This window comes from Misgurnus anguillicaudatus, chromosome 17 (assembly GCF_027580225.2).
Source record: "Misgurnus anguillicaudatus chromosome 17, ASM2758022v2, whole genome shotgun sequence".
Lineage (NCBI taxonomy): Eukaryota > Metazoa > Chordata > Actinopteri > Cypriniformes > Cobitidae > Misgurnus > Misgurnus anguillicaudatus.
In genome coordinates this window covers 17,114,066-17,241,129 of record NC_073353.2, presented here as the reverse complement: position 1 = coordinate 17,241,129, position 127,064 = coordinate 17,114,066, and the positions used below count along the sequence as shown (strand labels likewise).

The following is a 127,064-nucleotide window of genomic DNA, read 5'->3' as shown; positions in this document are numbered from 1 at the left end:
CTTTGTATTCACTGAAGCACACAAGATGCATTTTTGAGCATTGTCAAGTCATGCTGGGATATCTTCATCGTGGATCATGGGTTGGCTTGTGCATAGCTGTCGAGTCAACGCCCGCTTGAATGTATGGAGTAGCCAATAAAACCGTAAGGGGGGGCATACCAAATACAAAGTCATTCTGCCTCTATCTAATCTTGTTTTGTAAACAGTGCCCATTGATAGCAGCAGTCAAACGTCTGCTGACAGTCTGCTTTTCTTACATGCACGAGTCAAACACGCAGTTATTAGGGCAGCGCGCACTTACATTATCGCGCTCACTAGATGAGATTTTACAACCCAAGGCGTCAAAAACTGAAGGACGAGGACGCAGAAACGAAACGCCGGAGCGCCGCTGACGACACCCCCACCCCGCCCAGTTCGTTTGAATCAAATGGGCGTGTCGTGCGTCTTGGCTGCACTATTTAAAATGTGGCCGCTATTTGAATTCAGTTTGATGCTGGTGTTTGAGTTTTGTTAACAGTGTGCGGAGACTTTGCGCGATTTGCGCTCATCTGATTGAAGACATGGACTTTTTTGATGTAAGTTAATTTAACCCAAATATAAAAGATTTAGTAGCAATACGAAGCGTGGTTTTTTTGTAGTTAAAGTGATTACCATTTGTATTACTATAGTTTTACAAACGTTACACGTATCTTGGTTACAGACGTTAAAAATACCGTAGTACACTTTAGCATATTAAACTGCAGTAAAATTCGTAGTTACTATAGTGTTTTTGAACTTTACTGTAGTAAATAATAATAAAGTGTGCTACAGTTACAGTTTATCAATTTACTATAACGTTAGTTGTTACTAAAGTACAGAGTACTGACAAATATATTAACAGTGTAGTATATTCTATAATTGACTACAATTTATTCTATGGTAAATATTAAAGTATACTACAGTGCTTTTTCATGTGTGTAAACTATGGTTACCATAGTGAGACTTTGTGGGTAACCATGATAGGTAATAGTTAATTTTTTAAGTGATGCATTGCTTATGTTTCATTATTAAGCTTTTATCTGTTATTGTATCATGTTATATAACCTGTGCATTGGGCATCAGGTGTTTTGATTTTTAAATGCAATTTTAGTTTTAAAGTATTTAATTGAGGGAAAAAAGGGGTTTCTTATTTTCAAACATGCTGTTAATGTGCAATCGATTAACTTTGTTATTTTTGTTTTTGCAGCACATCATTTTGGATGATAACAGCTCAGAATCGGGCTCTGGAGACTTTGACATGTTTGATGGCTTTTGTGACATCGCAGTCAGCAATTACTTTGCGAAGATATTTCTCCCTACTGTATATGGGATTATTTTTGTCCTTGGAATTGTTGGCAATGGACTTGTGGTGCTCGTGATGGGCTACCAAAAGAAGTCTAAGAACATGACAGATAAATACAGACTGCACCTCTCCATCGCTGACCTTTTGTTTGTGGTAACTCTGCCCTTCTGGGCTGTGGACGCCGTCAGCGGATGGCATTTCGGGGGCTTTCTCTGCGTCACGGTCAACATGATCTACACCCTGAATCTGTACAGCAGCGTGCTCATCCTGGCCTTCATCAGTCTGGACAGATATCTGGCCGTTGTCCGTGCCACGAAAAGCCATATGTTCAGGAAACTTCTGGCAGAGAAAGTGATCTACCTCGGAGTTTGGCTGCCCGCGGCCCTGCTCACCGTGCCTGATCTTGTGTTCGCTAAAGTCCACAGCACTGGCGAGAACACGATCTGCACGCACACCTATCCCCAGGAGAACATTGTTGCGTGGAAGGCTGCTTTCCGTTTCCAGCACATCATTGTTGGCTTTTTGCTCCCAGGTCTGATCATACTGACCTGCTACTGTATCATCATCTCCAAACTGTCCAAGAACTCCAAGGGTCAGGCCGTGAGGAAGAAAGCATTGAAAACAACCGTCATCCTCATTCTCTGCTTCTTCATCTGTTGGTTGCCCTACTGTGCCGGCATCCTGGTGGACACTCTGGTGATGCTGAACGTCATATCTCACAGCTGTTTCCTTGAACAGAGTCTGGAGAAATGGATCTTCATTACTGAGGCGCTCGCTTACTTCCACTCCTGTCTGAATCCCATCCTATACGCTTTCCTTGGAGTCAAGTTCAGTAAATCTGCCCGTAGCGCTCTGAGCATCAGCAGTAAAACGAGTCACAGGATGCTGACCAAGAAAAGAGGCCAAATTTCATCTATATCTACTGAATCAGAGTCATCCAGTGTCCTATCTAGTTAATAGACACTGTGTATATAAAACTTTTTTCTACGTGGTTGACTAAGCTTTAATTTCAGAAAGACTTTACTACACTTTTTACATTCGTGAACACTTTGTTATGTTGATATTTGTTGTTTTCAAGACATTTCTGAGCATTTTGTTCAGTTAACTAAATTAATCTTTATACATTTGAATATTTTAGTACTTTAAAAAAAAAAATTACAGGATGTAAAGGCAGAGCCTTGAAAAATTCTGTATATTTGCTATTTCAGGAAATATTAGCAAATTGTTGCATAGTTTTTTGTCTTGTTTAAATTTTTTTGTGTAAATTATTTGTACATAGTTCATTGTTTGCTGTGTGTGTGTGCGTGCACTTAGCTTTTGCAATTCTCTGAGAAACTTTTGGATATTTATTAAAAATGGTAGCTCACACTGTAATTTTTAAAAAAAGATTGTTTGTAATTTAAGCATGTAAAGAATTGTTGCATTTTATTTGCATTTCATAATTAAACCTTAAAAATCACCACTTTTAATGATGTCTGTCTATAGTGTCATCTTACATCTCTCCAGAGATCACACTCACACCCCTACACACCTCTCCACCCCCACTCCCAGTTTGGGGGAAGGGCAGGGCTGAAGTGGAGTGAAGGTCTGTCAAGTTACCAAAACAAAAGCTCCACCTGATCTCCCACTGAACAGTATAGATGAGGAAAGGGTCTGTAATTTTAAGAACATCTGTGTTCTTTAGCATCTTAAACAACATCTGATACAAGACACCAATCAGCATACAAAGGGCCAGAATTGGCCACCCCATGGGATTTCAGTAGGCGTATCAGATAACTAGCAGAAGGAGTTAACAAAAGTAGCTTTACGATGTAAATATTCAAAGCATAAGATGCATTACACAGATATAAAAGAAATTAGCATTTATGAGCTGGATCGCAAAAAAGCATGTTAAAAAAAAGTCCTACACTGAAAAAAATTATTCATTCAATTTACTCAATTTTTTTAAGGTAAGTGGTCACAATTAATTTATACATTTAAACAAAAAAAATAGAAATACTAAACAAAACAAAAAACTTTTGTTTAAATGTAGCCTAAATAAATTAATTCCAACTGCTTGCCTTAAAAAATTTGAGTAAATTGAATGAATATTTTTTCAGTGTATTTATTCTTTAAAATCAAATAAACTATGCGTTAGGACAATTAAGGATGTCAAATATTTATAGTAATGTAATATTATTAACATCAGGACAATTAATATGCTACATTTTACTGCAAATTCTTATTGCTGTAATATGTCAACATTTAACTTTGCTATGCTCATTATTTTAATGATTCTCATTGTATACAGTTACATAATGTTTTAATATCATTTTTTCCACATTACAGAGAATATGAGAATGTAAATCATGTTTTACACTGCAGTAATAAAAATATGGGGAATAAGTTTAGCTATCATAAAAATAATGTAAGTGCAAATGTTAATGGCTTTAAAAATAAACTTTATTTTCAAATATGCACTTTTAACCCTTAACATAAATATCAAATAGCACTCTGTGGTCGATGATTAGCATTTACCTAACAGAAACAAGTTACTAAGCATAAAGGGCGGGACACAGATATTCCCAAGGTTTTATATGCAATGATCTATCTCATGTTTAACGCAATGGGTTAGAATTACCAGTTCTAAGGAGTCCAATGATGTGTGAAGTACCCCTCCATCAGACTTGAAGTTTTATGGTTATTTTTCACTGTCTGCTCTCACAGTAAGAGGCCAGTAAAAATAAAGCATTCGGTGCTGCATTTTGTTCATTTGGAAATGTTTTGGAATGGTTCTGTCATTAGCATGGGAGCCCTTCTTAAAAGCCATGTAGCACCATTAACACTCCATTGAGCTCAGCTGGACTATTTCTTCTGTCTCCAAACTGCCATTTGAAAAGAGAACAACCAAAAGGAGTGTCTAGAGATTTGCCATGGAACAGTTACCCTGTTTTCTAAGCCCATATATCAACTCACAACAGGCCACAAACAGATGCTAAATTCATCCAAACACTATAAGCCCCTTCATAAATTTGGAAAAAAATAATATGTGAGGAGGAATACTCCCCTTAAAGTTCCAATAACGTGGGAGGAACATTGCATACTTTGACAGTAAACTTCATGATATACAACAACTCAAAACAAAAAGGTAAACATGTTACATATCTTTGGAAAGCTGATATTCTTGTGATCTGAATGATGTAAACATTTTTCAATCAACACAGCAGTTACAATTTGTGTCCTTTTTAGGCGTTTTTTAAGGAATGATGTAGCTTTATATTATATTCCTGATGTGGTTTTGTTACAATGCTAACAACACAGATACTGTACAATAATAACATTATCAAATAAACTATTTAACAGTTCAGGAAAACATGTTTAATTGAAACTTTAACTTAAGGATGGCTATTTACAACCACAGCTCTCAAAATAGATTAATAAATCTGATTGACTTTTGCAGTTCAGAGAGACCATTACTGCACAATAGAGAGATTAAAAAGGCTCTGATTTCTTCCTTCACTGCTTTAACCCAATATAACTGTTAACATTGTTTTGACTGGGAAATTAGGATCAGGAAGACATGTAGCTTCCTGCATCAGGACCTCCTGTGATCAATGGCCCATGAAAAACTTTATAGCCCCATAACACAAACAAACATGACCCTCTGTAACTCAAAAGAAAGGGTGGTTTATGTTTATTGATTGTTTAAATTAATTGTTTAATTATCTTAAGTGTTGTAAAGCAATCCTTTCACTGAAAGAAAATAACATGTTTGATGCTTGTTATTAAATAAAACACATATTAAGTGAATAGACATGGTCTAAGTATACTAAAAGTGTAAAAATCACTAATGTTTATGGTTTTTAATTTCTGAGAATTTTTCAGGATATGTAAAGCAAGCGACTGGCCCTAAAGGCTAAAACTGAACAAAGAATATCAAACATTTTCTGAAACACAATCAAATGCATATTTTTAGACATTGTCGTACACATTTATTCATTTTTAAAATGTGTTTATTTATTCTGGTTGAAGTAATATGCGCAAAACAGCGCGCCCGGATAAAAAAGCACCTAGGAACCATTTATGCGGAGATGTGTTTCTACACGGATTAGCGAGGAAGTTGTGAAGGATGCAACCCCAAAATACCTCCTCCTCTTTTCCACATGTCCTGCGTTCCCACTGGCTGTCACTGCACACTAGCACAGCAGAAATCCTAAACATCGAGTGCTTTTATTTTACTGCATCCACTCAAAGCTGAACAATGACTAAAGAAAATGTTCAAGGGTGAGAATTTAAACCGATTGCTTTCGCGGTTGTTAAATATTTGAGACATTTACATTGATTCCCATTGAGTTTCATCTGATTGCATCAGCAGTTTAAACATCTTTTAACTACATGGCAGCTGCACAGTCTCTCTATATACTACCGGTTTAATTATTAATACCTGCTGATATTAGTAAAGTACGGCGTGGTAAATATTCTTTCTTACTTAGGCTAAATCAAATAAATTTTCGATCATTTCCTCATCTGTCATAAATGTATGGGCATGACAATGGATTATAATCTACTCTAGACTCTATGTGAATGTCAGTTAAACAGAAGATCGAGTCACTTAATGTGTTCATTTAAGTTGTTTACTGTAAAATACATAATTTGGTGTTTATTTATGCTACCAAGTAAGCGAATAAACTTGCACTGGGATAACATATGTTTTCCTTGAAGTTTCTAAATTGGGAATAACTAAAATGCAATATAGGTGATTATAAAGTAATTATTGAATAATGTATAGTACAGATTATTTTGTAATAGTGCACACTAGACTACTAAATACAGGTCGTTTCCTGTAAAGGTATGCAGGTATGTAGTTCAGTCCTGTATAGTTCTTAATTAAAGGTATTTTTAGTATGTTGTATTATACAAACAGAACATAATTGATGGTGCACTAAAAGCATTTTTGTGATATAACACTTAAATATTTATTGAAAATAGTTATTCCAGCTGCTGACTTCATGGTTATTATTCACTAAAACTTTTGGTTTTGTTTGTTTCACAAAGTGAAAGTAAATGATTTGTTGGTCACAGAAATGCAGCCCATGATTTAAACTACAAATATGTTGGGCTTTTTAACTGTATAATTGCTGGAGACTTATTACTGTTATTACTATAGTTTCTTTTCACTTTTCTGTCCCTGAAGCTATGCTGTGTGAACAAAAAAGTCTGCTATATAAGCTGTAATTCGATGAGTCATTTGACCACACTAAAGTTTCAGCAGCTGCTGTCTGGGGTGGCGTGGAGGGCATCTGAACACTTCACATTTATTGTATTTCCCTGCTTTGCCCCGGGCCCCATGTTCTGTGTAAATACATAACCAGAATCTGGCACAGGCCTTTCATTATCACCAGTATTCTTATACTCTTCTGTCTGCCCTAGTGCTTCCAATTTCCTGCAAACAAAAATCGCATTGATGGTTTGGGGAGGTGCTGTCATCCGTGAATTCTGTGAGTCGCTCCATACGGCCTGAGCTTTCACCGCGGCTCTTTATTTCCTCAGCCGTTGTTACGTGCTAATGCATAATGCGGTGGGAGAGAGTAGAGTTCTTTATTGCCCACTTTGGCACGGTTTGGTCTCAGCGGTGCCCGCGGCTGGACCGTTGTCACCTTGGCAGCGCTTGAGCCAGGGAAGATATTTGCAGATTTATTGTGTTTAAATTCTCATCCAGGCACTTGATCCTGTGTTGCCTCAGGACTGCCATATGGTTGCCTGCCCAGCTTCTGGTGTTTTGGGAGGATCAGTGTTGGATAAAGAGTAAGACTATGCAAAAGACTCATAGTTTGTCTGTTTAGTTCTGCTGTTTGGAGCAATTAGTTAATAAAGTCTAATTATAACCCTTTGTTAATTGTCTGGGGGTAGAGCGTGAAATTGGGCTTTGCCTGTTCATGTTGTTTACCACCTGTTGCTCTTGAGGTTTCAAATTAAATGTAGTCCATTCATTGCTGGATTTTGTCATGTTCAATATCCTATAGTATTTTTAGTTAACTAGATGAGCTTACAGTTGATTGATTGATCATCAGAAATGGCCATATTCAAAGAGCGATTGTTCAGCCCCGTTACCCTAAAAAAATCTTTTGTTCAGGGAGTTTGAAATGGTAATGGAGAGATCAAAGGATCAATTCTTTTCTTTCACCCTGTAATGGTTTTGCTTGGTAATCATTCTTTGTCATGTTAACTAATGATCAATGGATGATGGTATTGTTAAATGTGGGATTCACTAAGCCAACTGTCTGAACTACGCTATTGATTCGGTGACATTAACTGTATTCTACAAATTTGTTACCTGTCATGGTATCACTAAGTGTATGGTACATGATATAAGTATATACTTGTCATTTAGTTTTATGGTATATATTGGAGTCCATTAGTACCCATGGTATTACCATTTGATACCATCACTGTATGATGTTTTTTTAATAGGAGCTTAATGGATCACTGCAAAAACTAATCTTGGTTATACTGTATTAAAATTAATTGCATGTAGATTACAACAGACTATTTTTCCTGCAGTTTTGGTATATCTTGAGTCTATTGTTCCCTGCAGACTGCATATATTTAGTCTATGAAACAGCCTTGACAAGACAATGTATTGGCCTGTTGTTTGGCAAAGGGTCCTACAGTAAGAGTCTTTTACATGTGTGCTTTTCTCTAGACATCATTCTTCCTGTACTGCTGTATCTAAATCTCACGAAGAGAGCGTAAACAACCCAAAATTACTGATGAAAGTCTAATTTTGCATGTCTTTTTTTATGCGGTCATGTTGACACAATAGATTAAAAAAATCGCCAATTTAAAAGCCAGCGGGATGCCATGCTCGTGCGTGAACCAAGGCTGTAATGCATTTTCCCATCAATAAAAAGAACTTCCCGGGAGGAAGCTGGGAAAAAATAAGATGAAAGTTTGACCGGGCTGTTTGTGTGGTTTCTTCCTGTTTCAAGGAGCCGGCGAGGAGGAGCCACAGGGTCAGTCGAAGAAAGCTCTGAAGAAACAGCAGAAAGATGCAGAGAAAGCTGCAAAGAAGGCTGAAAAGCAGGCCAAGCTGGTTAGTGCACAGTAGGAGATACAGTACAACTTGCTTAGGAATTTCTGTGTTTATCTGCATTATCTACCCAAACAAAGCATTGTACAGTTTTAAAAATAAAGTTTCTAAACTGGTTTTTGATTGGCTGTATGGTTCCACATCGAACCTTCAATATACACAAAACCATTCAGTTGCAAAAAAGGTTTACTTGTAGTGGGAAATTTTTTACAGACTATATAAAGGCAAGACAGAAATGGTAATGCATTTTTTTAACCTGTAGCAGTAATGCCCAGGGCCTAAACTAACATTTTGCAACACCTGCCAATGGCCGATTACTGCAAAATATTTACAGGCCATAAATATGTTTTACTAGCCGTGATATGACTGCATCTACACCAATTAAAGGAACAGTATGTAGGATTGTGGTCAAAACTGGTACTGCAATCACAAAACTTGTGGCTAAAACTGGTATTGCAATCACACAACAGGTGGCCAATACACAACATGACAACATAAGCATCAGTTGAGGGCTGCAACTCCACTTTTTAAATGACAATATCCTGTCCGGACCACTGTTGTCAGTGATATAAGTATTAGAAGTGAAAATTATTTCTTAATGTCTACTGACATATCAGGACCATTTTATGATTAATTGATATACATTTCTTACATACTGTTCCTTCAAGTAAGAATAATTGATGACGGGCCATTGAATTATAAGAAAATGCATTGTTTTCGAATAATTCAAAGGACCGGAGTCAATCAGGAACACAGCGCTTTTCAAATCGATGAGTTTTGTACAAAATCCACACGTTTCAGGAAGAGAGTAAAATCTGGAGCTACAAAAATGTACATTATGTGGAATTTTTTTGTGTTTGACCAATAACCACGCATTGTATTATACCAAATACACAAAATAGTGTTGTTTTAGCATGGAAATAGGTGCCCTTTTAATCCCAAATAAACTCAGAGTGATCAGGTCCCTGAAGTTATGCGGCAGGTTTTAGCTCTTTTCTAAAACAAAGTTACTTGACACACGGGTAATAATTGGATACCAAATATTGATTTGAAATTCAACAAAATATTTTTAGCTTATTTGTAAATTCATGTTTGCATGAGAAAAGAAACAGAGGAGTAATCCATTAAACTACTGGTCAAGATGAAACGCAGTACCAAAACAAGCTTTGTGTTATCAGTTATAGGGGCAGTTTCCCGGACAGGGATTAGCTTAATCCAGGACTAGGCCTTATCTTAATTATGAAATATAACTAGTTTTAACAAACATGCCTTACTAAAAACATTACCTGTGTGCATTTTGAGGCAAAACAAACGGCACTGATGTATTTTAAGATATGTAAGTGCAAGTTGTTTTTAGTTTGGACAGCTCTTAAAAATGTTTTAGTCTAGGAGTAGCCTAATCCCTGTCCGGGAACCCGCCCCTTAGTGGTTGTTATTGGGGATTACAGACCTTGAATGTTTTGACTGACCAATCCGAATCAAGTTTTTTTAAGAGAGCTGTGTAATAATTGTATTTACCACTTGACTGTACTTACAACTATAGTGTTGTGCTTTCAGAAAATCTCTGAATATATTTTTGTTAGGATTATAAACAAACTTGCAGTGTGTTTTTTCCTTGAATAATCAGCATGTGTTATTGCTCATCATTACGTCATTGTGAAAGTCATTCTCTAAACACTTGACATTTAATTAAAATCAGTTCCTCTCTTTTTGATTCAGGCTGCAGATCAGCAGGAAGCTGTTGAGGATGTGAGTTGTCTTCTTTTACATTTTCTTGATATCACATTTCCTGTCAGTTTATCAACCGTATTATTTATATAAAAAAAAAAAATGTATTGTTACGATTCATCACAACCCTCTCTCTGTCTCCTCTCCTCTCAGGACTTTGCCAAGGATCGTTATGGGGTCTCTCCGATGGTTCAGTCCCAAGAGAAACTGGGTCAGTGTCCTTATTAGTATTTGATTCACTGTTCCACTAAATTGGAGGTTTGACTGAAAGAAAAAAACCCTGCTTTCATCCACCCGTATTTCCACTTACTACATATTCTCCCACAAATTAGCATGTCTCATTACGATCTTTGTTTAGAAAAAATAATTTCAAAATTCCCAGTAATATGGTTCAACATCTTAATACCACAAGTTAGGGCTGTACGATACTGAAGAAAATGCTATATGATAACTTACATTTTTTTATTAAACAAAACATATTACATTATGTAATATATAATGTATTGCTGTTGGTTAGTAGCCTTAATTTTCTGAGGTTTAATTATACATAATTACACCATCTCGCAGCTTCCAGTTTTAAACTACTGCTTTAAAGGGCACATATTATGCAAAATCCACTTTTACAAGGTGTTTGGACATAAATATGTGTTGGCAGTGTGTGAACACAACAACCCTACGATGAAAAAAATCAACCTTCTCTTCTTCTTTTTGTAATCCATTCTGTTTTGATTCTCTTGTTAATGTGATGTCACAAAAACAAAGCCCACGAGCACTGACCGACTGGTTCTTTTCATCCAAAAGCTTTATTAAACGTGTTTGTTAGCACATTGTAGTGCTAATGCGACTAAAGATACCATTGTCTCCGACTGTATTCACAGGAATTGGATCTATTTTAACCAAAAGCGCTCACTGTCTGTTGGTAAGGGAGTGAGGAGCAGCAGCTTATTTTCATCTAAAAGTACAGACATGAAAACAGCGCTCTTTGCCTACACCCAAATAGGTGCATTTTGGACATGCTATAATAAATGTGGGGTATTTTGAGCTGAAATTTACAGACACATTTTACGGCACACCAGACACTTATATTACATCTATGCAAATTGGGCATAATATGTGACCTTTAAGTTTGTAAAATCTATTGAAAATTACATTAAATGTTAAAAGTTGAAAGCTAACCAACATAGATTTTTCACATTCTTTCTAAAGAAACAAAGCATCATTCTTTCTGTTTAGTCAGTGCCAAATAGGGGTGGGCAATACAGCTTAAAATGATATCATGATATTTTAAGAATTTTGCAGTAATGATATTTATGACGGTATGAAAATAATGGAAAAGGAAGGGCAATTTCCATCCAATGAGCTGTCATTGATGACAGACTACCTAATTCAAAGTGTAAATCCATTGTCATAAGGTGGCAGAAGCAGCATTAAAGGGCAAAAGTAAACAAAGTACGAACTATGAAAATTTTACATCACTGACACTACCACAGATTTTAAGTCATTTTCACAGATCCCAGTAACTTAAGTCATTAGCTAACAATTTAAAATTTAGATTTTAAAATGATTTTACATGTAAGTGCACTTTTGTTTGCATAAACATCAAACAATTAACATTTATCTCATGAACCCAAATGTGCCATGATTAATGTTAATCCAGTTCAGATAAAACACAAGTGAATAAATCAGATTTTCATATAAACAAAGAAGAAATCGGCAAGGCGTCTGTTGTGCGAAATTTGGTGTACTTTAGGACCGAGGATTGGACAACGCGCACGCGCCTTGCAACAGTCGCTGAAGAAACAAACAGGGTAAAACGGAGCTTTAAACTTATCAGATCGCATAATTTAATGGAAAATGAATAGAAAAGATGGATCTGTCTAATTAAATATTAAGTAAACTTGCGTTAGTACAACTAGAATGTGACATTTTTTTTGGATTTAAATTCAGTCAGTAAAGTAAGTTCCTGTCATCACAGTGGTACGAGTTGGTAGTGTTTTCCCTATATTATGCAACTCCTTAACACTTTAGTTTAACGGTGACTAAAGTAATTTGCACAGCGATGCTCGGTTGCACATCACCCGCTGCTGCTAGTATGGAGATACTTGGTTGTAGTCGCATTGCTGACATGCTGCTTTTTCTCTCAGCTATTGTTGCTGTGCGCGTTAGGGAATGTAAATGCACCATATGTCATCACGTCGCTGTATCATTGATATTACATTTTTTATCATGTAAAAAATATACCGGTATTATCGTGAACAGTATAATATAGTATGAACAGCACACCCCTAGTGCCAAATATCGACATCAACCTAAAACCTTGAATCTACATAAACTTTTAAGTGCAGTTTCCCAGATGTGCATGTTTGAGTTGTCTTAACTGAAAATAGCTTACAATGAAATAAAATATATCCGTGTCCGTTGCTTGTCACAAGATGCACACCACTAATGTTCTTTTTAAAAACAACTTAAATGTCCTAGTATAGTCTAAACTAGGAAACAAATTAAATAATTTAACAACATATTGCATATGGTATATTGCAATATGCACACGTGCAATATTTTGATAAAATTGCATTATCTTGCAGCCCTACTATAAGATGCGTAAAAGTCAGAAATTGCACCATAAAGTTTATAGTAACCAATTTTTATAATATTTGTAAATAAAAGTATTTTATTGTATTTTATATAGTTGGCTTTGAGTCGAGATCTTCCTCAGCCTTGCTGTTTTAAGTGTTCCCAATGTAGACTGCTTTGTTGATTATGATGGGTTTGATTTGTGTGCAAACTAGTTTTGTTTTGTGTCCGTATTGTTAGACTTTTGTTTTGAAAACGTTACATGTGTGGACATTGTCCTGCCCCCAAGCCTCTGGTGTTATTGGTTCATGGTTGGAGGCCATCAGGATCAGGTATGAATCTGAACCCCGGATCGCCATCTGGTTGGTAACAAAGAGATCCGTGTAGACTTGTTAAAATAATGTTAAAATAGACCAGTTTCCTTGCCAAAATAGTATTTAGTGAGGAGGTCGGTAGGGCTGTGTATTGGCAAGAATCTTACGATGCGATATGCACCACGATACATGGGTTGCGGTGCAATGTGTTGCGATACATTGTGGGTAAGGATGTTGATATATTGGAATATTTCTTCTTTCAGGAATATAATAGGATATAATTTTAGGATAATCTGTTATTGAGAACACACGTTTATATTGCAAACCCCAATGTTAGTACTTCCTGTCAATGTTTAAGAAGAATGTTATCTAGTGGTCCAATGTTAACGAAAAACTGCCATAAATCTTTGTATAATAAAAAATCTATTGCTTTTTTATGAATTGATAGAGTATTGTCAAACAAATTATTACTATAGCCACATGAATCGACATTTTCTTACACCCCCTAAAGGGCTATGATCTTACAATATAATCTTAACCATTTTGGGATCTCCCTTATGTCCCCTTTAGCTTTCTTTGACATTCCTCACGTCTCTGTCACACGTAATGGTGTTGAATAACAGTATGTGATAAATCTCAGATGAGAAATTAGGGCGACATCTTACCCAATTGTACGGCTGCGAGTTTTTAAGCTTGACTGGCACAGAACAAAGTCGTCTCCAAGCAGCATTCCTCTTTAGCAGAGATAGACGAAGCTTTCATGTGGGAGGAATCAGGTTCAAGCGAACGCCCTGAGCGCTTTTACAGGGTCGGGGAGAAGGCCCTATAATAATATCTTCTACATAATAAAGTCTGTGGAGGCAGGGTGACATAGCGTTTGTCAAAACGGCAAAGACTTCACGTGATGGTCACCTTTCAGACAAGCCTTGTTATGTTTCATATTTATTAGCTCTCCTTTCGGTGGCTTTGTAATCTGAGTAAATGTCATTGTGAAGATCTGTGTACAAGGGGAGCGTTGATGTCTTTGATGTCTCTTCTTTGAGGGCCTCACACTCTCTCTTTTTCTCCTGGATGGCAGACAGGGCGTTGGTGCGTGTCCAGGAGCTGACACCCGAGAAGGCCGAGCAACAGATCTGGGTGCGCGCCAGAATTCACACCAGCAGAGCTAAAGGTAAACTCCTCCTTACAATTACACAAGCTTCCCTGTTGTTATAAAGCTTTGCTCAATTCATTTCAACACGTGTAAGTTATTGTTACCAAAGCTCAAGGGTTTCATTTATGTCATTATTACCTTTATTATTGCATGAATGCATCAAATGATTGTTTAGGTCACGTTGACATGACAAAGTCTTCAATTAAAAGCGGTAAACATTTTCGCTGTTTGTTTACATAACAGTGGTGTTTTGGGGTCTTAAAAAAACAAAGACAGGTTTCAGAGTGCATGTTTTTTGAAAACAACAGCATTATCTTTCCATGGAAACTACATGTTCTGTCTACAGGGATGTGCAAGTATTTGACAACTTTAACAATAACAGGACTGTGTTTGTACTACTCAAAATACTTGACGCTTCTTCAAAAATTTTGAAGTCCTGTAGAAAAAATGCGTATGCAGGCCTGGCATACATTATACAGCTTTTAAAATTGTTTTTATAAATCTACGTTGTGGTTTGTGCTTAAAATGTTTAAATAACGCAAAGGAAATTTATTTCCATTTTTAGTACAAATGTTGTTGTAAAAATTTTCTAATGAAGGATAAAATATGGTAATTTTTTAAGCATATGCAAGGGTTTGCGTACAGTGCGCATAATGCAATGTTTGTCATCAGAAGACTGTAGGCACCCCACCAGACTTTTTAAACACCGTGTCGGCCGCATATGCCCCTAAAGGTGAATGTTGTACGTAGCCCAGGAGATGCATTGCATTTTGTTGCAGTGCCCATGCGTCCAACATCTGTGTACACGTATGAGTCAAGTAAACTATACTTTGCAAGTTCACGTACACTTAACAAATAGACTATATTCTGTGCTTTACAAGCTTCGTACCATGCTGCTTGTGTTTTTGTAGTTTGTAATAGTTTGTATAGCAAATGTTTGTTATGAATGGAATACCCAAATATGCTGTATACTGTACAACTGGGCTACTGGGTAATTCTCACAAAATCCAGATTTATAAGGTGTCCAGCATCAGAATTTTTAAAAAACTCTTGAAGACATTTTTTTGCACATATAAGATTAAGGTCTGAAATTACTATAACCATTATTTTTAGAGGATTTAAATATAGAATTATAGAATTATTTACATTTTTTAGATTATCATTATCAAAAATTATCCTTACCGCAACATGATATTACATTAAATATATGCATTTACAAACTCATGTTTCGGTAATGAGAACTAAAAAGTTGTCTAGGTATTAAGACAAACAAAATTTTAACTTTTATCTGGAGAGATAAAATAAGAACTGCTTACCTGGTAGCCATCTTGAGTGTCACAGTCAATTATGTCCCTTCCAACAATTTTTTTTAAATGTTAGTTTCTTGAGGGCTTAAACAATGATTGAAAATTGTTGCGGAGGATGAAAAAATATTTCTTGGACACATTTATATTCCTTATTATTGTCTCTACATTTACCAATGATCACCAAATACCACATGTTTCTTTACTGTAAATGTTTATAGTATAACTGAAGCTTTTTTTATTATAAACATTTCCACGTCAAAGAACCAAAATCCAGTCATGGACACGTTGCGGTAATAAAAAATTTCCCCTTAAATGTGGAAAAAACAACAAAATTGGTTTGTATGATGTCATTTGAAATCATGTGCAAAATAGTACATGAAGAGATGTTTGTAACTATATGCTTCTTATTTTGATACTCTTACTTTGTATTTACTTTTTTATCAAAATGTTTCATGACACCTCATAAGTCTACTTTCGTGAGAATCACCCTACTGTGTCCCACAATGCAGTGTGCCCAACTTTCCAAAACAAATAAATTCTAATCTGAATCTTCTTTTAATGTCGTATAATATTTATAAAATCATTGTAACATTTGTAACATAGAATTTTGTTAGTCAGTAAAGGAACATAGAATAATGTTTTGCAGTTATGATTAATGCGGGAAGTACATGAGGGATATGGGTGCCCTGAAGATCTTTGTATCTGCGGTAAATTTTATTCGGATGAAATGATAGTCCCCTGATCTCTTATCAAAATGGTGTTCATTTTCACCAGACAGACGAACGAACAAACAAACATCCCCGTAAATCAGAGCAATAGGCAATTAGTTGAGTTCTGTCAGCAGCTTAAATGAAACCACTTGGCCTCCTCCGTCAGTCGGACGTGATCCAAGTCTTAAGGGTCTGCACGTACACATCTGGGTTAAGATGGCAGTCATGAATGAACCATGCATTATGATTGTACCACTAAAGACAATTTCCATGTCAAGGCTTTTTCACCCCAGCTTCCTTCACTCTGTCAGTGTGCTCTTGGCTAAAGGATGTCCTTCAGCACAACAACATCCTGATTTGCTAGGATGAAGGGTCTGTTTTTAACTACAGCTGTCTGTCTGTCAGACACCGAATGCTAGGAGGAACTTCAAAGAGGTTGGGTGGTCTCTGATCTTTAGCTAATTCGTGTCAGGTTTAAACAAAATCTAAATTTGTTCGCTCTCAAGGTGTCTGATTAGCAGGTTGTTGACAGGCAAGAGTATGTGCACTGTGCCTTTTAAAGAGACGTCCGGTCTGTTAATAGCTGATTGGTGTAAATTTGCTGTTGTTTTTTGAAGTGCCCACTTAATAGAGATAGATCATTATGCTGTACTCACAAACCTAAAGTCTAGTTTCTTTGACACACTAATTTTGAGAATTAGTTTGAGTTGGTTAGAAAGTTAGAATTTGTCTGATTGACTGTCTATCTATTTATATGTCTGTCTGTCTATGTCTATATCTTTATATATACATCTGTGACCCTACCTGTGAAACCCATCTAAAGTTGTATGTGATTCACTTTTTTCTACATAAAATCATCTTACATAATGTTAAGAACATTCTGTAAAAAAAAAATAACATTGATATCTATAATATTAACTGAGTAAGGTCATGTCAAAAATTGAAATCATGGTTAAAATAATAGGATGCTCATTATCTCACAATTATTATTTTTTTTGACTTGAGCCTGGTTTTCACATGCTGGCTCACATTCCCACGGGTCCTTGAAATTCTTGAAAGTTTGTGAATCTGGGGGAAAAAATTCAAGGCCCTGGAAGTTTTTGAAAATATACATACACAGATACAGATCATTGAAAGTGCTTGAATCTATTTTATGCAAGAAGTTTTCTGGAAAACATCCATATTATTGCCTGTGTAGTGAAGGATAATATCATAAAAATTCTAGACTTTTTAAGCACACATGCTAAACTGTTCGCTTTAAATGCTTATATCTTCTGTATGTGAATGTTGATTCATACCAAAATGCTTTTTGCATAGTTGTGTTTGACATGAAAACGTCTCGGGTTACGTATGTAACTGTTGTTCCCTGAGGAGGGAATGAGGCGCTGCATCTCCCTTGCCATACTTCCTGCGTCCCTGTAATGCTGTCTTTGGCAATATTTCAGATAGGGATATACTTCCAGGCTCCCGCTTCACCCTCGCCTTGTCGTTAAGCCTCACCATTGGTTGAATTTGATATACACATTCAGACGCACTTACCCTTAGAGGCATCCCCAAAGTGTCACTGCAGTGATACAGCGCGAGTTCCCTCAAAAGGGAACTGTAACAATTTATCTTTAAAGGTAACAAAATGTAACCTTGCTCTCACTTAAAATGTGTCCCCACATTTAGTTCTTGAATTTGATGGTATTGGGCCTGGAAAGTCTTTGAATTTGAAGTTAACTAAGTTGTGGGAACCCTGTATATAATATAATGCAATTGTTATAATGCAATTAATATATATATATATTTTTTAAAGGGAAACATCACGTAAAAACGTAAAAACAAAGATCTGTTTGTCCTCCCATGTAAAACAACATTTCTTAAATTTTTTTGTAGAGATAAGATCATAGTTTTTGTTTTGATGGAATACAATAAAAAAAACCATATTGCATAACCAGACTTGGGTGGTTTCCCAGACAGGGATTAGTCTAGTTCTAGACTAAAATAAATGTAAGAGCTGTCCAAACTGACGACAACTTGCACTGACACATCTTAAAAATACATCAGTGCTCTTTGTTTTGCCTCAAAATGCACACAAGTAAGGTTTTTAGTAAGGCACGTTTGTTAAAACTAGTTATATTTCCTAATTAAATTAAGGCCTAGTCCTGGTTAAAGCTAATCCCTGTCCAGGAATTACCCCCCAAATGTATATATAGTAGTATATACAGTTATATACTTGCTTTATATTTGTTTTGGGTAAATATGTTTTTGTGTTGTTTTTAGGAGGATGCCATTTACGTTAACCATTGTTAGCTGTTTTTACTAAAGCAGTTACAGTCTATAAAAATTAAACTTTATGCAGTGGTTTCCCGGACAGGTTTTATCCTAGTCCCAGACTAAAATGCATGTTTGAGGTGCCTTAATTTGAAAACGTCTTGCACTGACGTGCCTAAAAGGAGTAGTCCACTTTAAAGATGGGGTCCATTGACTTTTCATAGTAGGAAAAAAACACTATGGTAAGTCAATGGGTCAATTAAGACCGTGAAGTCAGTGTTGCCAAGTTTAGATTTGGTGACTTTTCAGACCCCTTTACTGACTTTTTTTCAAAAGTTGTAGCTTTAGATTAGAATGCTTTTTGTGTGGCCTCTGCCCCACAAGCTTGAGGTCTTGCTTTTTTGGCACATATGCACATCTCTTTTTGTGTCTGCTCTTTGTACAGTGAGCTGACAGCAACAATTTCAGATCAGACTGTACGGGGCTGACACGTTAATAAACTGTGATAATTTATTGGTGTATTGTTTGCTCTTCGTTTGTTTTGGAATTGGACGGTTTAGACAAATAAACACAAACATAGCTCAGTTATACTGTTCAGACAGACTTTAACTGTTTAGTGGAAGTAAGATGTTCATTTTAACAAGTAGTTTTAATAGGTCACTCTCAGTCACTATTTTAAACTTGTTCCGTTGTCTGACAACAGAAGCAGATAATATTCAAATGGGAACTTTTTTTAGGTATTCGGCTTTATTAAAGGAATAGTCTACTCATTTTCAATATTAAAATCTTATTACCTTAACTAAGAATTGTTGATACATCCCTCTATCATCTGTGTGCGTGCACGTAAGCGCTGGAGCGCGCTGCGACGCTTCGATAGCATTTAGCTTTTCTAAGCGGATTTAAAAGAGGAACTATATTTTATGGCGTAATAGCACTTTTGGGAGTACTTCGACTCGCCTGAAAAGTCCGCTCCCCTTCTCACTCTCATAATGGGAGAGGGAGGGTGTTACTGCGCCGAGTCGAAGTACTCCCAAAAGTGCTATTACGCCATAAAATATAGTTCCTCTTTTAAATCCGCTTAGAAAAGCGCTACGTTTTATTTTGTACCACCAAACTTGCTCGTATAACTACTCGTCTTAAATAGGAAAAACGTTGATGTGTTTGGTCACTTCTAACTTTATCTCTAAATGGTACCATTGAATGAATGGGGCTAAGCTAAATGCTATTGAAGCGTCTCAGCGCGCTCCAGCGCTTACGTGCACGCACACAGATGATAGAGGGATGTATCAACAATTCTTAGTTAAGGTAATAACATATTTTAATATTGAAAATGAGTAGACTATTCCTTTAAAATGCAGTTTGTGACAGTTTAGAGAGTTAAGAGAAATGTGAATGTAGTCAGAATGCAAATACGATGTGATGGACTGGTATGGTATGCTAATAATGTAATGATCTACTGAAAAGCTTATTTGTCTCTCAATATATTGGGAAATTAAAAAAAAATCTTTTTGTATTTGGTGCATAAGTAACACACCCATTTGGATTTTTTTTTTGTTGTATATTTTTTATAATGCAACAATGGTTCAAGGATCTTTTGGCAGTATGTGCAGCTTACACTCCCTACACGTATTGTAATGAAGAACAGGCCATGTCAGTTTAAAATAACACCTACATAACATATACAGAAAGGGAAATAGAAGAAGCAAGAAAAAAAATTACAGTTTTATATGAAAGACAAAGTGTACCAGAAAGAAAAGTACCAAGTGTACAAAAAGATTTGTAATGTATGTTTTTGACACATCGATTTACAGTGAATTAAATATATACATGTTGTATCAGTATTTGTGTTCCCTGGGATTCGAACCCACAACCTTTTGCACCATTCATGCAAAGCTCATGGACAGCTCATGAGCAACAATTGAAGCTCAGTAGCACCCACATATTAATAGATATAGATCACACCTGTGAACTTAAACGATTAGTCCATTTTCTTAAAAAAAATCCAGATAATTTACTCGCCACCATGTCATCCTAAATGTTGATGTCTTTCTTTGTTCAGGCGAGAAGAAATTATGTTTTTTGAGGAAAACATTCTAGGATTTTTCTCATTTTAATGGACTTCAATGGACCCCAATACTTAACAGTTTTAATGCAGTTTAAAATTGCAGTGTCGGGGGACTCTGAATTATCTAGAGCGGGGCATAGGGATCTTATCTAGCAAACGATTGTCATTTTGGCAAGAAAAAAAAGCACTTTTGAACCACAACTTCTTGTCTTCCTCCAGTCCTGTGACGCGCCAGCGCAACCTTACGTAATACATCATCACGTCAAGAGGTCATGGATTACGTATAGAAACTACGCCCCAGTGTTTACAAGTGTGGAGAAAGAGGACCGTTCCGACGTTGTTGTATGTCGAATGATACTAATTAATGTCTTTGTGTCAGTTTATTGTTTAGATGGTCTGCAAATGTGCGTTTCATGTATGTAATGCATGACCTTTTCGACGTCATTATGCAATTATCTGAGGTTGCGCTGGCTCGTCACACAGCCAGAGGAAGAAGAGAAGTTGTGGGTTAAAAGTTTATATTTTTTATTTTTCTTGCCAAAAATTACAATCGTTTTGCTAGATAAGACCGTTATGCCTCGTTTGGAATCGTTTAGAGTTCTTTGAAACTACAATTTTAAACTGCATTAAAACCGTTAAGTGTTGGGGTCCATTCAAGTCCATTTAAATTAGAAAAATCCTGGAATGTTTTCCTCACAAAACATAATTTCTCCTCGACTGAACAAAGAAAGACATCAACATTTTGAATGACATGGTGGTGAGTAAATTATCTGAATTTTTTTTTTAAGAAAATTGACTAATCCTTTAACCCAAAGAGCAGTATACTTTTTAAAGCACATTTTGTGTTCCTGTAACTCAACAGGTAGAGCACTGCATCAGCAAAACAAAAGTTTTAGATTTGATTCCCAAATAACACAAATAAAATGTATACCTTCAATGCATTGTTAGTTGCTTTGGATAAGTGAAACATTGTAAAGGTGTGTTTAGATTATGTGAAAGTGTTTGTTTTCTTTCATTTAGGGAAGCAGTGCTTTTTGGTCCTGCGTCACCAGCAGTTTACTGTACAGGCCCTGGTCGCTGTGGGAGATCGTGCCAGCAAGCAGATGGTCAAGTTTGCAGCTAAGTGAGTATAGGCCACGTTTCCTGTCAAACAATGGTGGGAAAAGTGAAGTCTTGGCGACTCATTCCATTTTAACACATTAAGTGGCGATCCATAATGTTTCACTTCAGAACAAAAGCTCAATTTCTGCAGTCGGATATAGCTTTCTCTCAACACCGTAATGGGTCATTCCCCTTAAAACAACAAACATCAGAGAGAAACATTTACTTTAAAGTCTGTCTTGATTGAAGGAGTCTATGGTCGAAGAGAGACCTGAGGGGTTTGTCCGGGCCAAATTCACCGTCACAAAATATAGCTTAATGTAAACTTTTATTTTATATCATAGCAGCATTTAATAGGCTTTTCTTTTCCAGTGAAGGGTTTAATGGCTCATTTATGAATGTTTGAACATTTGAATGAATCGTTCTGTTGCGTTCTTGTATGAAACGTTTTAAAAGATAATAAAAGTTTGGGCTTGTGCCGTTACACGATTGATAAAACTCCTTCACTTTGTTTTGAAGTGCACATCCAGTTTATTGAAAGGGTCTTAGGTTTATTCGTTGACGGTTAACATCTTCTATGTGGTCACGCCGCATTGACTGGAAACTGAACTCTATTCACAGTGTCCGTTGTGGATTAGAAAGAGTGCTGTGGTTTGGGGAGTTCCTCTCTAATTCTTAGCAGTGTCGATCTTTTTTCCCTTTTTGCTTTAAAGGGTGTTTATTGTTTGCTTGTTTTTTTTAATCAAACTGAAATGACCAGGCACACCTTTGCAGAAACTTAAAACCCAGCATTTAGTCACACTACAGATTGTTGAAGCCAATTTGGTGTTTTACAGAGAAAAGTTCCTCTTTCTGGATTGTGTAAACCTTTGTGGTGTAACATCAGCTAAGTTGAAGTGTTTCGGTTTGGGGGTGTTAAAGTAATAATACGGTTGCCACACAAACAACCCGCCAATTTTCTGTGGCTAGTATCGAATGTAATGTTGCTATGTGTTTAACAAACTCAACTTGTTGTTCACCTAGTTTGAACTTAACATTCAACATGAAAAAAATGCCCATAGACTTGAATTATAGCAAGAACTGTGTTTAAAGGACAAGTTCGGTATTTTACACTTAAAGCTCTGTTTTCAGATTGTTTATGATGAAATAGAACGGGGTTGACTGAAATTTCGACATATGCGGCTGCCTCGAGAATTTTTGGGTATTTGTTGTTTCACCTCCAACCTCTACAATGGGTGTATAGGTGCACTGGAACAATCCTTCTAAAATGCATTAAACTTTTGTTTACAAAGACGTGAAACTCACCGAGTGGTCAGGGGTGTTCACTGATGTGCTCGCACGGAAATCGCTGCAAAAGATGCTTTCCAACAGGTGTTTTAGCATTCGTTGTAAACTTCTGGACCTATTTTTCCAAACTCCTCACACCCGTATATTCTTCCGTTAAGAGTTGAATAATAAACACTCCAGACCAGTTGGTGGCGATAATCCGCCTTTGCCAATTGCAAGAATAGAAACAAAGTTCCCGGCGCGGAGTAATACCGTACCTCATAGCACATCTAATACAAGTCAATGGAGTTGGACAAACTATGATAAAACACCTGTTGGAAAGCATCTTTTGCAGCGATTTTTGTGTGAGCATATCAGTGAACACCCCTGACCACTCGGTGAGTTTCACGTCTTTGTAAACGAAAGTTTAATGCATTTTACGAAGGATTGTTCCAGTGCACCTATTAGGGGTGGCACGGTTCATGAAAAAAATCCGAACCGTTCGGTTCGCTTGTCTCGGTTCGGAGCGCGTGTGTGCCGTACGGTTCAACGGTTCATGGCATGCGCAATGTAGCCTCATGCCCTGTCTGTGACCCCAGATAGCGTGTTTCCCTTTCGCGAATAGCGCGAAAGAAGAGGTGACTGGTGTGGAGAGTGAGTGCTGCCGGTCATGTTACGTGTAGAAATGGCAAGAGGGAGAGAAAAGGAAGTCTGCTCGGAGTTGGAGGATGCCCCAGCGTCGTATAAGTTTGGTGTGTGGAAACATTTTTTATTTCATGTTACCTATGATGACAGCGGAAATAAAACAATAGATAGAACTGCAGGCTATGGGTTGAATGTGTTCGAGCAGCCACAGGAGACAGCATTCTCTCCGACCATTTAATCTGAGGTACTGAACACAATGTTTTACGTCTTTTCGTATTCAGCGCTATTTTTAGCCTTTCATTGATAAAACGAAAGTGGCTGATTCCCGCTTAGTTTCATTTTGCTACCGTGTGAAAGTTGCGCGATCTTATTTCATAAACTGCCCCTTAAAGTAATCAGGACAGAAGTAGTCAAAAGTGGACAAAAGAGACGGATTTAAATATAACAGGTATAAACGTTTTGTTTCTCTCTCGTCCACATATTCTCTCTGCAGTAAAAAAGCAGCCTCTTAGAGCTACACTGAAGTTGGCATTTTGATAAATGCAAGTTATCTTTGTGTGCTAAAAAGGCACATAAGTTCATGTAGATGGCAATACACATTCTCTTTTTTGCCAAATAAATGAAAAGCATGTTGAAATCATCAATGTCTTCCCTCTTGCTGTATCAAAATCTCACCTGGCTTTCCTCAGGGATGGTCCCAATAATGTGCTTAAAGTCAAATTCAGTTTGTGCATGATTACATGATATAACTTTTTTTAATACTGTATCCTAAATTATGGATAATTAATACATTAATATAAGAATACATTTCTGGAGTGTTAAAAATTAAAAGAAAAAATAACAACAAGAACCGTACTAAACCGAGAACTGTGACCATAGAACCGTGATACGAACCGAACCGATGGTTTTGTGAACCGTGCCACCCCTAGCACCTATACACCCATTGTAGAGGTTGGAGGTGAAACAACAAATACCCAAAAATTCTCGAGGCAGCCGCATATGTCGAAATTTCAGTCAAAATCTTATTTTGTGCAATAATCCAAAAGTCTACGAAAAAAAAAACGAATGGACTTTTTGCGAGGGAACCAGTATCTCGCTAACTTCCGGGTTAGCCTAAAAAATACTGTACGTCATCTCTGCAGCACTATGGGACTGCTGGGACAGAATTGCAAAGCACTGATGTATACTGTAATAACTGTAATAACAATGTTGTTACAAACCTGTATACATTTCTTTCTTCTGATGAACACGAAGGAAGACTTTTTGAGGAATGTAGCCAAACTGATCAGAAGCCCCTATGACTTTCATAGTAGGAAAATAATACTACAAACATTCCTCAAAATATTTTCCTTTGTGTTCATCAAAACAAAGACATGTAAACAGGTTTGTAACAACATGAAAGTGAGTAAATGATGACAGATTTTTTGGTGTGAACTATCCGTTTAAGCCCTATTTGGATAAGACTATTTTTCCAAACAATGCTTGCATTGCAGTTCTTATAGCCTGACATCTGTGATTTTATGTATACCGATTCGTATTGTACTAAAAACACCATGAATATTTCAAAGGTGGGAGTGTCTATTTTGTATATCCTGGCGTTTCAGAAAATTACATCCATTAAAATAAACTTGAAACTTTGAATTTTAAAAGTATTTACTTAAGAAAAACTTTAAAATTCATTTACACATACATTTGATTTATTCATTATTATTAAAATCTTAAAGAAATGCAACACGTTTTCTAGAACGGTCCACTTCAAACAACTATTTTGATTTGATTATTTGAATCGTTGGATTTGAGTCGACAAATTAAGATATTTTAACCTGACATTGATATTACAGAGACAGATTTAGCAGATTCAGATGGGGTTAAAACCATAAACTGTGTCCGTAAAACACCAATTTCCTCAAACCTCCTTCAGGAAATTATTTCCGTCCAAACAGATCTTTAGAAGAATAGGCTATTTCACCCAAATATAAAAACTATGCCAAAATTGACTCACCTTCATGCCATCCCAGATGTGACTTCATGCAGTTAAACACATCACATATTAAACTGCCATCTTTTTGTCACATTATCTTTCTATATGAGAGCCAAAAATATAATAAAGCTCCAAAAACACATAGAGTACATCAACATTAAAGTAACCCAAATGACTCTAGTAGGTTAATTTATAACTTCTAAAGCAAAAAAAAAACTTTTGTGAGAGAACTATTTATTCCTTAAAGCACTGTAGATGAAGCATTGAACAACTATGAGCTTAACGTTGATTATATGTATTCAGTACTGTTATTTTAATATGTTGATACATACAAATGTATTTATTTCTTTATTATTTATTTAGTTCTTTATTTGGCAAGGACAATAACCAAGTACTGCCCCAGAATTAGATACAGAGCTAATTTTCATCAGAGGTACACCAAATTATCAATAAAAAAGTGATAGTAAGAAAAGTAAGTAAAGATCAAAAAGTGCAAGAAAATGTTTGCAGCTTCTATTGAAAGTTGACTCATTGTAAATGTAAAATTTCTAAGTTTGGGTGTAACCGTACAGATATTTTTTTAACATGCTTTTCAAATGCTAGATGGGTGTCTAATATAACTCCAAGATATTTAAGGTCCGACACAATTTGAAATTTGTCACCATTTACTAATATCTCTGGTAAAACCTTGTCTAGCTTTCTAATCTGAAAATACATACAAGCAGTTTTCTGAACATTTAGAGATAATGAACACTTATTTAACCAGATAATTTTTGTGATACCCGTTCATTTGTTTTATGTGTCTGCGTACATTTGAAAAAATGCTTCAGGACAAACATCTGAAACATCATTCAAGTACAAACTAAAAAGTAGGGGTCCTAATATGGACCCCTAAGGTACCCCTGTTGGACAGTATCTTCTTGAGGATATATGTGTATTAATCTGGGTGCATTGTTTCCTTGATATAGGATAAGGCTCAATCAATTTCATAGTTTGCATAGAGAAATTAAAGATATGGTTGCTGTTGAGTTTAAGCGATTGAAGTTTACATTTACATATATGCATTTGGCAGATGCTTTTATCCAAGCGACTTACATACTTTAAAAATTTATACTGTGTCAGTATGAACTTTGCACTTTTAATGGTAAAGTCAGATTACTCTAAACTTTTGGCAAAGTTTTCATGCACTTCACTGACCGATGGATCCAAAGAGGATCTCTTATCAGGATTACAGGTAGTCTTCATGGGGAAATAGGTATTTACAATATATTTTAAACAAATAAGGAGGAAATCATACAGACTAATTGTACAACTGTTATGAAAAAAACACTGTAAGAGCCACCAAACACTTCCTCACAAGGGCATCGAAACGTGGTAACTCAGACACCTTAGCAGCCACATAACAACAACCAAAACATCGAAGCATTGTGGCGGCATTTTTTGCATGAGCAACCACACTCACAAGTGCTCTTGAAACTCTCGCTGTCTGTCTAATCCCCTCTATATTCATCTCTCCCTTCAGACCATCGTTCATTCAGTACACAAGCATCAATGCAGAACCCATCACGACCGGCTTAGTGTTGGGCTACTAGACTCAATCAGGACCTGATTAAGAGCTGTGTGTCTATACAGAGATTGTTAGAAGAGCAGTGTGGACAGAAGTGATCCCATAGTGATGGGACTGCTCTCATAACAGCAGCTGGTCCAAATCGAGTCGTCTTGCTCTCTCATTTTCTCTCTTCGGTCTCTCATTACTCCCTTTTAATGATGAGCGCTGAAGGTTTCACACTCTATTCGTGCCGTCTGTTTTTTTTGAGCAGACAGTTGGTAAATGTCTTAACACTTGACCTCGAAGGGCAGACAGGGATTAGGCTTGCCAATCAAATTTCCTTTCATTTAAAGAAATAGTTAACCCAAAAACACATGTTGAGTCCTTACTGACTCGCCATCATGTGGTTTTAAATATGCTTTTTCTTTCAAAAAACATTTTTAAAGAGTTTATACAAAGCTTTTTCCAGTTCATATAGACCCTGTTCAAATTAAACAACACAAAGTTTATATAATTCATACAGTATTTTGAAATAGAAGTCTTTAGTAGCTAACAGACAAAAATTTAATTTATTTACTATTAAATGCTATTTATTCTTTATTCACCGTTTCCTCTGCTCCGCAGCAAAAACTGCACAGAAATAACCAACAAATAGGTTTAGAAGTTGATATGAGATGTAGAAATATAGATAGGAGATGAGAACGACTACATATGTTTTTCAGTAAACTTTCATGTTGTAGGATTGGTGTTCCACTCAAGTGAAATTGGTGTAAGTATGCGGTTTGTCTTTGTAACGGCGATCTGTTTGTGTCAACTGTGAAATGCAGAACTTTATATGTCAAGCTGTAGAAATCATTTGAAATGATTGAATTGCAAAGCTGCTGTTGCGTAATAGAATGAGCTCATGAGTTTCCATAAACTTGTTTTTATTTCGTGCCTGTGTGCACCTCTTGCACGATATTCTTCTCAATATTTATGAACAGGAAGCCTTTTATGAAGTGAAACACTTGTGTTGCAGAGTATTTTCAAGGTCTTGACAGAGTCACGAAAGTTTTCTTTTTGAATTTTTTTCTTCCCCCAAGTCAAGGTCAAAATATACAGGTACAGTAAATCTCAGCATCTCTTGAGACCTGGAATTTTAATATACAGTCAAAATGTGGGGATAAAGTTTTTTCCTTCAATATTTTGGAAAAAGTATGAAAGTGTAAGGGAGTGTGTATATCCTATAACTGGCCATAATTTCTAAATAAATATTTACTGCAAAAAATAAAACACTGCAAAAATGAATGTCTTAGTATTTTTGGTTGCGCCTAAAATCGTGTACTCTCTTAAGTAGGTACTTAAGTAAATACTTGACAAACTCAAAATAAGTATGTTCATATGTAGTATGAATGTGTTTAGTATAAATTAAATCTTTTTCCATGCTACATTCGCCATGTGACCTACCAGTATCAGTTGTTGTGTCATCTCCATTCACAAATCCTCTCCCATGGCCTTATGGGATAGTAAAGTGTCCATCGAATGCACACTTCAAAATCCATTCAGAAGAAGTAGGTCATCCGGTTATCTTTGAGTACTGTGAATTCAGACATACTTCTCACATACTTCATACTGTTGTTTCTCGCCTTCTATATGGTAGGAAAGGATGTGGTTTCGGATCCAGCCTTGGTCTTGTTTTTTTTTCAGTATAAAATTCTTTAGGCATGATACTTTGTATATACTTGAAGCATAATGATATTGCCTACATTTAATATTCCATGTCTCTAAATATGAAAACACACAATTATATCAGAATGAGACGCATATGATGTAATGTTAACTCCTTAAAGGGATAGTTCACTTAAGAATTTTTTTTATCATAAATTGCTCTTTCAGCCCAGAAAATATATCATAAATCAGCCCAAAAAATAATTCTTTTCTAGGCTTGAATAGTTTCTGTTGAATAGCAGACTATGGGACAGTCACAAGGCTCCCGGTTTTCATCAAAACTATCTAAAAATGTATTCCTAAGACAATTTAAAGAGTTCACTTTAAAATGAAAATTCTGTCATTTACTCATCCTCATGTTGCTCCCGTTCTGTCTGTGATTTTGAAGCTTTGACTGTGTTTATAGTGGGCAATATAACATGTGTTCATGTTTCACGTGTAAAAAAACACGTTATTTTTCACACAATTTACTTATCTGTATAGCGCTGTTTTCACTGTCTTCAAAACAGGCTGATGTCTTTCTTCCTTGTTATGTGAAGTCCCTCCTTCAGAAATACGTAACGAGTTCTGATTGTGTAGTTTGTTTAGTGTGCTGTTATTCGATAGCAGCTTAGCTTAGCAGAGCCGTTTGAGCCAAAGCTGGTGACTGACGTATTCCTGTGGGCGGAGTTTAGTCAACAAACTGTTTTACTGACGTCATTAAAGCAGGAAATAGAGGGCTGTAGTCCAAACCGGCCGTTCATTGTAGGCTTTGAAAGAGGAATTCTATTGAAGAAAATATATCGCCTGGCAGTGAACTTTGAGCTTTATCATTTTACAGGTATTATTTATGCTATTATAGCAACATTACACACTAACTAGGGTTTAAAAAATGGTATTAGGAAGAACGTGACCTTTAAACTCAGTGGGCCTCATCCTCATTTTTTTCATTCAAAATCTTTTGTTTTTCACAGCCTCACGAAGGAAAGCATCATTGATGTCGAGGCCGTGGTGAAGAAGGTGGACCAGAAAATCGAAAGTTGCTCTCAGCAGGATGTGGAGCTTCATGTGGAGAGGGTAAACATCCGACAAATCTTCTTTTGAACTGATCGTAACACCCTCAATGTTGAAAAGGACACATTTCTTATGAAACAATGTAGGATCTTTATGACCACACAGAAAGAGCTTTGCAGATATTAAAGGTTGTGGCAATTTTCATTCGTATGCTGTAAACATGAAATCGGCCTATTATAACACAACTTTTCTTTCTCTATGTTTGTGTGTCAGATCTTTGTGATCAGCCAGTCTGAAGCCAGACTTCCCCTGCAGCTTGAGGACGCTGTGAGGCCAGAAGGAGAAGGAGATGAGGTGAGAAATGAGTGTGTCATACACATAGACTGTAAAAAATATGGACGTATTGTCCGTGACATCATCCATATGTTTGTGAAGAGATTTTTTTAAAGCCAATAGTAGGTGATGCCTGCGAATCACTCGTGGATGACCGAAAATGGTTAAAGACCTGGGAAATGGGTGCAGCTGAGGTGGCTGGTTGCTGAAACCACGCCCACCTAGCTCGATTCTAGTGACAGCAGTGGCAGTTCACCTGTCACTAAAGTGGCCACTCCCTTAATTATGCAGAAGTTTAAGGCTTAATATAATTTAAAACGCAGTTACAAAAGTAAAAAAAATCTCACCCCCCCATAGTTGTCATGAAGCTGTATAGACCAAAAACACTTTTTGTACCAGGCTGTAAATATATATTATGCCTCTAGCAGCCAGTCAATGAATTGCAGTTTAAGTCACTTCCGTATTGGCTTCATCAGAGAGCCCTGATGATGTCATAATTATGGGTTAAGGGTCATGTATTAGGCAATTCTGGGAAATGAATTTAATTATGGTAAAATGTGTTAATTGGATCTGATTGTCCTGTGCTGTAACTGGCAGCTGAAAGCTTTAAAAAATCAATTTGATAATTAATTCCTCTTCTGTTATTGAACTCTTTTTAAAAATGTTGCAATTTTATTTAATATTTTGAATTGTTAAAATACATTTCATTTCACTGCACTGTAAAAAAAATCTTTGCTACTTTTAATTTTTTTAGTTGAATCAACTCTAGATTTTATGAGTTATAACAACTCACCTTTAGTCAAGATAAATAATAGTAAGTTTATAGTAAAAACAAGTCAATGCAAGTTTTGCAAGTCAGTTCAACCTACTATTTAAAGTTTTGACCTGTGATATGTTTACATAACAAATTAAGTTAGACAATTTCAACTTGTTTTTATAAATTAAGTTAAAGTAACAAAAATATATGTTGGTTTGACAAAAATGGTGTATTTTTTACAGATCCGTTTCAAAACAGTCTGCGCACAGTATACATGCTTCAGAAAAGCAGCATGGCAGTATTTCATTCAGATCACAGCCTCCTACTGTGCTGATGTTGGTTTAGTATATTCAAGGTAAAACAAACCAACTGCAGTTGTTGTCCAGGAGTTTAGGGATTTCTGAGCATTAGTCAGATTATGCTTGATTCTTATCAGCTCGGCCTGATAGAATTTTATTGAGGCGGGACGAATATCCTTTTTATCAACTCATTTCAGCTCTTCAGCTTCTGTGGGCTTCATGAAGAAAGATAAATCTAAACATTTAGAGTAGTGATGCACCGATGTATCGGCCACTGATATTTATCGGACGATTTTTGATGAATTTGAAACCACCGGCATATCGGTAATAGCACGAGACAGGCCGATACCGATTGTTTATTAATTAACTGCATAAAGAAATCCATTATATGTAAAAAATGAGTTAATGTTGTTAATAAAATAAATGCTGAATAGCAAAAACCATTGTTGAAGGTTGTCATGCTGTCTTATTATATTTGTTTTAATTTGTGCCTCTCTTATTATGTTGGTCAGTTGGATGTTAATTAGATCCAATCCATGTTCAGTAAAAATAATTTGATGCAGAAATAAACTAGCTAATAGACCAACTGTATAGTATTGTATACAAGTGTTTGATATCGGCATCGGTATCGGCCAGAAGTTGTCTGTTTAAATCGGAATCGGTATCGACCCCAAAAAATCTTATCGGTGCATCCCTAATTTAGAGGCTTTGGAGCAGATCTGTAAGAGGGAAAGTGTTTGTATGTTGACTTTAGTTTGAAATGTATTGTATTCTTACCTGATGTAACACAACAGGCTTCTCACATCAAGTTATTTTTACTTTTGTGTTGAAGCTGAACATAAAAGAACTACCACATAAAAGAACAGCCAAGCACAACCGATCATTGTGGTCCGGCCGACACCTTGTATCTCTTTTTTATCATTTTTTAAAAATGTATTAATATTGGTCACCCTTTATGTCTCTCTGTTTTTCAAATATTTCACCAATAAAGGCCTGGTTTCACGGACAAGGCTTAGCTAAAGCCAGGCCTAGGCCTTAGCTAAATTAAAGTGATAGTTTACCCAAAATGAAAATTTTGTCATAATTTACCCAACTTTCATGTTGTTACAAACCTGTATAAATTTCTTTGTTCTGATAAACCCTAATGAAGATATTTTGAGAAATGTTTGTAACCAAACTGTTATTGAGCCCCATTCCAAACTGTTATTGAGCCCCCTTCCATAGCAGGATAAAAGAATAGAGTGTGAGTGGGGAAAATTACAGAATTTTTATTTTTGGGTAAACTATCCCTTTAAACCCTGGAATACACTGCACTATTATTGGCTGTCCCAGACGAAAGACTGCCATCGTGAAACAATCGTTGCGATTTCTGTGATCGTGGCTCTTCATCGGTGGTCCTATGTCGTACAATGAGAGAGGTTCAAAGACGGCCATTTTCCCGGTCTTGGGTCCAAAGATAGCCTACGATAGTTTTCTGACAGTGTCAGAAATTTGTCATGATCACCGCACTGTGTGTTGGCTGCTACGACCTGCGTGCTGGTATTTGTTTACCACGAGCACATGCTGGTGACGTTGCGCTAATCATTGTACAGTCTACATGCTACAGTCTACAATCTACATGCTTGTCTTTCCCGAGTTTAAACGGGAAAGATATTATAGGAGGGCAAAAATCCTGCAGTGTATTCCGGGTTTAAGATGTTTAAGCATCTTGTATAAACATGCCTTAGAGAAAGACGTTACTGGTGTGTATCTTGAGACAAATTAATGGCACTGGCACATTTAAAGATCTGTCAGTGCAAGTTATTTTCAGTAGAGACAGCTGAAACATGTGTTTTAGTCTAGGACTAACCTTAAGCCTTGTTTTTGAAACCAGAACCAATCAATCAACAATTATTTAGCACCAAAGATATTTAATATTAACAAGATGCGTCACTGCTATTGATACGAATGGGAGAGATTGCAATGGTCAATATTCCCGCTCTTGTCCCACCTTCCAGTAAAAGAGCCAATCGTCAACTGAACTAATCTATTGCTTGAGCAAGACCTGGAGACATTGCAAACATGGCTTCGCCATGATGTGACTTCCTTAAAAAGACTGGCTGCATCCGAAAGCTTTAAAATGCTGCCTTCAAGGTAGCATTCCATGACAGGAAATTCAATGTTTGGTTTACTTCCTGTCTCCTGAGATACCTTCATCGTCTCCTTCATACCCACAATTCTATGCGTGTGTGTGTGCGCGCGCGGAATTTGATCGAGCCTGGCCGAGTTAGAAAAAATAAAATGGCAGCCAAGAAAGTGGCTGGAGCACAAAATTAGTGTAAATAAAGTTTATTTTCACTTTTTACACTTTTTAACTGCATTTCTAGCAAGAAATTAGTATTGCAGTTTTCAAATATGCAATTAGTTATGAAAAAGGCGCTCTCTGTTTAGATGTCAAACTGAATTGTGTTACGCTGCCTATGAATGCTGTCCGAATGGGTTTCCCAGAGCTTCCTTCATGCTGCCCAAGTCATGCTACAAGTTAGCTGCCTAAGCTTTCAGACACAGCCTTAGTTATTGCTGTGTTTAACTGTACAACCTTTGCACATGGTATACGATTAGGTAAATGTATTATTTTTCTATGTAATCAAGACCTTTTCTGCTTCTCTTTCAGGAAGGCAGAGCCACAGTCAACCAGGACACTAGACTGGACAACCGAGTTATTGATCTGAGAGTAAGCTTGAATCTATCTCTCTTCATTCAGAATAAAAACTTTTGGCTTTCCAGGCTTCACTTCTGCAGTATTGCTTTGTTCAGATTCATAAGGTTCTGAAACGAAACGAACCTTCACATTTCTAAAGGCTGTTTTTGTGACACTTGTGTCTGTGTGAACCTCTCAAAACTTGTCTGCCATCACACCTTTTAACAAACAGTGAAGCAATAAACGGTTTCCAGCAGTGGCAGTCTTAGTTCTGCGTACCCACAAACACACCGTTCTGTGGCACCTTGTTTCCCACACACCAAATAAGATTGAAATCTGGCAGCACTATAGGAGTTTCACACTGCACCTCGCTCTACGCGGATGGCTCGGTGTTAAGAAGTTCCAGAAAGTGAATGTAGAAATCTGTGAGTGTGAGGCGGGGGAGTCAAACCACAGGACAACAGCTTCATGTGTACTCTCGGTTTTTCAAGTCTCACGAACATGGGGTGATGCATGCGGCTCTTTTCTCCACGCCCCCAATGAGAGGTGTGAGATCGCCTACAGCAACCGGCCTGTTTACGCACACTCCACTGATAACATCTTTGCATATTAACTGTACAATCACTCGAGCGCACAAGCAAGTCACACACTGTTCTTAATGCGCATCCCTGATAGTAGTGATGTCATACCTAGCTTATTTCATATTGTTAGCAGTACAAAAGTTGTGGGTTTGATTCCAGGGCATGATAAAATGTTAATCTTAATTGCACTTTGGAGAAAAGCATCTGCCAAATACATAATGCAGTTTTTATTTCTAAAGCAGCAGTGTTTATGAGCTAAACAATGTTTTCTGGTTCCAGTTTAGTAGATGTTTTTATATGGGTTCCTGTCTAACAGGTTTTGAATAAAAACAACAAAAAAGAATGTAGCAAAATGAAAGCGACAGAGGAAAAAGTACCAAGCACTATTAATGGTGATGTCTGTATCACTTGCGTATAATTTTCCATGATAATTTGTATCTAGGCAGTTTACTAGAATTCGCAACAGATCAAATGCATGTACTTTCATTTTTAGGCCTAAAAGCCCCGTTTAGGGGGTTTTAATGTGGTTAGGTGGTTGAAATGAATAACAGAAGCAGAGCTTCTTTAGTAAAGATCTCCATTGCAATCATAACTTTGTTTTTCACAAGTATTTCAAGCGACCTTTAACCTCGAAAGCGAATCTGAAGCTAATTGAATAAATAAGAGCTCCAGAATATTGATGTCGAGCCTGATTTTTTCTCAAGGGTTTACGCAAGCTTACTCGTGAATCATGGAGAAAGAGGAAACTCGGGTCATCTGGGAGTCATCTGATTTATGGGAAACTCAGCCAGAGAAAACTCAGCATTTTCAATAGTTGTTGTGGTTGTGAGCGCAGAGCATTTGGATGCTTTGATTGTTACGGAAGATTGATTTTTCGAGTACTGTGCCCTTTGGTACTCTAAAGAGATTTTTCTTTCTCTCAAATATTACCAAAACGTGTTCAGCTGCAGGGGCCATTTGTATTATAACACTTGATTTTTATGTTTTGTGAAGGAGCTAAGTGGTGTTTGGCGATGTACAAGTTGGCTACAGTGATGCCAAAGTGATGTTTTGTGGTTGCATCCCAAGGCCATTACCAAATCTCAGAAATTTTGTTATTTGATTAACAAATTTATCCTCCCAGTTTATAGGCAAGGCTTAAAGGACAAGTTCGGTATTTTACACTTAAAGCCCTGTTTTCAGATTGTTTATGATGAAATAGAACGGTTTTACTGAAATTTGGACATATGATGCTGGCCCGAGAATTTTCGGGTGTTTCTTGTATCACCTCCCACCTCTATAATGGCTCTATAGGTGCACAGGAACAATCCTTCCTAAAATGCATTCATTCATTTACAAAGACGTGAAACTCACCGGGTGGTCAGGGGTGTTCACTGATATGCTCACACAAAAATCGCTGCAAAAGATGCTTTCCAACAGATTTTATCGTAGTTTTGTCCAACTCCATTGACTTGTATTAGATGTGCTGTGAGGTACGGTATTACTCCGTGCCGGGAACTTTGTTTGTATTCTTGCAATTGGCAAAGGCGGATTAGCGCCACCAACTGGGCTGGAGTGTCTATTATTCAAGCTCTCAACGGAAGAATATACAGGTGTGAGGCGTTTGGAAAAATAGGTCCACAAGTTTACAACAAATGGTAAAACAGCTGTTGGAAAGCATCTTTTGCAGCGATTTTTGTGTGAGCATATCAGTGAACACCCCTGACCACTCGGTGAGTTTCACGTCTTTGTAAATGAAAGTTTAATGCATTTTAGAAAGTATTGTTCCAGTGCACCTATACAGCCATTATAGAGGTGGAAGGTGAAACAACAGACACCCCAAAATTCTCGGGGCAGCCGCATATGTCGAGGTTTCGGTAGAGACCGTTCTATTTCGTCGTGAGCAGTCTGAGAACGGGGCTTTGAGTGTGAAATACCGAACTTGTCCTTTAAGGCTAGTTCTAGATTAAAACAAGAAATACACCAGTAGCGTATTTTTCTAAGTTATGTCATAATCCTTTTTTTAATCCATGCCCGGATTTTCTAAGGTGTCGGCAATTATTACGAAAACAGCCAAATAATAAATGAAAAGGATTCCAAGCAACATATCATCATATTTTACCAGACGTCACAAAACAATTCCAAGAAATAATATTATTGAAAATGAGAAGGCAGAAACTAGTGTCATTAATCAAGGGGAACTCGCAGGAAGACACAGGAAAGCAAAAAATAGGTCAAAAGTTGTCATCAGACAGACTATTTTCTCAGTCTGACATCTTGTCTAAGTGTTTGTTATTGTTTTGAGAGTAAGTTGTGCATTAAATTTCTTTCTGTTAAATATTATAATTATAATGTTTTTTGCATGTCTGGCACAAAGCATAAAGAAGAAATGCATTCTGGTATATAAAGATCAGGTTTTGTAATTGTTTTATTAAGAATCTATAAGATTAGAGATATCACTTACGCATATAGCACCCGTATCGCTATATGAGTGATTCTTTGGGTTACTGGGTTTGTGATTATGAGCAATAATAATAGTGACTGTTGTCTTAGCAACCACCACTAGTAACAAAAAGAAGTCTTTGAAGATCTCGAGGTATGTTTTCTCCAAAACCACTGAAAACTGAGCACTGAGAGGTGTGATGTTGTCATGAGACTCATTGACTTCATCATCCGACACACGTGAACAAGTTGTATAACATGTTTACTACCCTTTATTTTCTCTCTTATAGACCACCACCAGCCAAGCCATTTTCCGGCTGCAGTCGGGTGTATGTCAGCTCTTTAGAGACACACTCATCAACAAGGGCTTTGTGGAGATCCAGACTCCCAAAATCATCTCTGGTACGACAATCACACTGTTCACGCTTTCTCTTACTGTTGACTCTTCATATCTTCAAATAAAGCTCGGAGCAGAAAGCTGCTTTTTAAACACGGGATGAAATCAAAATTGAAATTGACTTGAATAAATATAAATATCCCCGTTCTTATTGTGTGCATGATATTGGTAAAAAAACACCAAAACAGTCCATTATTGAAAATGTAATTTTCTCTGCCTTAGAAATTATTTTCCTGCTTATGAAAAAAAAAACGATCAGGCGGAGAAAAATAAAATTAGCCAATAATATCACCACTACTGTACACTGACAGAAAAAAATTGTCAAAAATGCATCAGCAAAGTCCTTGATTATTATGCAAGAATGAGAGTATAGTTTTAAATAAGAAAAATATTGAAATTCTTTGGTTATTTTTTAGCGCGATGCTAATGGTCTAATCAGATTCAATTAATTATGCTAAGCTATGCTAAAAACGGTACCGCCAGACAGATCTGCTGAATGGATTCCAAAACGTAAAAATCAAATGTTTAACTCTAGGGGAGCTGGAAAATGGCCTAAAAGTGGAGTGGCTTTTTAAAAATGTTAATGTTTTCCATTCCTTGCACTTTTTGCTTTGAAATGACATGGGGTTAAGTAAATAATGAATCAATTTTCATTTTTTTTTGTGTGTGTGTGGACTATTCCCGAACCTCACGGAGTAAGCGAGGTGTCATAAAGCAAATGATCTTGTCTTCACGTTCATTCCCAGTATCTGTATTCACGGCGGCTGGGACAGAATAGCACAGGTCTTATCTGTGTCTTCACACGACGGGCCTTCTGAATGAATTCCTGCTCGCGCTGTCCAACTTAGTTTATTGTTCCTTCTCCGCACCTTCAGTGTCGAAAAATTTCAATTTCAAGGATTGATACTTTTTCATTTCGGTGGTAAAAAAGAGAGCGACACTGTCAAAACGTTTGCTGAAGAAAAAGTGGTGTTTATGAAGGAGATACGTACCCAATCACTGATAAGAGTCCATGTTAAAACTCTTGAGATGATGGTGCTATCGGATCTTCTGGGATTCAGGATTAGAGCGGTATTTGTAAAGAGTTTTGGACTCGAGCACTGTGTAAATTGATAAAGTTTCTTTGTCCTTAAAGAGACAGCTAATCCAAAAATTAAATTTGGGTAATGATTTACTTGAGCGTATGCTATTCCAAACCTCTGTAATATTTTGCCAATGCTAATCCAAACTGTTAGATGGCTTCAAAAGACTTATATAGAAAGCATATATAGTGTAGGATTCATTCAGGATTTGGAAATTTATCATCATGAACAAACATCTTGTAATAACATATGTAATGTAAATATATTTATTTAGATATATTTATTATTGAATATGCCGTTGCACCAGCTGGTGCTCTGTTTGGCGATAATGACATTGCTCAAACGCTTCATCTGTCCCTTAAATATGCTCCATTTTTAGTCCACCAATGATTTTAAAGAGAAGAAATGACGTCAATGTTCTCTGCTGCTGCTACAACACCATCTATAAACAAGTCTCACTATTGTGTTTACGTGGTTTCGCTGTAAAGGAAAACCGTTACTCTCACTTCCTCCACACCTCGATCGGCCAATCAGGACCGAGCACCATGACGTGCGTTACAATTTAAAGTTTGCCGCCTTTATTGCGATCCCCTGCCCTCAACAGATCACGATTTGTTATGTTCTTTCACTAAAACCACACTGCATCCGGTGCACACACCCAGATGTATGTGCCCCATCAGAACAAAATGTTCATTTTGACCATACTTCTGCAAAAAATAATAATCACATCACATGTCCTTTGTATTTGTGCTGTTACCTAAGACCAAAATACATATATGTTGTTGTTGTTTTTAATAGCTGCCAGTGAAGGAGGAGCCAACGTCTTTACGGTGTCCTACTTCAAAACAAGTGCATACCTGGCCCAGTCACCTCAGCTCTACAAGCAGATGTGCATTTGTGCTGACTTTGAAAAAGTCTTCTGTGTCGGCCCAGGTAAAGATAAAAAACAGCTGCAGGTCATGTCTGCAGGAACTGATACCTACTAATAACAAAAGCCAGAGATATCTAGATATACAGTACAGGTGGCCCAAATTTGGGATGTGTATTTGTTACACAGTCAGTCTATAATGTAAAATATAACCTTGATATCTTCAATATTGACTTTTGAGTAAAGGCATGTCAAAAATTGAAATCAATGAATGAATGAATTCAAACTTTAATGCTTCTAATGCTCATAGTTCGATTATGGGACTTTTTGGTGCCCACATGCACACTAGGGTGTCCATATGCACGTTTGTCTTTAGAAGTCACCTTCTTAAGTATCTTCACCCTGCCAGTATCATAACAATCTGTATGATTAATAAACACATTGTACTCATGGTGTTTTGGCAGACATAGAAATCCCTCCTCTGCAATGAATAGAGCAAGAATATCAAACATTTTCAGCACAACCATGGGACGTAAACCTCGGCAGAACATAGCTCAGCAGGGACCTCTGCTGATGGAAAGTCACATTGTAGAAACATCATTCGTCTTTTTACCTGGGAATGTGCAAAACCAAAGCTTGGTCTGCCTTAGGGCGAGAATTTTTTATGGTCTCGTTGTTTGCAATATGTTGCTACTTTCAATGACAAATGTAACTACTAGTAATAATACAAACAAAAGCCTATTTGTATTTTGAAATTGGTGCTGTACTGCATTTACATTTATGTATGTGTTCATATATGTCTATAGTGACTTATACTTTCATCAGTATGTGTACTGCTTATTGCTCTACCAGTTGAGTTACAACACTACATTTGTATGATGAAAAATATATGCCAAATGTAAACATAAAACGTGTTTAAAAGTGTCCAAAACTAAAACGCATGTTTGAGCTGTCTCATCTGAAACAACTCACTGACAGATTTTAAAATATGCCAGTGCCATTCATTATTATAGTTATTATTACAGATGCTTAAACATCTAAGGCCTAGTCCTTGCTTTAACTAAGTATTGTCTGTGAAACCAGGCCTGGGACTTTTAAATGCTATTCTTTAACTAAATATGTCATTGTTTGGTTGATTTTTTTTTTTTTAGTTTTCCGTGCTGAGGATTCCAACACTCATCGCCACTTGACAGAGTTTGTAGGTCTGGATATTGAGATGGCCTTCAGTTATCATTATCATGAGGTCATTGACTCCATCACTGATACCATGGTTCAGATTTTTAAGGGACTCCGTGACCGGTAAGGAACAGCTTGAACGTCCCTCAGTTCTTATTGCTAAATTAAATCACATAAGTTAGAGTTGGTAACATGAATTTCACCAGAAAATATTGATGTTATTTATTCAAGTGGAAGAAAGGGCAGTGAGTTATTGTGTGTTATCAAAGTGAGGATATTTACTGCCATCTGGTGGTGTGAATAGTACCAGGAATTGTGGATTACTTTGTAGTTAAAAACACCTTTCTCTGACATATCTTAACATATATCAGTGCCATTGTTTTGTCTCAAGATGCACACCATTATTGTTTTTTGTAAAGTATATTTGTAAAAACAATTTAAATGTCCTAAAATAACCAAGGCCTATTCCTGGATTAATCTAAATCCTGTCCGGGAAACTGCCCCATAAAAACTAAGATTCAAATAATTTGTTCTAAACTCGTATGCTAATATTATTTTCTGTTCAACACATTTGCATTTATGCTTTGACAGACACTTTTGCCCAATCAACTTACAGTGCATTGCAAGGTTTACATTTGATCCTTATGTGTGTTCCCTTGGAACTGAACCCGTGACCATTGCGGTGCTAACACATTGCTCTTCCAATTGAGCTATATGAACACAAAAAGGGGAATATTGAAGAATCTTTTTTATAATGACAGTTTTTAGTAAGCCACATCTGTCAAGTTACAAAATTACTATAAATTAAGTATATAAAATATATTAAGAGTTTGGTTCCAAAATGAGATAACCTCCGTTTTTAAAATCTTTCAAAAATATTGTTTTTGATTGTGCATTCCAAATTAATATCAGTCAAACTGCAGTTGGTTTGTTTTGATTTAAGCCTACTAATAAAATACAGCTAAGTAGCACAATAAAAACATGATAATAAACATGTTTTACCAAAAATTTAAAAAACTGAGTTATCTCTTTTTGGAACCAAACTCTGCATATATTTATATGCAAGTATAATAAAATATAACGTATAGAATATTATAAATGGGTCAGTGACAAAAACGGTTTGGCAAGATGAGAAATTCAAAAAATCTTTAAAAAAAACTTGTTTTAAAAGCATGCATCAGGTTTATTTCAATAAACATAGTGAATTTATGTTGATTTCATGCAATAAAAAAAATTACATTTGCACCATTTTTATGAAATTTGAGACTGAATGGACCTGAAAATATCAAATGGTGTAACTGCCAATTGCGCCAAAGAATGAGAAATATTAAATGTTTTATCCAATCCACCTTGATGGCATGTAAGTGTAATCATCAAAAAAAAAAAAAAATAAATAAATAAAATATCACACTAATAAGTTATTACTAAAAGTAAATTTGTATGCGTTTTTGTAATATTTGTCTGGACATATGCTGAAAACAGCTCTGCTTTCTAAATAATCTTTGACAAATGATGTAAACATGTATGTAAAAAAATCATATTACACTAAACTAGATGATTATATTTTATTCCACATTTGTTTATGAATATATTTATATTTTCATTTAAAATTACTGGTTACACCACATTGACATTTTTGCAATTATCCCCCAAATATTCTTACAAAAAATGAAATAAAACTAGAAATTTTAGACTTGGTCCTCAAAAAGAGAATGTATGCAAGTAATCTGCAAATTTATTTTGAAATTTTTACCCTTTTCCATTTAATTGAACCATATGGACACAAAATAATTAACATCGTGTCAAAGTCAACTTTATTGTCAATTTTACTGAATGTGCCAGACATAGAGTATCGAAATATCGTTCCCTCAACCCCGTGCAGTGCAAACCCGGAACAACAGTTTCAAGAATTAGAAGTAGAAAATAAATAGTATACAATATTTAAAGTAAAATATAAGACATTTTTGGCACATAAGAATAGTGTCTATACTCCGTATATTTACATAGTGTAAACAGTGGTGAAAAAGTATATTTAGTGCAACCAATGATGATGTAGGTTTGATAGACACAAATACATAAATGTTAAAATTCTGGTTTGTTCCTTTCATATGACTTTATAACAACAATTGCAATTTAGAGCTTTTGAGACTTGTGTGGTATTTGTTTTGAGTATGGTGCTAGCGTTATGGTGCTTTTCTGTACTTTTTGGAGCTTGACCGTGTAAGAAATGCACCCTGTTTTATGCTAATGGTCAGTCATTTATTCAAACATACATTTATTTTTATTCTAGCCATCTATTCTGTCTTATCCTAACTCTGTGATGTTGATGCACACCCCAGGTTCCAGACAGAGATCCAGACCGTGAATAAGCAATACCCCAGTGAACCCTTCAAGTTTCTGGAGCCCACGCTGAGGCTGGAGTTTCAGGAGGCTGTGGCCATGCTCAAAGCTGCTGGGGTGGAAATGGGAGATGAAGATGATTTAAGGTAAGTTGTGGCACTTTTTGACAAAACCCCCAGCTTTTTGGGTTGACAGTGCATTTGTTACGGACTGTGTTACATGCCTTAAATATTTATTTTGGTCTTCCTCAGCACACCTAATGAAAAACTGCTCGGCCGTCTTGTAAAGGAGAAGGTAAAATAAATCATTCAAAAAGAATTGCTTGTGTATCATTTGAGGCATCGAATGCACAGATGAGGTCAAAATTTAATGAATAATTTTTTTTTTAACTAGACATACTCAGATTTTTCTAATATCAAGCTCTCTCCTTGTCCACTCTGATCATCTAAAAGAGGATTTGTTTATACAACAGTTTTTGGTGCAATAACTGTTAATACAATAGTGGCGAAAAATGTGTACAATATTTGCTATTAATGTCCCATCAATTTAGATTAAACCATAAAAATGGGGTACAGGTAATAAATGGATAAATCACTAAATTTGAAGGTATTTATTGGACAAAATAATTTGGAGCCAATCAGATCAGGGCTCAATATTATTATTCATGAGCCTTCCCAAATAGGGCAAAATAGACCATTTCATTCAAAGGACAAATCCTAGGGTTGTAAATGGATATTTAAAATGCTTCTTGATCATTTAAGTGGATGCACTTAATAAAGTTACATACATTTTATGTAAATATCAAAGAACAGTTTATCAGATTATTTCAATGCATTCTTTTGCACCTTTAAAATCAAACCACACTATTTTGAATATACAAAAAAATGCATACAAAAACAAAAAGCTAATAAATAATAAATCATGCATTTACTACAGTTCTATCTGTTATTAATATTTGTTGTTCCTCTTATGTGGATATATTTTGTAGTCATTGTCATGGGCTATGCCTTTATAAATTTTGCACATTTGTAATTTCTTGCCAAGCCTCCTTAAACTCTTCTCAAAGCTGAGCTTCAGTCTATACTCCAAACACACCAATGCAACATGCATTAAAATATTTGAAAAAAGAGCGAACATATACATTTTTTGCCACTGCTGTGTATGTAATGTACATTCTATCGACACACAGCCCCCTTTAATTTAAAGACACCTTGCTTGTGTGTGTTTTTTTAGTATGATACTGACTTCTATGTGCTGGATAAATACCCCCTGGCAGTGAGGCCGTTCTACACTATGCCTGACCCCAACAATCCTGTAAGTGTTTTAAGAACCTAAAAGACCTAAATGTCTTCAGATTCTACATATGCTTCATAACAAACCTCTTCCTCCCCTCTGCAGAAGTACTCAAACTCGTATGACATGTTTATGAGAGGAGAAGAGATCCTGTCTGGAGCCCAGAGAGTCCACGATGCCCAGCTGCTGACTGAAAGGGCAATGCACCATGGCATCGGTAACAATAGCAACAGTACACAATAGCTGTGTTGCAAAACCTAGGTTGTGTCCGAAACCGCCTACTTCCATACTATTTAGTAGGCGAGGCGAGTAGTTTGTCCGATTTCATATCATTTGAAAAACAGTAGGTGGTGAGGTACCTGGATGACATTCAACGTTTATTCAATGGACACTTTACTATCCTGTGAGCCGCCGGGAGAAGAGATAACCAACAAAGGAGGAGGAGAGACGTTGTTTTATTCAAAAATGTCTGAAAGAAGTAACGCGGCTCTATTCAAATGCAAATACATAACTTGTTATGACCGTGTGTCGCGTGATGTATCAACATGTTGTATGTAGTACATCCAAATTAATTTATACTACCTATATTTATACTATAGTACCTACTGTTTTAGCGGTAAATGAGTAGGTATTTAATCTAATTCTCTACCTACTTACAGTATGTGATTTCAGATGCATGGCTAGTGAGCCACCTAGCTATCTTTTAAGCCAGAATACTAACCCAAATATTAAAAGTGACTGATTTTAGTGTAATGCATTCTGGGATATTCTTTATGTCCCAAGAGGGAAGATCAATGTGATCCTGCCTTAAAATTTTGTCAAAATGAGGCATCTTAGAAGACAGCATGATATTAGTGAATACCTTATTAAATACTTATGGGGTGTACACACCAAATGTGAATTCAACAATTTGCATGGGTACAAAGTCAATGCAAAGACACGATTGCCACAAAAACACACTATTCGCCTCAAAAGCATCTTTGTGAAAGTTGAAAATATTCAACTCAAGCAAGAAATTTGCTTGAAACAAAGTTGAATCCCGCAAGCAATCTAGAGCGAGGAACGCAATGCTTCGCATTTGGTGTAGGGATGTGCATGTAATTTTTTCATTTCGATTAATCCATACATCTGAAGAATGAGTACTCGATTAACTGGGGGGTAAGGAAATCAAAGGGACGGCGCGTACGTGTCATGGTGAAAATAAAATATTTTTATAAAAAAAAACTCAAAACTTAAAGGCACACCGTGGAACTTTATGTCCACTAGGGGGTGCTAGACATGTATTTTTCATGTCTAGGGCCCCTAGAGGCCACAAGCGCCGCAGCACTGTCGCAAAGGAAAAGAAGACAACTCTTTAGGTCAGTGGTTTTCAAACTGGGGGCCGCGAGATGGTGCCAGGGGGGCCCCAGTTTTATGACATTTTATGAAATACATTAATTTATCATGAATTCTGTGTAATTAAACCCTTAAAAAAATAAGACTACTAACCAAAAGCACTACTTTTTGTATAATTTAATGTTTTTTTATTAGAATGTTGAGTTTTGGAACAGTTTTTTGTCACAAATTTTCTTTGGGGGGCCAAAAGATTGCATAGCTAACGTTTACAAGCCAGTTGTAATGGTGGTCGCTTGGTTAATATTTATATTTTTAAAAAATGCCTTAAAGGGGAATCGAACCCAGATTGCCTGTGTCATAGGTCCGTGACACTACCACAGCGCCACAGTCTCACATAATATAAATCTCTTTCTATGCTCTCCAAGTAGCAAAGTAGCAATTAAAAAAAAAAAAAAAAAAATTGTGTTCGGGCGCCAGACAGAACTTATATATGCGCGCAATATAAAATTACTTACTAGTCCAAAACCATGACGGCCAAATCAGCATCGGTCAGAAACCCCTCCTCCTTCTTTAGTTCACGCCAGCGAGCGAACGCTGGCCCAATATTGATCCTCGTCCTTCTTTTTATTCTGTCACTTCTGTTTTCTCTTTCTGGTCTCCTCTGACAAAACCTTGTGTTTCTTTTTCTCAGTTGCTGCTTCAGCCATGACAAAAACATCAGGAAAATAAATAGTTGCACTCTCACGTCCGAATTTGAGGAAGTGGAGGAAGTGACGTATGCTTTAAAGCAGATTTTTGTAGTTCTTTTTGTGCTCTGGTTACTACCCAATACCCCAAGTTTAAAAGTACGAGTAAAAGTGATACAGACCTCGTCAGGCTATGGTAGACATGTTATTTAACCTATTTTAAGTCGAAGTACCATCACAAGGGTCTTGAAAATAAATCATGAAGGTTGAAAAACTACAAAGTGTCACTTTAATTTTGAAGAAACTATGAAAAATGAACATGTACTAGATTATTGATGAATTAAATGTTTTTAACAGAAACCTCTAACAGGAATAGCTGCGTGATGAAGTGAAAGTAAAGGGTTAATAAACACAGACTGAAGCGATTTCTATATGACACACTATACATAATATTAAGCCTTATATAACATAAATGTATTATACAATGTGCATCTATCTGCATAAAATGCAAGATTCATTCACGGTCATCGTATTTGTGAACGATCGTTGGTGCCATGTTCGAGTACTCGGTCAATCGATTACTCATGCCCATCTCTAATTTGTTGTTTAGGCAGCATAACAGTGCCTGTGATTTCTTAAAATACAACAGAACAGAGCTAAACACCCAATGCTCTGTACTTCATCTCTATATAGGAATGAGTTGAAATCCAATAGATGATTCACATTTTGGTTTTTGTTCCAGACCTGGAGAAGATCAAGGCCTACATTGATTCGTTCCGGTACGGTGCCCCTCCTCATGCTGGTGGTGGAATAGGTAACACACATTTTATGTTTCTGAATCTTTGAATTCAACCGTCTTATTAGTTTTCAAAAGAATCCATTTCAAGGTTTTGAAAACTAATTTTAAAATATCATGCATTATGTTGAAACTTGTTCTACCATCTCACAGGTCTGGAGAGGGTGACCATGCTGTATCTTGGCCTACATAACGTACGCCAGACCTCCATGTTCCCCCGTGACCCCAAACGCCTGACCCCTTAAAGATTGAAGTGCCTGGACAGCCTCTCTTCTCTCATCCAGACTGACACAATACAACATAGACACCCAGCCGTAGTCATTTAGACGTGCCAGAATGTGGACGTGCCACTGGGATTAACCAAACAACGTTTATTTACTTTTGTAATACTTCTCACCGATCTATAATACAGCGGGGTTTTAGAGGAATATAATCAAGAGAAAAGGGATTCTGTGTTTTATAATGCAGATGTACTTACATGCAGATCAATGCTAATTTATTAAAATCATACTTGTATGTCTAGCTTTTTTTCTACTGATCTGTTCCTTGAAAACACATGTTTTGAGTAACTGTAAAATTTTAACAGCACATCCACAATAAAATCAAATAATATAACTAAAACATGGGTTTTTTCTTTAAAAGTTTGATTGTACAATTATATGAAAAGACAGGTAAACCATTTTGTCCTCAATTATGGCAAATAAGACATTTTTTTTTCTTTAATAATCTTTCCAGGTTAAACACTGATTCTTCATAAGCACCATGCTGTGTATAAAATGAAATATATTGATATTAGTCAATTAAGCAAGAAAGATTTTTCAAATGTCTTAAAAAAGCGCATTTATCTCAATACCGTACATTAAAACTGTAGCTGTACTTAAAAAAACAACATCATTTTAGGAGTAATTATAGGTTAACCCCTTAAAAGTTTGTAGTTGTAAAAAGTTTGTAGTTGTTAATCTTAAATAAAAATGATTATAGCAGTTTAAGTTTGTTTTATGTTAATCTTTAAAAATGGTTATAGCAGGTTACGTTTATTTTAATAAATACAAATAATGCAATAACGTATATTTTTATATTTGAAAATAAAAAAAAAATTATGCCCAAAATACCAAAAAATAAAGCCATAGCCTCAACCAGTTTTAATCCAAAATTTAACTAAAAATCTAAAAAAGTGGTCACACTTTAAGTGGTTTTACCAACAAAGCCCACTAGGTGGTATTGTTTTGCTGCAAACTCTTGTCACAAATGAATAAATTACTGTCACTGCATTATTATTACTGCAAAAAAGGTTTTGAAATATGAAAACTACACTCTTGTAGTTAAAATTATTTTTAGAATAAGCTATTATTGGTTTAATAGTTATGTAACCAACAATTAAAGGTTTTTAAGCAAATCATTTAGATATAGTATATCACATTCACATTAAAGTGACTTGATCATACACATCATACACATCTTTGAACTAATCACTCTTTCACACAAAGTTCTGACTTCCCAGTGACGTCACTTCCGGTGATGTATCAGCACCTTAGTTTTAGTAATAAGTACGTGGTCCACAGTGACTGTAAATGAGGCCAATGCAGCAGCCTGAAGCAGCTACGTTTCTGAGTAAATGTTAATGTGTTCCTCAACGTGCTTAGATTTTTCCTGCGATCGCGAATCCCTCCATGTGTCAGTATTACCCAGACTCCAATGGAAAAAACACATAAACGAACACAATGTGACTGAGAGCAGCATTTCTATTCATACTCGATTAAATTGCTAAAACATGCAAATGCATCCCATCGTGAATGCATCATTTTTTATCTGAAACTCGGGAGGTGAGCTGCAGGGCTGAATAACAGAAGAACACTGAGAATAATACATGCAAACAATGACATTACTTTCCATTTCTGTCTATACTTATATTAATGTTATTTTTCAGACATGCAATATTTATTTGGTTCGGGTTTAGCTGAGTTCAGACTTGGTGGGAATCTAAAGTTAATGCAGGCTCAGTCAGAATTGAATGTAATTATTTATTTGTTAGATTAATTATATAATTGAGTTAAGTCAATAGTGACAATATAGCGTTTTACGTTTTGTATAAAACAAGAAATAAGTTTTAAAATATGTCTAATTTTAGTTGGACGTACAGGTACAGCCCCAAACGTTTGGTCAATGTGTCTATTCCTTTACAGTGTTTGCATATTAATGGCCTGTATAGTAGTCTCCATATTTAGCTGATGTAGGATTACGTATTTTAACATTTTTCTCTGATGGGTAACTTATTTTAAATCTGACATGCAGCTTGCTGATATTGTCCCCATTTTATTTTGCTTCAGGTAAATAAAAATATCTGCAAGATCTACACTTTAGAAAAATCACATCTTAGTATACACCCACTTTTACATTAGTTCCTTTAAAGCAAACAGATGGAACATAAAAAAATAAAGTGCACATAAAGGCAAGTAAAGTTTAACAATCAATGTTGAAATGTTTGAGCAACATAACAAACATACATTGTAATAACACATTATAATCAATAAGGTGATATTGGAGATGCACACCACTGATAAAGATAGCTTTTATCATTCATGCACTATGAGGTAATAGGTCAAAAAGCTTAAAGATCAATATCGCTAAAAACAAAAACCAAAGGTTTACTCGGAAGAACTTCCTGTGATGTGAAGAAGGAAGATAAAGATTTGGACAACGTCAACGTAGAGAGAAAGAGCACCGAACACATATTCCTCAGGACAGATGGTGTTTGCTCGATTTCCAATGAGCAGCTGGGTATGGTAAGCCAAAAACTATAAAACAAAGATAACCAATATGTGTAAAGTTTAAATAATTAAACAACATTAAACGTGTTTTGTGAACTTACCAATGTAAAGACTATTGCTCCAAAAGCACCATACAGCATGTGCAGCCAAGGTACCTGATACATGGATATATTAATTAATGTAGAACAATACTTTGTCCTGATATCTTCAAAATGTCTATTTCTTGAATTGGAAAACTTACAAAGTCAAAAATGAATGTACTTACATACTGAAAGGAGAGTACAATGGATGTTATAATGCCAGTCACCAGGAGAACCACGCACAGAACGCATAGGAGACCATTACAAGAGGTGAAATCAACCTGTTCACATTAAACATGAGGAAAAATAGGTTATGTTTACTTTGTTCATTGAAAGTCATCAGTTGCATAATGTACAAAATAATTAAAATCATTCACATTTCATAAATATATTACATATCCAGATCTGTTTATAATTTCTCACAAAATTCCATCTTAGGGCACAAAAAACAAAAGGTATTGTTTCAGCGACACGCAAGACATTTACCAGCAAGGCATGAATGTTTAAAACGAGACAGACGATCATTGTAATCAAATACAATGGGTTTATTTTACACGAGCAACAAAGTCACATTGATAGTTAGTCGGTCCATCAGAGCCTGTGGGTTCTGGTCTTACCTTGGTCTGAAAACAGAAGACTGTAACAATTACACACACTATTGCTGTAATCCCAAGAGCCAGGAACACGGCTTTAGTGTCAAAATAACTGTAAATAATGTCAGACAGAGAAACTACATGATGAGCAGATCTGGTGTTATCAATATTGATGTTTATAAATTAACCTCACCTTGAAATGGTTCCTGTCATGAAAGACAAGGCAAGGGTCTGATGGGAAGAATTAAAATGTATGGTTTGTAAAACAGATTGATGGTTTTGTAATTAACAGGATTGTTTGTCGTATTGAATTGAGAATTCGAAAGGGCACCTTTTATGCAAAATCCACTTTTACAAGGTGTTTGGACATAAATGTGTGAATACAAACAACCATACAATGAGAAAATCCACCCACACATTCTTTTTAGTCCCCATTAAACCAAAGCACTCTCATTAGACATGCCCTTTTCTTTCTTTTGTTAATGTGATCTCACATTGATGAAGCCCCACCCACAGCCACTGACTTACAGTCCATTACCAAGTTGTACACTGTTTGCCATATCTCAATAGTAAGATACTATTGTCTCAGACTGTATTCACAGGAATCAGAACTCTTTAACTGAAAGCACTCACTAGCCGTTTCTCAATACCAAGTACGCCAAACTCGGACTTGTGTCCTTCGTAGTTCGAACTTGCAAGTTCAGACTCGGAAGAACGAACTTCTGACGCGAAATGCATTCTGGGAAACTTTGCTGTCATAAGTCCACACAACTCTCCTCTGATGCATCCTCGATAAAATGGGCGGATCAAGAACACATCCGGGAATTTTATTTGAACTTGGCCTTAAGGCGAACTTTGAATTGGAACAGTACTTGGGCCGCGACTGATGACGTTTCACAAGTCCACAAGAACACAAGTACAGACAAGAACGCATATTGAGAAACGACTATTGTCTCTTTTCATAAGGGAGTGAGGAAATGTAGCTCATTTGCATTTAAAGGTACAGACATGAAAGCATAGGGGCATTTTGGACACGCTGCAGTAAATGTATTAGGGGTATTTTGAGCTGAAACTTTAAAGACACATTCTGGGGTGCGTTTCCCGAAAGCATCGTTAGCCAACTACGGTTGCATCGCAAACTTGTGTGGTTTAAACGACAGTTCTTCACCTGTCGTTAGAAGCATCGTTCCTTGTTATTATCATGTTAAGACTTACGGTGATCATGCTTTTGAATAAAATAAGCAAAAAAATGTAGTACAATGCATATCAATCATTCTAAATATATACAAATTTTATTTTACGGCTTTAAGTTTGTAAACACAACTAGAAAATGCATTTCCGGAGGAACTGCAAAAGTGTGCTTGCTCTGTTGCCGCAGATTTAGTTTGTGCATCCTCATATTGGAGTCCCAAGTTCATGTACGAAGTTTGGTTTCAATACGTGAAAGCGTTCTTGAGATATAAACTATTTCCTGTTTGGCGGCGTAAAATTTTAGAAAAAATGTTTTTTCTTTTGATGTTGTTCATCCACACATTGGAGACACAAATTAATCTACAAAGTTTGGTTTCAATACTTGAAAGCATTCCTGAGATATAAACTACTTCCTGTTTGGCGGCGTAAAATTTTAGAAAAAAAAATTTCTTTTGATGTTGTGCATCCTCACATTGGAGACCCAAATTCATTTACAAAGTTTGGTTTTAATATATGAAAGCGTTCCTGAGATATAAACTACTTCCTGTTTGGCGGCGTAAAATTTTTAGAAAACAAAATGTTCTTTTGATGTTGTGCATCCTCACATTGGAGACCCAAATTCATGCACAAAGTTTGGTTTCAATACGTGAAAGCGTTCCTGAGATATAAACTACTTCCTGTTTGGCGGCGTAAAATTTTAGAAAAAAATTGTTCTTTTGATGTTGTGCATCCTCTCATTGGAGACCCAAATTCATGTACAAAGTTTGGTTTCAATACATGAAAGCGTTCCTGAGATATAAAGTACTTCCTGTTTGGCGGCGTAAAATTTTAGAAAAAAAAATGTTATTTTCATGTTGTGCATCTTCACATTGGAGTCTCAAGTTCATGTACAAAGTTTGGTTTCAATACGTGAAAGCGTTCCTGATATAAACTACTTCCTGTTTGGCGGCGTAAAATTTTAGAATTTTTTTTTTTCTTTTGATGTTGTGCATCCTCACATTTGAGACCCAAATTCATGTACAAAGTTTAGTTTCAATACGTGAAAGCGTTCCTAAGATATAAACTACTTCCTGTTTTGGCGGCGTCGACGCACATTTAGTTTGAGCTGTGACGGGCAAACGCTTCCGAAAATCAAAAATCCTTCTAGTAACTTTTGTGAGGCTTGGTCCAAGGATCGTGTACGTGGATTTTCGTGAAGTTTGGACAAAATTTTTGACCTGTGAAACTTTTTTAAGGTTTTGTGTTCTATCCAATATGGCGGAAGAACGACATCGATCTGTGACCTTATCTTCTCAAGCAACTTACACCGGTACTGCCCGAACATTTTAAAGTTTGAACGGTGTCTCTGTGTCAAACGGTCTAATCGCTAGAGCTGGCCAAAAAAATCTACCCGGGAAAAATAATAATAAAACTTAAGAAGAACAATAAGTGTGCTTTTGCAAGCACACTTAATTAAAGCGCTGCATTTGAAAATTGCGCATGTGCGCAGCCTACAAGCTTTAAGACCCTGGGGAATCCCTGGGAGGAGTGACGTAAGAGGAAACTTGCGCATGACTTAAATATCTTAAAAATTAACAACAGATAACTAAATCACGATAACAAAATCTTCCGATGCAATATATGTTATTTACAGCAATAATCTGACATAAAATCGATTTGCACAGATTAATTAGTACTTCACCTCCCGCGTGACATCATCAACTATGTTGTTAAAGCAACATGGTTCAAACAACAAATGTGCGATAAAGTTACTATGCTTTCGGGAAACAGTCGTGACAAGGTAGTTCATTTCTCCAACTATGCATCGTACTATAGTCGTTCAGCAGCGAGTTGTGTCGTTGTTCGGGAAACGCACCCCTGGGCACACTTTTAAAGACTTATATTAAATCTTGTACAAATAGGCATAATAGGCACCCTTTAAATTTCTGCATTTGAACAGATTTGAATGAGGGTAACGTACAAGATACAGAATTGGAAAAAAATTATATATTCTCTCTAAAAATGGCTGGGTTATATTTTTAACCCAAAACTGGCAAACATTGGACAGAACACCCCTGGGCCAAAACCGACACAATGCAGGGCTGTCCCAACTCAACTGCTGGGTTATTATGCCCCATGGTTGCATAACAACAACCCAACATTGGGTCATTTTCAACGCAGCATGGATCAAATTTCAACCCAGAATGTGTTCTGTCCAATATTTACCAATCACGGGTCAAAAACAACCCAGCCATTTTAAGTGTGTTCCTGCAATATTGCTCCACAAGCGCCATACGTGCAAGCTTTGAAATGGCACATATAGCAAATGGCACATACACTCACCTAAAGGATTATTAGGAACACCATACTAATACTGTGTTTGACCCCTTTCGCCTTCAGAACTGCCTTAATTCTATGTGGCATTGATTCAACAAGGTGCTGAAAGCTTTCTTGAGAAATGTTGGCCCATATTGATAGGATAGCATCTTGCAGTTGATGGAGATTTGTGGGATGCACATCCAGGGCACGAAGCTCCTGTTCCACCACATCCCAAAGATGCCTATTGGGTTGAGATCTGGTGACTTTGGGGGCCATTTTAGTACAGTGAACTCATTGTCATGTTCAAGAAACCAATTTGGAAAATGATTCGAGCTTTGTGACATGGTGCATTATCCTGCTGGAAGTAGCCATCAGAGGATGGGTACATGGTGGTCATAAAGGGATGGACATGGTCAGAAACAATGCTCAGGTAGGCCGTGGCATTTAAACGATGCCCAATTGGCACTAAGGGGCCTAAAGTGTGTCAAGAAAACATCCCCCACACCATTACACCATCACCAGCAGCCTGCACAGTGGTAACAAGGCATGATGGATCCATGTTCTCATTCTGTTTATGCCAAATTCTGACTCTACCATCTGAATGTCTCAACAGAAATCGAGACTCAGTCTTCAACTGTCCAATTTTGGTGAGCTTGTGCAAATTGTAGCCTCTTTTTCCTATTTGTTGTGGAGATGAGTGGTACCGGGTGGGGTCTTCTGCTGTTGTAGCCCATCCGCCACAAGGTTGTGCATGTTGTGGCTTCACAAATGCTTTGCTGCATACCTCGGTTGTAACGAGTGGTTATTTCAGTCAAAGTTGCTCTTCTATCAGCTTGAATCAGTCGGCCCATTCTCCTCTGACCTCTAGCATCAACAAGGCATTTTCACCCACAGGACTGCCGCATACTGGATGTTTTACCCTTTTCACACCATTCTTTGTAAACCCTAGAAATGATTGTGCGTGAAAATTCCAAGTGAAATACTAAGATCAGCCCGTCTGGCACCAACAACCATGCCACGCTCAAACTTGCTTAAATCACATTTCTTTCCCATTCTGACATTCAGTTTGGAGTTCAGAAGCAACTGCAATGTGATTGGTGGATTAGATAATTGCATTAATGAGAAATTGAACAAGTGTTCCTAATAATTCTTTAGGTGAGTGTATAGTGTGTAATGGATTTCAATATGCAGTAAATAAGTAGTGATTCAACTATGTCTTTGGAACAAGCAGCAGATGATACAGATCCAACATTGACCTTCAGTTTTACACATACAAATGTTGAATTTAAGAAACTTAGATCATTCAACATTTAAAATCTACTGCAAATACCTTTTGGAAACATTTACTGCAATTATTACTTACAAAAATAAAGAGGAGTATTAAATTCCATGGGTGCCGCCTCCTAAAAACAGAGAAAGATTATTCGTAATTTTGTAGATGTCAAACTGATTGTAATACAATGTTATGACTGAACTCACCTTGGTCCTTCACAGCAAACCAGCATAAGATAAGTAACAAGATACACCGGGCTGTAAAAAAACACTGCATTGTTACTTAATTATGAATCTTGAACAAACTGTAACACTGTACATCAAACTATAGTATAGTGTAGTGTACTAAAGCATAGTACTGTATTATAGTGTAGTATAGTATAGCTCACAATGATGTCCAATAAATTGCAGGATTTTGGATCACAAAAAGACGCACAGGCTCACTGTCAATGAAGGGTACACAGACATTTCATAAAATCAATATTTAAAATGTAGAAGTTATATTCAATATCCATAAGTAAAAACAATTTGTTTGTTTTTATTGATCATACTCACACAAATACAAACACTGCAATGATTGAGGCAGTGATAAATAGTTGGGCAGCTAAAATAAGGTAGACCTGTTAAAAAACACAAAGTTATTTGTGTCATGACTGTTAAGATATCTTTATAAATTCATAGTATTATTTGTAGTTAAGGTAGTTGATATAATGGTTATTAATATATGACATTTACTGTATTAAACCCTAAGACACAGAGGTAGCCTATACTCTGACCTTTCTTATGAAGGCATGTCGAACACTCATGCTGTCCCACACGCCAGATGATGACATGCCCATTGTATCACCTACAACCAAATGATAAATAGGCAAAAACAAACATAGACATTAATATGTTATCGCTGCCACACATAGAAACGTATCAGTGTAATTTTAATAGATTATGCCTAAGAATCCTTAAAAGTAATAAAAATCCACACATACAAAATACAGTAATTTATAAAAATAAAGAAATCACACAAGCATTAAGACTTACTAGGGTTGGGTGAACACATTCCTTGTGTTATGAAAGATGGCATTGCTGGTGAGGAGTATCCAGGACCCTGCCAAAGCCCAGACTGGGGGTGTATGCCAGGCTGCCCTGAACCCGTGTACACCCCTGTCTGAGCTGGATATACATATGGAGGGTATGGGTAGTTTCTGTGCTGCTGTTGACCATATGACTGCTGCCTCGACTCTTCATAAGTTGGAGGGAGATCTGACTTAAACATTGTGATGGTCCTGGAAACCCAAGATTTATACATTTGATTTACTTTTATGCATTTGGCAGACGCTTTAATCCAAAGCAACTTGCAGTGCATTACAATCCACTTTTTTTCAGAATTCAGTGTGTTCCCTTTTATAATTGTAACAATATGACTGCATTCTCAAATATATTAAATTTAGATGTAGTCTCATACCTATAATGTGATTACACTACCTTTCAAAGGTTGAACGTAACTTTGGCTTAAATGTTTGTCATAATCTTAAAAACACATTCAAACACATGCATAATAAAAAATTGAACTCCTTTAAAATTGTTTTAAAAGCATCTCAGGGTGAGAACTCAAGAAGCTGCATGATAAAACACAGACTACACTGAAGATGATCAAATATATTTTTTATTTACTGTAGAGTTTAGTCACAATATAATTCACAAAGTTGCTCAATTTACTAGAGTTATAAATAATAATAATACTAACAATATTTTGCTTTTAATTATAATGAATAATAATACATTTACTATTGAATGAATGAATGAATGAATGAATCATGAATCATACTATTACTATAAATTGTGGAAAATATTAATATTTAATACAACTATTAACATACAATAAATAAATAACGCTTAGCTTTTGTACGGTAGTGAACACTAACAAATAATACAGTCCAGCCATCATAACCTTACTGAAAATATACTCAGTATCCAAATAATTGCAACACCTGTTTAGCCTAATATATGAATTATATAATAGCATAGGGGAAGTTAGTGAAGTGCCACATTCATATAAATATAGGCTAATAATTAAACAATCCATATATAAATAAAATTAAAACAAAAGCATCTATAAATAAAAAATACTGCAACATTCATATAAAAATGCAACAATATAATTAAACAGTACAGTTTATTTTAAGTAGTATTCTTGAATATTTTGATACTTACATCAGCCAGCATGATAATTATTATTGGAAATAAACTAAATAAACAAGCTCTTTCTCTTACCAAGTTTGCAGTCACAACAACAACGGGACTAAGAAATTAAACTACGCAATTTAACTACGACATTACAGTGCAGAGTTGTCGTCGTCCTCTACAACACAACGCAGCTGTTGAATGCAGTGAGATGCTTTGTGATTGGCTGTAACTAAGCAACGCACGTTGTAACTGAAGTAAACTACAGTAGGAGGAGCCACGTCTCTAGTTTCTAAGGTGTCTGCTTTACTCTCAAATCACTATTGCTTCAATTCGTTTTAATCTTATTTGACCAAATTACATAACAATACAAATTTACCCTCATGTGCTGATCTGGTCAGACATTTGTTTGTTTTGTCCTTGTCATCTTTATCATTATCTTGTAGTAAGATTGTATACCAACAGACGGCGCTAACACGTAAAATGACCCAGGCTCTCCGAAAATTATAAAGAAATGAATAATTGCTGTAAAGTGATGCAGATATCACTAGGCCCTACCTTACATTTTTAAGTATAATCAATATGGATTTACAAATCATTTCAAATTACTATTTTAAGTATTGAATAGTGAAGAATTATAAAAAGTTCATAAAGTAACTTAAAAAAGTGAAAATTAATTGAATTTTTTCTATTGATATTTTAATAATTGATTGAATAAGTAATGACTTATCAATGACAATATCTGTACTTTTGTTGTCTAATGTTTATTGTTCCAAACATGAATTGAACCAAGTTCATATACATAAAGAGTGGAAAGAAATTACAAGGACAATATTATCCATGTCATAGGTTGTAGAGGTGAAAACTTATGAGTCTAGCATCCCTGTTTCTTATAATTGTGCAGAAGCATGAAGACATTAAGTCTGTAATGCCATGCAGAGGATCTGTTATCAGAGACCTTCTCAAATGCTTTGAATGCTCTTATGATGTTCAAGTGAAGTCCACCCTTATGCCTCCTCACATCCACATGGTGACAGCATCAGTCCTGGACATTTAGAAATCAATCAGAATAATGGCTCTAATACCTAATAACAGTGTAATTTGCACATGGTGAAATGTAATGTTTGGTTTTGATGTATGTATGTTTTTATTTCTGTGAATGGACATCATGTAGATGTATACAATTCCTGTGAAGCACATACATGCATACATTGATCATCATCAGGCAGGGAAATTGAACCAGCTTTTGTCATGCATTCTCAAAATCTCAGCTTGTGAAACATTAAGTTAAGTAATTTAATAGGTGTCCCACATTAGGCACAGGCACACACTATAGGGAAATTCGTGTTTAGGTAAAATTCAGGTGTACAGGTGTTTTGATTTGAGTTTACCTAGTAAAAAATTGTGATTGATTTCTAGTCACTGGTAGCATATGCAGAGCAATTAAAAACTGGCATTCACAATCTTAATGACCCAGTTAATGTTGTGTTTATGTACAAGTACAGAGAACAAAACTATAAATATGGAACAGAAACAAATGTGCAGTTGACAATACTGTAAAAGGATTTTTAAATTTATTATGCAATATACTTGGATCTTGAAAAAGGCTACACATTAATGGATTATTAATAATAATCAGTTTAGTTCGTAAATATCGTTTTAAAGTTGTTTTTAAAAGTTATTTCTATAAGAAATTAGATTTGCTTTGACTGATTTATTTTTCTTAAAGTTCGACTTTTATTTTGAAAAATTTATCCAGCCTGGCACTTCCGCACTAGCACTGTCTGTCGCTGATTTCATGCTTCTGTTAACGTGAAGCTCATTATTTTGTACATATAAAAATAAAAGTTTATACGTATTTTTTGTGTTTTGTATGTTTTCGTACGCTAAAGCAGCAATGTAAGAACATTTATGCATTAAAGCGAATCACCAAAGCGTCTTGTGTACTTACCAGCTGCTCATCTGCCTTGTTTACTGCATACCCATCAATTTTGACATCTATACACTTACAACCTCGTTTAAAAAACAGAAATGCTGAAGGCTGTCATTCTCATTGGAGGTCCTCAAAAGGGTGAGTAAATGCATATGAATGCAAATGAAATAGAGGAACATATGGATACACTTGGGGGCGGTTTCCCGATATCTGTCAAGTTTGAAGGATTCTCCTAAAGATCTTGTATTATATAGAACGTGTTTTCAAACTTCATGATGCTAAGGACCCCCAAATATAATGAATCTTTTATGAGGCACCTCTTACCTAAAATATATATCAAATTATATATTTTATGTATAACCAAACATAATTAGCTAGACTTAAAATAATACTTTAGAAAGAAAAACATTTTCAATTCAAATTGATTTTTACTGCAGCAACTTTGACAATAGATCTTGTTTTATAGCTTGTCAAAGAATACTGCCTAACAAGCCCCTGTGCGTGACATAAAGCAACCTGTAATAATAACAACTAGAAAGATAAAAAGCAACAAAAAAAACAAACAAACAATGGAATGTATGTAATGAAATGAGAGATAAAACCTAGGGACCCCCTAGAACAACATGGAGGACCCATGGGGTCCCTGTCCCCAGAATGAAAACCCCTGATTTAAAGGATCTGTGTAATATTAGATCTTGTGTGACTTGTGGATGTTTTATAGCAGTCTATAGTACAATATAGAGAGTCAATGTAACACTACATCTTATGCAACTTCTTCATGTGGATGCTTTATTGCCATCTATAGTATAATATAGATGTTCTTTTGGAGGACCTTGCATGAGTTTTGTGCTTTCTTATAAGGGGACCAGGTTTCGCCCGCTGTCTTTTGAGGTACCCAAACCTCTGTTTCCAGTGGCTGGAGTGCCAATGCTTCAGCATCACATTGAGGCCTGCTCTAAGGTGAATCTGCTTAGATCCCATGGATATAATAACATGTATTAGTGGGAAGTTTTGCACTAGGTTAATGATTAATGTTTAAATGTTTTTCTATAGCTTCCAAATTTAAAGGAGATCCTAGTGATTGGTTTTTATCAGCCCAATGAAGAGCTTAACAGATTTCTGTCATGTGCCCAACAAGATTTCAAAATATCAATACGGTAAGTACTTTAAATATCATACTAAGGGATATTAAATATGGCTTGAGATACACTTGCTAATATGGTCATCTCTTATTTAGGTTCTTTGTGCATTGTTTGATAATTAAATGTGTCTTCTAATTAAGATTTTTTTATGACCCTCCAAGATATCTGCAGGAGTACGCTGCCTTGGGAACAGGAGGAGGAATCTACCATTTCAGAGATCAGATCCTGTCAGGGGCCCCAGAGGCGTTTTTTGTCATGAATGCAGACGTCTGCTCAGAGTTTCCTCTGCCAGAGATGCTGAACTTCCAGAAAGAACATGGAGACACCTACAGTTTTGTCATCCTCGGCACCACTGTTAGGACACTTGTTTTTTATACTTTTATCAGCCATACGCTATTCATACACTCACCTAAAGGATTATTAGGAACACCTGTTCAATTTCTCATTAATGCATTTATCTAATCAACCAATCACATGGCAGTTGCTTCAATGTATTTAGGGGTGTGGTCCTGAACTCCAAACTGAATGTCAGAATGGGAAAGAAAGGTGATTTAAGGAATTTTGAGCGTGGCATGGTTGTTGGTGCCAGACGGGCCGATCTGAGTGTTTCACAATCTGCTCAGTTACTGTGATTTTCACACAAACCATTTCTAAGGTTTACAAAGAATGGTGTGAAAAGGGAAAAACATCCAGTACGCAGCAGTCCTGTGGGGGAAAATTCCTTGTTGATGCTAGAGGTCAGAGGAGAATGGGCCGACTAATTCAAGCTGATAAAAGAGCAACTTTGACTAAAATAACCACTTGTTACAACTGAGGTATGCAGGAAAAAAAGGCTACAATTTGAACGAGCTCACCAAAATTGGACAATTGAAGAGTGTAAAAATGTTGCCTGGTCTGATGAGTCTCGATTTCTGTTGAGACATTCAGATGGTAGAGTCAGAATTTGGGGTAAACAGAATGAGAACATGGATACATCATGCCTTGTTATGGTGGTGGTGGTGTAATTGTGTGGGGGATTGTGCCAATTGGGCATCATTTAAATGCCACGGCCTACCCGAGCATTGTTTCTGACCATGTCCATCCCTTTATGACCACCATGTACCCATCCTCTGATGGCTACTTCCAGCAGGATAATGCACCATGTCACAAAGCTCGAATCATTTCAAATTGGTTTCTTAAACATGACAATGAGTTCACTGTACTAAAATGGCCCCCACAGTCACCAGATCTCAACCCAATAGAGCATCTTTTGGATTTGGTGGAAGGGAGCTTTATGCCCTGGATGTGCATCCCACAAATCTCCATCAACTGCAAGATGCTATCCTACCAATACGGGCCAACATTTCTAAAGAATGCTTTCAGCACCTTGTTGAATCAATGCTACGTAGAATTAAGGTAGTTTTGAAGCTGAAAGGGGGTCAAACACAGTATTAGTATGGTGTTCCTAATAATCCTTTAGGTGAGTGTAATGCATATTGAGCCTCGACCCCTTGTAAAAATTGATCAATTAAGTATGAGCTTGTTTATATCTTAAAATTCAATTCATGAAGGTTTGTTTTGGTACTTAAGAAACTATTAACCTATTTCTGAATGTTTAAGGCCAACAGGAAACAGTCCTTGAACTACGGCTGTATTGTTGAAAATGAGCAAACTGATGAGGTAAGCTTCCAGTCTACAATTTAATAGCTTAGATGCAAAACCCTCTAAGTGCGTCTGACATGTTTTTTGTAAATAAGCATTTTTTTCAGACATTTAATAGATTCTCCCAAAACACCCTGCATTTCCGAATAGTCTGAGGCTGGTATGGCGGATTTGAAGCGAAAATATTTGATGATCGTGTTCGTGTATAATACGTGCTGAGAGCATTTGGTTGATATCATTATCTCATTTTTGAGCGAGGTGGCGTTTAGCGAGCTCCTCAATTATTTTAGCTGAATCAGTTTAAAATGTTAGGATTATAAGCAATTTACTACACTGTGGTGTTTCAAGTCTCTACGTGTTAAGCAAGTATAACATTTGTCTTATATGTATTTTCTCATCATAAATAAAAACAAAATCAAGTGGGATTAATTGGGCTACACAGAGCTCTGTAGAAAGCTTTGCAGCATTGGAACCCCCATCATTTACAGGGCTACACATCGATCACCTCTTGTGTGTTTATTAAATGGCTTAGGCTTATTAATTATGCATTCAGCCACCAATATGTGTCTTGTACACTAAGTTCAGTTTAACAACACACATTACCATATTTACATTCACTCCACAGATTTCCTCTAAAATCGGTGCAGAAAATACAGGAAAAGTCGACAGATTCCATTTGGGCCTGATTATCGATGCCTGATCCGTACAGTAATTATCCACGTTGTGTTTCCCAGGTCATGCATTATGTAGAGAAGCCCAGCACATTCGTGAGTGACATAATCAACTGTGGAATATACCTGTTCACACCAGAGATATTTCAGCACATCGGAGCGGTTTTCCAGAAGAACCAGCAGGATATGTTGTTGTAAGTGGGAAAATGCTTTAAGTGCATGCATACTGTACTTCATCAGTAATCTTTCCTTGGTTCTATTCATTTGTTTTCCCCCTCCCATCTCCTTCCTGTCTGCCTTCATTTCCTGTTTCATCATCAGATATTCATATGATGGGTAAGTTTGAATGTTGGGTGAATCTCTAGTTTGGATGTAGAATGTGAGAAAGCAAGTGTGATGGATGCTTTTAGTAAGTGGAGCTGTTTGTTTTATGTGGATTTGAGCTTTATAGACTGTTAGCATGTTGTGGTGTGATGACAGACATGCAGCTCCTGTATCTCAACTGGTGGAGCATTGCATTAGCAGCGCAAAGGTCATGGGTTTGATCCTCTGGGAACACATATTGATAAAAAATGTATAGATTGAATTCGCTGTAAATAGCCAAACGAATAATTGCAATGTAAATGCAGAATATCGAGCAGGTTTAGACGCCACTATTAAAATCTAAACAATTTGTAAAATCCCAAATCCTGTTTTTATTTTTTTTATTTGTTTGATTGATGTTTGAAATTCATGATCAAACCAGTGGCCTCATTTATAAAGCGTGCGCAAAAATCCACGGCAAAGTCCATATTTATAAAAACTGTCTTTGATGTGGAAAAGTGCTTAGCGCCATGTCAGGGTCTGAGCAGACCTATGCACTTTTTTGGCAATATAAGCCATTCTTGCTGCTCGAAATTGGGTTTAAACATTGACAAGTGCTCTTTATATGTATATGACATTATCGTTTAAATGCGGAGGTCTGAAACTGCTCAGCTGCGCACAAGTTCAAGATCATTTGCGATTTATAAATGTCACATCTGAAAGAAAGGGGTACGCGCATTTTCTGTGCGTAAGTTCGGTTTATGATTCACATGTACACATTTTTGATAAATGATCGTAAGATCAAATGTAGTATGGTTTCTATGCAGCATTTTATAAAGGAGGCCCCAGGCCTGTCACAAAATTTTAGTGATGAAACCTATATTCGATTATTATAACTAACAATATCTACCGATACCGATAGTTTTGCTTTTTACTCCTAGAAATCCTAGAAGTGCAGAACATACAAACTGCAATTTTGTTGTCATTGTTAACCACCCAGTTCACAGTATTTACCCCGCATGAGTTTGGATGTTTTTTTTGCCTTTTGATTCCGAGTATATAATCTCCCTTGATTATTGCCTCTTTTAAAACAATCGGCTGATGGCCAATACCGATTATAGGCAGATACATCGGTGCATCCCTATTTAAAATAGCAATAATATCTTCAATAACATCTTATATTTATCATTAAAGACAACATGAAATTATATCATGTTTACTTTTGTAATGATCCTAGTTTTAAAGTGCATGTTCATCAATACCATTGTTAAAAATAACTTTTTTACTTAAATGACTTTTTTGATTTTCAAATGACTGATGTTACTAAAACGAACTAAACAATTTAATTAGAGATGCACCGATTTTCTATAAAATTTTTTTTCATTGTTACGGATAGCCGATTATTCAGACTAATATTTTCTAGATACCGATAGTTTGGTGGTTATATTAACTTGCATTAACTGAATTCTGAAGATACAATTTTCTGAATGTTATTAATTAATATTGTTATTAATTAATATACTGACAATTATAGTATTGAACATTACACTAGTAATGTTTTTTTACATTTTCTATACACATTGCATTTTCCTGTTCTCTTTTGATTGACAGAAAATGTGGCCCATGACCATCAGCTGTTTTTAAACTATCGGCCGAGTGTAAAAAAAGATGCTTTAAGCGACCGATACCGATTATTTGCCGATATATCGGTTCTTCTATAAATTGTATAGTGTCAAATCTCTACATTATTTGCTGTGTAGTCAGATTCACCAATAAAAATGACTAATTATAAAAGTCACATTCAATTTTATGTTGTTACAGTATTTGCTTTCAATAGTACCTTTCAAATGTTCCTACCCAAGTATGTTTATGTCTATCAGTGTCATTTTTATAGCATTTCCTGGCAGCACTACTGTGTGAAATAAATTGATTTATAATGTCTGGATTATTTTTATGACTCGTCTTGTTGTCAGAGAGGAGCAGTCCAATGGTTGGCATCGGGCAGAGGTGATTCGCTTGGAACAGGACATCTTCACTGCACTGGCAGCCCAGGGCAAGTTATACGTGTACAAAACGGACCGTTTCTGGAGTCAAATTAAATCTGCAGGGTTAGTTTTTGCCAAAATCTTTATTATGCTCATTTGCTGATTTTATTGCAGCTTGTCTTCTAATAATAGTGAGCATATATTGTTTCAGTTCAATTATCAATATCAAAAAGTCGAGGAATTACTGTGGGGAAACTCAAGCAGAAATAAGCAAAAACGTAATGCTTACCTTTCTTACAGATCTGCAATCTATGCAAGCCGCTTGTATCTTAACCAATACCATAAAACTCATCCAGAGAGGTTGGCTACAAATAAAGATGGAGGAGCAAAGATCATGGGTAAATACTTGGTAGAAATATAAAAATGTATGTTTGGAAAAACTATATGTAGAGTCTATCTATATATAAAAGTGTTTTTTTATTGTAGGAAATGTTTATATACATCCAACTGCCAGCATCGATCCAACTGCTGTGGTATACTTATACTTTTATATCCTTTATTATTTTTCAAGACATATAATTATTCCTCACCCATGCATTCCAGATATACAGTGAGGAAAATAAGTATTTGAACACCCTGCTATTTTGAAATTGTCATCATAGGTGCATGTCCACTGTGAGAGACATAATCTAAAAAAAAAATCCAGAAATCACAATGTATGATTTTTTAAAACTATTTATTTGTATGATACATCTGCAAATAAGTATTTGAACACCTGAGAAAATCATTGTTAATATTTGGTACAGTAGCCTTTATTTGCAATTACAGAGGTCAAACGTTTCCTTAACGTTGACCTTGACCATGACGTCTTAGTGTATTACCAACAGTAACCTTGGAAACAGTGGTCCCAGTTCTTTTCAGGTCATTGACCAGCTCGTCCCGTGTAGTTCTGGGCTGATTTCTCACCTTTCTTAGGATCATTGAGACCCCACGAGGTGAGATCTTGCATGGACCCCCAGTCCGAGGGAGATTGGCAGTCATGTTTAGTTTCTTCCATATTGTAATGATTTCTCCAACAGTGGACCTTTTTTCACCAAGCTGCTCGGAAATTTCCCGTTGCCCTTTCCAGCCTTGTGGAGGTGTACAATTTTGTCTCTAGTGTCTTTGGACAGCTCTTTGGTCTTGGCCCTAGTAGTAGTTGGATTCTTACTGATTGTATGGGGTGGAAAGGTGTCATTATGCAGCTAACAACCTCAAACAGGTGCATCTAATTTAAGATAATAAATGGAGTGGAGGTGGACATTTTGAAGGCAGAGTTTGAGGGTCAGAATTCTAGCTGATAGACAGGTGTTCAAATACTTATTTGCAGCTGTATCATACAAATAAATAGTAAAAAAAATCATACATTGTGATTTCTGAATTTTTCTAGATTATGTCTCTCACAGTGGACATGCACCTGCGATGGCGATTTCGGACCCCTCCATGGTTTCTGGGTGCGAGAACTTGCGAAATGGCAGGGTGTTCAAATACTTATTTTTCTCAATGTACGCGACCCTGTCTTTGAAATCCAGGCTGAAGTTTCATAATCTAATTATGAGATTTGGAGCATCAAATTTTGATTTCACCCTCACTTTGGCATGGCCTTAGTCAATATTAAAGATATCAAGGTTATATTTCACAGAATGTTTAATGGTAAATCACCTAAAATGACCCTGGTTTTCACAGACTGGGTCACATTTGGACTAAAAAACAAACTAGTATGTTTTGTTTTATTATTTGGATTATAATTTCAGATCAATTTGTGCTATATTGTTTCTCTCAGTTAGGTCCAAACGTGTCCATAGGTACTGGGGTAACGATAGGTGCAGGAGTTCGTGTTAGAGAATCCATCATCCTTCATGGTGCAACTTTACAGGTGAGTTCATGTGTGCCAGCGAGATAAGAGTCACTTTGGGGCAGTTTCCTGGACAGAGTTTAGATTAATCCAGGACTAAGCCTTAGTTATATTATTACATTAAATTAGTTTTTACAAAAATACCTTACAAAAAACATGATCTGAATCTTGAGACAAAACAATGGAACTGATATAATTTAAAATATGTGAGTGCAAGCTGTTTTAAGTTAAGACATCTCAAAAAAGCATTCTAGTCTGGAACTAGCTTAAAGGGGACATTTCACAAAACTTTTTTAAAATGTCAAATAAAGTACGTATGTGAAGTGTTAGCTCAAAATATTATATATTTAATTTATTATGGCATGTTAAAATTGTAAGTGTGAGCAAAAATGTGCCATTTTTGGGTGTGTCATTTTAAATTCAAATGAGCTGATCTCTGCACCAAATGGCAGTGCCATGGTTGGATAGTGCAGATTGAGGGGCGGTATTATCCCCTTCTGACATCACAAGGGGAGCCAAATTTTAATTACCTATTTTATTACATTCTTGCAGAGTATGGTTTACCAAAACTAAGTTACTGGGTTGATCTTTTTCGCATTTTGTAGGTTGATAGAAGCACAGGGGACCCAATTATAGCACTTAAACATGAAAAAAGTCAGATTTTATGATTTGTACTCTTTAAAGGGATAGTTCACCCAAAAATGTTTGTGGACCCCATTTACTTCCATAGTATTCATTTTTCGTACTATGGAAGTAAATGGGGTCCATGAATGGTTTGGTTACAAACATTTCTCAAAATATCTTCCTGTGTGTTCACCAGAACAAAGCAATTTATAGGTTTGTAATATAATGAGAGTTAGTGAACAATGACAGAATTCTTTTTTGGGTGAACTATCCCTTTAAATCCTGTCCAGGAAACCACCCCTTTATCTTTATTTGTTATTATTTGTATGTGCTGTATGTCCTGAATTGCATTTGTGTCTCCTGTAGGATCATAGCTGTGTGTTGAACAGTATTGTGGGATGGGACAGCACTATCGGCAAATGGGCCAGAGTTGAAGGGACCCCTAGTGACCCAAATCCTAATGACCCATATGCTAGAATTGATAGCGAGACGCTCTTCAGAGATGGAAAATTAACACCCTCCATTACAATTCTAGGTAATTTTAAAGCATGTTATCATGTGCTACTAGAGATTTAGTGTACATTTTAAACAGGTGCCATCTCACTTTCTCCTCAGGCTGTAATGTAAATATACCATCTGAGGTCATCATACTCAACTCTATCGTCCTGCCACACAAAGACCTCAGCAGAAGCTTCAAAAACCAGATCATATTGTAGATTTATCTTCCGGTGTTCACTTTTCCTTTGTACGCGTTCATAGAATTTAGTAAAAACTAATACTTTAAATGAAACATTATTATTAATGGCCAAGTCATCTTTGGTGGTATTTATTATGTTTAATTTTTCACAAAAGATGAGACTGTATGCTGTAGGGTGGTGCTTGGTACAGATACATGGTTTATCTTGAAGTTGAATTATAAAAACAAATGCCAAAAAACTCTGTTACAGAACACATTTTTTCATTACACTGCTGATAAAATATAATGTATTTTCTTGCTAGATGGTAAAATATAAAAAGAGTGGTGTAATTATGTTGAAGTATTTTGTTTGTCTTGTCTTAGACATCTGCAATAAATTCTATTTTTATTGTAACAAAAGATAATGCAATTTGCTGCCATCCTTGAGGTTCTTGATGTCTGTATTTATAAATGAAACCAGACCATTGATTTCTATAGAGACCCACATCATTAATATAATCACATAACTGACATTTTCATTATAAAAACATGCAGATTAATTGATGGGTAAAGAAAAATACAAACCACTTTATCAAGAGCCAGTTTACTATAAATCAAATTTGTGCCTGGTTTTTATTACTAAACACTCAAGACAAAACATATATTTACATGATCATTTATTCATAAATTAATATTGCAGTTCACCCGTGTTTAGCCATACCAACAAGACACATCTTTATACTTCACATAATTATATTTGTTTTGAAATGTAGTTTCATCTCTTCATGATTCCTCTAGACAGACTAATATTTATAGTAACATTTTCAATTATTTTATAAGTAGGGTTTTAAAGTGCTACAGTGCTTTTTACCTGTGGTAGAAAAGACTTTCAAGCCATCAAAGCAAAGTGTCCCCTGTGAAACTACCAGACACAAAAAAAATACATAAACAAGTACACACAATAAATCATTTCGGTGATGTGAAGAATTTCTTCTTTCCTGAATCATGTTTTGGTTTGCTTCTAGAAAGAAGAAGGGGTTTATACATTTCAAAACAGTATTACATAATGTACTTGAGATCAATGGAATAAAAGCTTTGGGAAAATATAAGCTTACGGATTATTAAAAGCTCCAAAATGCTTGATTCGACCCTTGATGGAGCCACTAGAGGACGATTTCATGTATTTACTCAACTCAGGAGAGGTCACAGGCTTGAAGATCTTGTCATCTAAGAGATAGCAGAAAATTATTATTTATCACATGGCGCTCCTGAACACTTGATTCTTATAGGTCAGTGGCAACATCCAAAGGTCTTTTATTCCTAGTTATCCAGGTACATTCACCAGTGGCGGACGGTGACTTCTTTTTTCGAAGCCCGTTATGTGTGTGGTTTCTTTTTTCAAAATTTGTGTTTTGCAATTTGAGAGATCTTGTGTGTCTCACGTGTCTTGTCAAAATAAGTGCCTGCTGCAGATGCGTCTAAAGGGTTTATGATAAAAGAGACGCTCACGTTTGCCAGATACTCGCATAATCTCATGCGTAATCAAGAGTTTAGTGTTAAGTAAAAATCTTTGTTTGTATCTTGAAAAGTTGCATTTATGTTTATTGGAAAAAAAAATCTGTAGATTACTATGAAATCACTCTGTTGAATTTTTTATTTGATAACAACTGGCTGGCTGTATATTAACCCTCACATATTAGATAGGAAGTGCATAATACATGTCACTTCATGGCCATTATAATATGAAGTAAGCAGAATATGAATAATATATATTGGAATGTAAACTCCATAACATGAGACCTAATGCATGTACCTTTGCTGGTGCTGGGACCAGCACGGCTGACGTGCGAATCCACCACAGCAGGAATGACGCGATCTTTATCCTCAGCTAGGAGACCTTCCCAGAAATCTACAGGGAAGGACAGTAACCGAGCTACTACCTGTTTCAATGGAGTCAAAGGACAGTCTGTTCATTTCATACATGAACATATACATGCAGGATCACATATTGATTTACTTTCTAAGCTTACTTTGGGCTGAGTGTTTGTGTCTCTCATAATGGTCATGGGAGAAGGCTCAAGCATCGCATGTCCGATGACGGTGGGGCCGAAAACTCTAGCCAAGTTATTCCGATCCATCTGACACGACGGACTCAGCTCAACTCTGAGAAACATTGTGTAAAAAAATTTAATAAACTAACAAAAACAAAGAACTTCAGAAATACATTAAAGCCTTAAATTTTACCTCTGCAAATGCAACACGAGGAAGGCCAGCGTGTCCTTGTTGGCCTGCGGGAGCTCTTTGATGGTCTGTAAAAACATTTCTATGCTTTTGTCCTCATCTGCCATCTCTGTGAGAGAGAAGGACTCAAATTCGCACTCTCGTAAGAGCAAAATAGCAGATATTATAGGTGCGTTAAACCACTTTATAAGCTTTTCTTTAAGATACGGTACATATTCAAAGGTGTGCAATCATCAGAAGCAGGTACTTTATAAGAACCTTCTCCGATTTGCATGCCACAGCCATTCATGGCCAAGAAAATTAAACAATATGGCTCTCCTTATGACATTCAATCCAATTTATAATTTAAAAGGGAGGTAATTTACCCTGAAGTCATGCAGAATCTATGAGGGATGGAAAACAACTTCAAGAATAATAGGAGGAACACCCTGACTCCTCCTAAAACTACCACTTACCCTTCATTCAGTTGCGATAGGCTGAAATTAAAATGCAGAACGAGACAACCGCTGGTTCGGGAGATAACGTTTGAAAATGATTATTGTTTCCAAGTCATCAGAGACTTGTCAACTATATTAGAAGTACTGGGAAATAACCATCCGCCCAAAATGAATGAGGCTAGCATACATCCTGATGCCCCTGGGATACACAAGCGTTAGAAACTTGCTATGGTTTCCACCCTCTGCAAAATTGCAAGCATTTTGTATAATCAATCTTTATAAAAAGACAGCCCTCATTGATGGACACCCTAAAGCAAACAAAGTTTTGAAAGTCAAGCATGGGACCATCAATGACAACGTGGAAGATTTGTGTCTCATGATGTTAAAAAGAAAGGTAAGGGAACCAGTAAGGCCAGGCTTCATTGGGTCACCTTGTGTCTTATAAGCGATAAGCAAACCGGTCTGAAGAGTGAATAATGACTTAAATTCAACATGAGCTATTATAGTACATGACCTGCAATACAGCGCACACGTGTAAAATAGCAGGTCTGCTTAACTACAAGTTTAGGTTCATTTCTGGGTGAACAATCACTTTGTCAATGTCAGATTTTTCATCACCCTGAGAAGGAAAATTATTTTGATCACAAATGCAAGAACATTTCTACAGTATACATTTTGGCGTGAGCTAGTTTTTGGAAATAAAAATTATAATTTCCATACTATTTTGATGCAAACATACCAGCAGCTTCCATAAACCTCTTGTGAAGTTTAAATGTTACGAGGGGCTCCTTTAGTTTCCTCAGGAAGTCTTTGAGGAGTCCACAGACAGCATGGATCTCATCTACTTTGTGGAGCATCATTGGACTTTTCCCACACAGGTATTTCTCCCGCAGTTCCTTCACCGTCCGTTCACCTCCTGGCACTCTGTAAATACCTTTCTATATACACACACCAGTAAGACACAACATATTTTCATCCATCAAACTTATGAATTGCACTGTTGTAATGTATTGCAATAAGCAAGTCAGCCAATCAGATGAATTTACTAGTCTAAATTTGTTTCCTGTTTTGTGAGCAATATGCATCAGACATTTACTGAACAGATTGTGGGCAGCATACACTCAGAAAAAAGGTACAAAAGTTGTCACTGGGAGAACACCCTTTAAAAAGGTCCAAATATGTACTATTTGGTAGAAATATATACCTTTCAGAAGTACCACTGAAGTACCAATATGCACCTTTTAGGTACAAAAGTATACTTTTTGAAATGGTACTACCCCAGTGACAACTTTTTTACCTTCTTGTACCTTTATTTCTGAGAGTGTATAGACTGTTCGGTTTAAAGGATTAGTCCATTTTCTAAAAAAAAATCCAGATAATTTACTCACCACCATGTCATCCAAAATGTTGATGTCTTTCTTTGTTCAGTCCAGAAGAAATTATGTTTTTTGAGGAAAACATTGCAGGATTTTTCTCATTTTAAATGGACTTTAATAGAGCCCAACATTTAATAATTAACTCAACACTTAACAGTTTTTTCAACAGAGTTTCAAAGGATTATAAACAATCCCAAATGAGGCATAAGGGTCTTATCTAGCGAAACAATTGTCATTTTTGACAAGAAAAATAAAAAATATGCACTTTTAAACCACAATTTCTCGTCTAGGTCTGGTCCTGTGATGCACCAGCGCAACCTCATACAATACGTCATCACATCAAGAGGTCACGGATGACGTATGTGAAACTACGCCCCTGTGTTTACAAGTGGGGAAAAAAGAGGACCGTTCCGACGTTGTTGTATGTCGAAATGATACTAATTAATGTCTTTGTGTCAGTTTATTGTTTACAATGGTCCGCAAATGTGCGTTTCATATATGTAACACGTGACCTTTCTACGTCACTACGCAATTACGTGAGGTCACTTGGGCGCAACACAGGACCAGAGATAGACGAGAAGTTGTGGTTTAAAAGTGCATATTTTTTTAATTTTCTTGTCAAAAATGACAATCGTTTCGCTAGATAAGACCCTTATGCCTTGTTTGGGATCGTTTAGAGTCCTTTGAAACTCTATTGAAAAAGTGTAGAGTCACACTGAAAAAAAATTATTCATTGAATTTAATAAATTTTTTTAAGGTAAGTGGTTGCAATCAATTTATTTAAGCTACATTTAAACAAAAAAGATAAGTAAAATAAAAAATATACATTTTTTGCTTAAATGTAGCTTAAATAAATTTCACTTTGCAACCACTTACCTTAAAATAATTGATTAAATTCAATGAATCATTTAGTTCAGTGTAAGTGTTAAGTGTTGGTGTCCATTAAAGTTCATTAAAATGAGAAAAATCCTGGAGTGTTTTCCTCAAAAAACATAATTTCTTCTCGACTGAACAAAGAAAGACATCAACATTTTGGATGACATAGTGGTGAGTAAATTATCTTGATTTTTTTAAAGAAAATGGACTAATCCTTTAAGCAACTATCCTACTGTTGGAGCAATATGAGAAAACTTTTACTTATCAAACAAACAAAACACCTCTTCAAGTCCTCTTCTCTCGATTTCATGAGCACACTGAACTATCAGAGAGGGTATCCGTGGACGTGTAGAGGGGGCGAAGCTCTCTAATGTGTCCTGAATCGAAAAAGGAAACCAATTTTAAACAAATCAGCCCAATATGGGGACATGTATGTATGAGTATAAAAGGGAAATACCTCATTGGATTGGGCTGAACCATGTGCATTAGGGCTACACTTCTCAACACAGAGTTGTTTACACTCAGGGTGGCTCACCACTCGACAGTCTCTGCATTTTACTGCAATCTTCCCAAAGCGAATCCTTTTCCCACATGGTGTGCATGTCTCAGGGCGAATCACCTTCAAAATACATTTATCTTGCAATAGTCAGTGCCATTTAAATGGAATCCTATTTACACTTTCTTTTGAAGTGGTATTTTTTATTTCTCTCTGACTTATTTTTTTAAAAATTTATAACAAAACTATTTTATATATGTAAATCAGGATAAGTCAACTGGTGACCCGCGGGCTAAATGGGGCCCCTTCAATCATCTTTATCCGGCCCGCCGGTCAACTTTGTCTGATTTAAAATCAGCAGTGTTACTTTTACCTTTACACTGTACATGACAAATGATGGCTGAAAAAACGGAAAGAGATTCAGAAATGGGCTGCATGGGATGCCAACCATCTGCGGGTGCGTAATTATCAGATCCAATTTGAGCTTTGGATGCATAAAAAAATCAACTTGTCACGTGGTTTAGTCACACACGCTGACCGAAAGTGATGTATTCCAGTGCGTTTCAATCAAAACACAAGGTGCAAGGTAAAAATTATTAATGTTTAACTTTATCAGTAACACTTGAATCCTTTAAAAACGATTGATTACTGATAAGTAAATTATTAAGTGTAAATACATACACTGAACAAAAAACTCCTGGACATGATTAAATTAGGTTTTCTTACTTTGGGTTCACACCAGCTGCGTTTAAGGCGTCAAATTCGCGCGTGAAATTCTAGTCATCAAGACATTCACGCGGAAATTCGCATCATGGGCGGGGCTTCTGCAACTCCGCTTGCTTCCTGTAATCACATCACTACTAGAGCAAGCTCCTGATTGGTTAATGCAACACGTTTTCCGTCAAAGTTAAAAATTTTCAACTCGCACATTTCCCGTGGCAACGGTAAATTTGGCCGAATGAGGCGGAATCGCGTCTAAAGCGCAGCACTAAATGCCTCATTCGCGCCGCCAGACCTCCAGACGCACGTCAACGCATCTCCACATTGACTTAAAAGGTATTGCGGAGGATTTTCTTTTTCCGGGTGGATCATCAAGACTATTGGTCCTCCTAGTTGTCAATCAGGAGTGTTGCGCAATTGCATTTCTTTAAAAAGTGGAGAAGGCGGTTCTTTTCTAAAATTCAAGAAAATCCACCTTTAAAATTGAAATCACTAGTGCTTGACGCCTCTATCGCGGCTAGTGTGAACGCAGTATTAAAAAAATTTACATCAATTAAAATTAATTTAATTTTAAGAAAACTTAATTCAATCATGTTGAACTGGTGTACATAATTAAAATTACATAGATCCACTAATTTTTTTTAAAGAAAAATCATTTTAAGAAAACTTAATTCAATCATGTGCAACCGGAGATTTTTTGAAAGTAGATTAAAAGGCTCTTGCCTTGACATGGATTTACGATTAAACTGAAATTTCATTACAACTGCCACTAGGGAGCAAACTCCTATATATAATAGGTCAAAGTAAAAAATAAAAAATAAATAAAAGGTAAAAATAGGGGTGAAAGTTTAGCCCACATCATATTTACAATTTTAAAATTTGGTCCTCGAAGGACAGTAGTTGAAGACCCCTGATGTAAATAAACCAAATAGTTTAGTTATACATAACCATTTTCAACCCTTAGGGGCCGTGTACTGTACATCAAGGCGTTTACGCCAGCAGCCAGAGTACGTTTTCAATTGTTTCCAATGGAAGCGCAGCACTTTTCAAAAACATTGCTGTTCACGCCAGCAAACGTTCAACTTTGGGTAAAACGCTCAGTATGGCAAGAATCAGCAGTGAAGCAACACAGACAGAGAAAGTTATTTTAAAAAGTTGACTATCAACTTTTTCAACACAGCTACATATCCGTGTACTATAGTGGAGTGGATAGAAGACGTTACCAGATGGCCAAAAATAAAGTTGCCAGATACACATATACGTATATTAGTATATTATATAAGTGCAACCAAACGCAACAACCAGACATTTTGATACTGGGAAACCGTTTATATAAACTTTATGAGTTGCTAATACGTTAGAACCAATGGGGAATAACACCACTTCTGTTGCTGAAATGCACGCGCAGGCTATTTAATCACGTGAGCTATAAAAGGGTCTATTATAACATGTTAAAATTGCCACTTTGTAGGTGTGAGCAAAAAATGTGAAGTTTTTGGGTGTGTCCTTTAAATGTAAATGAGCTGATCTCTGCACTAAATGGCAGTGCCGTCGTTGGATAGTGCAGATTAAGGGGCTGTATTATCCCCTTCTGACATCACAAGGGGAGCCAGATTTCAATGACTTAGTTTTTGTAAACCATTCTTTGCAAACATGTAAAAAATAAGTTACTGGGTTGATCTTTATCACATTTTCTAGGCTGATAGAAGCACTGGGGACCCATTTATAGCACTTAAACATGACTTTCATGATATGTCCCCTTTAAGACAATGCAAATGTTTAAGACAATTGTAAAGTTTAATGCATGGTTTCCTACTGTTTTTTGTTGGAATACATGCTGCAAAGTCTTATCGACAGCGGGTGGGGATAAGTCCTGAGGGAGTATGGGCTCTGGGGTGGTCACCTCCATTTCAACAATCGTCTCAGCTTCTGTGGCCTCGCTTGTTGCCCACACAGACGTTTGTTCTGAATGGAAGATTCTGGTTAGTTTGGGAAAAGAAGAACTCATTTAAAAATGTGGCTTCTGTGTTTTTTTACCAGCAACAGATGGAAAATGTTCATTTCTGAGAGCCCTGGATGGATGTTCCGGAGTCTCCTGAGTTATGTCTATTACCATGTGAATCTGACCTCCACTCTCTGGAGTGGTGACGGATGCCTTCACAACAGTCGTCTCAATTTCCTAACCGCATACGTGGAGACACACAGATAAACACACATAAAATCCATTTGAATCCAATCATCTTGCATGACCCACAGTAGCATCTAGTTTGTGTCCATGTTTCTGGCAATAAAGACAAATGTAGTTTTTCAAAGTGCCAAACAGCTTTGTTTCACTCTTAGAAAACAATGCCAGCTGAGTGGGAGTGATACAAGTCTTCGAGATGGAGACAGTCAAGACATGGTCTACTGCTGTTCTCATCTGAGCAGCATGGTGGGCGGTGCAATACGGTGATGCGCAGCCGGCCAAGGACTGATGAACGAATGAATTGATGAGAAATGACATTAGACAAACTTATAGACTATAATCCCCCTAACAAAAGAAAGACAAAAATTGTGTTTAACAATTCACAACACACCTCTCAAGCTTTGCTTACTGTTGGTTATAGTCCCATTAGAAGTCTGCAAATCCATTATTTCAGAGTTATAAACCAGGAGATGTTTCATTAAGTGGTAAATAACAAGAGCTGCTTTATTTAGGGGATTATTTTAAAGTGACAACATGTAATTTTTCAACCTTCATAATAAATTTTCAAGACCCTTGTGATAGTACATCGACTTTAAATAGGTTGAATGACATGTCTACTATAGCCTGACGGGGTCTGTATCACTTTTACTCGTATTTTAAAACTTAGGGTTTCTGGTAGTAACCAGAGCACCAAAAAAACTACAAAATTCGACTGCTTTACGGCATACGTCACTTCCTCCACACAATTTGTTTTTAACATGAATTTTGCTGGAGGCTACTTAACGAGTGTAGAGAGCAACTTCTATTATGTGACTCTGTGGCACAGTCTTTAGTGTCACGGACCTTTGACACGGGCGACCCGGGTTCGATTCCCCTTTAAGGCAATTTTTTATATAAACTGTTGATTCATACATAAATGCAATGTTCTTTATAAATTGCGGCGATTATATTGCATATAGTTCCCTGTATTCAGATGCTGTGTTCACGTATTTACCTTTCTTTTACTGTGTCTATGATATTTAAATTACAATCCAGGATGCTATAGCACTCAAACTTGCTCACAGTGTAAAACCAAACCCTATTCATTCACCAATCAGATCCGAGCGTTTCTCTCTTCTCTCTTCCTCATTTGCTGCGTTCCGCTGTCACTCGCGTGACGTACTACAAAGCGGCAGACCTAAACGCATCGGTTTACTTGGATTTGGATCGATTTTCACACAAAAAAGAGGAATAACGAGCGCCATTGCGGAAAATCCTGGTGGCGAGGGAGAGAGAGACGATGCAACAATATTTGTTTGGAAAAAGGCAAGGAAATACGTCTGGTCGTTTCTGAATTGGAAGGCTGCAGCCTCCGGAGGTCAAATATGCAGGCTGCATACGTCATCAAGCCTGGTTTATTAAAGGATTAGTCCATTTTCTTAAAAGAAAAATCCAGATAATTTACTCACCACCATGTCATCCAAAATGTTGATGTCTTTCTTTGTTTAGTCCAGAAGAAATTATGTTTTTTGAAGAAAACATTGCAGAATTTTTCTAATTTTAATGGACTTTAATAGAACCCAACATTTAATACTTAACTCAAGACGTAACAGTTTCAAAGGACTATAAACAATCCCAAACGAGGCATAAGGGTCTTATCTAGCGAAACGATTGTCATTTTTGACAAGAAAAATAAAAAATATATACTTTTAAACCACAACTTTTCGTCAAGGTCCGGTCCAGCGGTATCTAACGTAAATGCGTAGTGACGTAGGGAGGTCACGTGTTACATATATAAAACGCACATTTGCGGACCATTTTAAACAATAAACTGCCATAAAGACATTAATTAGTATCAGTTGACATACAACAACGTAGAAACGGTCCTCTTTCTCAACACATGTAAACACTGGGGCGGAGTTTCGCGTTCGTTCTCTGTGACCTCTTGACGTGATGACGTATTGCGGTGACGTAGTGGGGTCAGCTGGCGCATCACGACCGGATCTACACGACGAGAAGTTGTGCTTTAAAAGTGTATATTTGTTATTTTTATTGTCAAAAATGACAAGCGTTTCGCTAGATAAGACCCTTATGCCTCGTTTGGGATTGTTTATAGTCCTTTGAAACTCCGTTGAAAAAAACTGTTAAGTGTTGAATTAAGTATTAAATGTTGGGTTCTATTAAAGTCCATTAAAATTAGAAAAATGTTGCTATGTTTTCTTCAAAAAACATAATTTCTTGTCGACTAAACAAAGAAAGACATCAACATTTTGGATGACATGGTGGTGAGTAAATTATCTGGATTTTTCTTTTAAGAAAATGGACTAATCCTTTAAGGTAAACTGAGCATTACATTCACAAGTCATAAGCATACTGCAACAATTTACGATTAACTAAGTATAATAGTCAACTTTGTAATTGTTAATATTGTGAAATAAGACAGTCTTGATGACGTATACAGCTTAGAAATACGACATCCGGAGGCTGCAACCTTCAGATTGAGAAATGGCTTCTGCCACGACGAGTTCCTCATCAGAAAGTTGTAACATGACTGCGTTTCTCCCTGTTGTCTCAAAATGTTGATCGTTTAGCATTTTAAATGTTTAGTTTTTAGTTTAGTTTTAAGGTTGGCCAGTTCCTTTCCTTTGCGACTGTGCTGCGGCGCTTGTGGGCTCTAGGGGCGCTAGAAGTGAAAAATACGTGTCTAGCACCCCCTAGTGGCCAAAAAGTTTCATGGTGTCCCTTTAAACACCTAACAGACCTTCTTAGTCAGGCAGATAAATGTGAAAAGATGTTTAGACTTTTAACATATCTTATTCAAAAGTGTTTATTTGTTTGTAGTGTAAATGAAAACCCAATCCAAATCACATTAGATTCGGTTACAGAATGCAGTCGGATCAGATTTTGTGGCAGTGTTTAAGTCATGAATGATAGCATTAACTTTTCCCCCCATTTAAACAATGCAATGCATTTTAATGTACTGTAGTAAATGGTTATGATATTTGCACTACAATTCACTTTTGGTGTATTTTTATTTGTTTAGATTACAGTATAATGCATTCGCTTGCTTCAAACGATAAAAGGATTAAGGCAAATTAACACACAAAATTACCAACCTTCTCAAGTGGTCTAGACCCCAAAAGATCTCCTGAACGGCCACTGACCCTTCCCCTTTTCTGCATCGGAGGACCAACACATGGGCCCATTGATGAACGCTGAATACAAAGTGAAAGAAAATGAGGCTTATAGTAAATACCAAAACCCCATGAAACCTCCTACAACTTAACAGGCATAGTGATAAATGTTTAGATTTTTTTTAAATCTGAAAAGGAAATTGGCACATAAAAGACAAAGCAGAAAGTTAAAAACAAATGGTACAAGCACTACCTACTCTTCTCTCACGAGCCCTTGACTTAAGAGGCTTAACAAATGCAGTGCTGTCCAAGTCCTTGAAATCACAGTGAAAAGATGATATTTTTAGTAAAAACTATTGTTAAACTATTTTAATGGCTTTCATGCATGTCCACTTGGTGTCTGACACCAATCAAACTTATGATACTCATGCAATACTTCACCAAATCATCATCGGTTCTGTCATAACTGATGTCGGAGTGAGACAGGAAGGAGGATTCATCAATCACAGATAACCTGATAAAAAGACACATGATGGAATCAACAATATCATATCAAAGGTTGCACGAGCTGCACGTTCAGGTACCGTTTTCCTCTGTGCTGTGGGACAATGGCTCCTCTGTGACTGATGCTGGTCAGCATTGACCTCTGTTCATCATTAAGACAGGCACTTGATTTGCTGTCATGCACAAGCACGTCACATATCAACTGCATCTGCCGCTCCTGTCACATAAATTAATGAGAGAAAAGACATGGTAAGTACCTTCATTAACTCAGCCACTTGGATGGTCAATAAACCTCAAAGCAATTCTGTTTTTTTATGAACTACACCAGCATGTTAACACATGACTGACCTCATTTACTTGAACGGTGGCCCTGTACGAAATGGCACCCTAAACTTGAAGTTCTCGTACAAGGCCACACTTTGGTAGTCTTGAGTTTAGACGGCACTACGTGATTGACACTTTATGAATCTGTCCCACACTGACGCAGTCTAAGGTTTGATGAAATAGGTTTGTAAAGTATTTTGTTTGGTGAAAGTTTGCTTGGTTTAACAACAGATGGGTGATTCTCACGAAAACTTGGTTTTAAAAATGTCAAGCATGAAAATGTAAAAATTGCTTAAATTTACTTTTTTCCCACCAGACATTGAAAAACAAAGTCTGGAGTAAATGGGAACATTAATTTAAAAACTTTTACTTATCATTTAACACTTTTTGTAACATAATTTAAATAATAAGTCCTAAAAAATCTCATTAACGCAACAGTCAGAAAACATCAACACTGACATATTTTCAAAATGACATGACAAACCTGAAAGAACATAATTTGAAGATTCTGCACATGCATTTAAAATCAAAGTATTATGCTTCTATTAATTAAATTTACATTTAATAAGCATCTGTTGCGGTAATGATAATCAAAATGTCGTGTAAGCATTCTGACAAGACAATATTTCAAATTAACTGTAAAAAAATGATCTTACCTGGTAGCCATCTTGAAGTAACTGGTCCATGTGCTTGGTCACTCAAAATCAAACTTTATTAAAATACTGTATGTGTGCTTAAACTGTTCTCAAAAAGTGTTGCGGAGGATGAGAACCATGCATGGACACATCATTTTCCTAATTTTTCTTCATTATTATTATACATGAATATTCAGTTAATATTTTTTCTGTCATCTGAAGTAGTCTAGCAAAACATCTTAATATTTTTGTGTTAATTTGATTAAATTACAACATAACGCATGTTCAAACACAGCCGGACACATTGCGGTAATGAGAACCAGCAGAAAATGAGATAAAATTTCCAATTATAAATTCTTATGTTGAAATCACACATTGTGCAAGGTAGAACACAGTATTGTGTTAATTCTGATGCTTTTTAATGGTACTATATTACACATTTTAAAGCTAAAATCATTAGTGCCGTGGTGTTTCAATGGGTTCGTGAGAATCACCCAGATGGGTGCAAGTGTGCAACAGCAATGGTAATTTGAAAGTCTTACAGAAGGTACAGAATCAAGCAGCCTGTTTAATTGTAATGGTCGAATGGTTAAATGGGTCATATGATGCAATTTCACGTTTTCCTTTGATTTCGGAAGGTTAAAAAATTTGCACATAGAAGATCTGTAAAGTCCCAAAGATTAAAGTCGTAAACCTACAGAGATATTTTTTCTAAAAGTGAAGGCTCATCCACGCCTTCCTAAAACACCTCATTCAAACATCTTCCACATATCTATGTCATTGTGTGGGAAAATTTGCCGCCCAAATGTTTATGGCAAAGAAAGATGGCGTAACTTTACATGGTGGTGGGGACAACAATAATATAGTGAGAATTAGCTACTACTTCACCTCTGTCAAAAATTAGATAATATTAAAGCTCACATAACACATGCTGTTTCTGCATTTCTGATGTTAATCTGGAGTATCTATAGAGTAGTATTACATCTTTTATATCTCTGAAGAGTCTTTAGTTGAATCAGATTTATAAAAGAAAGATGAGCTTTACCGAATCTTTCCGTTAACGTACGGAAAAATTAAGGAGGAGCAAGTACGAGTCATGCAACACTATATAACACTGTTTAACTTATGATTCACCAACTGTTTGTGTCATTTATATAATATGCATGCACCTATTTCCAACATAAGACAGAAGTCTTACTTAGCGCATGCAACTCATGACTCAGTTGGGATTTTCAATGAAATCCAGCGCATCAAACACGCACGCAAAACTCCGCTGCTACCCCGGATTATAAACTATATCCATTGTTTCCGTAAGGCTGGCTTTCTTCTCCTTACATCCAAAAACACACTTCTTCTTTCGTGCCATTGTTGAGTTTCGAAATTAAACAAAGCTGTGCCGCGTGATGTGATGTTTGTAAGTTCTAGCGTCTCCCGCTGATTGAGGGATGGGTGGGGTTTTCCAGGGTAAGTGCCCATAAAAAGAAGTGATACGTATAGAAACCCCCGAAACGTCAGCTGGACCCGTAATCCAAAAAAACCTTCCGAAACTTGTACGAACCCTGGCTAAGTGCATTCGGCACAGAAATACTCTGTAACACGCCCAACTACTTTTTTGACACTTTGCCTACGTTAAGCATGAGGAAACAACTCTATAACTGTGTTAATAAGTCAGAATGCATGAAATACCATTGAACCACCCCTTTAACCAAATGCTCTCAGCAAATATGTTCATTAAATACCTTTAAATCCTGGCCTCAGGCAATTCAGAAACACTGCTAAATGCCACATCGATTTTTCAGCAAATTCCTTTAAGCGCACGAAAGATGAATTGGATTAAACGCATTAAACGTGTGTCCTTTGTGTACTTGGACCTGATCACAGCACCCCCAATGTGTGGTTCAGTTTCTTTGTTTTTAACCTTTTGAATTCTGACTTTATTTGCAATGTTTCTAGTTGCATCTTTAGTGATATGTGAATGTTTACGGTGTCTTGTCCAAAGAAGCAGAATTGATTTACAAGTGGAGGTTTTTGCAAAAAGCACTTAGAGGGTTTTGCAGCGAAAGTCAAATTTGTTAAATTTTAATGAAATGACTAAAGTGATGTTTCTGAAAATAAGACATTACAATTACTGACATATAACCTAAAGGTACTGTAAGCCTGATAAAAATGCTAATTTACAAGAAAGCATGTCTGCATCTGAATTCCTCAAATGTTGTTAGTGTTGGTAAGATTGACTAACCAGACACTGATAGTCCGCTTCTGCTTTGTAGCGTTTCTTGATCTCCACATCCAGCTGGTTTCGAGCATGTTTCAGTTTGACTTCCAGAGCAGATCGAGAAACATCTGACTTCACCAGGAGCTCTTTGTGTTTCTTCAGCTCCAGCTCAGCATGTAGCCATTTTTTCCGGGCAGCCTCAAAGTTTTTCAATACCTCAATAAGCTCTTGTAGGTTTAAATATGGCAACACATGTTAAAGCCTTTATAGCATTATTTCATATCGAGCCATTCAATACAGATGAAAGATCATCATAGGATGAATTCTGCATATTCTAAAAGGTTCAATAAATCTAAACAAGCAAGTTATTACAAGCATTTTTTAAATGTTTGATTTTCTTTTTAAGAAATATAGCGAAGATATGAAGCGGGTTAAAGGCAGATTTCTGAAAAGTGCTTTGGAAAAGGGAGTCGGGATGACTACCAAAACACACTTGTAACCATTCAGCAGTAAGGTGCGTGTCTACTAAATGACATCATTGCCTGGGTTGCGTCTATCAAAAGAAGGCTTAGATTTTATTGGGGTAGGGGCGTGTTTATTTAAGTGATTTTAAATGTCAACATTAGCTTTCAGAGTTCATGGACCCTGCCTTTAATATAGTAGTAGAAATGCTTTTACCAAACACGCCTCCTGTGACTAAAGGTTACTGCATTATTAACACAAGCATCCTTGACTAAAAAGCCCAACAATGAAACTGAAACTCTCCCTTTTCTTATCACAACCCCTTTATGAATACCCCTGTTTTATCATAAAATAAGTATAATACTGCAGAGAGTTGTTAACCAGGATAGCAAAGGGAATCTTATTAAGTGTCATCTTATGGGGAAATTTGGCTTTTTTGCATACACATTATGGGAAAAGTTAATAAAAGTTTACAAAATAGGAAAATAATTGCCGTAGTTAATCTGGTTAACATATTAAACATTTTATACTAGAAAGACAGCTCGTTATATATTTTAAATGCGAAATTTTTTTAAAATGGTGTTTTCCCAAGTATGTTTTTGAAGTATAAATAGAGCAGAGCATAGTAAAACAAGGTAAAATCTACAACTTGATAACAAAATTATTATAACTATTATAACTTAAATGTACGAAGAAAAACAGACGTACTACTAACAATAAATGAAAAACATGCCTTTCAGATGAGAGACCCGATTAAATATCTAATTTTTTCTTATATTCTTTTTGCCATATGTATGTGACATAGCGTGATAAAATTAGGTAAATGTGCGTTTCATTGTTGGACAAGGAAAATGGACAAGGAAAATGGACAAGCAAATACAAAGGGAACACAACCGTTTAGGTTTAAGCGGCATACGACAAATATCATAAGATGAAACGACAACATGAAGTAAAGACTAAATTAATAATATGATATCTTACCTATTTCACAGTTTGTAGCCTCTTCTATGGCAAGCCTTTGCAGGCACAGACTGAGAACTTCTCTAACAAACTGGTCTCCCATGATCATGCCAGCTGAAAACACAAACAAACCGCTTTAAATGCGTCACGGGTCACATGGATATAATTGCACGCATGCAACGCGCAAAACGTTGGCGAATTTTATGCGGCGCTGAGCAGTCTGAGCGAGGTATGACATCAAAGTTCCGCGAGAGCGAGTCCAAATCTGTATTTTCGAATCGATCTCGCGGGACTTTGAAGCTATATTGCGATCGTTCTACGCAGAGCCCCGTGATGTCGAACACGCATAATTTCTGCTTGCAATGTAAGTAAAAACATGTCTTTTTGTAGTTAATTAATTATAATATTTAAGAAAATAGTTTATTATGATTTTTTTATTAAATGTCTTTAAATGCTATGCTAGAAAACTTCTCAAATTATCTCCACAGTCTCCACTCGTTCTTCTGTGGAAAGGAAACTATTAAGCAGCTAAATGTCAACAATCTCTTCACGTCTTAAAGTCTTTGGCCTTGGTTTCATGTGTCTTCTGAGCAAAGGTAAGAGTTTTAGCTAATGCTACAGTTTAGCTAACTGTACTGTACAGTAGCCTGCACCATAAAACTGTATTTGTTCTTACGAAGTTTGAACGATTTATAGCATTCAGCAATTACTTATTCACAAATAATGGAACGCATTCTGTGAAATCCAGACTAAAGTCTAATCATCTAACGCTGATATAAAGAGCATCAAAGTTTGATTTCGCTCATTGATTTCACATTAAATTCAATCTTTGACATGATCTTACCCCGTCAGCATTAAATATATCAAGGTTATCTTCACAGAATTGTCTTAACATTTACATTAAGTTTTCTGTACAAAACAGTAAATTACAAAAATATAAATGTAATGTCAACCCCTGACCCTATCTCATCCAAACTAAACCAGAATCTCCAAGATTCCTCAAGTCCCTGATCCAATTTGGCCATTAGAGGGCAGTCAAGGCATTTTGTGGTGGACATCCAGCCTTCTGTACTTTAACACCATATGGGGATGTGCGAGTTAGCCAGTGATTAGACTGATGTTTGAGCAAAGCTTTGTTGTGTTTGTTTGACTCAGTGCTGTTCACAGAAAAAGCTTCTCTGTGATATCACGGTCTAAGTTTACACTGTGAATGCTCTATTACACAAATAATGGGTTCTGCAGCTACTGAAGTCCACTGAAGTCACTTTAATTTAGCATCCAAAAATCTTATTACAGTCATTTTTAACATGACTGCTTTGAGCATAGGAGATCAAGAGCAGTAGTGTGTGGTTAGAATGAATTCAATTTTAGAGGAAATAAAAGATTTGCAACACCAGGTCTTTCTTATTGTTAAAAGTTGAACTGGCTTGTGGGGCCTTGGTGACTGGAATATTGCATTCAAATTTTAATACTGTTTGAAAGTGTGTCATGTATGAAACACCATTCTTTGCATAGCAATAGATTTAACCGTATTGTTTTGAGCAATTCCAGCAGGATGTGACATTTTCAGTAAAAAATTTAAAATACTTTTTCTCAGGGAATGTGTTTATTTTTCACCTCTTATGATAGAGTCCAGACATCAAAAATATCAGGGTGTGAGCATTTATGAGGAAATAGAGATGTTTTATAGATTTGTAGATTTGTTACCTACTGTAACTGAAACATAATATAAAAAGTGTTCAAAAAACTTAAACAGAGACCTTTTGTGGCATGGGTATTTAAACCACCAAATATTGACATCTGGGATATGGTTAAAAACATTTAGTTAAAACTTAATTTTTCATGGTAATATTGACATTTGCATGAAATTGCTGTTACATTTATGCATTTGATGCTTTTATCCAAAATGACTTTTAATGCATTCAAGGCACGCATTAGTAATATTACAGTGGACTCAGAAGTCTGCTTCCTTGTGCCTTTAACTGTTTTCCCATTCACTCATTTGTTTGTTTAGAAATACAAATAAATGCGATAAACTACACACGGTAAACCTCTGGTTTTGATCATACTTGTCACACTAAATAATGTTATGCTGAAAGTCCTTATATCATTTTTGCTTTATGTCTTACTGCAAGCCTTTTATTAAGTTTGAGAGTCTTTTGTCTTTTCTAACCCACTCCCTGTTTCTTGTGGGTTTACGAAATGGCGTTTCCCCTCATTTAAAGCCCCATCTTATGGTGACATTGATAAAAATGTTATTCTGACAGTATGTGCTGTGTAGAATGCAGAATCAGGTTTTCTCTAGAGGAACTGGGTTGTTTGTATTGTTTAGGAATACCTTAAAGCCCCCCTAACCTAGAAAATGCACTTTTAAATGTGTTTCTAGCAGAAAATGAGTGTGCAGAAACATCCTGTTATCATACAGATCCATCAATTCTTCTTTGTGTAATCTTCCTTAAACCCCTATCAATGTGATGTCACATTGATTACGTCTCAACCATAACCGCTCACAGACACAGCCTTATAAGCACGTAGATCAACCTTCTGCCAGAGACACATGTTTTGATGTAGTCTTAAGCACATGTGTGAGCGCTCTACCCCAATTTTGCATACGAGGAGGGGAACAAAGGCTTTCTTTGCATTTAAAGAGACACACACAAAAACAGCGTGTTTTCATTGCAGCCAAAAATAGCCGTGTTCAACATCTTATAATGAAAGATCTGTGGTGTATTTTGAGCTGAAACTTTACAGACACATTCTAGGGATACCAGCGACTATTTTTATATTGCCGAAAACACCTAGGTTAGCGGCCCTTTAAATAATTAGTTTCTTTTAATGCATATTCGGTTTCATCAAATTCATTTTGTGTCAGTCTGGGAAATAACACAGCATAATTGTTTTATATGTGACATGCAATTAATAGTATCTTCATGTGCAGTCACTACATACATTAAGAGAATGTGCGTGTTATCTTTATTGTTCTTCGTGAATATTTTATTATAGATTTATTTGTGATAATGATAAACAAATTACCCGCACAGTTTGTCTAATTCACAAACTAATATTTTAAATACATTCTATTTACTTTATACATATTTTACCTTCTGCCCCCCTGCATCGCATAGCTGGAATTTTATGTTAATATGCTTGGAAAAGCAAAGAACAAATAGATTTCAAGAGATCTGTACACAAACATTAAGTAAGCTATTTATTGTCTCTTGACTAATATTAATATTTGCTTTGCTGTGCATTGGCTCATTAGGAAACTTATTGCCTTTGGCTGAGTGTACATACACAGCTCAGCATCCGAGTCGCTAATCGGAGATGCAGAGATGAATGTGCATGATGCTTGTCTCTATTTAATCAACATGGTTTTACTAAATGAGCCATTTCTCTCATTAATTATTTACTCAACCACCCAGAGAGGTGTTTATTCTGAACAAACAGCTTTTCCTCTAAGGGGTGAAAATAAGTCCTGATTTGTTCATCCCTTTTCTCATTTGAAATCCGTAATCTAACAAGAATGCTGTTCCAATATAAAAGATGAAAATGTGTTTTTACAAATGTGTGAAGGTGGAGCTTTGAAATAAATAAAAAAAATCACATTATTTCCTACTGAAGATCATCAGATTAGTGGCATGGTGTTATGTGCTTGCATGTGATGCCGGTTCGAGTCTGAACATGATAATCCTACTTAAAGGGATAGTTCACCCAAAAATCAAAAATTCTGTTATTATTTACTCACCCTCATGTTGTTACAAACCTGTATAAATTTCTTTGTTCTGCCTAACACAAAGTAAGATATTTAGATAAATGTTGGTAACAAAAGCTTTTGTGGACCCCATTTAATTCCATAGTATTCTTTTTTCCTACTATGGAACTGAATGGGGTCCATGAACGGTTTAATTACAAACATTACTCGAAATATCTTCCAATATTTATGCGGGTTTGTAACAATATGAGGGTGAGTAAATGAATTTTCATTTTTGGGTGAACTATCCCTTTAATGCACAACACACCAAATATGATCTGTGCTATACATTGAACAACTGAACACTAGCTAAAGAAAAAATGTGAAATGTACAGTATTCAGATCATGTTTTGAGCACTTTTTGCTGAAGGTCAGATTGCAGTGATACATATTCTGAAGTGATCTCAGTAAAAGTTTTGAAACTTTAGACTTTGCTTCAAGCTCAGAAAACCCAAAAGTTGAGTCTGGCTGTCGCCTGTCTCTTCCAACATGCACTCATCATTCAAACAAGTGTGACTTCAAGTCAAAACCCCTCTGGAATTACAAATGAAAACATGGCTGTGACTTTGCTCTGCTTTTACGAGCTGAGAGCAGAATATAACAATACAATAATATCCCAATTTCCCCTCAATGTCCAAGGTCATATTTTCAACAGCCTTAATACCACATACAAATACTTCTGGGATTATTTTTCTATAGATTATTATGGATTTAAAAAAATATCAATATATTTGTTTTCTGAACCAAACCAACCAGATAAATAACAAGTGACATTTGTGAATTTGAATTATTTATGTGAACTTATGATTATATAATAAAACAAGGCTGCAATGTAAAACCATTGAAACCATTGGCTCCAAAAGAAAGTCAATTCCCATAGACCCCCATGTTAAAATGGCCAACTTTACAGGAGAAAATATGTTTACAGTAATTGTTTTTGATCTGTATAGCTAATTTTGCCCTTCATGACAACTGTGAGGGGGATAATTATTTGGTAACTTATCTGTTTAAATTATATTAATCCTTAGGGTCAAGACACACCAAAGCTTTTTTACGCAGATGAAAATGCCTGGAGGACGCAGAATGCCAGTTGTTTTTTCAGCTGAGCGCCAGCTTTCTTCAGCCGAGCGCTTTGGAAGCTGTGATACTTGAGCCGAGAGCCGGTTGGTTGTTGTGATACTTGTCCCGCCCCTCCTCCACGGTGATTGGACAGGTCTGTGAGAACTGACATTGACGAGCAGAGCTCTTCACCCAAAGTTGAATCTCTTTCAACTCTCGGCGCTCAGAGCTTCCATTGGAAACAATTGAAAACATGCGGCGGCCGCGGGCGTAAAGGCTTTGGTGTGCACGCTTCCTTAAAGTTCTGCATAATTAAGGGCGTGGCCACTTGAGTGACGGGTGAACTGCCACTGCTGTCACTACAGTCAAGCTAGGCGGGAGTGGTTTCAGCAAACAGCCATCTCAGCTTCACCCACTTCCCGCCTCTTTACTCATTTTTGGTTATCTGCGAATGATGAGCGGTGATGCGCGGCCAATATGGCGATGACTTCATGACCGCCTACTATTGACTTCAAAAAAGCTCTTCACTAACCTATGGGTGACGTCATGGACACTATGTCCATCGTTTTTTACAGTTTAATCGTATCACGCCCATTTTAATTGCAGAGGCTGCAAAACGGGCTTAAAATCTTCACGTCTGTGGCCAGCCATAACTGGCTTGAAGCATAATATATCACTTAACAACTTCTGTTTTTTGAGTAGGTTTGTTTCTGTACATATATTATTCTGTTAAGTTATTATTGAAAAACTTCCTGTACTGGGAAATTGAGGGGGCATTTACACAAAATGTCTGGGTTAAAGGCGGAGTCCACGATGTTTGAAAAACGCGTTGGAAAAGGAGACGGGCCGACTACCAAAACACGCTTATAGCCAATCAAATCAAATCAAATGCCGGTTTGCGTATGTGTGGGGCGGGTCTATCAACAGAAGGTCCAGATTCTATTGGGGCAGGGGCGTGTTTGTTTAGGTGATTTCAAATATCAACATTGGCTTTCAAACATCATGGACTCCGCCTTTAAAACTTGAAAATGACTTAAAAATGGCTTTTAAAGTTTCTTACAAGTCGATGTTGCACACCTGCCCTGCTGAAAAAAACAGCATCAAACCAGCATGGGAATTATGCTGGTCTATGCTGGTGGTCACCAGCATACCAGCACCAAAACACAAAATATGCTGGTGCTAATGCTGGTTTGGTGCTGGTTTAGCTGGTGCTAATGCTGGTTTGGTGCTGGTTTAGCTGGTACTAATGCTGGTGCTGATGCTGGTTTAGCTGGTGTTCACTAGCAAACCAGCACCAAAACACAACATATGCAACATATGGTCTTGCTGGTATGCTGTTTTTTTCAGCAGGGTGTAGGTAATCGGTAGGTGTGTAGGGGAAGACAATGAAGTCCAAATGAAGACAAAAACTTAAAAAATCCCACACATTATTTGCTTGCAAAAACGTATCAAAATCTCAGTAACACCCTCCCTCTCCCATTATGAGAGGGAGAAGGGGAGCGGACTGTTCAGGCGAGTCGAAGTACTCCCAAAAGTGTTATTACTCCATAAAATATAGTTCCTCTTTTAAATCCGCTTAGAAAAGCGCTACGTTTTATTTTGTACCACCAAACATTAAATAGGAAAAACGTTGATGTGTTTGGTCACTTCTAACTTTATCTCTGATTGGTACCATTGAATGAATGGGGCTAAGCTAAATGCTATCAAAGCGTCGCAGCGCGCTCCAGCGCTTACGTGCACGCACACAGATGATAGAGGGATGTATCAACAATTCTTAGTTAAGGTAATAACATAGTTTAATATTGAAAATGAGTAGACTATTCCTTTAAAATTTTCACATGACCAATTACAATGAGAAAACATCATTGACCAGTCAAAATGAGTGAATACATAATTAACAACACATCACATGTTTAAGACCATAATCATATCTTAATATAGAAAAGATTATATCACAAGAATAATGCTTCATCATTCATACCCATAACTGATAACTGTGTGAAAAGTGACAGTTTCTGAAAACAATACCGTTATTGTCTTATAACTACATAAACATACAGTAAATTTGTGAAAATAGTGAATTCAACACATGCACATTATGTGTTTAGACATGGAGACATTGCTAGCTACTGGCCTGGCTTGAAAAACATGGTGTTTTTCATAATTTTTGCAGATTTGTGTGATTTTGGATGGTTTTGACAACATTGTCATCTGTATGCAAAACTTACATATGCTGAGTGGATTTTTTTCTGTATCCCTACTTTTGCACTATTGCACACTTTTAATTTTGTCACATATTTCAGACATACAGTAACCAGTGTGCAAACACCAGTGTGCAACAAAAATAAATAAATAAATGAGCTCACAACCAGATATAACCCAGAGCATAAGTCCAGACTGAGAGTAAGGATCCAGACATCACACTCCGACACAAAACTGTCATGATCCTGTCACAAGAGACTACAGTAAATGTTAAACACTACAGGGCTGACAGGACCATTTTCATTATGCATTTGTACTGTATTTCGTACAAGGTAACAAGTTCACACCATGCCTATTTTATTGAAACAAATAAATATTATAAATGACTTTAGAGAATACACTTCTTTCTTGGTAAGTAGTCAACTTCTAAAAATAAATTTTCCTTCATAGTGGCTGTGTGCACTTAGCTGCAGGAAAAGCCTTAAATTATGCACCTAGGAGGAAAAATCCTCTGGGGATTGGAATAAATAAATAATAATAAAAATAAATCTCATTGTTGGAACATCTAAAGCTGTTATTGAAACTGTCAAAACAAAAAAGCTTCAAACTAACATACGTAACGGGGTCATCTAGTGGATTCGTATAATCATCTGTTTGTGGAATTGCTCTCTGAATGTATTTTAATACCCACGTGAGCATCGATTTCTACGGCTGTACTTCAGTACGCTAGTGAAGTTCTTATGATGAGAGCGTGGAATAAACATGCATGCTTACGCCCAACTCCACAGGGATCCATTATCAGCACCGCTGATGCAGGAAATAGATTGAATGTTGAAAATAATACCCTTGAATAATTAATCAGACAGATAGCTTAAATGTGCAACAAACAAGGTAGCTTCTCTCTAGGGAAAAGCAACCTGTGATTTTACAAGTGCAAGCTTTAAAGCTAAACTCGGTTTACATCTGAAATAGGAGAAGCTGAAAACCAAGTGGAAAGCCCTTATCGTCTATGTTTGCACTAAATTTGATAGAGAATGAGCTATAGTTATAGGATCCTTCCCACACAGTAGAAAAGGTCAGAGAGTCATCCATTTACTTGATTTGGGTTGGTTTCTGTGTGCGCTTAATTCAATAGAGCAAATTACAGTTTATCATAAGATCTCTTGATTTGAAAGTTGAGTTATGTGTGATGCATATAAGTAAGAACTGGATTTCCAAGTACATTTGACCATTTATGATCACTTATCAGTTCATATGATATCTCTCTTATGTTAACGTATTAGGGTAAACAGGGTTTAGAATAACTATCCCAATTTGAAAGTGTGTTGAGGAGACATTTAACACCCTTGAGTTCAGGATAAATTCCACTTTTGGCACATTTGGATTCAGTTATTGTGTTGGTTGTTTAAGAAAGTACAAATGTCAGGGAGTGACCTTTCAAGTGACATCCTGGTTTTGTAAAATAAAGAAACACTTCTTGGTTTCATTTGTAGAGATAGATCACTGCGAGAACTCCAGTCTCCATACACTGTGTGTCGTATGCATGCAAGACTAGACATGATGACAAGATATAGAGCAGTGGTCACTAGGTTGCCCGCGTCTACGAGTCTACGAGTTGCCCGCCAAAGAACATTTCATATAGCCTCAATTTTAATATTTATTACATATTAATTATGTAAGCTTGGCTTCTTTTATGTATGTTAAAGAGCCAGTAAGATGCCAATTTTAACCATCCTTTCAAAGTCCCGGACAACAGGTTTAAATTCATGCAAGGTCAAAAAACACTGTAATTTTCTCAAAATATAAATTTAAAATGACCCCATTTCTCAGAGATCCCCAAACGATTCGTGTGAAGCCTTTCAAATGACTCTTCCTAAGGAGTCTGCCTAAACCCCACCTTTCAGTAGCCTACTCTGCTCTGATTGGTCAACTGACACAGTCTCCGCACAGACCACAGATCAGTGGCACAGACCAACAATAGTGCAACATGTATTGACCTAGTGCTAACATGATTTACTGAGAAGACATTATCGACATCAATACACACCATTCATCATCAATCCAAACAATAAAAATGACGATAGAAACTAACATTTTATACTCATATAAGCATTTATGTAAGCTAACCGGGTCATAGCAAAACCGTAACTGCAGCATGCGTTAGCCATTGCTAACGTGACTCTCTGACAGCATATTAAGAGTTTAAACAACAACATCATTCATCATTAATCCAAGCAATAAAAATGATGACAGAAACTAATATTTTACACTCATTTGAGCAAGTATGTAAGCTGACCGAACCATAGCAAAAATGTAAACACTTAAGTTAGTGCACATGCGACAATATATTAAAAAACAGTTTAAAAAACAACATCAATACATATCATTCATCATTAGTCCAAGTTATAAAAACGATGACAGACATTAAAATTTTTACACTCATTTAAGCAAGTATGTAGCTATAATCATACTTACATGTTGTGATTAGGAGACGCATGTTGTTCCAAATAAAGTACTGAACCATCTTTCATTGCCAAACGTCTAAATCTCTCCATGAAAAAGTAGTTTTAACCACTGATTCTTCACAGCCAAACGTTTAGTATTTCCCTACTTGAAAAAGTCATTTTTTACCACAGATTCTTTATATTTCTTCATCCTTTGGTAGTGAAAACAACACAAACTGAAAACACATCGTGATATGATGTTTACACACTAACTAGCTGTGGGCAGGTCATAGTTTTTATTTCTCCTACGGGCAAGGCTGTAGGCAGAGATTATTATGCAAAGATTTTGTATTACGTGGATAAAGACAGGCAGGAGATTCAATCCATATGACGACTCGTTTCAGCGATTCAGAGTCGACTCCCTACTTTAGAAGTCAATCACTTTATTAATCGTGCAGTTTTTGGTTCAACTACTTTGCACATTGTTTACATTGATGGAAAGCTACATGACTTACTGCAATACAGGTAGTTTTCGATTCAGGATCTGTGTGGCTCTTTAACATCTTAAACAATTTTGCTAACTTAGTGCTACAGTACATGAAAGACTTAACTCTTTCGCCGCCATTGACGAGATATCTCATCAATCAAGAGAAAACGCTTCCCTGCCAATGACGAGAATTTCCGGCTTTCCAAAATACCACTATTATCCACCAGGTGGCGCCCAGGGGGGCAGGGTTTCATATTTTATTGAAGCTTCCCCGGGCGCCGCCATTGCTTAGCGAACCCCCACATGCTGTTAGCATCCCATTGACTCCCATTCATTTTGGCGTCACTTTGACAGCGAATAACTTTACATCTGAGGCGTTTAAAAACTCCATTTATCCATTAATTATTTCTAAATCTACACAAAAATTTATAAAAAGCTCCATTACCATGTATCTTATGTTATGGCCCAGTAAAAGCAGTTTTTGTAAAATATGCTAACGATTACCTGTGTATGGACAGGAAGAGAAGCTCACATGCAATCTTTTACTGTCTATGAGGCAATCGGGTGGACATGGCGGCATAAAGTCAAGGGAGATTATTGATCAGAATACTTACCAAAATTTGCTGCTGTTCACCCTCGCCGTCTCTGCAAGATTCGGTGGTTGATTCAAATTTCGCGTGGCACGGCTATTGGAAGAATTACAATTGTCAGACAGGTTGCTTACGTGACATCTACGTCATTAAGCTCAGTTTGAGTCTGCGCAGGCTGCATGTCCGTGTCTGTTTTAAAGATCGCTCTGAATGGGATCTCTATGAAAAGTCCATCACAAAAATTTAATTATCTCTGCTTTTTGCTTAAAATGTGGTGTTTTTGCAGAAACCTACCCATATTCAAAAGCTAATTACAAAAGAACTACTGAAGGTAGGATGAAACAGTTTTTTTTTTGAAAGCAGAGGGTCTGTTCTCTCATTTGCTGTTTATATATTTGAAGAAGAACATTTTCTGGAAGGCAACTTTTTTTTAAAACGCTGGCGGCGAGAGAGTTAACAACATTTTAATTAAGAAGAACTTTTTTGAATGTAGTTAGATTTAACATTTATCCAAATATTTATTTGTGAACATTTAAAATATGCAACTGGTTGTCTTAATTTTTCTGAATACTTGCTTGGGTTTATACTGTATATAAACAATGTTCAGCAGTACACTCTATGATGGTCATAAGTATGGAGATAATTTTATCTCATTAATAATTCACGCAAAAAACATGATTCACACATGCGTAGACTATTTCACATGCATGAAATCTAATTCACATACACAAAAATATATATATTCGCAAAAAAACAATGTACATACACAAAATAAAAATTAATATTCATAAAATATGTTTCACAAACGAAAAAAACAATTCACAATTTTAATTTCAATTAAAACCCAAGCGAAAATGGTTTAAAAACAGAAAAAAATTGAGAAACCAATAAATAAAACGACAAATAAGATGCACCGTTTAAGTGAATGGGAGGGACTGGCGTGTCATGTGCACGCCAAAGTGGAATTTGGCATATGTATTGCACGATTTTTACACTTCGTGCTATTTATACGCATCTACGTGACACTGGGTAGGCAGATCCTGTAGCAACAGGGGTGGTGCCATGGTCGCGCGAGAGAGTGATAGTCGCGCAAGCCAATCATTTGTTTCGTCCCGAATGGAAATAATTAGCTCTGTTTAAAACAGCCGTGAGAGGTCTACAGACACTCGAGTTTTATACTTTCTTTTGTATTTGTATATAAAGACAGTTTAAACAAATTTGTAAAAAAGTTATTTTTAGAGAATTAGATAATTCCTGCGTATCCTGCCTTTAAATGTATTACATAAGTTGTTGTGACTATAAGGTTTCTCACAGAACTATTAAAGGTGCGATATTCTTCACTGTTACACCATTTTATGTTTTTTCACAATGACCACTGTACACCATAAGTTAGCTGGACATCACCATTTTCCTTTTATATTGCTTAAATATCTTTTATTTGGCATTTCTTAAATAAGAATTATTAAAGGTGCAGTGTGTAATTTTTAGAAGGATCTCTTGACAAAATACAAAATAATATACAAAACTATATTATCAGTGGCGTATAAAGACCTTTTATAATGAACCATTATGTGTTTATTACCTTAGAACGAGACCTTTTTATCTACATACATGGAAGTCGCCATTTTGTGCCACCATTTTTCTACAGAAGCCCTTAATGGACAATTTTTTTTACTAAGTTGTCTACGACGATGACATGTTTGTCCGGTGGCAGCTTCTCTATGTGTTTCAAAAGCGAGGGGTGAGCAGTGGACTAAGCTGTTGGTCGCAATTCGCAACCTCATAACTAGATGCCGCTAAAATTTACACACTGCACCTTTAAAAGACCATTGGCTAATTTTCTCTACAGCTGTGAGCTTTACAAAAAGGATGAGACAGTAATTGTTGTTTTTCAGTTAGTTTTCGTAAAAACAAATACTTTGGTTCCTAAAGTTTGTGTTTCTTGGATGCTGCGTAGGCTGTATAAATGCACTCTTGGCTGAACACTGTACGTTATTTGACAATGCTGCGGTTTCCCTGTTTGCCAGCTAAATACAACCACCATATGCTGCTGTTCACTTAGTAAGGCTGTCAAATGACTTTCAAGCATGAAATGAATCGGGTGCTTCTCGCTGGAGATTTTATTCATGTTTTTTATTTTACCCGGTTGTTCCTCTGAGATGGTTCTCCAGAGAGGAACTGTCTTGATAGGCCGAAACAATCTGTGTGAAACATGGGCAGTCAGAGTACAGTGTGAATAAGGAGAGACATTTCTGTAGACATCAGCTGAATGTAAATGTTGACTGAATAGAGGACAGGTCTCTTAATGCCAATAGATATTATTTAACTGAAGATGATGTCAGCTTCCCTTATGACATGCACTGTTTTGTTTTAGAGTTCACACAGAGTTTACAGTACAATATGGTCTTATTCCTACATATTTGATTCATCAATTCAAACCTTTTCTTTTCAGTTGAGATGTTTTTTTCACGTAACCACTGTAAATATGTCAGACAAAGGGGCGCCAGCGCATGTCTAGGGAGAGGCGCAGGATGGTGATAAATACATAATAAACGTATAATGTATACACACATTTTACATTATCTATACATATATATTAAAATCACTGTCACACAGCAGCAGCTCACAATTGTCAGTCCTGATTTCTGAATATGTTTGTGTTCACACAGAGTTCGGTTTGGTTATTTACGTACAAATTTTTAAACCAAACTTTTTGACCTTCCCTGTCAATAGAAATGTATAGCCTACTGAATAAAACTTCTTAGCTGTCACGTCACACATCACTATTCAGTGTTAAGGTACCGTTTATGAAGTTGACAGCAAAGCGCAGGATGCTTTGTAATATTATGCACAGCTGATTTTGCTGACAACCGCTACGCTATAATTGAATATTATTGCAATAAATATTAATGCAATGCAAAGCAAATGAATTGCAACTCTCATGCAGACATCCGAGTGTTGTATTGGTACAGTATGCACTTCATAGAGATTCACGTAAGTGTGCGTCATACCATTTAAGCCGCCTTAAATGTCTTAACTTCTGCACTTCATATTGAGGGGAGGCGCCATTGGGTAGATTGCCTATAAAGGGAGGCCTGCTTATTTTAGACTTTAAAAACCCCTGATCTACACAAATTGGGGAAGGGCAATTTGATATCCCCAATTCACATAGCATGCATGTCTTTAGACTGGGGGACGAAAACTGGAGTAAAACCACGCTGACACAGGGAGAACATGCAAACTCCACACAGAATATGCTGGGTTAAAAAAAACAAATAAATAAACGTAATTGGTCAAATCTGTCTGAAATGCAATAGGCTTTATGCCCAGCTGCTCTACTTCCTGAACTTCAGCAAGCTCCTTGTTTCCTGTCTGCCATTATTGGACAAACTGACCAATCCAGATGCGTCTGATTATTGTTGTTGTGACTACTGAGGTCAGACACACCTGGATTAATCAGTTTGTCCAATAATGGCAGACAGGAAACAAGGAGCTGGCTGAAGTTCAGGAAGTAGTGCAGCTGGACATAAAGCCTATTTACTTGATAAATAAAGGGTTAATTAAAGTGTTAACTCAATATCAAACAAATATGCTAATTGGCTGTGATTCAGATACAGGGTCACAGGAAGTATCGCAGACATGTAATATTGCTTAGTTGATCTATCACTGAAAAAAATGATTCATTGAATTTAATCAAATTTTTTAAGGTAAGTGGTTGCAATCAATTTATTTAAGCTACATTTAAACAAAAAAAGATTAGTAAAGTAAAATAAAATATAAAACTTTTGTTTAAATGTAGCTTAAATAAATTGACTGCAACCACCAACCCAAAAACATTGACCAATTTCAATGAATCATTTTTTTCAGTGTATTTAAGGGTAAAATAAACATAGATTTACACATTAAATACCCATTTATTCAATATTTAACTAATAAACAATTAAAAATGTGACTACTTGGAAATTGGATAAAAAGAGAACAGTATTTGAGCAAATGTTTGCAAAAAGTTGATATTTTGTTTGTAAAGATTGACAAAACTCTTCTGTTCTTGGGAACTAACATATACTCAGGTATTCAGCAATAACATTTGATTTTCTCAAAACCTATAATTAATGCCACCCCCCTTGCCTTCGCAGGTCTCTACATTTCTATATTGCAGTACATTTGCAACATCAATGAGTACCGCAGTGTGTTTTGCTGTAGCTAAGGAATCAGGAGAAGGTGAATGAATAGCGGTATTTGCTTTTTACAAGATGGTAGCAACAACAAACAATGCTTAATAACAGTCAAAATATATGTAATCAGTTGTTTTTGTCTGCAAATAAGGCCAGGTTGTTTTCATACCAATTGCAGTAGAGTTCATGTGAAACCCAGCACCTGTAATTTCCATGCAGAATCTGGTGCATCTTTCCAAATGTTAAAATGGCTTTCCAACCAAACGTACATCAAAAAACACTTGCGGTTTTCATATTAAAAGTCGTAGTATGGAAACTGTCTCAGAAAATTGTCAGTGCATGCAACAGAGACATTTTGCAGAGAACTTGTATATTAGTTTCATCCTTCATCTTTAGCAGTTTGGGCACTGCAGAAAATGTGGCGCTGTCAAAGGTAAAACCTGATTTTGTCATTAAAGACTGACAAGCTCTATTAATTAGCCGAGTTTCATTAATCCAGGAAGCTAATAACCCCAGGAGCGTGATTCACCAGCCTATCTGGAGAGATAAGGAGTTAAATATGATGATAGTTCTGCTTATCCGTGGTGTGGGTAATTGTAATTACTACAGTGTAATGTAAATGGAACATTGGCAAATTGACTTAGATTAAAAAATCATTATCGTTCTCCAATGAACATGCAGCCCGTTCTTCGGGTTTATTATAAAAACAATGTAGCAATTTGGCATAAACCGAGAGAGAAGATTATAGCTAGCAATTAAGATGCATTCTTTCACGTCAGTTCACATTCATAACTGGCATAATGTCACGGGGCTGTCAGCACCATGACAAGAGCTTCTTATAAATCTGACACAAGTTTACACAACTCCCTGGATCCTTACCATGGCGGGTAAAAGCTTTAATTAAACGTCCTTGAATTCATTCACCAATTCAAACTTTATTCATTATTCATTCCCTTCTTTTTCGGACAGTTATTCATGGTCTATGCACTGGTCTTTTGAAGTCGTGCTGGCCTCTTTCTTTCCATTATATGTATATTTTTGGATTTGATTTGATCGTACGCGAAGCAGAAGGGGAAATTCATCTAGACGGATTGGCCACACCGCTGAATCCGCTGCAATGAAACTTGAGTTTGTCTAAGAATGAAAGTGGATTCGGCTGAATGGCAATTAGAATCAGCTTTGATTTTCCTTCGTTCTGCATGATGAAAGCTGGTATTTTTACGAAGTCATATCTCAAAGCCAGTTTGAATGAATGCTACACTAATGCAAGGAGCACAGGACCTACTGTTGATGTCACTGATGGGGTTAATACAAATACACATGAAGCTTTACAGTAAACAAGCTTTTGTATCTTACAGCTTTACATCTCCCTTTCCTCCTGCTGGTATATTTGATTTTGGTACATGTGACCAAACACATTTAACTTGATAACCTGCGCGAGGACGTGGATGTACTGAAGAGCTATTTATTTACATAATTTAAAATACTGTTAGTTTAAATGTACTTTCATCAAACAACTATACATCATTAAAAAGTGTTGTGACTTAAGATTTAGTTTTTGACCTTTATTTTAATCTGAAAGTCCTAGTGACAGTAATTTCTTCATTTTTGTCAGGAGTTATGAAAATGAAAAACGGTACATACCTTTAATTTGAAATATAACCCTCAGCCGCACTCATTGATAAAAACACTCCTCCGTGATCGTCATAAAAGCACTCAATAAAACAACATCCATCTGGGCTTTTAATTCAAAGTATGCATATTTGGAGAAATATTACTTCAATTTTATATGTTTACTTCAAATTTCTACAGGGGGGGGTAATATTTCACCCATTTTTATTTCAAATATGGCGATATGAGGAAGTTTGAGTCTGCAGTCATTTACACTCAGTTTGTTTCATTCATACGTGAAGCCGGAGGGCGCTAAAGTCTCAATATGAAACTTTCTGAGAAAGAATAAGACGTCAGAGCTCAGCAGCAGCTGTCAGTCAGACGTGAACTTGAACAGTGACCTGCAACGAGCGATCGCTGTTTTTATAATAACATGCAAATAAAGATGTTTTGATGTTTTGAAACCATGGAGACAATAAACACGATTAAGATTATATATGGTTTGTCTGTATTTTTAACGCTATGTCTGTTATTTTCATAACAGTACTGTATATTATAATGCTATGCTAAGCTAACAGCATAAATAACATAAAATTGTTTATTTTCGGTCTTATTTTATGATCCAAAGCCACATCAGATCACGCATGATTGTTTAAGCACTCGACTTTTGATGTTATAATGTGAGTTTTATTATAAATGCTTTTATTCGTCGTGTTTTGATGGTATGCTAAGCTAACGTACTAGCTGTTCTGTAAACATCTGCTGTCTGGAGATATGAGATATATGTTTCTAGGAATAATTTTGACTGGTAAAGCTTCTTTAAGGTAAGTTTCTTTTTGTAAGAAAGGACTTTAATAAAAAGAAAGTGAATTGAGACAAAAGGAGGAAATAAAACACTAAATAGAAATTATGAGCAATTAATAATAATAATAATAATAATAAAATAAACATTTAGACAGCCATATCCCGGATTAAAAGTTGTTAATGACTCATCCGGATGCTTATTTAATGAGTCTGTTTAAAACACGGAGCAATAGGACAATAAACTGAAAGGATGTTGTGAGATATAAATAAACAAACATTAGCTTAGCATTTTTGCTGTTTTCTCTAAATAAATTTACATGACATGGGTCTAAAAAACATTTCATAAAATACAGAGTTTTAGAGGTATCATCTTCAGATTTAAAACAGAACATGGTCAGACCTGTGGCTTTAACTGCAGAGCATTTCTAGATTGCTCCAAGGCCAATTTCATTGAGATTTTCATAACAATATTTCATACATGTTTGGTGGAGTTTATAAAAAAGTATAATTTAAGCTCTCTATAACAACTTTTTTCATGATGACAGTAACTAATGTTCACCTCTTAATAAACTTCCAAGTGTCTGCTTTCAAATGAGACCAAACTTATGCTTTTAGTGCAAAGACTTCATAAACTGTATCTATTTTAGTTTGGCTATGACAGTTTTTGTGGGGGGGTTCGGAAAATGGAATGAGGGCTAACAGGTTAACAAACACATGGATTGTATGCACTTATGTATGTTCCCTTTTCTTTTCTTTTCTTTTCTGTTGCCGAGATTGTTTTTGCCCCCATATTTCATGAGCTGAACTTAAAGATCTAAGACTTATCTAAGACACAAAAGGCTTATTTCTCTCAAATATTGTTCAGAAATCTGTCTAAATCTGTGCTGGTCTGTCAAATCTGTCTCAATCTGGCCACAATAAAAGACCACTGTAAAATGTGCAGTTTTACTGTATTGAGGGTCTTATGTTGCACTTGCTTTACAACACGTATGCTGACCATGAAACAACTGGGATGTTTTCAGGAATTGTGTACATTATCATGCTGCAACATGAGGTGATGGTCTAGATGAATGGCACAACAGTGGCCCTCAGGATCTTGTCACGGATCTCTATGCATTTAATATGCGATCAATAAAATGCACCTATGTTCGTTAACATACGCCTGCCCATATCATAACTCCACCCCCATCATGGGCCACTCGATCAACAACGTTGACATCAGCAAACGGCTCAGCCACACAACGTCATACACGTTGTCTGCCATCTGCCCTGTACAGTGAAATCCGGGATTCATCCGTGAAGAAAACACCTCTCCAAAGTGCCAGACCCCATTGAATGTGAGCATTTGCCCACTCAAGCTGGTCACAATGATGAACTACAGGCAGGTTGAGACCCCAATGAGGAGTTTCTCTGAGATCGTTTCTGACAGTTTGTGCAGAAATTCTTTGGTTATGCAAACCAATTGTTGCAGCAGCTGTCCGGGTGGCTGGTATCAGACGATCTTGAAAGCGAAGCTACTGGATGTGGAGGTCCTGGGCTGGGGTGGTTACACATGGTCTGTGGTTGTGAGGCCGGTTGTGTACTGCCAAAAGTGTCTTTGGAGATGGCTTATAGTAGAGAAATTAACATTCAATTCATGGGCAACAGCTCTGGTGGACATTCCTGCAGACAGCATGCCAATTGCGTGCTCCCTTAAAACTTGCGGCATCTGTGGTAGAGCCCTGCAAGCCCATTTGGGCCAGGTTCGGGACGGGTTTTTTTTTACAGAGCGGGCTCGGGTCGGACTCAGGCTTATTTTAGCGTCTCTCCTCTTTGTGCATTTAATTTACGTGCAGCAGAGCACACGACGTCACAAAGTGTGTATGAAATAACGTTATAAAGATTATATTATAAATATTATACATCGCCTAAGAATGTAACACAAACGCAACACGCATGCACATGCGTCACTCACGTGCATTAAACAGGTGAGACCATGCAGGGCATCAAGGAGAAGTTGGATCGTGGGGAGTTGATAAAAGTTTAAAATACCTCGGGGAAAGCTGCATTTTGGAAACATTTTGATTTGATTACAACGAGAGATAATAAACCAATTGGTAATGTGCAGTGCAGAATCTGCAAACATATACTTTCATATGACAGTAAAAAAAACTGGGACATCACATCTACAACGGCATGTCGAGCGCGGCTGCGCTGCAGCTAGTAACTCTGCTAGCACAAGCAGACAGTTATCAATGTCAGAGTTCTTTTCAAAGCCAGTGCCAACTAATGCCAGATCTCAAATTCTTGATAAATGTATGGATTTCTGCTGCGAAGACATACGGCCATTCCAAACGGTGGCTTGCGGAGGATTTATAAAGTTAGCCCAGGAACTAATAAACGTCGGAGCCGCCTATGGTCGCCTGTCTGCAGAAAAGTTGCTACCTGACCCCACGACTATCTCACGCAGATGCCAGGAAAAGGCAACAACAAAAGAGAATCGATTGTTGCTGAGATAAAAGAGGTGATGTGTTCAGTTAATGTTGGGATGACTACAGACATGTGGACTGATGGTTACCGCAAGGTCAGTTACATGGCGATCACATGTCATTTCATTACGTCAGAATTCAAGTTGAAAAGTAATGTACTCACAACTGCCATGTTCCCTCACGATGATGCTAAAACAGCTGAAATATCCGCAAGGAATTGCAGAAGCAGCTTGTGTCAGTTCTTAAGTTTGATCCCTCGGTAATGAGTAAGGTGGTGTGGGTAACGGATCAAGGTTCGAAAATTGTTGCTGCATTACGACCCTTACCGGCGCTTGGACTGTCAGGATCACATCTACAACACGGTCCTCCGACATGCCTTGGACATCAATGAGCTGTAAGTAACAGTCCCAGAGGTTGGTGGAAGTTACTGGCTGTTAGGAAAGTGGTCCACTACGTAAAACAAAGCAGTCTGGCAAGCCAGTTATCCAAGACCGTTAGGCAGATGGGTGAAACATGTTACAGCACTGTATTTCTCACGCTGAAGTCTATCAAAGACGTGTATGCTGAACTACATGAAAAGCTGGAGAGTCGTGGAGGGCCCAAAGAATGGCTGATGTGTCCCCAGATGTTCTGTATTTTCTACTAAGCCCAGCTGGAGTTGGAAGGTGATCAATATCCAACCTTGAACCTTGTTGTGTTGTGGCACGAGAAGCTGAAGCGTCATTGCCAGTCAGTAAGCACTGACATGCCTTATCAAGCCACAATTCGCGCGCGCCACTTGGAATGGATTGGTAGAAAGGTCCAGATTCAGTCACTCCATAAGCTGGCAATATTCCTGTGGCCAAAATACAATCAGCTGCGGATGTTTTGTGAAAATGAGAGAAATGCTATCCTGCAAGATGCAACGAGTTGGATCGCAAACTTTAAAGCAACCAGTGGAAATGCGAATGAGGAGGAGCCGCCAGTGACAGAGGTGACGTCAGATACCCCGCCACCTGCAGCAAAAAAGAGAGCCCTGTCAGACTTTGAATTGGAGTGGGAAAATGTCGCCCTGGGGGGTGATGACACAGCTGTTGAGGATGAGCTCCACATATACCTCAACCTAAAGCCTAGCAAGGACAAGAATGAATATGACGATTGAGATTTGCTTGGTTGGTGGAGTCCACATGCGAAGACCATTCCTTTGTTGGCAAGACTCGCCCGTCATGTGTTGAGCATACCTGCAAGCAGCAGAAGCAGTGAACGCGTTTTCAGCACATATGGGGGACGCTGGAGGAGAGGAGGACATCTTTGAACCCTTCAACAGTGGATGCTGTTCTTTTTCTTCACAGCACTCGTGAAAAAACTGAATGATGACCACTGTATATAGCTAGCTGCCTACCCTAGTATAAACACATCCACACAGTTCAACTGTGTGATTGAGATTTTTATTTATTTTATTTATTTCATTTAAGCCTTTATTATTAGCCAGTTGGTGAAGAAATTTTTTTGAAAATTTTTCTTCAATTCAGTTACTCAAACAAATTAGCGTCGCACACCTGAAGTCAATGGATAGGTGCATAGGATGAGAAGACAAAAAGTCTCAAAATATACAAAGAACAATTCCCGCACACTATCTGCTTGCTGAAATTTTTTTTTTGAAATTTTTTTTAATGAAAGAACTTTCATTAAAAAAAATCAGCAAGCAGATAGTGTGCCGGATTTGTTCTTTGTATTCAATTCAGTTACTGAAAAGCAAAGAAAAGGTAGGTTGTTTATTTACTTATTTTTGCGGTTTGATCCCGTAGCACTATGTTTTCCCTTCATTCATGTTTATGCTTTTGTGTAATGGACAGTTTGTCCAATATTTTTGAGCATGTTGTTTCAGGCCTGTAATAAAGCCTATAATAAAAGTTATCCTCTTAGTAGCGTGTGACGTGTGTGTGTTTTTGTGTGTGTAGCAGAGACAGCGCGCATCTGAGAGCGTGCGTCCGAGAGAGAGAGCGCACGCGTCAGAGAGAGCTTAAAAGTGATTGATATTGGTCTCGGGTCAGGTCGGGTTCGGGCTGAAAAAATTGCAGGCATTGTCGGGCTGGGGGCGGGTAGGGCTTGAACACGGGCTAGAACCGGGTTAGGGCTAGAGATTTTGGCCCGTGCAGGGCTCTAAACTGTGGCATTGTGCTGTGTGATAAAACTACACATTTTTGATTGGCCTTTTATTGTGGCTGGCCTAAGGCAAACCTGTGCAATAATCATTCTGTCTAATCAGCATCTTGATATGCCACATCTGTGAGATGGATAAATTATCTTAGCAAAGCAGAAGTGCTCACCAACACAGATTTAGAGAGACCTGTGAACAATATTTGTGACGTAGAAAAAGTTATGAAAAATAGGGGGCAAAAACAAAAGTGTTGCGTTTATGATGTTTGTTCAGTGTAAATGTTGGCTGAAAATTAATAAAGCTTGCAATTTTTAGACATTTTTAGTGCTACAGAGCACCTGTATAGCAACTCTGTAGAACCATAAGGGGTGCTAAAGCATGGCTATAGCACCACTTATGGTTCAACATAGCACAATATGGTTCTACCCAGGTGCTACACAGGTTCTACATAGGTGATGTTTAGCACTAAAAATGGCTTCCCTATAATTACAAATCAGTGAACCACTTTTAGTGCTATTTAGCCTCATTTTATTCTAGTGCAAAAATCTAAATCTTTGCATTTTTTACATTGACTAATCATGGACAATAATGCCAAAATGTTGTTGCATTTGATTCAGTCCATTTGTCACATTCAACAGTGCCAAAATACTTTAAATACAGACAGGAAAAATATTGCTACTCTGCTTGTCCAATAGTTTGGGTTTGTGTTGTCAATCTTCCGGAGAAGATTGGGATCAATTCCACTATGTGTGCTATTCTGACTTTAGCACGCCTCCCATTAGATGTTTACTTCACCTTAAATCATAGGAGAGGGAAGCGCGCCCACAACCGTCAAAGGATTTAGCACTCAAGAGTAGGAAAGCTGTAGCATTGTGAAACAATCACAGCAGTGAAAATGGAAGCTGATTGGGGCTGCTGTGAATGGATTGATTTGTCATGGATGAGTGTAAAAGAAAAGTTCAATTTTGTAAAGATTTTAAAAGATGAACCCTTTTCTACACAATTTTGCACACAGCCCCTTCCCTTTCTCCAACCGCTTGATGCAACTTTGTTATTGTTATGTTCACAATTTTCGAGCTTGGTATCAGAAATTTTAATGAATCAGTTTTCCAGCAAATTAACTTTAAACAGTCTATAGACAGGTGACCTTCAGGCATGCTTCTAATGACACATTAAAGTCGGATTTATACCTGACGCGTCTGCATGTGTACGTTGGTGCACGTGGCGAAAATGATGTCATTGCCAAGTGCATAGAATGCAGAAGACCCCATTTTGGATGCCATCTCTATCATTAATCCAAGTGAAACAATGAACATACTCTTTATCTGAAATTTTTTAAGTAAATTATGAAAGTTTCCTAGTTAAAACAAGAATGAATTTACATTAGATTCAAAACTATTGCGTTATATTTGTTTGTAACATACCGATGGTTGAGGATTAAAGGTGCAGTGTGTAACTTTTAGAAGCATCTATTGACAGAAATGCAATATAATATACATACCTGTATTATCAGTGGTATATAAAGACCTTACATAATGAACTGTTATGTGTTAATTATCTTAGAATGAGACGTTTTTATCTACATACACTGCAGGTCCCCTTACATGGAAGTTGCCATTTTGTGCTGCCATGTTTCTACAGTAGCCCTAAATGGACAAACTAGTTTAGAGTGCGTTTTGTCCATTCTGTATTTTGTCATAGACGACTACTGTAGCTTCTTTATGGGTTTCAGTGAACTGGTGGTGGTTTGAGCGGTTGGTTGCAATTTACAATCTCACTGCTAGATGCCGCTAAATCTACACACTGCACCTTTTAAAAAAAGTTAAGATGTCTCTTTTGTTTGTTTAATAAAAAGAATGCTAATTAAATAATAATATTTAATAAAAAAAGATTTAAGAGATTGTTGTTCTATTCATGTACTCACATTTATATATTTAGCTCTGATGTTACAAGCGCGAGGGTTGTTTTAGCTCTCACTAAATACTTGGTGTTTCGAGTCCAACCTGATCTCATGGAAAGTCGTGTTATAGTCACGCAAAATTTGATTAATTTATTTGTGTCCATGGCATGAAATTCAGCTTTTTCGTGCCTTGAGCATGAATGTCAAATTTCTATAAATAGTTCTTCGTGTCCGTGGCACGACTTTCTTTTTCGTGTCATTTTATGTATTGTTTTCTCTCTTTTTTTCCCTATTTTAAAATCATTGTCGCATGGGGTTGGGGTTAGATTTGAGGTGTGGATGTAATTTTATGTATTGGTTTCTACATGTTTTTTTCCCCGCTTTTAAAACTATTCTCACATGGAATTGGGGTTAGATTTAGAGTTTTAAAATGTAAGTTCTAACCCCAAGTGACAATGGTAAGAAAATAGAAAAAAAACTATGAGAAAACAATACATAAAATGACACGAAAAAGAATTTCGTGCCATGGACACAAATAAATGAATAACATTTTGTGTGACTATACACACTCTTAGAAAGGATGTGTTAATTTTTTTACACCTCTTTTTGTGTTAAGCTTTTAACACTTTATGTGTAATTTTAACACATTATGTGTCATTTTGTGTTGATTTTGTGTTAAAATAAAACACAAGTTGTGTTAAAAGTTACACAAAATGTGTTGTTTCAATATTAACACATACTGTAGATGGGTGAATTCTGGGACAACGCATTTAGTGTGTTGTCCCAGAATCAAATGTTTTGTTCTATGCAGTAATACAACTTTCCGTGACATCAGTCTGTTCGAGTCTGTTTACATGATACCATGCTTTATGTCAAGTCCTCAAAGTTTAAACATCGATGTGGTTTGGGGTTAGGGTATAATATTTGATATGATATAATGTGTGTAAGATCAAACAATAGTTGAAACACCAAGTATTTAGTTGTTCCATTGAACAATAACTTCTGTCCTGTACTTTGTGTTGTTTAGACTCAATTACTGCACTTCACCCCCTGCCGTTGCAAAGAATAGTGCAACAGCGAGCACGTATAAAGTATAAACATCAGCCTTAAACCCCTTTACATTCATAGTAAGTGTTTGTGGTGTTATAGTGCGTGTTTTATCCCTGTATCATTTCCTTAAGATTCGTTTTTACATAATCTTTCATTACAATGCATTCTTTATATTTAACATTCTTAACACCTATAAAATGACAGTGCTCACATTATCAAAGGTAATATACATAGATGGCAAAACATATTAACCGATAATGTCATTGCCTAACATGTTTCACTTCCTGTCATTTGAAGGCAAGGGCACCGCCAGAAAAAACGTGTGATGGTGAAGATGTACAATTGTGATTATTTTGGTAATCCTCCACAATTTAATATAAACCAGCATCCTTAACAATCCATTCATTATAGATAAAATCAAGTCCTGTTCTCAACTATTAGATATTTATATTCAGTGTCAAGTATGTTAGATGAATGTGTTATTTCATGCTGTCTGTAATACTGTAGCTATACCCATTTTTTAAGAAAATCACACTATGTTAGCATATCTAAGCTACTTTAAACAGCACTTTAATCTCTGACCTGTTTAAACAGTAGCTATAGAACAAAGTTATTTTAATCTCTGTTTAAACAGCACTACATATTTTAACCTTAATACTAGACTATAATGACATTGAGTATTAGCACTGCAGCTGTATCAGCATGTCTGCTGTCGTTTTTTTTCTTGCTGTCGTCTAGTCTTGCTTTCCCTTGGTATTTGCCACCTAAATGCTATTTGCGGTTTCTCAGTCACTCTGATAGGAAACGTCTATCAAGAACATACAGATGTAAATAAAATCTCTGGAGTCACAATTGAAAGAAACTTTCCTCGCTTTCCTTCTAAGGTATTTATATTTCAAACTGACGAAAGGTACAAGGCTGTCTGAGCAATCGCCTCCGGCTTACTGTTATAATTGGTCTAAATTTGCGTCCACTGAAAAACAAACCCTGGTAGCAGCAACGTGTGCATGTGGAAGCATCAGGTAGAGAAAGACCTGCAGTTTTTCTGGCCGTCCTGAACTTTTTGCCAGTGGGATTGACATCACAGTCATCATCTTCCTGTGTGGGAGGCGGCCGGAGGGCACCCGGTTTCAGACATCAAGAAGAATTATTGTCGCCCGAACTGAATGGTGCCAGAAGCAAATGCTCTGAAGACGTATATTACCGCATCCACGAGAGTATGAATCTAAACTGATTCATATGCCTGCGCTCGTCATCTTGCCTACACATTCCAGATCTTGGCACCGGCGCTGTTCCTACACGTCTTGCATGCAAACGAAGAGGTTTTCTGCTTAAATGTGCTGAGCGTGTTTCCAAGAACCCTGTCAATCACACTATCGATCAATAGGCCTGCGTGCCAGGTCTGTGCAAGTGAACAACCATTAGGCCAGACTGTGCTGTTTATCACTGTAGATGGGAAACTTTTGAGTTCTGAGCGAACCTTTGGGAATCAAGACTCATTTTCATTTTGCTTTTTTCTCGAGTCGCAAGAGTTGTGATCATTGTACCTAGCAGACATCCCAACTTGCAAAAAGTCATTTCAGGGAGGTATCCCGAAGCCCCCTACCCCCCCCCCAAAAAAAAAAAAAAAAAAATTTAAGGAGGACAAGGATATGACATTTCAAGGTATAAAAGCATAATATTCATTTCTAGAGGCCTATGCAATTATTGGTAACACTTTACTAGGTCTCATTTGTTAACATTAGTTAATGTATTAACTAACATGAACTAACCATGAGCAGTACATTTGTTACTGTATTTGCTAATCTTTGTTAACGTTAGTTAATAAAAATACAGCTGTTCATGGTTTGTTCGTGTTAGTTCACAGTGCATTAACTAATGTTAACAAGATTTGAATAATGTATTAGTAAATGTTTAAATTAACATTAACAAAGATAAAAAATGCTTTATAAATGCAGTTCATTATTATATGTTAACTAATGTAGTAAACTAATGTAAGCTAATGAACCTTATTGTAAAGTGTTACCCAATTATTTGTTAATTATTTTACAATATGTAGATCACTTTTACTATTTATATAAGCTGCTTATAATATTTATATAAACTGTTTTATTTATATTCTATTGCAACTTTAAGCAGGTCTAAGGAGTTTGTTGTTTTCATGTAGCCTTGGCAACTAGTAGCCAGCCTGAAAAATATGCACATGATATTAAACTTGTTGAACTCACCTTCGGGAGAACTGTATATATCTATGTCCGGAGAAGAGATAAAAGCCCGCCCACACTGGCAATTGATTGGTTGATTTACCGGAGCAGGCCAATCAGGATGCTCTTTGTCTTACATGCGCTGAATGAGGCACACTAGCAAGGTCTCCCCTAGTCTCAGCCTCAGACGTCACGCCCACAAACTGTTGGCTGAACGTCTGATGTTTTTCGTACACTTTTCTGGAAACCCTGTGAAAATGTTAAAGTCGTCTTTGATTGGTTGGAAAAAAACGGATTTCCAGGAGACGCGAGTGTCGCGATTAGTTTCAGTCCCTGGAAAACAAAGCTCTGACGTTCCATTGAGGAAGAGAATCAGTCGTGTTCACGTGGATAATAATGGGCAGTTATCATGATCAGCTAAACATTGGATTCTCAAAAATATGCATAGTTCGCGGCATCGACTCTCTAAAAGGCGTCCAATAGTTTTCTTTAAGGCAGTTAGTGGAGTTTAAAAGTTTGGTTCTCCTGAATTGCTTGTATGTGTTAAAAAGTGGAGAGATATGCTTCAAACAGACGTTTAACAGGATCGTCTCATTGGTGTGGCTGTTGATGAAGTGCTCAACGTTGTCCTATGGTGAGTAATGTTGTTTATTTAGATACTATTTGGTTGCGGCTGGTTATTTCAATAACTGACTTGTTGCCAGCCGGCTCGTTATTGTGGGGAGTCCGAAACGTGACGCTAGATGAAACAAACTGTGATTGGTTGTTTGACATGTCGGTCAAACAGCTCGTGGGCGGGCTTTGTCCAGAAAAAGCAGCGAAAAACACCAGACCTTCAGTATTGAAGGTCTGGCTACGCGAGACTAGGTCTCCCCCTCCCTCTCTGCCGTGCGCGTGCTACTCTTTCTTGCTCGCTCTAGATTCCGGGAGATTTTAACTAATTTGCGGGCATCAGGGAGCCGCTATCAAAATGCGGGAGACTCCCGGAACTTCCGGGAGACTTGGGATGTCTGACCTAGCGAATGATTCTGATGCATTTTTAGTTCATGGCTTCGCTTAAAAGTGTTAAACTTTTGTAAGTTGTAAATTAGACAGGAAGGTAATTTTGAAAAAGGATGCACTCTTCACTAAATTATAGATGGTTTCAGGAACAACACAAACGAACGACTTTTGTTGCAAAACCTTAACTTCCTGTAAACTTCCGCAATGAATCAATAACAACAAATCCCTGGACTTGGATTTATCACCTGGACTTGGAGTTTATCATTCGGGCGCAGAAAACGAAAAGGAAGAAGGATGACAATGAGAGAGACAAATGCAAAGTAATTTTTGGTAACATTTTAATGTTTTAAGTGTTAATGTTACGTTAATGTTAGGCCTAATTATGTTTTAATGGACACGTCCTTAATATAACCATTAGTCATTTTTTCTTATAATGTAAATTCACTACAGAAACAGTAATGCAGCAGCGTTGTCATGTATTTACGGATATGAAAAAAGTGTGCACGTGAATAAATGTAATGCAAGTAACTACATTGCCAAAGTGAAAAAAATCATTAAATCATCATCAGACCTTCTCTAAATCGATAAACTGCGTGGCTTTAAAAGTTTGTTTATAGGTTGTGGTAAGGCAATAAACCAGTTTCTTTATTTGTCAAAATTTTCAGGCCTATTTCTTACATTTTCTCTTTTTAAATGTCTGCAACCTTTATATTAAAAGTCCCTGTAAGCTGTGTAAACAAAATTTAAAGGGATAGTTCAACTAAAATTTATAGTACTGAAATTACAGTATGTTATTAAATGTTCACAATCACAATGTACTTGTAATACACTGTTTGTGTGTGTGTGTGGTGTGTGTGTGTGTGTGTGTCTTATGACATTCCTACATCCCAAACATAGCTACATTTAAACATAACTATCTGATTCAAATCATAGTTAAAGCAAATAATCTGAGCTAACATTACTGTGTAAATTTAATTTATACAATTGTGAGACAGACAGAGTTTGTTATATGGTTATATATCATTCGTGTCTATTTTATTTACCCAGGGCTTGACATTAACACCCGCCAAATACGGGTAGATTTCAGCTGTGGCGGGTAAGACAACCAATCCCACTAGCCACTTTGGCAGGTTGAATATAATTTTTTAATTGTAGTTTTCTTAAAAGTTATGTGAAATGATAAACGCTCCGTTGCGGACTAAAGCGCCACCTTACAGAGAGCGCACGAGAGCTGATGGATTTGCGAATGTACAAGAGGACGCAGTCTGAGTGCATACACACTTTGGGAAAGATAAAACAATTGCATGGAAGTGATTGAAGAGATATAAATTGCATGTGTCACAGTTCGGAGCGGACCACAGACTTTGTGCGTCACGCCCCTACCTAGGTTCCACCTCGAGGAGGTCCCAAAAGCACCCCAATGACCAGACACACGAGAAGATAAGTAAAATATAAGATAATCTTTATTAAATTATTTAAAATGAAGTGGGAAGTGGGGGAAGGGAAATCTAAAATATGGCTCTCTCTTTGTTTCAGGAGAAGATGGGGGTTCAGAGGATGGCGGAGGGAGAAATTCAGCCAACACTGGCAAGGGGCTACAGGGAAAGGACCAGACGGAGCTCCTTCGTCTCTGGTCCACCTCCTGGGTTGCTGTTCTCTTGTGGCGCCCTTCTTTTCTCCTGAAGGCAAACAAACACACAGTAAGTGCAAGGGAAGGCAGAAACCAACTACCTGGATCCATCGTCCACGTTTCCTCCCGGGCCCAGCTCCTTTACTCCACTGGGTCCTGTGGACGTGAGTAGGGAAACAAAGGTGGTTTAGTTGTAGCTCCGCAAGATGGGTGAGCTTGACTGGCCCTGCAGATTCTTCAGCCCGAACCACGGCACAAGACGGGTTTTATCTGGACTCAACAGACAGGTGAGTATCGTCGCATTCACAGGGTCTTCACAAGTCTACTCGGAGTGATTATAACTCAACGTCAGGTAAGTATAACACTTTTCACAGGGGTCTTTGCAAAGGAGGTTTAGCTTAGGCTCGGTACAAGGTAAGTATCACACTCTCACAGGGTCTCTCTGGGCCTACGAGTCTTTACGGGGTGGGTTTAGCTTTAGCTCAGTACAGGGTAAGTATCACACTTTCACAGGGTCTCTTTGGGCCTACGAGTCTCTACGGGGTGAGTTTTAGCTTTTGCTCGGTACAGGGTAAGTATCACACTTTCACAGGGTCTCTCTGGGCTTACGAGTCTTTGCAGAGTGGGTTTAGCTTTAGCTCAGTACAGGGTAAGTATCACACGTTCACAGGGTCTCTCTGGGCTTACGAGTCTTTACGGGGTGGGTTTAGCTTTAGCTCGGTACAGGGTAGGAATCACACTTTCACAGGGTCTCTCTGGGCTTACGAGTCTTTACGGGGTGAGTTTAGCTTTTGCTCGGTCTGTGGTACCAACAATGGTAGGAACAAAACCATACGTCACCTCGGGCTTCGTGCACGGGTAAGGAGAGGGAGGCTTTTAACGGCGTCCAGCTGTAGCTGAAAAACCAACGTGGTCGATGTCCCTTAGGTGGCGAAATTTGGAATATAGCAGCGATTGTACGTCCGTCCTCCTGGACCGACACATCCTCTTCCCTTCCTCCTGTGGACAGGCGAAGATCTAGACGATAAGGTAAGCAGCTCAACGTGCACCACCACACACAAAGTATACACAGCAGTCAATGTTTATACAGCACTCCCAACATCTCCTCTGATGTTCTGTTTTTGCATACAATGTTCCCACAGTACCTCGCTCGATGGATCCGATTCACTTCCTCTGGCTATGGTTGTATTGCGTAATTTGAGGGTTGGCGTCCACCGTCTCGGCAGTTCCCGTTGGTTTCCACAGAGGCTCGATCTCTCCTGGGGCGAGTACAGACAACAGAGACACGGCACAACACTGCAAAAACTCCAGGTGTACTCACGTCAAATATGTAAACTTACACACTGCACGTCACACACTCCAGTGAATAATAGGGTCCGTACTCTTCACCTGGCTGGATCTGCTCTGAGGGGAGGCTATTCGTTCACTCAGTATCTTTCCCACACTCGTATTCCAGCCCTCCGTTCACTCGCAGCGTTCTTCCCAACACAACAGCGCACTTCCTGTATTTCCACTCCTCCTTTTATACGCCTCTTCCTCGTGTGAATCACCCATTCAGCAATCGCCACGTCGTTTATACACCTGCGGTCGATTTCATTTGATTTGGGGGTTCCCGGGGATACCCGGAAGTGACGGTGTTTGTCGAATTCGGTCTGTGCGGAACCTTTTCTCTTACTTTTGGTTCCGCCCTACCGAGTCACTCCGTGACACATGCGCATACCTGAATGCACACGAAATCAAATAAAACCCACCAGCTGAGAGGTTTGTGCATCATTTTAATGTAGGCTACTTTGGGGAACAATAATTCCCTTTCGACATTTGTCATTAAAAGTCTTAAATCACTTTTAACAGAAACCACGATCAAGCATATAAAATACAAAATAAAAATGTATTTTACCAGCAACAAAATTGTAGCCAGTGAAAATGCTGAGTGGCTAGTAACTTTGAAAAACAACTAGCCACTTTGGCTAGTGAGCAAAAAAGTTAAGTCTTAAAAAAGTTTAAGACTTTTACTGACCCTACATTAAAATGATGCACAAACATTTCCACTCGCGGGTTTCCTTTGATTTTGGACAAAACTGGGCAGTGCGGATTCAGGTATGAATTTCTTTCCACTCTTTCCCAGAGAGTGTGCACACACTTTTAATCTCTTTAATCACTTCCATGCTATTTTTTTATCCCTCCCGAAGTGTGCATGTATGTGCTTAGACTGCGTCGCGTGCATTCGCAAACCCACCAGCGCTTGAGCTCTCTATGGTAAATACCCCCTACTGTATGTTGCGCTGGGTGCAGGGAGTGCTCATGGGGGTTGTAGTTTCCCACTGTTGCATTGCGTATTGTTTATAATTTCACATAACTTTTACGAAAACTACAATAAAAAATTATATTTTATAATTGTCAAAGTGCCAAAGTGGCTAGTGGAATTGGCTGATTTACCGATAGGGTGGCCATTCGTGCCAGTTCTGCCTGACACGTCCCGAACATGTTTTCGGGTTCGTTCTCCGGAAGTCGCGTTGCTAGACCGCATATACGTCATCACATTTCAGATAAAATACATTAGAAAATTAAGATTTATTTCTTTTAAGATATACAATCATTGTAGTTTCATTCTTACCTTGAAATGTAACGGTTGCTTTTCTGAAATTAAACCCAAAATATTAAACCTTGATGATGTATGCGGTCGACCAACGCGACTTCCGGAGAACGAACCCGAAAACATGTTCGGGACGTGTCCGGCGGAACTGGCACGAATGGCCACCCTACTTACCGACCACACATTTGGCGGGTTGGCGGGCGTTAATGTCAAGCCCTGGGCAGTACCCTTTCATAAAATATACCTTAGTACCAGGTATTGGTACCAAAGAGTGCATATTTGTACCTACATATTAGGACTTTTTAAAGGTAACAGCTTGGGATTTTTGACCATTTGACAGTGCTAATTATTCTGACTAATTCTTTGTTAGGTTCTTAAGTTGTCCATCAGAAACATTCTTGTGGTGGCAGCTGTAAATCATGACTGGTGGGCCAGAGCTTTTCAAAAATGCCTCTCTACATCTGCTTCGCCAACAGAACTTGTCTTCATAAAACCCAGACCAACTCGACCGAAACAATGGGCTCTGTTAGGTACTTGGTATGGCTGCTGGCCATGATAGGATTTCTGTGCTTCCTCCTACATTTCTTCTGCTACAATTATGTCACCACCATGGATGAGGAGGTCAGAGTTAAAGAGCCACACAGAACCAAAATCGAAAATGACCTGTATTGCAATGTGTCATGTAGCTGTCCATCAATGTAAACAATGTGCAAAGTAGTTGAACCAAAAAGTGCACCATTAATAAAGTTATTGGCTTCTAAAGTAGGGAGTCGACTCTGAATCGCTGAAACGAGTCGTCATATGGATTGAATCTCCTGCCTGTCTTTATCCACGTAATACCAACACTGCATAATAATCTCCGCCTACAGCCTTGAAATGAAAACTATGACCTGCCCACAGACACTTCAGCTAGTTAGTGTGTAAACATCATATCACACTGTGTTTCCAGTTTGTGTTGTTTTCACTACCAAAGATATATGAAGAATCTGTGGTTAAAATTACTTTTTCAAGGAGGGATATACTAAACGTTCGGCTGTGAAGACTCAGTGGTTAAAATTACTTTTCACAGAGGGATTTACTAAACATTTGGCAATGAAAGATGGTCCAGTACCCACTTTATTTACAACATGCGTCTCCTAACCACAACCTGTAAGTGTGATTATAGCTACATAAAGAAAGGTGGGGTTTAGGCAGACTGAGTCATTGAACGGGTTCACGCGAATCGTTTGGGGATCTCTTAGAAATGGGGTAATTTTAAATTTATATTTTGAGAAAATTACAGTGTTTTTTGACCTTGCATGCATTTAATCCTGTTGTCCGGGACTTATAAACAGTGATAGGATGCTTAAAATTAGCATTTTACTGTCTCTTTAAGATTCACATTCTCTGTAACCTTGTGCAACAGTAACCTGGCCTGGAAGTCTGCTTTCATGGCCTTTCTGCATGTGAATAGATTTTGGCCCTTCCTGGGGACATCATTTTTTACAAAAAAAAAAAAAAATGCACCAACTGAACAAACAATGCCTGCGTCTGGTGAATCGACATCACAGAGGGGCAACCTGTGCAGGTTGGATTGGCAGGAGTTGTGTGATCAGGCTGCTCACCGCCTCTGGGAAATAGTGAAGTCTTGTCATTTTCAGGGGCAGTGCTGCATATCTGAAGACTTTGAATCTGTGAGTAATCCCTGGCTCTTGACTTTGAACTATAATCCATTCTGCTCCCTGTTGCCGCAGGCCAGTGTTGTGTGCAAGAGGTGTCTAGGAACCTCCTTATATGAATATAAACTTTACTCTACTAGAGAATTAAACTTAGAAAAAGAAGTTATGATGGAACTGGCGTAAGGTGAGTTTTTTTTTTTTGATGGAACATCTGACATCTAAGGCCTTTGCACAAGTGCTGTGAAATTAAAGTAAAACCACTACAAGAACACTTTGTCTTTTTTCCTCTCTTCTTTTAACCAAGAGGAAACTAACTAAACTTCAAAGCTTGAAACAGATTCTGTTTGAAGTTGCTTTCTAAAGGTTTTAGACCATCTGTCTGGTGGTCCGACAGAACACATTATACTGTACACTAGAGGAGTGTTTCCCAACCCAGTCCAATGTGGCACCCCTCCCAGGATGTTTCAGATCTATCCTTACAGTATATGAAACACCTTCAGTTCATCAGCTGAAGGAAATGTTTGGCATGTTGGAAATGCCTTCATAATTAACATAAGAACAAGCTCATGAGTTAAAGCAGGTGTTTTATGTAGAGAGACATCTAAAACATTGTGCGGCGGGGGTGGGGGGTGGTTCACGTTTACATGAGTTGAAAGCATCTGTCCTTTCATTTGTTTTTGTAAAAAAGCTATGGTAAGATACATGTCTGCATCATTCTGTTCACCTGCTAACACAGTTAATATATCGAACCCTATTGCATAGGGTTACTTAAATATGTTTGTTAGTTATGGCCAGTAAAATATTTATGGTAATTATTTTTCTAAGGTGCTATAGAATAAAAAACTGTATTTACTTAGATGAACAATGAGAGCACTGTACATGGTAATGACATATTGTGAGCTTGAAACGCATTCTCATTTTTATGTAACCCTAGTGCACGCAAAAGACTGCTGGAAAACAGGCCAATCTCAGAAACACTAACTGTGACATTACAGGCGAGATGTATGTCCTCAACATTAAATTACACATTAAATGAATTACAAAGTTGTTAAAATGTTAAAAGCAAAACAAAGTTGTGACTGCTGAGTTAGCGCTACATGCTATTTAATGCTATATGCTAGGGTTTAGGCTAAATTTCTACTATTGATTTTATAATAAAGTTTTGCATGTCCATACAGAATAAAAAACAGCACAAACTTACCACTCAGAAACGTCCATTAACAATCTCCACAGAATAAGTTGTTCCTCAAAGTCTGTATTTTCGTCTGATATAGGCTCAAATAAAGTCTGTTTACTAATGTGAGCTACTGGCATGAGCCTCAGAGCAGAGCAATCAGAGCACAGCTCAACATTATTATTCATGACCCTTCCAAATAGGCAAAATTAGACCATATCTTTCAAAGGACAAATCCTAGGGTTGTAAATGGACAAGTAAAAACGTTTCTGGATGATTTTCGCACTTAATAAAGTTACATGCCTTTTATGTAAATATTAGTGCTGGGCAAAGATTAATCGCGATTAATCGCATACAAAATAAAAGTGATTTTTGGCATAATGTATGTGTGTGTGTACTGTGTGTAATTATTATGAATATTTAACCACACACACATACATATATTCATTTCAGAATTTATATATAATATTTATATATCTTTTTTATTATTATTTATATATCATATAGAATATATACAAATATAAATAAATAAATATATATACACATGTAAATGTTTCTTAAATACATACATATATGTGTGTGTATTTATATAATCAGAATAATTACACACAGCACACACTCATATATTATGCACTCATACTTTTATTTTGTATGCGATTAATCGCGATTAATCTTTGCCCAGCACTAGTAAATATCAAAGAAAAATTTGGCACCTTTAAGTCATTTGCAGTTGTTTTAAAAAGTTAGTTTTAGGCCATGTGTGGAAGTATATGAGAGACACAACCACCTCATAAAGGACTGTTCAGTAATTGACATCTGGGAGGTCTGTTTTATGGAGTTCATTAAGCTCTGTTGTTTGCTTTAAAGGTCAACGCATTTTATAGAGAGCACTGTGAATAATACTTTAGATGAAAGAAAATCAATTCTGCATTTAATGTAGTTTTTGGGAGTGATGAGTATATTCATCTCTCAGATCTCTAATATCTAATTTCAGCATAGTATTATGATCTGCTGGAAAAAATGATGACACAGAAATGAAAACCATTTAAAGTTTTCACTATTTCTTTTGTGTTCCACGGGGGGAGGAAAGTCATATGAGTTTGTAAGTAAACGAAACGATTGGGAGAAAACTGTGTGAACACATTTTAAAAATAGCCTTGTTATTAAAGGTCACGTTCTTCCTGATCCCATTTTTCAAACTTTAGTTAGTGTGTAATGTTGCTGTTAGAGCACAAATAATACCTGCAAAATGATAAAGCTCAAAGTTCACCGCCAGGCGATATTTTCTTTAACAGAAGTCTCCTTTCAAAGCATACAGCGAATGGTCGGTTTGTACTACAGCCCTCTACTTCCTGGTTGAATTACCTTGTTTTTGACTAAACTCTGCCCACAGGAATACGTCAGTTGCCAGCTAAGCTTAAATGGCACTGCTAAGATAAGCTGCTGTCGAATCACAACACACTAAACAAACTACACAATCAGAAACATTAACACATGTCAAAATAACCATTGGATTAACACGATGTAGTGCCCCAGGATGACCCCCCCCCCAAAAATAAAACTCTAGTCATTCAGGGCTCCAGACTAACTTTTTGTTATTAGGAGCACTGTAGCCCCTGACTGAAAAATTTAGGAGTGCCAGCAGAAAATATAGGGTACACCTTAAATCAGCCTGCAATGCAAATATTCACATTTTCCCAAAATACCTGCATTACTAAAAATACTAAATAGACTTAACTCTATGCAATTACTGCACATGTCATTATGCACTTGATGAATTGATTAAACTTTCAGAATAGGAAGTTATGAAGCAAAGGATCATACAATCCCTTTCACTAATTAAAGGCACAAAATATACAAACATATATACAATAAGTTATATCCAGTTATATCCAATTTTTCATCTTTTATCCAGTTTTCCTTAACTGGGCGCTGATGTATACCTTTATTGTCATCTATAATGTTTTTGGTGTTAATGTAGAATGGAAGATCTCTTGCTCTCTTTATCTCTCATCTCTGCAATGTCTAAAACCCGCGTGGACGCGTCTTCTCGCGGTTCGAAGTGGTTGACTTCACCCGGGCATAGATGGTAGATTTGGTAGATTCAACTGAGCGCATTGTGACAATCGATTGACACGTCATGCAAATGAGCAGTAAAAACCTGATCGTGCAATTCGTATTTTTGTCACGGGTTCACGCACATGCGGGAGTACTTGTAAAAAACAACATTTTGGTCACAGTCTGGAGCCCTTGTTCCCCCCCCAATGCCTGGTGCCCCAGGGTACTCGCCCAATCCCGTCTATGGATAATCTGGCCCTGCCAATGAGGGAGGTTTTGACAAGAACTACACACAATTCGAAAAAGCACTTATGAGCAGCAGACACAAATTAAAGCACAAGCACAAATTCACTTAAATTTTATATGTTTTGTCTAAAAATTAGACTTATTTCCTTAGGTCATTTGCTCATCAAGAAACTATATTTTGATTTAAGAATTTTTTGATATTTCTACTGAAAACATTACAAAAATACTAAGTAAGAAAGTAATTTTTTGCAGTGTAGCCAACAATACATTGTATTGGTCAAAATTATGCCAAAAATCATTAGGATATTGTGTAAAGATAATGTTCCAAGAAGATATTTTGTAAATTTCCTACCGTAAATATATCAAAACTTCATTTCTGTTAGTGGATGCAGTTGTTAAGGATTTCATTTGGACAAATTTAAAGGCAATTTTCTTTAAAGACAATATTTTTGCACTCTCAGATTCCTAATTTTTAAATAGTTGCATCTCTGACAAATATTGTCTATCCTAACAAACCATATATAAACGGAAAGTTTAATTATTTCACTTTCAAATAATGTATTGTAAAGAAATGGACCCTTATGACAGGTGTTGAAAACTCAAGTTGCATTGCTGGGGAATGGTAATAAAAGCACGTGGCTCCCAAGATATATTGTGTAATATTTATGCTTGTCCTGTCCCTGGATCTAACCCTGTTGCATCAAAAATTTTGTACAAATTTTGGCGTTTTTTCCAGGAGGAACTGGAAAAGAGTCCCTCCTGGGAATACAAAGATTTCCACCTGGTTCTTGTTTACACAGAAAAATTAGAAGCACTGCAATGAAACACAAAATCATTGAAATCTACACAAATCTGATCCCTTTGTGTAATTACACAGCAAAACATTTCAGTTTATTCCAGAGATGGGGACTCGAGTTTGAGACTCGGACTCGAGTGCGACTTAAGTCGCACACACAGTGACTTCAGACTCGACTTGAGACTCGACCCTCAAAGACTTCAGACTCGACTCAGACTCGAGCCGCGCGACTCATGAACAATGTTTATTTTTAGGAAACGTCTGATGAGCTCGCTGTCATAGCTCCCTCCGTTACCTACAACCTGGCCACGACGTAACACGTGACGTATCTGCTCCGCGCGCGCGGCCGCGAACATACATGAATGCACCGGCCGCTGCTGTGGCATTTATCCGAAGGGTAGTGCTGTGACGGATCCGCGGTTCGGCTGGCATGCGATTTGCGGATTAATATGCAATTTAAATAGGGTAAGTTTATCACTGTTTCTAAGGCTTGCAATTGTTTAAATGGTTAAACAATTTAACCGCAAAAAGGCGCTCAAGTGAGCAGATTTCTGTACGCACATGCGGTTAAGTGTATCCGGTCCAGCTCCAGTCAGGTCCAGAGTTGCGCTACTTTGTGTCATACTGTAGTGTAGTCCATTAACATACATTTGCTGAATAGAGCAATGAAAAACAACGTAACGTTTTTATGTGAAGCGACTGCTGCATCTTCTTCCTGAAGCGCTCCGCCTGTGTTTGAGCACGCGTTTAAGTGCCCTCGGTAGTTTACATACAGAGAGAAGTGTTTCAAAAGTTAAGCCAACATAAAATCTTTCTTTTCTTGACAAGGCACATACATACACGCAAAATGATCTCACAGTATTCTTTTTCTAATAAAATTTTTTTGTTTATGTCTTAAGAAACCAGTCAGAAACCAGTCTGGGCTTATTTGTTCTTAATAAAGAGACAGTAACCTCAATTAACCTACTTAAGTCTGTGCCATTTATGTTAATCAAACAACCCAAGACAAACAGAAAATCACTTCTATTGCTCAAAAATAATAATAATAATATTTAATTTGTACAATAAAGACAGTGTTATAATCCATTTAATTTAATTTCTGTACATACTGCTAATTTTAGACCTTACTTAATGTGCAACTATGTTCCTTTTTATAAATGTTTATAATTTCTTTATTTGTTATTAGAGTTTTATTTGTTACAACGAGACTTCAGACTTGACTTGGACTCGAGCTCAAAGACTTCAGACTTGACTCGGACTCGAGCTCAGAGACTTCAGACTTGACTCGGACTCGAGCTCAGAGACTTGTGAACATCTCTGGTTTATTCTGCAATCTGTAAAGTTTTTGGTTAAAAATTCAGCAACTACATACATGAAAACTGTCTCATTACTATACTGTGATTCATAACATTAAGCTTATGATTTATAATTTGAGCTGTTCAGAAAATGTCAGTTTGACATCATTCAATCAATCCACTGCAAATAACCTGAAATTTTATGATTCAAACAGGCATGGCGATATTGAGGCAAAAAAGTTACAGAACTGTGCGAGTGGTGGATGGGGAGATGTATGTTTACTGTTGTTTTATCAACCTAGAAAACAAGAAAAAGATCAACCCAGTAAACCATTCTCAGCAAGCATGTGAAAAAATAGGTCATTGAAATTTGGCTTCCCTTGTGATGTCAGAAGAGGATCTTATTATAATAATACCGCCCCTTAATCTGCACTATCCAGCAGTGGTGGCTCGTGACTCCTCATCCGAGGGGCGCTAATTCAAAATAAGTGTTCAGAGTATCATGTGTGTGGTTCCCATTTTCAAAATATGTGTTCTTTTTTGAGGGCGCTCGATGCGAAGTTCGTCACAACATAGCCCGTCATGTGTGTTGTTCTTTTTTCAAAATATGTGTTCTGCACTTTGAGAGATCCTGTGTGCATCACATGTTTTGCCAAAATAAGTGCCTGCTGCACATGCGTCAAAACCGTTTATGATAAAAGAGACGCTCACGTTCACCAAATACACGCAAGACACTCCCTTAACAGTAAACTCTGATTACGCATAAGATTATGTGAGTATCTGGCAAACGCGAGCGTCTCTTTTATCATAAACCCTTTAGACACGTCTGCAGCAGAGTCGTATAAAGAGAGAGTAACGACACGCTTTGATGTTGCCGCCGCGCGGTCACATGATTCATGTAACGTTCTACAGTTCCAAACCAAGCAGGGCTGTCAATCTGTTTGCATAGGTTTTCAGCTATTTAGGTATTAGCTTGTAATGTGAATTGATTACTATACTTACTATGTTTAGAAAAAAAATTCTAGGGAGTGATGGAAATACAGTAAATCAGTTAATAAAAACAGTTAATGGTGACCCAAAGATAACTGTGGTTATCTATATCAACTACAGCAACACAGTTTATCTTTTATTTTTGTAGCAAAAATATGGCTATATAAATGGCTATCAATCTGCTAAAAACATAATTACACTTTTACTATATTAAAATCACAAAAAGATTGCCAACGCGGTTATTTGTAACAGTGAAGCATAACAGAAACACACTAAATTCATATTTAATTGTATTTATAGTACACATTAAATGTTAATATAATCATACATGATTTTCGAGAATACATCACTCATATTACTTACCAAACACAATGAAACACATAGCAGCATTGTGAAGCGTGACTTTCTTATGAGGCATTTAGCTACTCGCTATTACCCCCTAGTGTTACTCGTAATAGATTAAAAAAATATGATAAGTATATTAAAGTAGATGGCCACCAGTAATAAAATATTAAACCATTAAATCTATATTATTCACACATTAAACACAACTCATTAAAATATAAAAATGTTACTAGTTATTATTAACGTTAATCATTACCTACAGCAGAGTTCATAAAATATCACTGTTGACTATATTCATGAAATGTCTGAGAATGTAAAGAGAAACAGTAATTTCATCGATTTACCAGCAGGTGTCATTGAAATGAATGGGCTTCAGTGCTGCGTTTGGAACTATGGGTCCTACCCGTTCTCACCAAGATGCGTACAAATGACACGCAGTGCGACCATCGCGCAATAGACACGCCAAATTCCGATTTGCGTGCATATGATACGCCAGTCCTTCCCATTCACTTATATGGCGAATCGTTTCGTGACGTTTTATTTATTGTTTTCTAATTTGTTTTCTGTTTTTTAAACCATTTTCGCTTGGGTTTAGGGTTAGATTTCACATTTATTTAAGCAGGTTATTTAATATACAGGTTTCTCTATGTTTTTATCTATATTTAAGCCATGGTCGCTTGGAGTTGGGGTTAGAGTTGGGGTTTGGGTTAGGATGTCATTTTTATATAACAAAAAGTTGTTCTAACCCTAAACCCAAGCGAAAATGGTAAAAAAACAGAAAACAAATTAGAAAACAATAAATAAAACGTCACGAAAAGATTCGCCATATAAGTGAATGGGAAGGACTGGCGTGTCATATGCGCGCGGGGTCGGAGTTTGGCGTGTCTGTTGCACGATGGTCACGCTGCGTGTCATTTGTGCGCTTTTTGGTGAGAATGGGTTGATGGGTCACTACATGACACGCTGTTACTTCCGCATTCCATTCTTACAACGGACGTCTATGTGAGTGTCGTAACTCTCTTATTATACGACTCTGGTCTGCAGCAGGCACTTATTTTGGCACGACACGTGATGCACACACAATCTCTCAAAGCGCAGAACACATATTTTGAAAAAAAGATCAACACACATGACGGGCTACATATGAAGAGTTTCGTTGCAAAACGAGATAACTCCTTTTTTAACATTTTTGTCAAAACATGTTTATTATTATGTTATCATGTTATTATTTTGTTTTATGGTGCTACTTAGCTGATGTTTATATGAAGGTTTAAATAAAAAAAAACAACTGCAGTTGAATTGATATTAAAGGCGGAGTCCACGATGTTTGAAAGCCAATGTTGATATTTGAAATCACCTAAACAAACACGCCCCTACCCCAATAGAATCTGAACCTTCTGTTGATAGACCCGCCTCACACATACGCAACTCGGCAAGGATGTCGGTTAGTAGACACGCTCCTTACTGCTGTTTGGCTATAAGTGTGTTTTGGTAGTCGGCCCGTCTCCTTTTCCAAAGCGTTTTTCAAACATTGTGGACTCCGCCGTTAATTGGAATGCACAACCAAAAAACGAGATTTCTGAAAAAAAAAACGAAACTCGAAAAGAAACTCTTTATATATGTTGTGACAAACTTCATATCGAGCGCCCTCAAAAAAGAAGTCACCAGCCGCCAGTGCTATCCAGTCACGGCACTCCATTTAGTGCATACATCAGCTCATTTGCATTTAGAAGGACACACCCAAAAACGGCAAATTTTTGCTCACATCTACAAAGTGGCAATTTTAACATGCTAGAATAAATTATCTATATGGTAT

General features: G+C 36.9%; 5 protein-coding genes across 8 annotated transcripts; 3 read left to right on the top strand and 2 right to left on the bottom strand.

The window, feature by feature from the left end:
- Window positions 1-420: 420 nt before the first annotated feature.
- Window positions 421-2,790, top strand: cxcr4b (chemokine (C-X-C motif), receptor 4b). The gene is made up of 2 exons (XM_055215843.2): window positions 421-575; window positions 1,226-2,790. The coding sequence occupies exons 1-2, from the start codon at window positions 561-563 to the stop codon at window positions 2,276-2,278; spliced, it is 1,068 nt and encodes a 355-aa protein (XP_055071818.1). The 5' UTR covers window positions 421-560; the 3' UTR covers window positions 2,279-2,790.
- Window positions 2,791-5,422: 2,632 nt separating this feature from the next.
- Window positions 5,423-47,404, top strand: dars1 (aspartyl-tRNA synthetase 1). Its single transcript, XM_055215234.2, has 18 exons — window positions 5,423-5,584; window positions 8,291-8,393; window positions 10,110-10,139; window positions 10,272-10,329; window positions 14,085-14,177; window positions 21,518-21,620; window positions 29,700-29,802; window positions 30,013-30,093; window positions 33,782-33,841; window positions 37,101-37,212; window positions 39,088-39,222; window positions 40,309-40,456; window positions 42,673-42,819; window positions 42,925-42,967; window positions 43,907-43,987; window positions 44,072-44,183; window positions 46,730-46,801; window positions 46,937-47,404. Exons 1-18 carry the CDS (start codon window positions 5,562-5,564, stop codon window positions 47,026-47,028), a joined length of 1,596 nt encoding a protein of 531 aa, XP_055071209.1. The 5' UTR covers window positions 5,423-5,561; the 3' UTR covers window positions 47,029-47,404.
- Window positions 47,405-49,083: 1,679 nt separating this feature from the next.
- On the bottom strand, window positions 49,084-57,567 carry LOC129451793 (protein lifeguard 3). Of its 4 annotated transcripts, none has more exons than XM_073855060.1 (12): window positions 57,543-57,567; window positions 56,021-56,265; window positions 55,762-55,832; window positions 55,541-55,605; window positions 55,375-55,428; window positions 55,193-55,243; window positions 55,077-55,116; window positions 50,418-50,455; window positions 50,249-50,336; window positions 49,817-49,912; window positions 49,653-49,706; window positions 49,084-49,578 (listed from the first exon to the last, which is right to left on the bottom strand). In XM_073855060.1, the coding sequence occupies exons 2-12, from the start codon at window positions 56,253-56,255 to the stop codon at window positions 49,429-49,431; spliced, it is 942 nt and encodes a 313-aa protein (XP_073711161.1). In that variant the 5' UTR covers window positions 56,256-56,265; window positions 57,543-57,567; the 3' UTR covers window positions 49,084-49,428. The 4 variants fall into 4 exon arrangements, with proteins under 4 accessions (XP_073711161.1, XP_055071212.1, XP_055071211.1 ...); XM_055215237.2 differs by lacking the exon at window positions 57,543-57,567 and adding an exon at window positions 57,254-57,407; XM_055215236.2 differs by lacking the exon at window positions 57,543-57,567 and adding an exon at window positions 57,194-57,348.
- Window positions 57,568-58,916: 1,349 nt separating this feature from the next.
- On the top strand, window positions 58,917-68,457 carry gmppaa (GDP-mannose pyrophosphorylase Aa). Its single transcript, XM_073855059.1, has 12 exons — window positions 58,917-59,235; window positions 59,960-60,056; window positions 60,150-60,253; window positions 60,400-60,592; window positions 61,838-61,897; window positions 62,614-62,744; window positions 64,827-64,961; window positions 65,139-65,236; window positions 65,325-65,371; window positions 66,661-66,753; window positions 67,723-67,891; window positions 67,972-68,457. Exons 1-12 carry the CDS (start codon window positions 59,195-59,197, stop codon window positions 68,070-68,072), a joined length of 1,269 nt encoding a protein of 422 aa, XP_073711160.1. The 5' UTR covers window positions 58,917-59,194; the 3' UTR covers window positions 68,073-68,457.
- A 235-nt stretch (window positions 68,458-68,692) lies between these two features.
- Window positions 68,693-84,690, bottom strand: LOC129451910 (rac GTPase-activating protein 1). The gene is made up of 16 exons (XM_055215453.2): window positions 84,598-84,690; window positions 83,179-83,381; window positions 80,061-80,197; window positions 79,918-79,990; window positions 79,734-79,790; window positions 79,459-79,557; window positions 76,216-76,357; window positions 75,995-76,143; window positions 73,420-73,581; window positions 73,244-73,339; window positions 71,450-71,648; window positions 70,277-70,382; window positions 70,063-70,195; window positions 69,846-69,972; window positions 69,148-69,259; window positions 68,693-69,053 (listed from the first exon to the last, which is right to left on the bottom strand). The coding sequence occupies exons 1-16, from the start codon at window positions 84,683-84,685 to the stop codon at window positions 68,999-69,001; spliced, it is 1,938 nt and encodes a 645-aa protein (XP_055071428.2). The 5' UTR covers window positions 84,686-84,690; the 3' UTR covers window positions 68,693-68,998.
- Window positions 84,691-127,064: the final 42,374 nt, after the last annotated feature.

Excerpts from the sequence above, each read along its gene's own strand:
- dars1 (XM_055215234.2), top strand. The coding sequence starts at position 5,562 with ATGACTAAAGAAAATGTTCAAGG. Across the intron at positions 8,394-10,109 it reads CTGAAAAGCAGGCCAAGCTG|GCTGCAGATCAGCAGGAAGC; the intron begins GTTAGTGCACAG and ends TTTTTGATTCAG. Across the intron at positions 42,820-42,924 it reads GGAGATGAAGATGATTTAAG|CACACCTAATGAAAAACTGC; the intron begins GTAAGTTGTGGC and ends GGTCTTCCTCAG.
- LOC129451793 (XM_055215236.2), bottom strand. Across the intron at positions 55,429-55,540 it reads ATTGCAGTGTTTGTATTTGT|TGAGCCTGTGCGTCTTTTTG; the intron begins GTGAGTATGATC and ends CTTCATTGACAG. Across the intron at positions 49,579-49,652 it reads GAGCAATAGTCTTTACATTG|TTTTTGGCTTACCATACCCA; the intron begins GTAAGTTCACAA and ends TTTGTTTTATAG.
- gmppaa (XM_073855059.1), top strand. The coding sequence starts at position 59,195 with ATGCTGAAGGCTGTCATTCTCATTGGAGGTCCTCAAAAGGG. Across the intron at positions 59,236-59,959 it reads ATTGGAGGTCCTCAAAAGGG|GACCAGGTTTCGCCCGCTGT; the intron begins TGAGTAAATGCA and ends TTCTTATAAGGG. Across the intron at positions 61,898-62,613 it reads AAAATGAGCAAACTGATGAG|GTCATGCATTATGTAGAGAA; the intron begins GTAAGCTTCCAG and ends TGTGTTTCCCAG.
- LOC129451910 (XM_055215453.2), bottom strand. The coding sequence starts at position 84,685 with ATGATCATGGGAGACCAGTTTGTTAGAGAAGTTCTCAGTCTGTGCCTG. Across the intron at positions 70,196-70,276 it reads CTCGTGTTGCATTTGCAGAG|AGTTGAGCTGAGTCCGTCGT; the intron begins GTAAAATTTAAG and ends AATGTTTCTCAG. Across the intron at positions 69,260-69,845 it reads TGGTCCCAGCACCAGCAAAG|ATGACAAGATCTTCAAGCCT; the intron begins GTACATGCATTA and ends GCTATCTCTTAG.